At 41.2% G+C, this 119,994-nt stretch overlaps 2 protein-coding genes across 3 annotated transcripts in view; both read left to right on the plus strand.

Moving 5' to 3' along the window:
- ODAD2 (outer dynein arm docking complex subunit 2) overlaps positions 1-10,375 on the plus strand; it is a 167,924-nt gene extending 157,549 nt beyond the window's left edge. The window contains exon 19 of one of the 2 annotated variants that reach the window (XM_075062259.1): positions 9,929-10,375. In XM_075062259.1, the coding sequence (XP_074918360.1) occupies positions 9,929-10,042 (114 nt within the window). In that variant the 3' untranslated portion in view covers positions 10,043-10,375. Of the gene's footprint in view, positions 1-7,722; positions 7,864-9,928 lie in introns of those variants that run through there. The other variant, XM_075062260.1, reaches the window with a different exon arrangement.
- Positions 10,376-34,919: 24,544 nt separating this feature from the next.
- Positions 34,920-87,595, plus strand: MKX (mohawk homeobox). Its single transcript, XM_032788817.2, has 6 exons — positions 34,920-35,185; positions 37,869-38,028; positions 47,096-47,249; positions 48,513-48,848; positions 86,411-86,444; positions 86,561-87,595. The coding sequence occupies exons 1-6, from the start codon at positions 35,004-35,006 to the stop codon at positions 86,745-86,747; spliced, it is 1,053 nt and encodes a 350-aa protein (XP_032644708.1). The 5' UTR covers positions 34,920-35,003; the 3' UTR covers positions 86,748-87,595.
- Positions 87,596-119,994: the final 32,399 nt, after the last annotated feature.

The raw sequence follows: 119,994 nt of genomic DNA on the forward strand, positions 1-119,994 counted from the left end.
GATATTAATGACGACGTTGTGTGAACGGGTACAGCGTTAAATCGGTATATCGGCCATTAAACCGATTTAAAGTCGCAGTGTAGACCTGGCCTCATACGAGATACTAGTTCTGCAGTAATCTTGGAGCTCTTGCTTTCTGGTCTGGTGAAAGCTGCTGTAGATACACTATAGAAGTGATTTCTTAGTATGGGAAAATTTGCTGTACTGTTTGTTAGTTTTACTGAGTTGTATTTAATAGGATGGTTATCTGGGAATCTACTTACTGAGCTAAATGCTAATAGCAGTCAATATCAATGAAACTGCAAATAAAGTCTAATAAATTATACTGTGTAGAATATAAATGGAAAATTAAAAATCTCTGAATATGGGAACTGTTTCTTACACCATGGCCTCCTGACAAACTGAATGTAATTGTGAAATAGTGGTTAATATGGACTTTTGAATCTCAGGTGATACCCAGAATTATTCAGATAGAAATGATAAGACTGATCACTCTAAAAAAGAAATTGGTGAATTAGAAAACTATAGGGTCAGCTATAATTGTGTTCATCCTAATATATCCAGAGCCTTATTTATAGCGTTCATGGGACAAGGTAGTCAAAGCATGAGATCCTTATTTATGTTTGATTATATTCCATAAAAAAAAGTAAAGTATTTTTGCTCTATTAGAAAGCAATAAAGATGAGGTGTAAGTCTGATTATGATTTGTTTTATTCATCAATGTTTTGGATTAGTTAGGCAGGGAACACTCATATTTTGCCACACTATGATAATAAGAAGTGAATGAATCATCAGACCAGTAAAGCAGACAGAATCGGAACTAGGGCCTCAGCTGAGCAGAGCACTTAAGCATATTGTAATATTAAGCACATGAGTACTCATAGAATATAAGGGTTGGAAGAGACCTCAGGAGGTCATCTAGTCCAACCCCCTGTTCAAAGCAGGACGAATTCCCAATTAAATCATCTGAGGTCAGTGTTTGGAGCTAAGCACATACATAAGTGCTTTGCTGAATAGGGATGAGATTACTCATGTATTTACAGTTAAGGACGTACATAAAGTGCTTTGTAGAATCTAGGCCCTTCATACTTTCGGTCTGATTTTGTTCTTACTTATACTAGTGTAAATTAGCAGTAACTTGGTTGATGTCAGTGGAGCTGAACTGGTGTAAATGTTAGTATGATAAATTCAATACTGTGGAATCAGGATTGAGTGTGTACCTCAATTTCAGAAATTTAATGTTTTTGTTTATATTATTTGTCACTGCGTTTGTGAAGTTCTAGAACATATTATGCCGTATAATATTTTCTCTTTTTCTCGTTTGATGTAATTGCTGTTAGCGAAATCTCTTTGGTAGTCCCTGAAACAAAGGACAATATTAATATGGGAAAGAGAACAAATAACAGATTACTTTAAATGGCCCTCTCATGTTTGGGCCCTAGGCAAATCAGTGGTTTTCTAGATTAGAGGAGCTGTTCATTGTATCCACAGGGATAGTGAGCTTACATGTGATCACACAGGTGAAACTGTTCATGCTGATTTTATGTTTAATGGTTGTTTGGTTAAAATGTTGGCTTTGGCTTACTGGATATACAAATAGTGAGAGCCAAATGTGAGAAATCTCCAGATTGATATTATTTAATCTATATAGTCTCCTTTGTCTTGAAATAGTCTTCCTTCATTAGAAGATTCTAGAGTTCATATATTGATTTTATAATATAATTATTATTAATTTTACACAATGCACCAAACATTCTCTAGAACATTTACTTGATTTAAAAACAGATGATGTGCTGAGCAATATCGGTCCTATATATACTTGCCTGGGATGAATCAGATGTATACACCACTGTCATCCATACAAACAAAAGCCTGAGAATATACATAAGTCTTTTATTCTGCCCTGAAAGCCAACAGACTTAAGATTTCTTTGACCAATGTAAGAAGTAAAATCTAGAGTATGGGGCTCTCCAATAAGAGCATCCTGCTTCTAATCCCCAGGCATTCAGATCTGAGAAATACTAGCAAAAGCATGGTACTGGTTTAAGCTTTCATGGTTGAGTATATAGAGAGGGGACATATCCTTAGATATCCTGGACCCAAATCTAGTAGAGCTTTAGAGATCAAAATCGTGTTGAATTAAACTCAAAAGACAATGTGAATTCAGTTCAGACTTTGAAGATTGATTTAATATACTCCTTAAAGCTAGCTCTGCTAAGTAACAGTCAGATTCTGCCACCTTGAAACAACGGGAATCCTCACAGAGTAAGGTACTACTTGATGGAAGGATGGCAGAATCTGACCCTAATCTGGAAGCTGTATAGTGTTTGCTTGCTGTAGTTCAAAGTAGCGTTCAAGGACAACACTGTGTAGCGTGAATTTCAAGAATCCAGGAACAACTGGGAAACCAGAAGCATGCCCAACCAAGGATCTTACAGACAAGTCATGCATAACCCTTCGGTAATGAGGAGAGACACTATCAGTGTGTTTTCTACAATAAATGAGTTATTTGTTGCCAGTGTATACACTACTTTACTCTTAGGACTTCTGTTATTTCTGTGACCTCAATAAGAGTAGGAACTTTGTGAATCCACAGCAACTAGTTGTTGTTTATTTACAGTTGTCCTGTTTCTGTACTCCGTAATCTTTAGATAACTACCATAGATGGAATGACTGGCAAAACATTTCAAATTAATAGCAAATTAACAAAAATTTGGAAAAGTGGGAGGTCACTTGGCAATCCCTTCCCAGATTTCCTATACTACTCCCACAGTAATCCATGTAGAGGGAAGGCAAGGTAAAATTCATGCTCACAAAAACAGAAAGAAATAGACATTGGGTTTTTTTAAAAAAAAAGAAAAGTATAACAAAATGTGAAATAGCAAAAGGAATCAAAAGAAGAAAGGTGGGTGAGGGTAACAGCAACAAACGGAAAAGAGGGTCCTTGGGATGTCACGGAAGCAAACCTAAATTACAAAAAAAAATAAAAATAAAAAAGCTACATCCCTGGCAAAGGGCTTTCTGTTCTAAATGTCTGTTACACACAGTGACTAATTAAGCTCCTGTTTTAATCTTTATAAAATGGATTTCCAATCATTCGTAAAAAGCTTTTGTCTGTGTTCTCTCTGTCTTTCTCCAAGTGCCTTTTTTATATGTTAATCTTCTCTTGAAAACTACAATGAAATAAAAGTAAAATTGGATAATGGTCCAAACAAAAATATGCTATAAGATATTTGGCTTCGTCATTTCTGGATTATCAGATCTGCCTATTGCTTTTTGTAGGATGAATTTCAAATCCCGTAAAACTCTTAGTACATTGGAATGTTCTTGATGGTAGAATTCTTTCTAAATATTACACCAAACCTCTTACAGCCAATTATTGTTACATGTTTTCATATATGATAAACAAAGATTAATAATCTGTTTTAATATTAATTATATTCAGGTACAGTTCATACTTGTGTGCTATATGAGTATATCCAATAAGATCCCCATTTTACATTTGTGAAAATGTTCCTTGAAAACATACGAATTACAACATAAAATGGGAGAATCTTAAAAGTTCCTATATTTTAAAGTATTCAAGAAGTTTACAGACTTTTAGTATTTTATATTTTGTTTTACATTTGCTCCTCACCTCTCTGCACTGTCAATGATTCTCCAGCTTCATTTGCCCATTTGTCAGATTCTGAAACAAGCATCTCTCTACTTCATTTCATCCTGCCCATCATCCCTGATCTGCCCCATAATGCTATAAGGAATTAGGGAATTGATAATGGGTAGGGAGAGTGGAGGATAGATTACTCTTACTTAGTCCATTTACAACACTAAAAACATGAAAGTATATATATGTATAAATACTTTATATATTTGATAGTATCCTCCTCATACACCCTTGGTATATTGCTTGTCTACTTTGATTGTAAGCTCATCAGGTCAGGGACCTGTGTGTGTTTGTGTAGAACTTAGAACAATGGAACCTTGAACCTGACTGGGGATTCTGGATACTGTTTTAATATTATTTATTTATTTGATTGATTGTTTTTTTATTTATGGTATTTCCTCGAGGATCTCCAGTCCCATTGTACTAGGCACAGTACAGACAAATAGCAAAGAAGACAGTCCTTGTCCCATAGATTTTACATCTGAGGTATCAGACAGGATGCGACAGATGGATAAAATAAACAGGGATGAGGACGGGGAGATTGGGAAAATGATAGTCATGAAATTTCACAAAATAAAAACTTCTAAACTAAAATATCTATTTTACCAGAAAATCAATTAAAATGTAATGAAAATGTTTATTGTATTTAAATAGATCATATCTTATTGCTATACAATCAGATACAGCTTACTTGGCTTTCAATGTTGGATCCCTCAGGAATGCCATTTCTTTCTCTCCTCCCTTGTGTCCAGTCATTTCTCTCTATCTCATAGTCTTTCTCATATTCCCTTCCTCTGTCCCATTTGCAGGCTCCTTTGTCTCCAGGTTTCTCTTTTTTGTTTTAGTCTTTTCTTATTCCTTTCCTTCTTGCTTTTGACTAGCCATTTAGAACCTAGCTTTATAGCTCCCCAACTCCACATAGGCCTGGTCTGGTCAGGGCATTAGTTAGAGCGTCCCAGGGACTGCCCTAATTTACACCACTAGATAAGATCCCTTATGCCAATGGAGAATCATCATAATGGAGCTCCGTTCTGCCCATCCCCTGCCATGCCCCCTGCCTTCCCTGTCACACCCTCTGTGCTGTGATGGGAGGGTGGCTGGAACAAGAACTGGCTTCTCTCCAGCCGCCAGATTTACACTAGCAGGGGGTTCCCCTCCACAAAGGGAATTCTTTTACAGCTGGAATCCATCCATTTTGTGCCACCTGAGCAGAGCAAAATGAGCATACAGTACTGCAGAATCTGGGTCAATGCCTTTTTCAGCAGTATGGATATGGCCAATATTGTCTTATCCTTTTTCTCACTTGGAGATGGAAATCAGCTTGGATTTTAGTAAAATTGAAACAGTGACTGAGCTTAACCTCGTGTTTTGATTGTACAGTATGTTGTATTATTTATAATTTAATTGTATAAGAAATATTTTCATAAGGATAAATTATATGTGTAACATAACACTCAAAGCTAGGTGCTTTAAAATTTTCCAGTGTGCAGTATATTGTTGAAAGTTACAAAATGTTGGCTGTATCCAGACTGATACATTTTTGGATAAGTTTCTCCCATATGCTTTTATTTAAAGTATTTTTTTCTTTTAGGTTAGATTTAGAAAAAGCATGTAAAATGTCTTTTTTGGAATAGAAGTGTTTTACAATTAGAAGATCATAGTGCTAGGAATTCAGCATCTTCTAGGAACTGTAGCATATGAAAGAAATGAAATCCTAAATCTGAAAAAAAAAGAAAAGAAAAAAAAAGGTAAGTCCTAACATCAGTTGGGCACACTGTGTCAATCTAAAATATGTCATTGCCAAAGTGATAGACACAAGCAGCAATCTTATCGAAACAAACATTTTTGGTCTCAAGGACTCTAGGCTCCATCTGATCTCTCCCTGACTTCCCAGTCTTTCTCTGTCTAGTAATAGATTTAATTGAAAGAGGTAGCTCATATTTTCTTCAGATTAGAAAAAGTTGAATAAATTTGTTCAAAAAGGATGAGAGAAGCAGAAAAGGAATGGTGTTGAATGTTCTTTGTGTAGAGACGTCTTCATTCAGTATGCTGAACTGTTGGATATGGTGGTTTCTAAAGTATCTGTTTTACCTCAGCCATGAAACCCTTGTCCAGTACGGCTGTTGTGCCCTTGCATGCTGTTTTGGATCAGCTGAAGAATGTATGGCAAACACTTCACAGCTACCCCTTTCTGAAAGGTGACACCAAGATAAAGTATATTCTCCCTGAAAATGCTGCCTCCCATGTCTTCCGCTGCCCACACAAGACTTTGGTAGCTGAGATGACCATGGCCAGAGCAAAGAAGGTGAATATACACTACTGTGCTCCAGAACCTTGATCTTAGGCACCAAGATATTTTTGGATGAATGGTTTACTAGTGTATCAGTGCTTATGTTTCATTTTTTCTGTTATGATATCCCCTAAGCTACTTAGTCTCCAGGAATGAGAATTCTGCCAACATGGTATTTTCAGAAAACGGAGAATTACTTGAGCTTTGTAACTGCTTCCCTGAAGATATCAGAGTTCTCATTCACAAGCACATTTCTCCTCAGAGTTTGGAGGGCAATCTTTAGAAGTGGTGTATATCTTTACAATTTGATGTTTGTAATGTTCTATTTGAGGAAATAATTTCTCAGTCAGTTTGTTTTGTGATTGACTAGGACTTTCTTTGAGGAGCCTTTGCTTTTTGCTTGAAGGCAATTGGAGTCATTGATGATGCACAATTACCAACAGAGATGCTGTGGCTTACACCCTGACCCATTATTGCCGCACTAGGGACCAAAAACCTTAGAGCTTTATGCCTGTCTTGTGCTAGAGAGCACAAGACTCAGCAGTCAGAATCCTGTAAGAACATCTTCAGATTAGCAGAATTACAAGGCAAGTAATTTCCCATTATGCAGCCTTGGAATCTTGTATTATTTTAAAGCTGGGCTAGCAATAGCAAAATCTTCTCTATTGCTATGACAATCTGGATAATTGAGGCTGTGAATTATTCTTGCTTTTAGAGCCCATATATGATGTGGCTACCTATGCCAAATTTGCTTGGACCTTTGCCTTAGAATATAAATATCAGCCAACAAAAATGGAATCTATATAATATTGAAATTGCCTTCTCTTTTTGTGGAAAGTGCCTCTTACAAGCCAGACAGACACATTTATACCACCTGCCTCTTTGCAGCCTCTGACATATGTTAACATTTACATGTGTCAGAAAACAATATCTGAACAGTAAAGAGAAAGGATGCATGAAGTTCAAGGGTATTGCATCTGAAAAAAAAGACAAGTTATGTTGCATTGGTGTCTTGGAAGCCCAAAAAGTCTTCTTGGACTCGTCAAAATGCGTGTAATATTGTGACTAAAACACCCCAAATCACAAGTGAATTGAACTAACCCTGTGAAACAATTTACTCTTCCACTGAACAATGGCAGGCAGGACAGCAATGACCTATGATCTTGTTACCATGCAACAAAGGGATACATTTTTTTTCACATGAGGCAAAGATAGTAACAACAACACTAAATTGAGACATTCTGGGTTGTGTGATGGTCACCTCTGCAGTGACTCTGAGAGTACGATGAGGGAGAGAAAGAACTAGAGGTTCTGCTGCTGTGTATCCTCCACCCTCACAGAGAGCTACCATAGTGGCCTGTGGTGGCAGGATTACTTCTCCCTATACACATTATGAAGATAGAACACAGCCTGGTATATGAGTTTGTCTATACAATGGCAGTTCTGCACATATGTCACCATTTGTTGATGATTTGGAAGAACAGCAGATTGGGAAGTGAATTGATCCTTGCCCTGCCAAAGTCAGAAGAAAAACTTCCATTGACTTCAGTAGAACCAGGCAGATGTTTTTATGGCGGACAGTATCATTGAATAGGTTTATAAAAATTGATGTTTATAATATTTATTACTGATCTTATAATCAAATAACAAAATAGCGTGTATTTTAAAAAAATCGTGTGTACTCAGAAACAAGTGAGTGGCTGAATGAAAAAATAAATAGCATGGAGATGAGGGGCTATAGGCGAAGAACATTTTTGTATATTTTCAGTGTATATGGCTTATTCAGTTGCATCATGGAGGAGGGATAACTCAGTGGTTTGAGAATTGGCCTGCTAAACCCAGGGTTATGAGTTCAGTCCTTCAGGGGGCTACTTAGAGATCTGGAGCAAAATCAGTACTTAGTCCTGCTAGTGAAGGCAGGGGGCTGGACTTGATGACTTTCAGGGTCTCTTTCAGTTCTATGAGATAAATATATCTCCATATATTATTAGACTGCAATTACATAAAGTATATGGTTTCTGTGTTCCAAAATTTCAAAATTATGGCTTTACCAAAATCACCATATGTATAGTACATATATGCATATTTTTGGTTTGGAATCAGACACATGAAATACATATACCTTTACTCTATAAGTGTAACAAAAAAGTTGTGGCATGTACAAGGGAACTCTTTTTATTTTGATAGTTAAAGTTTATCACAATTATGACTTACTGAAGAAAAAAAATCATAGGAGATATATTGTAATTAGTAAGGAAGAAATTTCTTTATCAACACCATTTTTTAAAAAACTGCCTCATTTAAGCTGTCTTATAAGAAATGCATTCTGGTTTTGTACTACAGAATGCAGTTTTATCACCACACACACATGCAGAGCCTGATCTTGCTCCCATTGAAATAAATGGCAAAGCTTCAGATGACTTTACTGACAGCTGGATCAGGCCCATAGTTTGGGAACAGGTAAAAATAAGAGTGTATGGTATAGATGCAAAGCTTTCTCATACATTTTTTCAATCAATTTTAACTGTTTATGAGCAAATAAACAACATATATATCTTTCTGAAGTGTTCACACCTTAAGAATTCTGATCTACTGTTCATACATACGTAAATTCCATTAAAATTTATGAGTTATTTGAAAACTTTGATACAAGAATTAACCCCTACTGACACTTTATTTAAATTAAGACTTTTTTTAACATAATTCAAGCATACTCACGGCAGCCTTTCATAAGTTACTTATAGGGGTCGAGGGGTGAAAAGTGACTGGCAAGAAGCTTATTCTGTACATTAGTCTAACACAAATACTTCCTTAAGTATAAAATGCTTTGATCTTCATAAGCAAATGCCATATGTGTGCAGCTGTGACCCATGCCTTACAACTGCTGGAAGGTTAGAGAAAGGTAGCATATGAATTTGATATCTGCATTCAATTTATGCTTTTATATTTAGCAGTTCATAATTTTATGTAATATTTTAGCTGTATGAAAAATATGCACTGGAGTTGAGTGATAACAGATTTCTTTGTGGTTTGACTCAACATTGTTTGGGTGAATACAGAATCCTAAGTATTGCAGACTGAAAGTAGGGGGTTTAATTAGAACTGTCTGTGTTTTAAAATATCTGAACTCACATTAAGATTGGCAGATTTCCAGAAATCCGAAGATTATGTGGAGCTAATTTGAGCTAAGCAAGAGTCTTCTGTTTTCCAGTGTATATGGCTTATTCAGTTGTATCACTGACTTGTAATACATTAAAAATAAGGAAATAGAACTATGATCAGTCATTTGCCGATATGTAACAATGTTTTTTTATCTATAAAGACCCAATTTTATCACCCTTATTTTGAGTAGTGCCTTATTCAAAGAGAATTTCCATTGAAAACAATTGGACTACACAGAGTTAAGTTCTGCTCAACTTGAACAAAGGACAGAATCTGCCCCTAAATTGTTTTATTTTTGAAACATGTCTAAAGAATTACATTTTAAGATTTGGATCCCTCAACTAGATGAATATGGGTGGACTGTTAGTGTGGTTCTTCTTGGGTACAAGGGTTCATTCACATGGATCCAGTCACAGGAGGAAAGTCTAAAACAGAGCACATGGCTACTTTCATAAAAATATCAAATATGATTTGTTCTCATAATTTATCAAAGAAAATTTAGTAATTTCAATGAAAATTGTTCTGCAAATGAGAAAAAAAATCCAAGAGAGAACCCAAGATGAGAAAAAGCAGTATCACTGTCACAAATGTGACAGAAAATATGTCAGGATTCCTTATAAGAATTGAACTAACAAGATTTGTATTATTTCTTAATTTAAAATTCAAAAAATCTTATTTGCTTATATGAATGTGTTAATATGAGGGTGTGTATACATATGAATATATGTGTGTATATATGATTTTAAATTTAATTCAGTAATTTAATTTAAGAGTATCCATTTTATATTTTCTGTATGATTTTATTTTACTAGCTTCTACTGGGTATGGTGGGCTCTACAGATGAAACCCTACAAGAAGCAGCAGCTGGTTGCATAGCAAACATCCGCAGATTGGCTCTAGCTACAGAGAAGGCAAAATATGGTTGATGCCTCAACCAGTTTTACTGGCTCCCATGTTTTACACACTGCAAGACATTTGAATATGTAACTACATGGACTACCTAAGTTTGAGAAACATTTATTTGAGGATATTTTTAAAGCCTACTATCTAATTAAAATACATGTGTTTAAAAACGGAAATGTACTTCATAGTGTACTCATTCTGTATGATTTTTAAAAGGTTTTCAGTTATTTTATCATCTAAAAAGTACTTAAAACACATGAAAATAATTGTATGAGTTCCAGGTTAACATCATTAACTCTCAAATTTAAGATATGGTTTTCCATTTGATGAAATTGTAATAAATACATTTTTCTTCACTATGTGTGGCTTACAATAATTCATGAATGTCTTGAGCAATTCCCTTTCTGCTAAACCTGTCTAATCATCCTGTCATTATGGTTTTGCCTGTTTGATCACTTGCAATCCACAAGAGAGGACTGACTACAGATGCACCAATTTCACATCTGGTATTACATAAGTCCTGCAAACAGCTGGAGCTGTAGACCTCATTCCACGATTATCCCAAATTTCCTCTTACTAGCACCAATATCAAACAAGATAACATTTAATTATATAAGAGAGAATACATATGATTAATTCAATAGTTAAAATTCACAGCAGTAAATTAAGAAATAATAAAGATGATGAGCATTTTATACTAATATTCTTACATTTATATATTAGAAATATAATCTCTCAGGGATTCAATTAGTCTTTTAAATGTAGAACAACAATGTTTGAAGCACTTTGTTATTTTACATAAAACTAATCTTCAGAATTATTGACTTTCCTTTCAGTAATCAAGGTCTTTATATTAATGTTTTAATGAAATATCATTGGTATTGTAGATTGTAGAACAATTGTTGAAACACATTCAGGCAATTAATTAACTCATGAGTAGTCCAGGTTTATGCATGTGCTGTGCACAGCAACCTTTGTAAGCAGTAGTATAAGAGTAAGACCCTGAATTATAAGTGCACACAATTCTGTCATACCTGAAAAAAAAATCTTAAAATAATTGCATTTACTGTCAAACATTTATTTCTGAATGAACTGTATTACTATACTTTTCAATGCTGATGATTTAAAGTACAGCACATCCTAGTCTAGAAGCTACAGTGTCTATTAAATTTAATTAATTTTCCCTGTGCCTTGTGATATAAAATTACAGCTACTGAATGAGGTTGGCTTCTAATGGAGACATTCTTACAAACCCCAATTTTTTCATGTTTATTATTTTCTTTTAAATGTATGCACAGACTCATTAGCTATAGCTAGATTGGTGTAATACAATTGTTTTTCATTTTATTAATTAAAAGAAACAATCAACATTCGTTGCCTAAAACAAACAACATTTCTTGCATCTTGAGCTGATTTTAGGTTTATGAAGCCCTCTGTGAGTTTAATCAGTGGACCCTGGTTCAGGCAAGTATTAAGCATGTGCTTACATCCAGATAGTGCTTAAACAAATTCTCAGCTTTAGACATATAGTCAAGTACTTCCTGATTTGGGGTCTAGATACTTTAAAATGATATTCTTGTTCATATTTTAATGCAGGCACCACCAAATTTGACAACAAAATTATACATGAACTAGAAACTCTAGTGTGATAATTCACTGAAACCCAGTGACCTAAACCTGCTCCTTTATAGGGAAGACAAGTTTCATACCCTAACCTGGAGATATAATGTGAAGCATCTGTGCAGTTGCACTACTTTCCTCTCTACAGCCAAATTGAATCTAGTGGCAGTTTTGATCCCTACACATGCCCTATGTATGATTTGCATCTGTGGATTTGCATAGTGGAGGATCTACTGTCTGTTCCTCCACCACACATGTAGAACTCCACAGTGCATTGCGGGGGGCAGGGGGAGAAGGGGAGTACAGAGTTCCCTGCGCATAAATCCATGCTCTGCCTTCCCAGTGCAGAGGAGTCAGCATTTCCACATCACTCAGAGCAGGGGACAGCATTTGCTCTTTAGTAAGGTATTAGGAGTTTTAGTAAAGTATCTGGTGACAGATTCTGAGCTCCACGACAGTGGTTTAAATATGGAGTAACTCCACTGGTATTAAAGGAGATCAGAATGTGAGTCCGCTAATCAACAATTTTACATGCATGTAAACCTTTGCAAGACATCATGAACGTCCAAATTCTGTTGGTGACGCCTTCTGCACCAATGGCCTTGCTAAGTACTTTTAAATAGATGTATCTCTATCTTGCTTCTGGTATCACAATAAAGTCTTTGTTATACACAGAATGTATCTATCCAATAAATATTTGTTGCAAATATGTTTCAATCATGTGAGGGGGAGGTTGGGAGAGAATAGTTTGAGAATAATTTCATTTTCTTGCTTATGAAAAGTATAACACAAGTGGATATTTTACTGTATAAAGGGAAACAAACCTACCTGTCATGAATAGTTGGTCTTGATATGACATCTTTTCAGTCTTTAATGTTTTATATCAAATTTTAAAGGGTGTAAAATCTAAAAGTAAACTTAATTTTATGATCTAGTTATTTTGAAAATAAATGTAATTCTCACTGTTACAGGGCTTGAACCTGAAGCTCTTACTCACATGAGTAGCCCTTACACCCAGGAGTGGTTCCCTTGAAGTCATTCATTTAAGTCAGTCTTGTAATCCTAGCCTTGAGCTGTATTATTTGTGATGTTTCCTTTAGCAGTCCTGAAGGTGTTCTGTTCTATACAGGGAGAAGAAGCCTTTTGAAATGGAGGCAGAACAGCTACATAGTCACTGTAAATATATTAAAAACATAGCTCTCATTTGTGTAAACCTGCTGGATTCTACATAATTAGTTCAAACAGATTAGATTTTTAAGAACAATTGAATTCTGGCTTCTCTGACATACTGTGCACTGTAGGCAAATACATTTTCAAAGGCTTCCACATCCTTCATTGAACTGAGCAGGGATCACAACAGAGCAGCTGTTTGAAAAGGAGCTACACAAAGAAGGTTCTCAATCACTTTTACTTCCCCGAAGCATGGGGACATCCAGGAGCCAGAACAGCCCCCAGTGCAAATTAGAGAAGCCACAAGGATTTGACCACATGTTGAACACCTCTGATGATCAGACCTAAGTTATCTCTAGCTCTAGTCCCTGTATATCACTAAGCACAGGGACTGCAATTCTGTGGGCTATTCAAAGGTTAGGAAGGCATCTTACTCTCTCCCCTTGCAGTCCTCACCCTGTAAGAATCTAGTCTTTTGAAACTTTAGATCATATTGACTGACAAATGAAGACTCTTGTCTGGAGTTATTACACAAGAAATGGTTATTTTAATTATAACAATGGAATGATTGTTAGAAAAATGCCCATCTCTGTTGCATGCATCTTCTGCTCACCTGCTCTTGACCTCCCGAGCTTGCTTTTAAATTTTCAATTCTTTTTTCAGCCACAGCTTCTGATATCTCTTCCTAGCCTGCTCTCTATTTGCATTTGTTTTCCTGTAAGAGCAGAGGCTGTCCCAATGCAGGAACTACCTTTTCAAATATTTGGGGCTAGGTCCTCAGTTAGTGTAGATCAGCATAGTGACACCAAAGTCAGTAAAGTTGTGCCTGATTTACGCCAGCTGAAAGCCTGGACTTTTTCTCTTCATTTTCATTAAAATGTTCAGAAAATTTGACATTCCAAAATATGTAAAACTGCCAGGAAGACAGCATTGTTTCTAATGCAGAAATACTATAACTGACCAGCGAGAAAGCAGCAGAAAGAATCTTTCATCTTTATGTAATTCCTGACTGAATCTTAAAGGAAAACCAAGTCTTTCATTCCAAACATCTGCCAGCAGACAAGAAAGCTCGATGGCTGTGTGATTTATTGCTTGGTGACAATCATTACCAATTATTCAATTGTCTCAGGATGGTCAAACTACACATTTAAATGTAAGATTTATGTTCATTTTTCATTAAAGTTCATGTTTATGAAAAATGCATAAGTAGTGACACACACAGTTTTATCTCTAAGTTGTTAAGGAAACATAAAATGTGTTTCCTGGGTGCAACATATTTTGTATTGTGCTAGCTGCTTCTTTATGCTAGTTTGTCTCCAGAATTATTCTCCCTTAATGTAATGAAAGCTGGGGGATGAAGATCACAAGGCTCTGTCAGGAGATTTAAATTTGTTGTAGGCCAGCTGATCACAGGGCAGAGTGGCACCGCACTGGTACTGCAGGAGTTAACCCTGCCTTTGTAGCAGAGGAAGCCATGCCCCTGAGGCTCTGCTGGGCATGATCCAACTGGAGAAAAGGTTTAAAAGCCTGCAGAGTTGCTCAGTTTGGGCTGTCGGAGGGGAAGGAGGCACGCCAGAAGCTCCCGAGGAGGGACAGCCTGCACTCCGGGATCTGGAAGCCAGACAAGCTGGGATGCGCCCCGATGCCCAGACAGAGTACATAACAGAAAGGGAACAGAACACCCTGAAATGGAGGATCGAGAAGTTATGGTAGAAAGTAACCAGGGGAACTTTAGAGGAAAACGGCATAAGAGCCACTCAGAGGCTCGGCGTGTTTCGGGCAGCTCCCCGCCGAGCCTGTGGCAAGGGGAGCTTGCCACTACCAGGCCCTGGGTTGGAACCCAGTGGAGAGGGTGGTTCCCTACCCCTCCCAGCCACCTGTTCCTCCCACTCTCCAGTCAGGGGGGTGGCCCAGCACGGGAATCAAATGAACTCTGACCGCTAGACTGCACTACTCCGCTAACAACGGGGATTATATGGACTCTGGCCATTAGGCCACATTGCTCCAATGCTGGGAGCGATTTATATGGACCCTGGCCTTTGGGCCACACTGCCCGGATGTTTGGGACAAGTTACACAGACTCTGGCCACTAGGCCACACTATCCCACCTGCGAGGGGGGGATATATGGACTCTGGCCACTGGGCCACACTGCTTGGATGCTGGGAGAGATTTATATGGACTCTGGCCGTTAGGGCACATGACCTCGACTAAGGGATGATTGCATGGAGGGAGGCCATTAGGCCTCATCAGGCTGCCCACAGAGAAGTAAGCATGCGAACTTGCGAGTGGCAAGGTTCTGACACCCCATCCCCCACCGCCCCAAAGGGGCAGTGAGGTACCAGGCCCACCATAGTGTCAAAGAAATGAGTCTTTCCACTAGGTTGAACTATTAAGAATTTCATCTCGTCATAAATTAAGTGGCTGCTCCTTGTACATTTATTTCTACTGAAGTTATCTTTGCCTTATAAACAGCAGCAGAATACTATAAAGGAAAACAAGTTGTGTCTCTCTAATGATGCTATTCAACTTTCCATATAGACTGTCTGCGTACAAAGTACAGTTCTGAATTCATAAGCAAAGTCTTCCCCAGCAGTAAGCTGTGGTTTTCATCTTTGTAGTCTCTTAAGCTTTGCCACATACTCCTCAGGCTGCTTGAAAACCATGAGAGGCAATCTTGTGTGGCTCAGCCACACTGAAACAAACTAGTCCTTTGAGTTTGTGACATATTTACCTTTTAGAGGGCGAAAATCTCTGGTGGTGTAATACCACTGAGGTTAGTGGACCTATGCTAGCAGTGGATGTGGCCCAAAAGTCTGCATTCTAAAGGGAACCATTATCTTATGGTAACTATTAGACTATACGGCATTTCTCACAAAGAAAAAGATAAGGCGTACCTATTATGCTTTACTACCCTGCTTAAACTGTAATGTGCCACACTATTCAGTACTTCCCTCTCCCAACTAGGATGCTGAAACTAGCGAAGTATTGCTCCAGTTTTATGAATCTGTTCTATTTTATTAGATTAGTCCTAATGTTCTCTTTTGTATTTCTGTAACTGGATTTTAAACATTATCTTCTAGATACCAATTCAGTGGTATTCCCTATTTTATATTGAGGCTTTTTATGGACAAGATTGCCTTGATTTGTGTTAGTTTTCTAGTCTTGTTTCTGTGGTCTATACAAGGAACCATTTGGCTGGCAAGTTCCTCTCCTATTCCTGCTATTTTTATTGGCATATTACATGTTTTATCCAAATTTATATGGTGCATAGTGTTAATCATCTGTTTGATCTCTTCTTACAAAGAGCGGTCAATTGTATTATGGTGACAAATCTGGTTCCCCCTCAACAGATTCATAAACTCATGTGTGCAAAGCTCTGCACTGGATATCAAATGACATATATGGGCCCGATCCTGTTGTCATTAAGGATTCTTTGCATTTCTCTAATGGCAGGAAGACATCTTACATTGGCTCCAGTTGCAGTGTATTGCATATTCACCTCGCTCCATTGCTTTATTCCTGCCACTGATGTACTGTCGGAAGATTTCCCAGAACTTGTTCAAAGAGGATTCATGGTTTTTCACACATCATTAAATCTTCCAATGAATGGAGGGGGAAAAAAACACGTTGGGACAAACTGTTAAAAAAAATCAGACAGAGAGAATGAAGATTAATAATGGATGGTGAGCAGTTTGGTAAGGGATAGGTATGCATTTCAGCGTGATAGCAACCAAAAGTCATCACTATGGGGTGGTTGTTTGATAACCTATATGAAGTTACCTGGGGTTCTCCAGCCAGTTCATAGAGAACAACTGGAAGAAATTAGCACCATTGTTAGGCCAGTGATTGCCTGGGTCTAGTAACTATAGTAACACTGACCCTTTGGAACAAAGTTGTGGCAAATTACTGTGACCATGTGAGGGAGCTTGCACTACCATTGCCTGTGCTGTACCTGTTCAGTAACTAAACGGGGGATTTCTTTCTCCAAGGCTGTCAATCTGCCACTGTTCAGTAGCACTCAACTCACTTAATAGCAGTGATTCTCTACCCCGTAGGATTTGCACTAGTGCCCTGTCAGCACTGTGGAGGAGAAGGAAGAAGAGGAGGAAGTACCACCATTCCTCGTGGTCCTGTTTAGATGTGAACTAGAATCAGCATGTTATTCCAATAGTTCCTTCTGGTTATTGCCTAAGGAAAGAAGCAAAGATGTGCATAAACAAGTACAATTTTAAAAAGAATAATTCAGGTTCATTCTGAGTTTTGGGCAAAAGTTTGGGTCATTTTTTATATTATTCAAACTGTTTCTGCCATTTTTGTCCTACAGATTCCCTTCCTTTCATTTCCCTGGTTAAGTTGTTGTTGGTGTCCTCCCCGTTCCTGGTAATAGATGAGTTGTGAGTTTGTTTTTGAAACAATCAAAAAAGACAATACTCACTAAAATCCAGATCCTGCAACACTTAATTCCAGGTTTAATTGTATTACTTTAATGGGATTTCTTACTTGTGCAATATTAAGTACATGCATAAGTGTGTGCTGGATTGGCAACTAAACCTGCTCTCAGATCTATCAGTCCATACCTGCTATTATATAGATATCTATATCTGTATTTAGAGAGAGAGAGAGATCTAAAAGCAGTTATGTATGGGATATATAGGTTCCTGTGTATTTAAGGACAGAATTGCCCCCCCACCCATCCACCCAATTGTTTGTAATGATGTGACATTTTTTTCCCCCAGAGCGCTCATTGAAGCAAGGTGCCAGTCACTTGATAGTTTTTGTTAGAGGTGGGATAAATGGTATTGCTTTCCCTTTGGAAACAGTCATCATATAATGTATGAAACATTTTATGTTGACTCAGAATAGAGATTCAAAGAAATCTGAAGTACTTGCAATAATATAATAAGCCATGGCAAAACCGCTGCCTTTTTGATACAACTGTGCTCATATGTCCAATGCATAGCTGAGCTACTCAGATAGAACTCAAGATGCTGATATATTCTTAAATAATAGTCACTGCTAGCATTAGTACCCATGCCAGCCAATCCCAAATCTTGGTGGGAAAATGTAGAGGCAGGCGATTCATAAATGATCAGGGATGAATGAGACCTCAGGAGGTCATGTAGTCCAATCCTCTGTTTAAAGCAGGACCAACCCCAACTAAATCATCCCATCCCGGTCTTTATCAAGCTGGGCCTTAAAAACCTCTAAGGATGGAAATTCCACCACCACCCTAGGTAACCTGTTCCAGTGCTTCACCACCCTCCTAGTGAAATAGTGTTTCCTAATATTTAACCTAAACCTTCCCCACTGCAACTTGAGACCATTGCTTCTTGTTCTGCCATCTGCCACCACTGAGAAACAGCCTAGCTCCATTCACTTTGGAACCCCCATTCAGGTAGTTGAAGGCTGCTATCAAATCCCTCCTCACTCTTCTCGTCTGCAGACTAAATAAGCCCAGTTCCTTCAGGCTGCCTCTTCTCTTAAGTCATGTGCCCCAGCACCTGATCACTTTTGTTGCCCTCTGCTGGACTGTCTCCAATTTTCCGCATCCTTTCTGTAGTAAAGGGGCCCAAAACTCGACGCAATACTCCACATGTGGCCTCACCAGTGCCAAATAGAGGGGAATAATCACTTCCCTCAATCTGCTGGCAATGCTCCTACTAATGCAGCCCAATATCCATTAGCCTTCTTGGCAACAAGGGCACACTGTTGACTCATATCCAGCTTCTCATCCACTGTAATCCCCAGGTCCTTTTCTGCAGAACTGCTGCTTAGCCAGTCAGTCCCCAGCCTGTAGCAGTGCATGGGATTCTTCCATGTCCTAAGTGCAGGACTCTGCACTTGTCCTTGTTGAACCTCATCAGATTTCTTTTGGCCCAATCCTCCAATTTGTCTAGGTCACTCTGGACCCTATCCCTACCCTCCAGCATATCTACCTCTCCCCCCCAGCTTAGTGTCATCTGCAACTTGCTGAGGGTGCAATCCATCCCATCATCCAGATCATTAATGAAGATTGAACAAAACTGGCCCCAGGACCGACCCCTGGGGCACTCCACTTGATAACTCAGCTGCCAACTAGACATCGAGCCATTGATCATACCACCATACTTTTTTTAACCCTGACAATCTAGCCAGCTTTCTATCCACCTTTAGCTAAATTCATCCATCCATACTTTCCCATATCCAAGAGCCAGTTATCTCATTAAAAGCCTTGCTGGCAAGAATACTGTGGGAGACCATATCAAAAGCTTTGCTAAAGTCAAGGTATATCACATCCACCACTTTCCCCATATCCACAGAGCCAGTTATCTCATCATAGAAGGCAATCAGGTTGGTCAGGCATGACTTGCCCTTGGTGAATCCATGTTGACTGTTCCTGATCACCTTCCTCTCCTCCAAGTGCTTCAAAATGGATTCCTTGAGGACCTGCTCCATGATTTTTCCAGGGACTGAGGTGAGGCTGACTGGTCTGTAGTTCCCCAGATCTCTTCTTCCCTTTTTAAAGATGGGCACTATATTTGCCTTTTTCCAATCATCCGGGACCTCCCCATCACCACAAGTTTTCAAAGATAATGGCCAATGGCTCTGCAATCACATCAGCCAACTCCCTCAGCACCCTCGATGCATTAGATCTGGACCCATGGACTTGTGCATGTCCAGCTTTTCTAAATAGTCCTTAACCTGTTCTTTCACCACTGAGGGCTGCTCACCTCCTCCCCATACTGTGCTGCCCAGTGCAGCAGTCTGGGAGCTGACCTTGTCTGTGAAGACTGAGGCAAAAAAAGCATTGAGTACTTCAGCTTTTTCCACATCATCTGTCACTAGGTTGCCTCCCCCATTCAGTAAGGGTCCCACACTTTCCCTGACCTTCTTCTTGTTGCTAACATACCTGTAGAAACCCTTCTTGTTACCCTTCATCCCTTGCTAGCTGCAACTCCAATTGTGCTTTGGCCTTCCTGATTACACCCCTGCATGCTCAAGCAATATTTTTATATACTCCCCTAGTCATCTGTCCAAGTTTTCCACTTCTTGTAAGCTTCCTTTTTGTGTTTAAGCTCACCAAAGATTTCTCTGTTAAGCCAAGCTGGTCGCCTGCCATATTTGCTATTCTCTCTGCACATCGGGATGGTTTGTTCCTGCTCCCTCAATAAGGCTTCTTTAAAATACAGCCAGCTCTCCTGAACTCCTTTCCCCCTCATATTAGCCTTCCAAGGGATTCTGCCCATCAGTTCCCTGAGGGAATCAAAGTCTGCTTTTCTGAAGTCCAGAGTCCATATTCTGCTGCTCTGCTTTTTTCCTTGTGTCAGGATCCTGAACTCGACCATCTCATGCTCACTGCTGCTCAGGTTGCCACCCACTTCTACTTCCCCTACCAATTCTTCCCTGTTTGTGAGCAGCAGGTCAATAGGAGCATGGCCAATAGTTGGTTCCTCCAGCACTTGCACCAGGAAGTTGTCCCCAACTTTCTCCAAAAACTTCCTGGATTGTCTGTGCACTGCTGTATTGCTCTCCCAGAAGATGTTAGGGTGATTGAAGCCCCCCGCCCCCCCCCTTGAGAAGCAGGGCCTGTGATCTGGAAACTTCTATTAGTTGTCGGAAGAAAGCCTTATCTACCTCATCCTCCTGGTCTGGTGATCTATAGCAAATGCCAACCATGACATTACCCTTGTTGCGCTTGCCTCTAAACTTAACTCAAAGACTCTCAACAGGCTTTTGTCCAGTTTCGTACTGGAGCTCTGAGCAATCATACTGCTCCCTTACATACAGTGCAACTCCTCCACCTTTTCTCCCCCGCCTGTCCTTCCTGAACAGTTTATATCCATCCATGACAGTACTCCAGTCATGTGAGTTACCTCACTGAGTCTCTGTTATTCCAATTACATCATAGTTCCTTGACTGTGCCAGGACTTCCAGTTTTTCCTTCTTGTTTCCCAGGCTTCTTGCATTCGTGTACAGGCACCTAAGATAACTAGCCGATTGCCCTGCTTTCTCAGTATGAATCAGGAGGCCTCACTTGTTGCACCCTCCTCCTTGTGTTTCCTCCCGGTATCCCACTTCCCCACTTACATACGGGCTTAGATTACCATCCCCCAGCAAACCTAGTTTAAAGCCGCCGTCACTAGGTTTGCAAACCTGCCTCCAAAGATGCTCTTCCCTCTCTTCATTATGTGGATCCCATCTCTTCCTAGCAATCCTTCTTCCTGGAACAACATCTCATGGTCAAAGAATCCAAAGTGCTCCCTCCAGCACCACCTGCACAACCACGCATTTACCTCCTCAATTCAATGGTCCCTTCCTGGGCCTTCAACAGAGAGGATGGACAAGAACATGACTTGTGCCTCAAATTCCTTTATCCTTCTTCCCAAAGTAATGCAGTTTACAGTGACCCGCTCAAGGTCATTCTTGGCAGTATCATCAGTGCCCATGTGCAGAAGTAGGAAGGGGTTGCAGTCCGAGGGCTTGATTATCAGAATGCTAACCATAATCACAAGTCTCCCAAAAGACCTACTAGGTAACAGAGGAAAAAAATGCCTTGTGATTAAGCTGCCATTCTCTTAGCTCATATGGCTCATGAGTATTTTGTGTTATAAGAAATGGCGTTTGAATGTAAAAGCATTTCAGTTAAAGTCTATTAGTAGGTGACATCTTGTTCTGGCACTGTGCCACCCACCTTTAAGGGAATTCCGGACTTCATTCAGAGTGTGGATACATGTTGGGATTTGACCTAACATTCTGGGAGGATGTGGATAAGTGTACTGGGGGATGGTGGATGTGTGGCTCTAATTTGCCTAAAGTCATGATTATAAACATGTTAAGGATCTTACAGAGCTCTTGCATGAGACAACTACTTTGGGATCACAGAAGGGAGTCATGAGGACTCCCCAGCTGTTCACGCTGATCTTACATTCACCTGCAGTTCCCATTGTCACTAACAGGTGGTGCTAGCAATTTCTGCATTAGTCCATACTGCTATTTCTATCATTTTGTTACCTATACAATACACATAATCTGTAAACAAAAGGGATAAGCACTATGTGATCATTAGCTTGTTGGGTGTTAGTCCAAGAAGAATCTCTCTCAAACACTGGCAATAGCTTTAAAAAACAAACAGCATTTTGTATCTCTGGATTTAATGTCTGTTTTAGAATGGTGCATGTGACTTGTCAACTGTTTGAATGGCACATTCATTCAGTTATATTAAAAATGAGACAGTACAACCGTTAGAACAGATTAATTAACTATGCCTGGCAGTCCATTTATTTGAATAGCTATTTCTATTAAACTTGGCTCTCAACCTCCAAGAAATGGTCTGCTTCAACTCGGGATTTTAAATAATCAAGATCATATGTAAACCAGAAGGTAGAGCTACCTAGGACAGGCTTTACATGACTGCAAGTCATGGGGAAGAGGCTTTTCACATGAGCGTCCAGTGGTTTTCATAGTTAGAAATTTAGAAAAAGTTTTCTATAAACCTACACAATTTCAGAACTATCAGGATTGGTCTTCCTATACCGGAAAAAGCTCTGCACTGTCTGACTTCAAGACTGACACAGGGAGAATAGAATCCTGATGTCCTAAAAAGTGCTTTGCATGGTTCCGAACAACCCAGATCAGCCTTCACAAAACAAGTTTTACAGCACCTGGAAACAACTGGGGATTCTTTTTTCAGGTCATAAAACCATAATACAGCATGGTGTCTAGAATGCAGATTGACTTGACACATGCTTTCCAGCACCAGAAATCCATTTAAGACAAAGGTTTATTCAGAATAAACTTTTACATTTTTCAAACCAAAGCATTGACAAAGCTGCTCATTGATTACAACAATAAGGAAATTTAAGAAATGGAGGGGCTGGGAGGGTGGTTTCTTCTGATTATATTATTCAGTGATTGGGAGACAAGCATGCCTAAGTATATTATGACTCTTTTTGTCCATTTTAAGCCCTCAACATCTATATCAAACTTGTATCTACACATAGAAGCTGGGAGAATTTCTGACTTAGTCCAGTATCAAAGGGGTAGCAGTGTTAGTCTCTAGCCAGAAAAACAACGAGTCCAGTGGCACCTTAAAGACTAACACATTATTTGGGCATAAGCTTTTGTGGATAAAAAACCCACTTCTTGCATCTGAAGAAGTGGGGTTTTTTACACAGAAGCTTATGCCCAAATAAATGTTAGTCTTTAAGGTGCCACCGGACTCCTCATGATTTTTGACTTAGTCCAGTTTACTGTGTAACTAGATAACTGCCTGTAACACGTTGTGCTCACCACCTGCTGGTTGCTCTGGGAATTAGCTCTGTCAATCATCAGGGCACCCTCCTCTTGTGGTGTCTCACTCTCCATCACTGCTTCTCCACTGCCTTCACTGTCTGTGGAGACCCATGTCACTCCTGGACCACAACGTCCTCTTCAGGGCACAGCCTGTGCCCCAACTGCATTGTCTCCCCCCCTTCTGGGGGAATAAGCAGTCCTTCACCTGGCCTTTCACTGCAGTGGCAAACTGCAGCCCCTAGTCCAGCCCCTTGCTCAGGCCACTGGGGCAAAGGCTGGGGGAGATAGGCCCACCCACTACTCTGGGTCCCAACCTAGGGATCCTATAGCTGGCAGCCACTCACTGTCTCTCCTTCCCCTCTGCCACTACCTGCTTTCCCTGGGCCACTTCCCCATGGCCCAGCACCTACTTGGCCCCTGTATCAAGGCCTTTATCTGGGAGCCCGAGCCGGAGCCGGAGCCGGAGCCCGAGCCCCAGCCCCAGCCCCAGCCCCAGCCCCAGCCCCAGCCCCAGCCCCAGCCCTCCACAGGCAGCCAGTCCTTCTCCCTCAAGCTCCAGGGGGAGACTGAGCTCCTTTCTGCCCTGCAGCCCTTCTTATAGGGCCCGGTCTGGCCCTAATTGGCTGCTTCTAAGCCTGCCTCTGGTTGGCTGGGTTCTGCACAGCCACTCCAAGGGCTGCTACCCTTTGCCAGCCAGTGAGGGGCAGCTGTCCTGTCACACTGCCCAAACTGTTGGATGAGGGTAAGTAAATTGAGACATTGTGGGCAGATACCAGGAGAACAGTATTGTCAGTATAAAGTAATAAGGAGGAAACATTTCTCTGTCAGTATTATTGTTACAGTAGCACCTAGATGCTCCACCCATGATCTGGCACATACTATGTTATGCACAGTCAAAAACAACTATTATCCCCTTGTAGTAGATGAAGAGCTAAGGTGCAGAGATTGCAACTTGTCCAAAGTCAAACACAAATTTGTTGTAGAGTTGGGCATTGAACCAAGACCTAATGAATCCCACTCCCATATCTTCACCACAAGCCTATCAGTACTCTTGTAAGCCATCCACCTATTACAGGTTTTGGTTTGGTTCTGTTATAAATATGGCAGCTATTTAAAGATACTGAAGAGCCTGGAATGGTAGACTAAGTCCCATAAAGATGGAGTAGAGGACAGATGAGGTGTCAAGCATGCAGGCTAAATTTTTTATATCACTAGTTATAAAGACCATCTCAGAATAGCCAAGTTGTTAGGGCACTTCCCTTGGATGTGGGAGATGTGAATCAGGCAGAGTACGAATTTAGACTTGCATCTCCCACATCCCAGGCTCAGGCCATATTGACTTTGTGTGCTTCTGTTTTCACAAAATTTCCCAAAAGGTCCTGGTCCGCATTGGAATGAAAAATACTGAAACCTTGATTTTTTTTTTCTAACTGGAATTATTGTTTTCTGGCCAGCCCTAACATATATGTCTATCCCTGTGTGTAAAAGAAAGGCTTGAACAAAAGCCTCACAACTTGAAACCTATTATAATGCTTTTGATTATTAAAAATGCTAGCTTGGCAACTATATTTATTATATTGGTGAAGTCATGCCAGTGGTATAGATTACCCTACAAATATCTGACTTTATCCCTTTCAGAAAAACTAGATTGGGAACCAGAATAAATATTAGTGAATGTAATAAAATGATGTGTGATGTTTGTTTTTTGCACAGATGTCTGAAATGAAGCAAATGAATTTTTATTGTTATAGACTGTTAAATATTTAACCTTAAGTTTTCAAAGTAGCACTAGGTAATTTCAGCATTGTGGCACATACCAATTATTGGTGAATCCCCAGTAAATCCTTAATCAGTTTGGAAATGTCTGGCAGTAATCTGCCATTTCAGATGCTGGATTAGTTGGAACTGAATTATTCTGTAACTTGTCAAATATAACTGTACAGTGAATTCCAGTAGAAGAATATGAAATGCACAATGTCCTGGTGATCATTGCACAGAATCGCTTGCCAATCTGATTTTCTCCATAATTACACACTTATTATATCACTGTCACTGCCTGATGCTATTCCAGGTAAAACACTAGCAAACATTCTGTAAAAGCAAGTATTTTAGTTGCCTGCATGGCTGTGCTCAGAAGAAAATACATCCACAATATAACGTGCATCTCAGAAGAGGAGCAAATGGGTCTTGCAATTGCACAGTGCATCTCACACAAGGCCTGCTCCTGTGTCCATTGAAGTCAGTGCCAAGAAAACATTGGCTTCTGAGGAGTAGAATCAGATCCACATAGGATATGCTTTGCTATAATTTGTCCAGGGAATGGGAATGCAATAAACAAAAGAGGTGACCCAGAATGTAGAGAAAAAGAAAGCACTAAGCCCATCACCAAGTGATTGGCCATTGCCCTGAGACAATGAGGCAGCCAGGTCCAGGGTTCCCTGCTGGGCATCAGGAGACCAAGGTCCTCTTTCTAGATCTACCACTGATTTGTTACATGACCTTGATCAAGTCTCTGAGTCTTCTTGCTTTAATCTACTAAATTCTAAATGGGGATAATAATGCTTACCCACCTTTGAGATCTATGGATGAAAAGGACTATGTATTTAGCAAGAGTTATCTTATTTACTGGCCATTATTCTCTGGGGGGAAGTGATGGCCACCTCTGAATACATGACTGGATAAAGTCAGAGGAAAAACAGTGCTTGAATACATCAGAGGTCCATGCTATCCGTGACGGAAAGGGTGATAAACTGGAGGCATCATATTGCTGTGGTTACAACATTCTAAATTAACAGCCTTAGGTTATAATTTTTCCAAGTAACCCAGGGAGCCTACCATTCTCTTCTTGGGTTTAGAATGACTGTTAACACTGGATCACAAGGAAGCAGGATCTTCCAGAGTCCTTTTCTGATATGTCGAACATCTGAAACCACTCACACAGTGTTTCCAGTTAATACTATTTTAACACAAAGTGGTCTCCTGTATTTTAAAAGACTCTGGGACAGCTCTTCTTTTCAGCTTTCATTTCTGACATTGTCTGTTTCTTCCAGATTTAATTTTGCAGAATCTTACTTTCAGTTGTTTTCATACTCAAGGCCATCTTTTTTAAATTAATATCTTTCCTGTAGGAAATAATGGTGTGAGTTACTCTGAGAACAAGTCTCTGCTAGGGGTATAATCTTTCTTGCTCAATGAATTTAGTCTGACTAAAATTGGACAAAACAGGATTTTGTTTTTCTGTTAATTCTGCCAGTCTTCAGAATGTCATAGATGGATAATCTTGTCTTTTTGCCTTTTCATTTTTCTTTGAGCTCCACATTCCCTTAACCTGCAGCTTAATATCATCTAGCCACAGAGTCAGCAGGAAAGTTAATTTAAAAACAGCCATACGTTATATTGGTTTATTCACTTTTCAAATATAGTTTCCCACTTAACATCCTCCTCTTACTAATTTGTTTGGTCCAATGTCTGTAAAAAGAAAAATACAAGGTTTTGTTTTATTTTTCAGATGGATCCTTCACATCCCTCATGAAACTGCAGAGATCTCCCATTTCCCTGCTAATATCCCTTTAACTCCTAGAGGCTCTGAACATATTTTTCCAAGGATTTGATCATAGCCCCAGAGTCAGACTTAGCATTTTTGAATGGACCTATAAAACAGTTGTTCTCCTTATGTATCAGACTTCTGTCCACCATGATCACATCAGGGGAAAAAAGTTGTTATTGACATAATCTGTGATAACCAAACTAACCTAGCCTAGTAGGTTATGTGGCCTATTTCCCTACCAATGCAAGCTTGCTCCTTTGTTTGGTACAATACACTAGTGGATGCTCAGCACCCACGGCAGCCCTGCCCCCCATCAGCTCTTACCCTTCCCCCCCAGCACTTCCTGCCTGCTGGTGATCAGCTGTTCAGTAGCATGCAGAAGGTGTGGGGTGGGGGAGAGGGAGGAGCGAGGGTGGGGGTGCACTTAAGGAAGGGAGTGGGACAGGGGAAGAGGCAGGATGGGGGTTTGGTATAGGGGTGGAGTGTGGGGGAAGCCAAGCACCCCCAGCAACTTGGAAAAACAGCGCCTGTGACAGTATATTTTCTAGAACTTGATCCAGTCTGATTTTAGGTGTCTCAAGAGAGGAGGCTTCCATCAGCTGCTTTGGGAGGAGAGTATTCCACAGTCTAATGAGGTCTCACTATTAGGAAACATATCCTAAATTTACCTTTACTTAGTGTCATTTCTTTGCTCTTGAGGCCTTGTCTAGATTACCAAACAGTAGCAGTTGGAGTGATTACAACTAAAGCGTTAAACATGGGTCATATGAGGGGAAGCCCAGTTTCTCACCATTTCAGTTAATTTGGTTAACCAGGTTTTTCCTTCTCTACATTTACAGCTGAAACATGTTCAGTGCTGGTTCATCTGCAATCATTGTTAACAACAGTTGTCAACACCTGTTCTGTGTAGGAAAGTACATAAGGCTTCTGTTTGTATTATCCTAAACAATCCCTCACCTACATGAGGGCTTTAGGCTCTTTAAATACAGGTAGAAGTTATTAGCCACCCAAAATCATGTAACATAGTGTGTGTGAATGAGACAGGGAAATTCTTTGAATTTTAAACCTATATGTTAACTGTGTAGGAATCTGCAGCTGAAAGGAATTGTACATAAAGAGGAGCCCAGATTCTTACAGGTATTTAGGTGCTGAACTTCCACTGAAATCAATGGGAATTAGGTGCCTAAATACCTTTCAGGATCTGATCCGAGGTGATATTTTTGAAATATAACATTTTAAAAATTATAGCTAAAGATGAGGAATATGAGTGAAATTTTGTGGAAGGGGAAGGATCATTGTTGCTAGGCTAAAAGTGGACCTTGGATTGGATGGTTGAAAGTGAAAGAATTAGTGGAAAACTGTATTTGAGACCCGCCACTTGGAAACTTAAGCATGACCTCAGCTTGCCACAGCATTGAAAAAGAAGGTTCTCAGAGCAGCATTAAAGAGAAAAGGCTGAGTAATTTTCCTCATGATTTCAATGTGCTCAGGAGCTTGCTCAGCAGGTGGGGTTTCCCATGGTCTTGGCTAGCGAGTACTCGCCATTTCCTGTTCAGTGCCATTGGTATCACAGTAGGGCTTGTGGGGCTTGGAGGTTTCTATTATTTCAGTCTTTAAAGCAAATCACTTTCTGAACTCTAGCCTTCACTTACTGGTGCTTCCAGTGGGAAATATCATTAAACCCACAGTGCCTCTTTCAGGCCCTATGGAACCCATTCTGAGTAATGCATGTCTGAAAAATGCCCTCCTGACACTTCTCTGGGTTCCAGCTACGAGCTCTAGTCACCAAAAGGGTTATTCCTGAATCATGAATGGAAATTTCCAATTACATTAAATACAGAATCAACTTCTCAGTGGGACTCTAGGTGACAGATAAAGGTAATAATTGGAGATATACCAATCTTCTAGAACTGGAAGGGACCTTGAAAGGTTATCAAGTCCAGCCCCCTGCCTTCACTAGCAGGACCAATTTTTGCCCCAGACCCCTAAGTTGCCCCCTCAAGGATTGAGCTCACAACTATGAGTTTAGCAGGCCAATGCTCAAACCACGGAGCTATCCTTCCCCCATTTTGAGTTCAAAGCTATTGTTCAGGTTTTGACCTATATCCTAAAACACCCAGTCATTCCATCCTGTTATGAATTTCTGTCCTTAGAGACAGTTAATATTTCACTGCTCGTGTTGTTTGTGTAATCTTTTATAGTTTCTGAGACAGAACATCTCTGTTGCCATCCCTCTATGGACATTCTGAAGTGTGAGTGAACTGAGCTGTGAACTCGCTGCTCAGCTAACAGCTATGGACGTCCTGTTCCATGCAGTATTGAGTAAGTAACCTTAATTAAAAACATAAAGCCTACATTTTGTATCACATTCTAAATGTTAAACAAGCTCCAAAAATAGAAATCTTGTTTTCATTAAAGCTTTTCAGATGTGATCTAAGAAATAAAATATGGAGGGGGAGAGTGTATGTGAAATTTACATGTGATTATTTGGTAGATCTCACTACTTTAAAGGCTTGTAAGGTATTTTGGTGCCAACTGCTCCTGCAGTTCCTTCTCACTGTTTGGCAGATTTTTCCCTACAGGGCCTGTTGGTATTTTTCCAGAACCGCTTTCCAAATGTTGATTTTTTTAAAAATATTTTTTATTGCGATCAGCCTTACAGGGTGTTCTTTGTTAACCTACTGTCCATCTATCGATTAATATGACCAATTGGGAGAACAGCACTCAATCTCCTGGCTCTATCATCTGTTTGTTTCTGGAAGACTTGCTGATGACTGGGGATGTGGCCTAAATGACAAGAATTTCTTTTGAAAGCACTAATGGAAAAAATGATTCCACTAGAAAGAATTTTGCCTTTAGTAAAACAGCATCTTTACAAAACACAAGGAAGTGAGTCTTTAACTTAGAAGTAAATATTTTGCTTAGCTTTACAATCATGTTTTACTAATGTTTTAAAATTTTGTTACAAGTAGAATTAAAGTGTCACTTGTGGGGGTTCTCATCACTTTGATTTAATAACCTCCATGATAAAACAGGACAAGAAGTGTTGAGAACCTATCACAACTTCACTATGGAGCTCCTTCAGAATGAACTAGGTATCAGTATTATCCAAATCTCTATTTTACAGTTCTCAATAGTGGACCAAATGTGCATAAACTTCATTTACAATTAAAGTGTGGCAAAAGCTCCTTGGTGACATTTGTAGATAAAGGCTACATTACAAAATTGGTGGTGTTGGTTTTTCATATAACTATTATATGAAATTCAAGGTCTATAGAAAAAGAATAAAAATATGATTATTATAAAGTCTAATCCTGCTTCTTGGTGAGCTTTCACTCCTTATATGTGCAAGTTAATTACAAACCATGTTCAAGTGAACAATTATAAGTCAAATAATAAATCTATATTCCGGTGAGTTTACATGAGTAATTAAGGTGCGCACCGGGCCTCTAGTACAGTCCTGAAAATAGAAAGTGATTCATTAGCAAAGGTTAACAACATATTTACATTTTTAAAACAAGCAACCCCTCCAAAAGTAGATCAAAGATAGTGAGATTCCCTAATGTCCAAACCATATTCTTCTTCATTATTATTAGTATTATGTAATATGTGGGCACACGTGTGTTTATTAACATGTACTTGTTAATTGTGACAATCACATTAGTGTGATTACTAAACAACTGATAAATGAATGCATAATTATTTGGTAAACCATCTCAGATCCCCTGAAATAAATGGGGCTATTCCTTGGGAATAAAACAAGCACGGATTGTTAACGTTTTAGTATTAACATCAGTATGAAAGAATTCATAAAAATGTTACCAGATTAATAAACCAAATTACTGTATTGGGGATCATCATTCTATGTATTATCAAAAGTCATGTAGTCACGATTTTAAAAATCATTGTCGAGCCTGTAGCCTTTCCTCCTAACACACCGAATGTTTACATATTCTTTACCATATTTAATTAAACCGTTTAGACGCCAGCACGGTGCACTGAAATCCATAATCCCAGTGTGGTGATCTGCTCTGTCTCTGTGCCACTTCCGGGCTACAGCTCTACCTCGGGGTCCCAGATGACATTAGCAAACCAGTCGGTGATTTATGTTTAGTAACAAAATACGACCATGGAATTACAACCTAATTATGTATCGTCAAGTGTAAATAATTCCACGTGTTATTCTGCGGGTCCGGGATTATTTTTACAGTTCAAGCGCTGTCATAAAGGGAAAATAAGGTAGTAACTGGAAAATGAACACTTTCTATATTGTCTTTCCATTTTGCTCTCTCTGAGGTATCGCCTTCGGAAGTTGTTTTTCCTTCTTTCCTTCCTGATCTAGCGTTTCGCTTTGGAGTTTTGTTTAACTGTAAGACAACTATAATAACACTTTCACGCCATAAACAGTTCACCTGGGCCATTGAAAAATCGCTGAGTTGCATGCTTTTCAGTAAGGGCTGCAACCGTTTGCCCAGATCGAATATACTTTACAGGCTCCGTTTTTTAAAAGTCTGCCCCATCCATAAAACAGCCAGCGTCTTTACTTATTCATTACTCTTGATGCGAAAATAGAGCGGAAGGTAAGGTGGAAAAGTATAGGATAACAAAAATAAAACGACGAAAGAAAGCTCCTCGTTTAAACTCGGCGCAGTCTGTACACTGAGAGCTCCCTTTAAAAGCCAGCACTTAAAAACTTTGTTCAAAAAGTGGCGAGTTGTTTCTTTTTTTGTTTTGCTTCGAATATCTTATATTTTTCTGCTTCGCAAAATGTCACACCCCTTACCCCACCAATTCTCCTAGAATGTGTAACAATCTAGTGAATTTTAAAATTAGGGTTTCGAGCCCTGTTTTGCGGCCATTTGAATGTGCTTGTATTACTTGTTAAGCAGGTAGCGGTGACTGCCTTACCTGCACATTATATTGTGACATCACAGTGACACAAAGTGATGTCACTCATTTGGGCAGCTGTTAGCCAGCTGGAGCTGCAAAACATTTCCTGGTCGGACAGAAGCACAGGAAGAAATCTGATGTCGCCTTGGCCATTCCTCGGCCTGTCTGTCTAAAATAACAGGTTAAGCAGCCCGGCGCTCCCGCGGGCAGTTGTAAGTGGGTTTCTCACATCTGTTCCGAAGGAGCTCCGGTTCCACCTGCCTAGCAAACAGCCAGGTAAACCTTGCTGGGTTACCGTGCGCATTGAAGGTGTTTGGATGGTAGCAAGCACAGGCTGGGATGAATGAGCCGGCTTTTCCCGCCTCATCTCTGCCCGACCCCTACCACAACAGCTACCCTGTCCCCGGACGGGCTGTCAGAACGAGGACCCCAGTGGCCCCGAGGTCCCCAGGCCCCTGGAGCCAGGCGCGCAGCGCGGCAGGGCTTCGCACCTTTGCAAGCGACGGGGGAAAGGGCGGGTTCTCCGAGGATTTTAGGAGCAAAACCAGAAGAAAATAAGGCGCAAGAGGTTCCCGCTGGGCAGGTCTCTCCGCAGCCTGACGCCGCGGAGAATCGCCGAGGAGCCCGGTAGCCTCCCCTCTGCACGGCCCCGGAAGGTGGATAGCGCAATGGGAGGATGTTCGCAGGCTGAGCTCCGCAGCTAGGAAACATGAGACGGCTTCGGGATTCATGTTCCGGGGCCTGGCCGTGCTGCCGCTTGGTAAATAAAGAGGAGCGGCTGCCGCTGTCCGTGTGGTCATAGCTCGGGCGGTGTGTGTAGCAAACATGTGGCTGGAGTGGGAAGGGGAGTAGGGACCCAGCTGGATTATTCGCCACCGAGCGGACTCCGCGGGCCCGCCCGCACCAGGTATTGTCTCCTCGCCGCCCGGCGGCTGGCGCGGCTCTGCAGCCCGGCTCTGCCCCGCTGCTAAGCTGCCGTGTGAGCACGACCCCCGCGGGAGGGACCTTCCCCCGGCTGAACCGGCCTCCTGGCTCCTGCCTGGCAAGCACGTATCCCGGGCTAGCGCCGCGCACGCAGCCAGGCCGAGCTGAGCGCTTCCCGGGCTGCTGGAAAGGGAGAGCCGGTGGTTTCCCGGGTTTCGGTTCTCCGGTGTTGTCAGCCACGTGTGTGTGTGTGTGTGTTGTCTGCTGGGACTGACAACAGCAGGATAGTTTGCTCTGGAATGTGACCTGCCCTATTGGGGAAGTAAAGCAAAATCCGTGTGTGCCGGGGATGCGGTTGTAGCTCGGGATGGACCTAGCTGTGCTGGATACATACACCTGGGAGCTGTGCCTTGGGCACCAGTGGATCATGTTAGCAAGTAATTTTGTGCCGTTAAGCCCCTGGCAAATAGTTTGTGTTTAAAATCCGTGTCAGAAGAGTTGGCTTGTTAGATTCAGATGTGTTGTTTGCTCCCTCGATGTCTGAAAACACCTCGGCTGGATCATGGAAACGCCTTTGCTTTCTGTTGGGGGTTAGGACAGGAAAGCAAATGTGATTGATCGCGCGGCAAAATAAGCACGTCCGCAAACAAACCCTGTGGGGGTGGAACAGATGATGGATCCTTTGCCGCGCTTAAAGGGCAGTTATGGATGGTGGGGCAGAGCAGCTCCCAAAGAAGAAGCAAGGAGGAGCTGTGGAAAATCCGAAGCGGTGTAATTGTAATGTGTGTATCTGTGTGCAAACACACACTCGGAGCAGTGTGCACGTCCCAGGCCAGTGGATTCAGACATCTAGTCATATTTCACACGCAGCAGCCAAATAATGTCTGAATGGCATCCTTGCAAATATTGACAGTGGCCGTGTTTTAATTGCTGTGTACAGTAACTTAAACCTTTCTCCGCGCAGCAGCTCCGGGAGCAGCTGGCGAGGGCGGGCTGGCTGGGCTGCAGGTTCCCTGGGCTGGTGCAGGGGAGGCAGGAGCGGCAGCGGGAAGGGGACTGTTCTTTGCAACACAACAGCGGGTTGCGATGGGCAGGGGGCAGCTTTAAAAACAAACCCCAAGGCACGCGGGACTCTCCCACACATCGCCTCAGGGCAGGGGTCGGCCAGATAGGCTTTGACACCAGACAAGACATCGTCCCTCTCCGAGAACGTGTCGTTCGAGTTCATAGCGCTAAGTGGACCGGTCGGCCTGCCTGCCTGGCCCGCGGGCTAATGGATAAGCCTTGGGATTTGCAAGAAAAGGGCGCCCAGCGGCGCTATCTTCCGCAGCTCTTCCAGCCTCTTAAACATAGGCCATGCTCACCTTAGTGCCAGAGGGGATGTAATTAGCCAGAGACTCGGCCACACTCCAAAGCTTGTAACCCGTTCCCTTTCCCGCCCTTCTCTGGGCCCTGCCATCTGAGGCGCTGGGACAATATGTATAGTGGGGGTACCTAGAGCCATTGAACCAAACTGTAACCGGGGAATACGATGGAAACCACTTCAAGCCAGGGGATGCAGCAGCACCCTTGTTCCAGCACCCCTGGCTGCCATGCCCATGCCACCTTCCCCGGGTCTCGCTGGGCTATGGCTTCAGCTTCCCCTCCACCTGATCTCCTCTGATCCTAAATCCTCGCCCCGCCCCCGCCGGGACGCGGATCTCCCGTGTTTTACCCACACTCACACCGTGAATCGGGAAACACTGGTGTCCCGATAGCGTGAGGCTCCTGCGCTGTGTGTCCGGGCAATCGGAGCGCTCTGTCCCCCTGGCTGCGTATGTGTTTTGAGGATCTTGAGTCCAGTTTGCAAGGGCCATTGCCCACCCTCTGGAAGGAAGGCCCCACAGTCCAGCCTTGAGAGCTCCAGATAGCGGAGCACACCGCAGAGCCTCCAGGAGATGAGTTTATGGCTCCGGAGCTTAGTTAGTAACGAGCCCTGCGCTGTAGTTCTTCCTCGCGAGTAACCTCTGTGTAAAAGCGAGCCTTCAGGCTTTACGGTAATTAAAACAATGTATGTCCTTATTCCCTGGGGAGTGGGGGGCGGAGAAGGGAAGCTCCAGGCTGTTGCAACCCCCTGGGGAGCCCCGCGGATGGTGGAGGCTTTTAGATAACCCTGCGGGGGCGATTTTACAGCAGGAGAAGCGATGATGGGGCAGGAATTCCAATGAGAATCAGGAACATAGAACGCAGTTGTGCCTACACCCACCGCACACGCTCGCTCTCACACACAAAGAGCAGCTGCACAACCTGGGCAACAGTTCAGACTGGACATGGAGACCTATAGTGATCCGTGTGCAGCAAAAGCAGCAGCAGACAGCTCCTTCCCTGCCAAGTTCGCCTAGATGTTTTTCGTGTTTAAATAATTACTATGATATGACTGATTTCCTCGAGTAACCCGATGCTGCTTCTTTCCAGCACAATCCGAGTCATCTGGACATCCAAGCTGCAAGTTTCCCATTTACCAGAGTCTGCTGCAACTGAAGAACCAGGCAGACTGCAGCCGACCACCAGCCCCCACACCATGAACACCTTAGTCTTTAACAAATTCAACAGCCAAGTGCTTTTTGAGGAAAACGCCAAAGAAAGGGAAAGTAACAGCCGGCCTTACCTGGGGGTCATTGACAGCCCACACCACCCCGAAGTGCACATTCCCGACAGCCCTTCAATTAAAGACAACCTCAGTCTTCGGAACAGGCGGACAGGGTATGGCCCCATTCTGATCACTGTAATTTGTGTTACTCTTGCAGCGCTACATAACAACACAACCTAGCGGTGTCAAACGAGTGTTTGACTGGTTATTGTGAATATGTTTTTTAAGCCTTAATCTCTTGAGATTCCAGTTCCACAGCTATGGATAGTGCAAAATCCGGTAGTAGATAATGCAATGCCAATCTTATTTTACTGGAATGTGTGAACGAGTGTACAGTACTTCTGGTTTTGGATGACTGATCTCCTACTTTTTAAAAATACAAATATAAAAAGGGGTAAAATACGTCTTTATCCTGTTTGTTTGTTTTTCAGATACTAACTCTGCAATAACAGACCAGCAAGAAAGAAAGCCTCTCTATAAATGATCCTTTCTCATGGCGTTATATTAAATCAGCCAAATAGGGCAAGCTATAAAACACAAGCTCTAGGAAGTGACATCTTGAGATCTTTTTAGCAAATGGAGCCTTAAGAAAGTCTAACAGTGTAAATCAAACTGTCTACAAATTTGTTTTTGTTTTAAATTTCCTGGCTGAGCTCAAGAAAATAAACTTTATTTTTTGTTACAATGTTTGCAAGAGGATTTAAAAATAATTATTCTTTCATTAAAGCTCGTCAAAGACCGGGAATATTGGTATTAGACACAGAGTTGTGCTAAAAATCCACCTGACGATAAAACATCGGCTGTTTAATGTTTGTTCTGGAACAGGTGAAAAGGGAGATGGTGCAGAAGGAGGGAGAGTAATCAGGTTTGTTAGTTTAAAAGGCTAATAAAATATACTTTGTAGTGCTGATGTGATTAATCTTTGGTTAAATTTACAAACTAAGGATTAAGGCATTAAAAGAGATAAGGAAAATGAAAAATGCTGAAGAGCTATTTTTATTGCTGAATTTCCACCTTAAAGATTGCATAAGCTCATACTTCTAACTTCATTGCTGGTTGGTAGGGCAGAGATTATGTTTCATCAAAATGTTATTACCAGCCGATTCAGACATAGATTTTAAATAAAGTGTTTTAAAAGAGCAGGAAACAGGCGAGAGAATGCGGAAAATATGGGAGGTAGCTGGCGAGGCCAGACAGCGACACCTTCCGACAAAGTCTGGAACTACAACACCAAAATCACATTTCTTCCTGTTCCATGTAGCAGCCGCTAACGACGTAGCAGGCATTTCATTGGGAATATATCCTGGACTATTTTTAATCCGACTGAATTTTTGTTCTTCTGAATTTAGTTTATTGTTTCCTCTCTTTATTTCCTTAAGCATTTTATAATCTTTTAAACTAGCGTTTCACTTTTTCCTGTTTTAGTTTGTTTTCAAATCCGAGATGTTGATTTTTGCCTGCAAATTTGGGAAATGACACGTGTTTTCAAGAGAATGATTGTTAATCTCTTGATTTCACAAGGGTTTGTGCACCAATGAACCAGGACCTGCTTAACATCTCAAAGTTGTAGCATGAATGGATTGTCTGTCACTGGCACATTAACTCAGTGAGATTAGCCAGGTTTGTAAGTGTACATTCCCAACGTGTTGTACAGAAGAACACATTTGTGGTGGCGATACAACGTATGTCAGCCAGGCAGGGAAAGGGTGCTGCAATGTTTTTAAACGCTCAATGTGCTCAAGACAGGCTTCTTTAGATCTTGCAAACCTGCGGAAAAGGCCGATTACAAACCTACCAAAAATATCATTTGCAGATGCCGAAAACCATACACCTCCTGGTAACGGCCGCTAATGTGCCAATCGCTTTGTGGAAATTCATGTTACTCAGCAATCTAATACTTCAGCGTGGCTGTATGTAACCCTTTGCCACCCCCGTTCTTTTGTGTGCTAGGAGGACACTGGGTTTTTTATGGCAGGCACTAAATATTTGTGAAGTGCAATCTCTGTTTTGTCTGTTTTACATTCCTCCCTCCCCTCTTCGCTGTCCCAAGGTCAGCCTTCTGCTTGCGCGTCTCACTGAAACGTTTCCACAGTTTTCCTACTTCGTCGTGGAAATCTGAGGAGTTTGTTTCTTCGGACAAAGTGGAGAAACATGCAAACTGCAATATGCAGAGCACAGGACTAGGGGTGTACAGAATGCAAGTTCTATTTTCTTGTAGGCAGTTGGCCCCATGTCTTAATGCACAGACACGGAGGTTGCTGAATACGTCACTTTTTAGGTGACAATCAATATAAGTATTGTTACGTAGTGTTTTGTCATCATTCTTTGGGATTAATTTCACTCATGTTAGAAAACCATGATGAAGTGGATGGGAGTGCTTTGCTTGTTTGTTTTGCAGGAATGTGCTGTAGGACCTTTGCTGCAAATATATGGCTTGCATGTGCAGTGGCGTGCATGTGCCCCTATGTGTTACACTCACACAAAGCATACATAACACACACAAAGCAGACATCGCTCGGGGGTAGGTTTATAGATGTTGTAGCTGCCCCGGCCTCTGTCGCTGGTTGTAGCGCATAGTGCGGTGTGTGTACACACCCGTGTCTAGCGCTACAGATCAGTGGTGCGGTGTGATACGCACGTGTGCACACACACCGTGTCCTCCGCTCTCGGGCAGCGAGGTCTTGCTCCGGGGCCCCTGCGCGGCAGCGATCGCTGGGGAGCCGGAGGGCGCGGAGGGCGGCTGGCAGAGGACCACCTCGAGTTACTAACCGGCCGGGCCGCTCTCTCCCTGTGCAGGGCCCGGCAGAGCAGCGGGAAGGTGCGGCACAAGCGGCAGGCGCTGCAGGACATGGCCCGGCCGCTCAAGCAGTGGCTGTACAAGCACCGGGACAACCCCTACCCCACCAAGACCGAGAAGATCCTGCTGGCCCTCGGCTCCCAGATGACCCTGGTGCAGGTAACCCCGCGCACTGGCAGGGAAAGTAGCCAGAATCAGGCACCGGCGGCGTCCATCCACTGGCTCTGCACTGCCGCCGGGCGCCAGCTTCCCTCGTGTGACACTCTCCGTGGGGTGAAAATGTAGGGCCACGTATCCCCCTCGCACTCCCCAGGTGCTGACAGGGAGCTGGAGGCCTGACACCGCTTGGGTGTGAAATATTTCACACACAGGAAGCAATACAGGCGGGCACCCACAAACCTACCCTGAGAGCCTGTTAAGGAGGCGTGACCAAACACTCTAGTTTGGGTGCTGTTTATATTGGCCTATTTGAAAATGCGAAGTGATCACCTAATTAAAGACTCCGTTGTAAGGTGTACACACGCGGTACACGCACGTGTCACCTCAGCTTGCATTTCTTTAATTCTGTGCACTGAACAAACAGTCACATACTCATAACACCTTCTTAGATAGAATTTCCATAGTACGGAGTGTCTCTCTCCAATACTGTGGGAATATATATAATAAGAAACTCCCCTCCGCACTATGCAGGTGATTGGCTACCCCCTCTGTAACACCAGTGCTCACCTTAGTGACTGAGACAGGTATCTCTTGCAAAGTCCGTAGCTCAGCCCACTCACACCTTGAAAGGTCTAGCTGAGGGCAGGAGAGGTCTCAGGAACAAAGAATGAGGCAAGGACTCCCTGGCACTTGTTTAACTCATTCAGAACCAAACCATTAATACTTCCTTTCAAAGAGGACTATTTCCCTACCACGTTTGAACTTTCTAACTTCATTCATGCTGATGGTAGAACTCTTAAAACACAAGTAGCAAGAGATTCTTTTTTTTGTGAGAAAGGGGTGTATTTGTTAATCATCTCGTTCATAAAAGCAATTTTGCTTAGTCTTTAAAAATCCTCTTAAGGCAGCGATTAAGCATGGAAGATTTTTAGCACAAAAACCAAATGTTTCAGAAAGTGATGACTAGCTGTTCATTTCCCATATGAAAATGGGCTAGAATGGAAAAAGCTATCCAGTCCTAATTACAGAGACCACTCTACTATTACACCCATTACACACAAAGGGTACCTGTAGCTAATGATTCTGACTTTCCCATTTTCACAAGACCGTATATACAAATTATCTTTATTAGATCTAGCAAGATATGGGAGCCTATCTGTTTTTACTTACCTGGGCAAAACTCCCATTGAAATTCATAACGGTTGTGTCAAGAGAAAGGAGTATAGGATTGGCTCCCAAGAATTTGTAAATCTTACTTCTTTTTATTTTCGTTTCTCATCTGGCACCATCTGTTAGGTGATGGAGTTACATGGTATCAGCTGTGGGGTGGTGCTATCTCAGCTCTGATCCTGCAAAGACTTATACACTCTGAATGATTTTCTTGACTCATCATGGTGCATAAAGATAAGCATGTGTGTATGTCTCTGCAGGGTCAAGGCCTCAGTACTCCACTGTATGCATTAGGTGCCATTTAGCAAATTACATTGTGTAGCAAAATATCATAAAATATTAAAAAAGTAGGAAGGAGATAGAAATCCAATATTAGTTTGCATGTTCTCTCAAAGAAGACTGTGCTATGAACTGTGATTGGAAGAGGGTACCTCTTTAGTACGTGTGTGAAATGCATGCACTAGTGAATGCAACATAGCTTTGACCAAAATAATATTAACATCCTGGAAAATGCCATAACTGGAAGATATAGTTAAAACAGCGTATCTCAATTTTTAAAAACAGGTATGAAAGGATCACTCTGAATTTTTAAATATGATTACATAACACTATAACTTACAACAACTTAATATGACTATTATTGGGCTGCACCTTTTAGAACATTTCTATATTTTTACATGAGACTTAAAATATTTTCAGAATACATATGTGGAGAAAATATCATTTCACATAGCTGGTATATTAGAGAAATTTCTCTGTTTTTCTTTAGAAGTGCCACAAATGAACTGTATAAAGCAAACTGTATTGGATCGATATTGTTTAATATTTACATGATAGTAGCAATCACAAGCCTCAATTGTGATAGAGGCTACACAAACATGGAGTGAGACCTGGCCCCTGTTCCACAGAATTTATATTCTAAGTAGGATGTGGAGTAAAAGCATAATATCGAGCTAAATTAATCCCTGGCCATTGACTTCACCAGAGTTACACTGGGGTTGAATTTGACCTAGGCATTTTATATGAAAATCACATTTTAAAGAATCATGCAAACCAGCTATTATCTTAATATAGAGAAGCACATGATCAAAGAGAAACTCCATCTGTTTTTCCCATAATTCAAGTGCAGTATTCTTTTAACCCAGGAGCACCATAGCACCTATATGAGAGATAAATATATATGTCTGGCATCCACAGTAATTCCTGCGCCTGGAAGAATAAAACAACAGTATCCCATATATGCTTTTCAAATGCCAAAAAAGAACAAGACTGTAATCCAGATCAAAATAGTAGAACCTTGAGCATTAAACACACAGAACCAGGTTGTGATCTCAGACACACTGGTGTAAATCTGAAGTCAGTGGAGTTACTTTGAATTGAGAGTGGGATAACAAAGAGCAGATTCCGGGCCATATATTTGTATCTGTTTGAAAATTTTGTTTCTCATTCCAAGAGTTGCACCTTCCAGATGTATCAAACAGGGTGTTGTATAAGTGCCCTTCTAAACTAGTAATACCAAATGCCAAGACATATAGAAGAACTATGAACCATTATGTAATGTTTTCTCCTGACTGCATTCCTTCAAATTTTCTAAGCAGTCTTACATTTCATCTTAGCTTTTTTCCAGTTCATCAATTCAGTTTCTCGGTGCTTTACAGCATCCTTTGTTATCACCTAGAATATCAGCCTATGTTCATAGTAGTCATGTTCTCACTAGTCTTTCAAGCTTATTGTCTGCTGAAGCTGTTTCACCTTCAGTTGCAGGCAGACTTAGTTCACACCCTGTATTGACAATCCGATGGGTGGTCAAAAGATACTTTGAAAACCTTGAGTTTCCACCAATAGTGTATCTATGGAATTATCCAATTGGTTTTATTGGGTGGTAATGATTACCTTGCAAAAACCCTGCAGAAATTCCAAGAATGACAAATAATTCCATACATGTAAGTGCATCTGCACTGAAGTCCAGCACCTCTATGCTATGTTCTGGACTCCAGAATATTACAGGTGGAGTTGTGTTGCCAGTGTCTCCCTGCCTGCACCTGTCTGCTCCCACACATAGTGTTTGCAAGCATGGAGAAGAAACCTGTAAAAATTTACTGCTTAACTTTACAGGATCAGCATTCATGCCTGCATATATTTCTGCCACAGTTGGCTGGCAGATGGTGCTGAATACAGTAGAGTGACTGTCCCCAGGCTATGCCCAGTCTACATCTCACCCACTCTCTCCAAATATGCAAACCTCCAAAATGCAGAATTTGCACAATAGGGCTTCTACAGGATCATATGAAGCAGAAAAGGGGGTATTATTAGGGTAATATCTTTCTGGCCAGATTTTGGGCCATTTTCGAGTGTCCTGCTATTTTAATTCCCTCCACTGCCTCACAGTTGTTGTTTTTTAAATTAATTTCCATCATTTTAGTAATTCTTTGTCTGTTGGTGCTGTGAAACTAAAAGGAGGTTTGTTCTATTTCCTGGTCCCTAGAAACTTAGGAAATAAAGACAGACTTGTATGAAGAGCTAGTGTTTGGAAGGTATTATGAAGTTCCTTTATTTCTAATCACTAATAAAAAACACATTGGGCAAAATTATGCGCTGATATATACCTAAGCAACCCCAGTAAAGTCAATAGGATTGCACTGGGTGTGTTTGGCCTAGCAGTTCAGAACATTATACTCCCAAAATTGCAAAGGTAGAAGTCTAGAAAGCAACGTACTTCTAGAAGCCGTCTTACATTTTACTCCACCGATTAGACTCCAGTTTGAAATCCGGCAATTTGTCCTGTTAATTTGCCATGAATATGTTATGTTTTCATTTGCACTATTACCACAGCATTTGATTTATTTTATTTTAAATTTTGGTTTAAATATTCTTGTGAAATAAAAAAGAAAAATGACTGCATATTCTTTCCAAAAGGAAATATGAATGGCTTTATTGTTTCATAAGAAGTTATTTGCCATAGCAAGATTAATATACTGGTCATGTGCTGCTGTGGATTTAATAATATTACCGTTTACACAAGCATATCTGTGACATAATTTATTTGGGGGAAAGGGATCATTTGCCTATTATCCCTCTTCTAAATCCTTCGCTCTTCTTAAGTAGAAAAGCACAATAAATTAGAATAATTTTTTCAGAGGTAAAGCCAAAGAGTCAGTATTTCTTGGGTGCCGATGTAAATACTTTTGACCATTCTGGGGAATTGCTACAAGGCTGAGAAACATATTTATGGTAATTCCACCTGTTTTTTCTTGTTTATACATGAGGCTTTTGTTTTAATACTACGACTATGATTATTATTATTATGCATAATTAGGGAGACAGTAGTAACAATACTTAGTCATTGGTTGAATTCTAATGCAAATTTCTTCTCACCGTGTCTTGTAAGCAAATTTTTTTTTTTTGTTTGCTAAGATTTTTCATTTACACAGAGTAATATAATTCATGACCATCTTAATGGGTGCTTGAGTGTAGTTAGTTTAGGGTACTTCCTTTTACAATAAATCCTAAAAAGCAGTGGTAATGATATGTGCAGACAGATTAATAGATTATAAGGTCAGAAGGAACCACTCTGATTATCTAGCTTGACCTCCTGTATAACACAGGCCGTAGGATAACAGACTTGTTGGGACACATGACATGCAACATTTGAATGAACACATACGGATATATGATGAATTCCTGCCCCAGTTAAAGTTAGTGTCAAAACTCTCTTTGACTTTAACAGGGCCAGGATTTCTCCCACTGTATTTTAGGAACTGTTAGGTGGATAGGCCTAACCTTCATTCAGCATTAGTGAGCATTCTTGTATTTCCATTCAGAATCTGTGTGTATAGTCATCTGAGGGGGAGTCAATAGCTGGGGTGTACTTCTGAAGCAGGATCTGTAATACTATACATTTGGGAAAAGACTCTTTTGTAAATGCTGAGTTAAGATTATTTCTTAACAGTTGTATATTATTATTTAATCCTCTCATACCGAAAGGCTTAAAATATGAATATACAGTTCATATTAATATGAAAAATGTTTGAAGTTGGCATGGAAAGAATGTATCCACAGTGTTTGCTGTCAGGTTTTCAGTAAATGGATAGTGTAATTCACTTTAGTTAAATCTAATTGCTTTTATGCAAGAGTCACACCATTGTTGTACGTGGCAATCTGAGAGCACCATGGTGATCTGTGTAGGCCTGGCTTGACAACAATATGTTTCTCACGGGATGCTGAGAAAATGGTCAGTTTTCTTAAGCATTGCACAAACTGTTAAAATATTCAACTGGACCCCAAATCAATCAGTCTCTATTATTGAACATATGAATCTAGAATTATACTAAATCCTGTGGAAGTCAGGTGACCAAAGTTTTATCTGAACAGTCTGGAATCAGTTTGCTAACTGCATTAGAAGGTGGATGGATTCCAGTATATCCCTTCTGGTTTACTATAATGATTGCTGTGTCAATATGATGAATGTAAACAAGCAGCCTTGGAGCAGAACAAAGATTACTTAGTCTTCTCTGCCAGTTCCAGCTACAGTTTTGGTCTCCTAATTCCTAACAGTAAATGACAGGGCTTGTAAAGCAATGAATGTGGCTTTAGAGTGCTGATCCAGAGCTCATGGTACTTGCTGTGGAGCCCTGTTTCATATAAAATAGGATTTAAGTAAAATCAAAGTGACAGGCTTAACGAGTCTCTACTAAGTTCTAGATAGAAAGCTGAACCAAAATTTTACTTGTAATTAAGCAGGTAGTGTTTATTTTCCTCATAATCACCCTTAAATGGATTAGTGATCAAAATAATTAGCTAACTACTTATATGATGTTTATATACTTTCCCACAATAGCTGGATTACAAAACTAGGCCAAATACATCTTTGCGATCCACACTGCAGCTTTCTGATAATAGGCTGCTATCTGGTGTGTTGCCTGATCTGTTGATTAGTTATTGCAGTGGTCTCCAACCTTTTTTGTCTGGTGGGTGCCACCGAGGACCATGGCCGGTGGATGAGCATCCACTGAAATACTACCGAGAAGCGGCAACGTCAATAGGCGCCACCAGTGAAATGCCATCAACAAGCAGTGTCATCCAGAGGTGTTGCTGCCGAAAATCAACGGCATCTTGGCGGCAGTGCCTCTGGATGATGCTGCTTCTTGGCAGCATTTCGGTGGATGCTCGTCCACCGGACAGTACGCAGGCACACACAGATGCCCCGGCGGGTGCCAGGGCACCCATGGGCACTGCGTTGGGGACCACTGAGTTATTGGGTGGTTAGATGTCAGGGTGGTTAAACACTGGAATAAATTGCCTAGGGAAATAAATTGCCTATCTCTGGAAATATTTAAGAGTAGGTTAGACAAATGTCTATCAGGGATGGTCTAGGCAGTATTTGGTTTTGCCACGAGGGCAGGGGACTGGACTCGATGACCTCTTGAGGTCCTTTCCAGTCCTAGAATCTGTGAATCTATAATTGACTAGTTATTGATTTAGAATCTCCAATGAACACTCTGAAATTTGGTAAGTTCTCGTCCCAAAATCAGGCTCAATATTACCCGAATTGTTGCTTTGGAAGCCCCCTGGGTCATGGCAGTGACAACAACATTCCCAGTCAGGGAAGACTTTCTGTAACTGTAAAAGTTTTATTATTAAAATAATTAGTCCAATAAGTAAACCAATCGCAGCAAGTAAGGTGATGTAATATAGTATTGTCAAGGTGGCTGTCACCATCACAGGAATATACTTGGGGAAAGCTTCTAGATGTTGAGACAGATTTTAGTCTGACTCTGGCATGCCAATGAAGAACTCCAAAGGCTGTGCCTGAGACCAGATGTTTTATAGCCCATGATGGTCTTCATGCATATGTATACATAGCTCTTCCCTCATTTATCATATCTTAACTTATTCCCCCTCATAATGTTGGGGTGCCCTTATTCTATGGGTGAATATATTAATAAAGCAATGCTTATTAACATATACATCAATTGGATTACTATGGTTATCTGCATCTGAACATCTGATAATGTTCCCTCCAAAAATACTCTAATCTGATACAAACTGCCTTCTTGTCGTCACTTACCTGCAGTTTGAAACACTTGTGACTATTACAAAACAATAAACAAAGTCTTATGCCACCTTGTGATTTAAGGTCATTGTTAGTTTACTTTCTTATGCTAACTTATTAAGTAACTACTATCACACTGTAAGACCTTATGCTAACTGCTTGAGCTACTGTTATAGGTCTAGGCCTGTAGGTCTCTTGCATTTCTGCTATCCATTCCTTACCCCTTTCTTATGATTACTGATACACTTACGACATGGCTACAGGTGACTGAACATGATTTAGCTGGCTTTGCAGGGTAATAGGCCCTGCTATAGTGCTGAAATCAGTGTGAATCACCTATTCTACTGCTCTCTGTGTTAGGACTCACAGCACAAAAATAGGGGAGGGCTTTGTAGACAATTGAGAGATCCCTCACATTCTGCTTTTCAAGTAATAATGCTTTGCATCCTTTCTGAAGAGAGCCAATCAAAATACAATTAACCCTGGCAGAAGTAACCTGTGCTCTAAAGTCCTTCTACATGATCAGTTTCTATCGAGATTTCCACATTTCTAGAATGTAGGCAGCTTGACTCTCTTTACTTACACTGACATCAATCGAGTTTCTCCAGTTTTACACTCATTTAAGTGAAAGTGAAATCAAAGTCAGCATTTGCCCAAATACTGCAACTGTTACTATTCAAAGTCACTGTAAACACATGGGATCATGTTTGGAATGTTTGCACAACATAGATGACTTGTCAGAGTCTATAGCATGTGTAACGTGCTTTTTCACTTCATTAACACACATGGTACTACACAATATTGCAACTCTCTCTTTTTTAGCCTCACTTCTTGGAGCCAGTGTATATCAGAAGGCACTGCACATGTGTTAAATAATTGTTGTCAATTTTGTCATATCTTACTCTTTGAAAAAAATTGTTTTGGATAATTATCTATAGATCATTGTCTAGGTTTCTGCAGTGACTCTAAGGGTATGTCTAGACTACCCGCCATATTGGCGGGTAGCGATCGATTTCTCAGGGATCGATATATCGCGTCTCATCTAGACACGATATATCGATCCCTGAAAGCGCTCCCATCGACTCCGGAACTCCACCAGTGCAAACGGCGGTAGCAGAGTCGACAGGGGGAGCCGCGGACATCAATCCCGCGCTATGAGGACGAGAGGTAAATTGATCTAAGATACTTCGACTTCAGCTACGCTATTCACGTAGCTGAAGTTGCGTATCTTAGATTGATCCCTCCCCGCCCCCCAGTGTAGACCAGTACTAAATGTGGTATGTTCCCTACACGCTGCTCCCTTTACCTTCTTGTCATCAGTCATAATGTGCCAGCATAGCAAAGGGCAGAATTTAGTTATTTATATCAACATATTGAAACGGGTTTATATTTTACTGTTTTATTATGCACATACTTTATAGTCTAAGAATAGATGTTACAGTGTCAACTAGTAGATGATCTAACATTACTTTAATTAAAAAAAAGAATAGTATATTCAAGATACTTATTAAAATTTCAGTATACGATCTTTTCACAAAGATGCTGAAGTTAATTTAAAAGGGAAATTATGGAAGAGTTGAATTAAAACTGACTATTATTAGCAACAAGTGCTTGCTGAGTCTTCAGAAAGAGTATTTGCCAACTGAAGGCCTGGTCCTGCATTCCTGTCTCAGGCAAAATTCTCCATTCTCATTAATTGAGTTTAACACACACTTGGGCCTTGATGCATGTGAATACATTTCAGTCATTAAATTTTCACAAAGCATACCTGAAACGTGTAAAACAATTAGCAGATTAGATTTGTAATTTTTTTTGATGTAAACCATTGCATTTGTTTTTATGTAGGTATCAAACTGGTTTGCCAATGCAAGACGTCGCCTAAAGAATACGGTCCGGCAACCAGATCTCAGCTGGGCTTTACGAATAAAGTTGTACAACAAATATGTTCAAGGAAATGCTGAAAGACTTAGTGTGAGCAGTGATGATTCGTGTTCTGAAGGTTTGTTGATTTTTTTATGTTAACTTTGTTCCATGTTTCTATTTGAAACTAGAAAATATCAGACTGTCCAGAAAGGATTCCGATCTTTCACAAAAAGCTTTCAGTGCCATAGGCTTTATTTTTCATGAGCTGTATGCCAAATTCTGTTTGCAGTTATACACATGTAACTCCACTATAGTTAATAGGATTACACAGTTTAACTTGGTGAGAGAATCTAGCCATACATTAGGTTTGTTTGTCCTTGCTGTGTGTTATTATTAGACAAAATAATGCTTAGTTCTTTGAGTGTTAAATAACAGACCTACTCCTTTAGGTCCTAGTACAGCAAAACACTTTAAAATGTGCATAGCTTTAAGGACTTGGTTAGTCTAATTGAAATCAAAGGGCCTTAATGTTCCTATGTTTATGTGATATATGCCGGTAGGGCCAAATCGTGGTCACTTTATTAACAAAAGTTGTCTGATTAACTTCAGTTGAACTTCTCACACAGTAAGGTGAGCAGGATTTGGTTTGCAGTGCGATCATAGCAGGAAAAGCAGTCCTTGGAAAATTCCTTCACATTTCCTCTCCTCAGCAAAATGAAAGTTCAATGCTGTGAAAAAGTTTTATATGGCACTCTACTTATGTTTCCCAGATGTTGATAGTAATCATACTTTTCAATAATTTTCCAATAATTTTGAAACATGATATATGTATTTATCCACTGTAGTCATATTAGAAATGAGCCAGTGCCACAAAACATTTATGGAAATATTTGTTTGCCTTTAAATGAATTTGTTTCATCTGCACATGTGTTTCTTTTGAGTCCACTTTCCATAAAAGTTTAGTTGCAGGAATATTGTTTAAAGAGCAAATTTTAAGCAAATATTTCAGAGTGTTCATGGGAAATGAATTTCAAATTCATAATTCTTAGCAAACACAATGTTAAGAAATAAGCTAATCAAATCAGGGTATTGAACGATACCATGCGATTTAGTTGACTGTTCATATTTCAGATACCAAATGCATGGAGTGCATTGTTCATCTAAAAGTTACGTACCAAGCATTATTTATAAAATTGTTTAGAAAATAATTTAGAATAGCTAAACCATTTGAGAAGATTGTGATCTGCTCATGGACAATTTGTGAACAGAAAAAAGTGAAATCAATTGAGAAATAGTTATGTTTTTTGCCTAGCTTTAATCATGTTATATGTATTTAAAGATGTACAGATAAGGATGATCTATAATATTATATAAACCATAACGTATCTTTCTTCTTCAGATGGGGAAAATCCTCCAAGAAACCATATCAATGAAGGGGGATATAACAAACCAGTTCACCACACTGTGATTAAAACTGAAAATTCGGTGATAAAAACAGGAGTGAGACCAGAGACAAGTGCCAATGAGGATTATGTGTCACCTCCCAAATACAAAAGCATCTTATTGAATCGTTACCTAAATGACTCATTGAGACATGTCATGGCTACTAATGCAGCCATGATGGAAAAAACGAGACAAAGGAATCATTCTGGTTCATTTAGTTCCAACGAATTTGAGGAGGAATTGGTGTCCCCATCATCATCAGAGACTGAAGGCAATTTTGTCTACCGGACAGGTAAGGAATTCTTCATGTATCATTTTGAAACAGTTGGCTCTGTTTGTTAATGTCACCTGAAAATGAATATAGGTGTCCATTCTGCCCTTCATATGAATGGATAACTCCCATTAGTGATACATGTGCAATCACATAGTTATAAGCTATTATTGTCATCATCAGAACATCCCAGAACATCCTCCCTTGATACATCCCAGAACATCATTCCATAAGCAAGGCACGAAAAGTAATTCTTCCACTCTACTCTGCACTGATAAGGCCTCAGTCCGGTTTTGGGTACCACATTTCAGGAAAGAGGTGGACAAATTGGAGAAAGTCCAGAGGAGAGCAACAAAAATGATTAAAGGTCTAGAAAACATGACCTATGAGGAAAGATTGAAAAAAAATGGATTTGTTTAAATCTGGAGAAGAGAAGACTGAATTGGGGGCGGGCATGATAACAGCTTTCAAGTACGTAAAAGGTTGTTACAAGAAGCAGGATGAAAAATGATTCACCTCAACTCTGAGGACAGGACAAGAAGCAATCAGCTTAATCTGCAGCAAGGGAGGATTAGGTTGGAGATTAGGAAAAACGTTCTGTCAGGATGGTTAAGCGCTGGAAGAAATTGCCTAGGGAGGTTGTGGAATCTCCATCATTGGTGGTTTGTAAAAACAGGTTAGACAAACCACGGTCAGGAATAGTCTAGTTATTACTTAGTCCTGTCCTCAGTGCAGGGGAATGGACTAGATGACCTACTGAAGTTCTTTCCAGTCCTACACTTCTGTCATGATTGTCCACGAAATTAAGCTTCCCTGGTATAAATACCATATTTTACAGTAGATATCAGGGAAACATTTTTAAAATGGATATTACAGAGCTGTTGCCCCAGAAGCTGAGGTGGACATCTGTTGGGGCTGAAAATGGGGGAGGATGGCAAAGAACTCTTGAGACACTCCTTAATCTTTCCCCCCTCAGGGTAGGCATAAAAAGATATATGTAGCCAACATTTTCAGAAGTGAGTGCCCCAGTTTGTGGGAGCCCAGAAGGAAAGTGCTGAGGTGTTTAGGGTGCTCAGCCATCCTCTCTCTCTCTTTCTTTCTCTCTCTCTCCATTAGGAGTCACATGAACATTACTACAATGCTAGAGTACAAGTACCACCCTGGCCTCATCAGGATCTAAATACACCTAGGCATCCTTGGAGGGGGGAGCAAATGGAGTAGGGAAACATTGTGAGTTACCTGCTCCCCAAGCAGACCATATGGATACCTTCCTTCTTGTTTGTACATCAGGCTCAACCATACACAGGATGAGTCAGCCCCAGTGTGCAGCTGGTTATATGACCTCTTGGGGCTTATAATCGTTAATTGCCTCCTACTGCTGCATACATTGGCAAGTGGCTTGGCCCTGTTGTTGCTGTACTACCTAGGCACCACACACTGAGCTCATGCAGTTTTAGGCTTAGCTCTCAGTTTCTTGGTTTAATCTTTTTAACATTTAATTTATTCTTTTAATCTGAATGCAAAAATGTGTTTGTGCCACCCAATTGGCTGTCTGTCACGGAATCACCAAACCTGCCTTGACTCACACCCCTTTAATGGGTATACATCAGGGCAAGATTTGGACTATCTCTGGACTCTGCCACCCCTCACAGATGGGGGAGAAAAGCTCTGCTTTGGAGCTTACTCCAGTTTTTTTTTGGGATGGGGGAAGAGGGCAGTGGCTTTCCCCCTCCCCCGTACCTGAAAAAAGTAGAATTTTGAACCCCAAACTTTTGATCCCACCAGCACCAGCATAGGGCCTTCCCACTGGCTTAGGGTCTCCCCGATAAAGCTGCCCTACCAGGGACTCGGTACACAGCTTTTGCCCCTTTCAGCAGTGGTCATTTTTCTATGGCTTGGAGGGGCTCTGTGAGAAAGTTCATACGGCTCTAGGCTTCTAGGCTGTGGATGCCCATCTGGGCTGATTGGGAGGGAAAGACACAGGTCCCTCTTGACCAGTCTGTAGCTCTTTACCTCTCATCCCTTGCCCATTTCTCAGTCTCTGTCCCTGTGAAGAGATCTCCACTGAATATGAGGGGAAGAATACAGTGCTAAGGAGGCACCAATCACACCTTTCATGCAGATCTTAGGGGGATGATGAGTTTAGAGTGTGTGGTAATAGAAAATCTTATGTAGAACAGGAATGGTGAACACATTCAAAAATGAAATTGCTTGATTATTTAACATTATTTTTCAACATACCAAAGAGCATTTGGTTCACATTATGGACTAATCGCCTGCCAAATTTTGTTTTTAAATCAGAAGTTATTGAAAAACAGATACAGCAGCATAGACGTAAACTTTGGATTTTTTATACCTTTATACTGTAACTTTAAAATGATCACAATGATTTTTTTAAATGTAATAAATTTGCTACTGGGCTAAGTTTTGCTTGCCAAGTTTCAGCCAAGAGTGAAAAATAGGGTCTTTAATGGAAAGGCTGAGCCAGCCGTACTATAACTGTAGCAGTGTTAACAGGCTGGGCTGTAATCTACGAATAGCAGCATATTTCCCTATAAGGTTAATAACCATGGCATATATGGAATTCATTGTAAGATCTTTTTAAATATCTTTATTAACTTTTTGAATGCTACAGTTTTTTATGAGAACTAAACAACTTTTAGGATATACTTTATTCTACCTACACTTATAAAACAGACAAGCAGAAGTTTGTGGAAAGAAAATTGCCAGGTGTGTGCTAAGTCATGCAATCTCTTTCCCATGTGTACAGAGCCACTCATAAAATAGTAGATGCAGGTAGGCTTTTTTAAACTATGCATTTATAATTCCATTAAAGGGGTTCTGGTGATGTTATGAGATGCAAGAACAGAGCTTGTTATAAGAAAAAAATAATGTGTGTGTTTTCAAGTTATTTCAAGTCCATTTATGAGAACTATTTTAGAAATATTTGAAATTACCAAAATGATTGCTAGACAGTTTGAGTTAAAATAAGAAAGTTTTAGTGTTTCAGAATTTCCCCCCTTCATTGTTCCCAGAATAATCATGTAGCAGACATGTATGTATGTTCTCAGTAATAGCTACAATCCATTCTTGTGATAACAGATTAGCCAATTATTATTTTCTGATGTCAGTCATAAGTCTCTGATTGCAGAAAGTGAGAGAATGACTTTTTAAAAAGTGATGCTTACTATACATTTATTAACCCATGTCGTTTGTGTTAATAAAATAAATAATTCTTTGGAGTCAAGAATTGAATTTCAAACTGTTTGGCATTTTAGTTTATGACAACAATTTATTTGGCATTTAAATAAACTGTGAATGAAAATTGATTCACATTTTAGTTTTGAAAAAATATTAGCAAAGCTGATATATTTATAACGGTAGAAGACATGCCAGAAGAAAATGTTTTGAAGCAAACTATTTGCTGTGCATTTTCTTAAGAGCAATTTCTTGTAGCTAATCATGAATTTAGAGTTTACTAACTACAGCTGGTCCATGTTACAAGTCACATTCTGATTTCAGTTATATCAGTATATCTGGGATAACTTCATTAATATACTCTGATGTAACCGAGATCAGAATGTGGCCCTGTGTATCTTAATGTTTCTCGCCAAATTAACCGGATATGAGTTCAGCGTCCAATGACAAAAACAAGAAGTTGCAGTTTAAAATTTATACGGAAAATGGGTTGTACCATTTCCCATTTCAATCATTAATATGCTTATAAAGACTGGACCATATGCTACCTTAGATCCATGTATGGCATTGGGGAATCCTACCTTGAGATCAAGACGAGAGTGTAACCTATTAAGAGAATGTCTTTGCGTTATACCTCTACATAATTATTGTGAGGTCATGAGAACCAAATGTTAGCATTTTAATACCCACTGTAGTCTTCAAAAGAAAACAGAAACCTGCATAGCTTAAATCTTTTAGACATTCTGTATTTGGTTTGTACATCCCTCAGCCATTTCACTCCATTCTCACATATCATTGACATTGTTAAATAGGAGAACAGACTGAAATGATATGTAGTATTGTCAGCTCATGAAATGATAGAATAGTGAAAAAAAGAAAAAATATTTACATTCATACATATTCCTTATGTAAGAGCTTCTGCTTAACGGATACATATATCATCTGCTGTTATATATGTGGTCAATTAAGACAGAAAGTTATCTGTCCAGAGTAGGTCTTAGTGCAGATCTACTGTATATAGAATTGATCAGCCTCCTGGCTTTAGTTTGATGTATCTCAAGTTTTCCAGTATGATTTTGTTTAATCTTTAGTTTAAAAATATATTTATATTAGGTAACCAATTTTTGCTGGTCCCTTTGGATAGGTTCCACCATATATTGTTCTGATGCACTCACTGAATATATGAAGAACTGAGAACCTCATTTATTTATTCTTATTTATTATCATTTATACTGTGGAGGTACCTAGAGGCCAGGTTTCCATTGTGTTAAGCATCGTACAATAATATAACAAAAAGATCTAACAATATTAGTGAGATCTGGATGTGTGTCAAAAACCTAAGTTAATCTTTGCCCAACGGTTTATTAAAATTTTAACATTGTAATTATCGTGATATGTTCTTCAAATGCTCTATCTATTGGTCACTTATTGATACAGAATCTTCTGCACTATTACAGTTAAAGAAAATTAAAAAAAACACCCAACTTCCTGGAATGTCACTGTTTTGTGAGCTAGGGCTGATAAACAAAGCAAAATTGAAAATAAAAAGGATTAAATGCCAGGGTGGAGAGTTTGCAAACTTCTTGAGACGGATGGATTGTCATTAATTTTACTTTGTGTGTTACCTAGCACTGTAGGAGAGCCAGAACAAATACAAATAATGAGGAAATTAAGACTTGCAAACCTGGAAAGGAAGGTAGCTTAAAAAAAACTTCAGAGACTGGTTGATTTTGAAGATGTTTGATCTTTATTTTTAGACATTTGTACTCAGGAGCATGTTTGGTTTCTCGTGTTTTCATTACTGTTGCTTTTTTCCTTTTTTCCCCCTCTCACTTTTCTCTTTTCCGTCTTCAGATTCCTGGGAAGTTTGTGACTGACACAGCCTGATCCTGTGCACTTTGTAAGCACCCTCAACTCCCACTGATTTGCACTGGGAGCTGAAAGTGCTTAGTACTACAACCTTGTGGGAGGCATTCAGCATATTATAAGATCCGACCCATGATCACAGATGTCATTTATGCCTCTGTGTGTGTGTGTGTGTGTGTGTGTGTGTACCTTACAAAATGGTGCTGTGATTCTGTGTTGTCCTTGCCAACTTTTCCTCTCAATTTAATATTTTCAGAAATGAACATGTACTTTTAAAATGGGCTATACAATCTAAAGCATAACCTGAATACAATGTAACCTGTCTTGAGGGGCCAGCAAAAATTCTAGTATTAATGATTTCTGCAAGTTTGAAAAAAATTGCACAGGAATCCTTGGGGATACTTTAAAATAAATGGTCACTTAAAACCAACTGCAGGAGGTGCTAGCTACAGACCCCAGTGTAGTCAAGAACCAAAATTAGGAAGTGGAATATCACATATAGTATTTAATGCACAAAATGATAGAACTGAAATTTGAGGGTTACACAGTTAAAATAACTTTGCTGATGGAACTTTACCTTTTGCATTTATCATATTGGGCAATATTGCATTAATATAGATTTTCTTTGGGGAGAGATTGCATTTAATTTTTTTAATGTTGTTTTTAGACAAAAGAGAAACAAGAAATTACCTGTGCTAAAATGGCCAGTTTGTTTATGTTGTAAACAGACTGAGAATTTTAAAACTCAAGTTGCCTTTTTAGTACTTTAGCTCTTTGCACACTTTTTGAATTTCTTTCAGTTTTGACAATGAAAATCAATTAAGTCAATTTCACAGTTGTTTCTAGTCAGTTTCTCTTCTTGCTTAAGTTGATGGCAAGATAAAATTCCCATGCATTTTAATAAAAGCAGGATCAAGCCAGTTATTTGGTTGCAGACAGTTTTGTTGCAGGGTAGCAGCACATTGTTTTTCATGATTTGTGCTGGCTTTTTCATTATAGCAGAGAAGAATATATTTTTAAATTAAAACTTTGAATTTGACAATATTGAAATGTAACAAAAAATCCAGAGAGATCTAAAAATCATGGGTTAAGCAATGATTGTGTGGCCACAGCTTTCTCCTGCCGTCAATGTTACAACAGTGTGTTTAATTGAGACCATTACAGCTTCCCTCATATAAATGTTCTTACCATTAGGTTGAAAGCAACAGTCCCTGTGCCTGCCCTGGACCTGTGTCTGGCCAGGGGGGAAAAATATACAGTGCTGTCATCATGGGACAGCACTATTGGCAGGTGCCTCTGAAATGGTAGACAATGCCAAGAGAGTATGCCCAAAAGTGATTGGCAGTTGCTTGAACCTTTTTATGTTTATATCCTCCCTCAAATTTAGCAAATGCTCCAGTCCTCAGTGAGGACTATGCCCCTGCCACGTTTCAGACTTCATCCATCTAGGCTTATTGAAAACATGTGGTTAATGTGTGACCTAAAGGGAAAGAATATCTTTTTTCCCATTCTCCCATTGCCCAAAATAACTGAAGAGATTTTGCAGAAAAGAAAGAGAAAGAAAGAAAAGAATGAGAAGTGCCTTTAAAAAGAGGCCAGCCCAAAATATGACTGTTTCAGGAACTTATGAGTGTGTGAAAACAGATGGCTAGATTGGTCATAAATTGTTTTGCAGCTTCAGCAATGGAGAGCATGACCAATAATAATTACTGTAATAAGGAAATTGGTAAGACAATTAACATTTAAATAAGAAATATTCAATGAGCGTGTAGAAACTGACAAGGAAACTGTGGTTTTGTCCATATGAGAAAATTGTACAGATTTAACTAAAGTGCTTTAGAAACTGATTTAGTTAAATGAGTTTAACACCTGTATGTGGGCACTCTTGTTGCAATTTAGGCTATTGGTTAAGCTTAGGTCAATAAATGATCAATTTAAAGGGAGGTTTCAAAGGCACAAAGGAAAGGTACATGTCCAATTCCCATTGAAAGTGTATGGAGTTTGGTGCTTAACTCTCCTTTGTGCCTTTGAAAATCTACTTCAGAAGCTAAATTGACATAAACCAGAGTGAGACTGTCCACACAGATGATTGCACCAATTAAATAAATTAATTCTGAAACAGATTTAGTTAAGTCAGTACAAGTTTCTCATGTGGAGAAGGCCTTATATTCAGTCCTGCTAACTCTTACTCATGTCAGCAATTCCTGCTGAAGAGAGTGAAATTACTTGCTTAAGTAAGACCTGCTCACAGCCTTTACAGGGTGGGGTAGGTTGCACACCAAAGTGCACTCCTTGCAATCTTGAATGTGGGGGCTTTGTCCTGCCAGTGGGAAGAAAAGGAGCTGTGGCATCTTTAAGAGTCCCTCCCAACCTTGGGTTAAAAAGGGAAGGAAAGAGGAACATCACCTGAGCCAGGAGCTGACTGGAAGGGGCTCAGGTGGGATACTGGACCATGCACACCTGGGGGACGGAGAATACTTATATTTCATTCCCTCCACACAGAGCCCTCTGTCATGCTGGAGCAGCAGTACCCTGGGCTCAGAGTAGGCTCAGGTGTTTTGGTCTGCTGTTAGGTATTGGACTACCTGGGAAGGAATTTTTCCCTCATTGCCGATTGGCTGGGGTGGGGTGGTGTTTGCTGCCTATGTCAAAGCAGCTCATGGATGTGCTGGGGTAGGGTCAGGAGTTCTGTTCAAGTTGTCACAACTTGACATGTGTCCAGTGCACATACTCATTCTATTGGGCATCTGGTTCCCCGATAAACTGGAATTGGAAGCAGATTCAGGGGAAGGCATCGCCTAAAGAAGCTGGGGAAAGGAGATACGGCTCCTAATGTCTGATACAGCAGGGAGACAGCCTGCTTTCCTCAACCTCTTAGCACTCATACAGGATGAGGGCAATGGGGTCCCAGCAATGGGTTGGGGCCAGGTTGGGAAGGGGAAGGACTGACAGCAGTCCTCCCCAAACAGGTGGAAATGATTAAGAACGGAATGATGACCATTATTCCTGAGTTATGAGTTATTGCTGGGTAGTCCCCAGATGAGTTAAGTTAACAAAGTTGCAGCCTAATTAAACTACATCTCTTGAATCCTGTCTGTCTTCGTGCATGTACAGAACAATAAAAGCAGGGACTCCTAATATAGCAGACAAAGGGAAAAATTCTTCAGCCCACAGAAAGTCAGCAGAAGTTCTGAGCATAAGTAACCTGCCATTGTTCTGCTGCTTGGGGAGGAATGGTGCAGAGGCTGCACAGAACAGAGATCTTGAGCAATCTCCCCATTGGATCTGTGGAAGGGGCTCGGAATAAAGCTGGGACATGGCACCTTTGCAGATCCACTGTGTATTTATGGGGGAGGTTTGGGGCAGGCATGTGCAGTGGCTGCAGAGCCATTCCACTGATGCTTTACCATCTGGGAGAGGGAGGAGAGGAGAATCTGTTTTCTCTGACTCCTGGGAAGCCCTAATGCAAAGCCCTTTTACTAGACATTTGTGCAGGAGGGAGGAGTTGGGCCAAAGAAAGTGAAAAATATGACATGAGAAAAAGAAAATTCAAGTGAAATGTGACGGGAAGAACAAAACAAATTTCCACAGATAAAAATATGTGACTGCTCCTTGGGGTCTGGCTTTGAAATCACACGCTTCACTCTGTCATTGACAAGAGAGATTCCCTTTCTAGTACAAAGCTGTAGCTTGAGACAGACTGACCTGCTGCTTTGCTGAGCTTGAACTGGCAACTTTCTTGTTGTGCCTGACATTGAAATGTTCCTGTTTTGCATACTGGATTTTTGGTTGCTCATCACTCATGGAAGCTTCCACTCATATACTAACATCTGCATGTACAGGGAATAAAATTGTCATGGGCAAAACACCTTTTTGCTTGGTGAATTTTACACCTAAAAATTCCACTCTTCTTGTGTGCACATATGTTAATGCACCAAAACGTATATGCAGGTGTGCAAATGCCAGGAGCGGCGCCAGGGTTTTTGCTGCCCTAGGCGGGGGTCCTTCCGCGCTCCTGGTCGGTGGCAATTTGGCGGTGGAGGGGCCCTTCCACGCTCCTGATCTTCAGGGCACTTCAGCGGCGGGTCCCAGAGCGAGTGAAGGACCCGCCGCAGAATTGCCGCTGAAGACCCGGAGCGCGGAAGGACCCCCAGCTGCCGAATTGCCGCCGAGGACCGCAAAATGCCGCCCCCCCAAATCTTGGTGCCCTAGGCGACTGCCTAGGTTGCCTAAATGGAAGCGCCGGCCCTGGCAAATGCACCCAAATGAACATGCACAATACGGAGAACTGTCATTTGAACATCCATTCCAGGATGGGTATGTTAGCAGGAGTGGAGTGAAAGAGGGATGTATTTTTAGCATTCCCTCCAGTAAACTTAAAGGAACGGGGAACCTATAAAAATTCATTTCGTTCTGGAAAAAAGTCTGAATTGAAACTTCATACCTGGGATGGTGTTTCTGTGTGTTCCATTCTGTTTCCACTGTTTGATAGAAATAAAACAACTCCTGGTGACATACTGGTAAATTTTACTTGTACCACGGTCTATTGGCTTGGCCTGTGTTCTTCTGCAATATTAGAGAGGTGCTGTTGATACTGCTGTATTTAAGGCTGTATTGGTGTTTCCATTAAAATTCTTTTTAATCCAAGACTTTATAACCCAGCTGTTAAAATTCAGTCTGGACTGAAACTTGGCATAGATGGGAGTTTATTCTCCTATCTGGGTATAGTAGATTTAAGCAGGTACATCCCAATAATACCAGTCTGAGTTATACATGTAAATCCCTGATGTGTTGATGGGACAATAAAACTCAAGGCATCTTACCAGGAGTAGAGATGTGTGAATACCTTTTATTTCCTTTGTGAAATTGGAGAAAAACTGTTTTTTCAATGGTTTGGGGAAAACCAAAATGTTTTTTCTTTAATTCTTCTGGGTTCTTTCTTTCTGTCTCTCTCTCACATACACATACTTCTTTCAGAGAAAAAGAAAAACTGTCATTTTGCTGTGAAAATATTTTAACTTAGTTGACAAATGTGTGAACCGCCTTAGTTTGTTGCCCCAAGATATCATTTGATCACTTCTCATGTTGAAAACTTGTGTTCACTGGTGAAAATGGTGAAATTTTATTGATTAAATATACATATTGATGAAAAATTAATAGTTGATAGTTTCATATAGCCAATTTTTTAACTGATTTTTTAAAATTAAAGTTTGAACGGTAGGGTAGAAATTAATTATAGTTAAAAAATCTCTTCAGTACAGCACTGCAAAATCAGTTTTTGTCACTATATTTTTTTCCATTTTGGTCTGAAATGTCATGTATTGGACACTGCCAGAGTATATGGCCCAATACCCTTATATAATATAGCAAATCCTATTGCCTTTTGTAGGTTTGTGGCTTTTGAAAGCCACGCCATAATTTTAAAAACTGCTTTATGTGTTTAACAGAAATTTTGAGGTCACTTGTCCTTAATGGGAATATCTGAAACATAATGATGGAAGTAGGTTATTGAGACCAGACTTCTGCTCTTACATACATGTACAAATGGACTATTACAAGAGAGAGTTGACACTAATGGCAAGTGGCGATAGATTGAGGAAGCAGAGCTTTGATCTGTGCATGCACTAGGTTTAGACTGTGAATTGATTTATATTCTTTTACTCCAAAATCTCATTAGCTTCAAACTCATAATGGCGGGAAACTTGTCAGATCAACTTATCTTGTGATATTTCTGCCATCTTGAGGGGGGAAACTCATGAGAACCAGTTCTAGTGAGATTTCTACATTTTGGACCAAAAACCATAACTGAAACAAGGAGCCAGTGTTGGACTCAAGTCTATCCAGCCCATCCCTCTACAAAATTCAAAAGGGGTGGGATTTAAGGTTCCAGTTTTGGCTTCTCTCTGTTACAAAGATACAGGCCTTCAAGAAAGACTAGATTTCTAAACTTCCATGAATAATAAATGCTAGATATTATTTGATGCCTTTTCAGTTTTTTTTAAGAAGCAGTTGCAGAAATAACCACACATTTTACATAATGTGATGGTGTCTGAAATATACACTCAGTTCACAACAAGGTATATGTGAGAGAGTTTTATGAGAGACAAAAAGCAAACCAAATGAACAAAAAAACCCAGAGAGACAAAAGTTTAAAGCAAGAGACTAAATTGGAAAAGGAAGTTGTATTGCAAAAAACCTGGAAAAGTAAGAACAACTTATATCAAAAAGAGAATGAAATGAAAAATTTGAGGGTTAGAACAGCTGAAAAGGGACACAAAAATAAATGGTTAAAGCAAAATTCTAATGAGTCAGGAAATGTCGTCTTCTTAATTCTTCACAAGCCTTGAATCTTAATATGAAAGACTTTCGTTGTCTAGGTCTTTCACCTGTGGCTAGTGGCTAAGGTTATGATGACCAAATCTTTTGGTATTGGACTGACTTTTCAGGTTAGAATGAACTGCTTTGCCAAGATGCTCAGTTATGACATTAAAATGTACCATTATTTCAAAAGCCAGTTTTCAATCCCTCCCTCCTACCTTCAGGTTGATTTAGACAACAGATGCACAGAAGGCAATGCAACATTCAAAATCATCTGTCAGCTGAACCTGGGAGGAAAGATGGCCAGCTGACTGAAGCCAAAATTCCTTAGATGTTACAGTGTTTTACGTTTCTAAATGAAAAAACTCTCTTTCCAGCATGAAGTACTAGCCAAGTGCCTGAGCTGTGGTATCTCAGACTAGCTTAAAGTTGGAATATTAGAATCTTGTGGTCATTTGTGACTCTTGACAGATTTACACTATTGAAGTTAAAGTTAAATGTTGTTTTCTCTATTTCCCTTTATTTTGTCTGCTTCCTTCTTTCTCTCTCAGCTACTATTTGTCATCTTAAATCCAGCTTCCTGAAAAAATCAGGGTTTTTTCATAAACTAGTGCTGGAGGAGTGAACTGCTTCAAGTTCTTTTTGTTAGCAGACATTTCTGTGTTATACTATTATTTGTCTAATGCTAGCAGTGTGCTAGACCAGGGCTTCTCAGAACAATTTTTTTGGTGGCACCAGAGTGCAGCCATCATCCCTTGTTGGTAGCCACTCTAATAATTTTTCCTGAAGCCTACTGATCGTACACACTGGCCCCACATGTCTGAAGAGCCGCTGCCTGGAACCTCCAGGAGGCTGCGTGGGGAGGGTGGTGATCCCCTGCTGGTGGTGCCAGCAAACACCAAGACAGCCAGAATCCACAGCTGGGCACTACATGGAGGGGCCGTTGTTTTGCCCTGCCCCCTACAAGGAGGCTGTCATGCTGCAGAAAAATTCCCTGGTGGCTGCATTTGAGAAATGCTGTGCTAACACTTTCTGGACAGATATAAAGACAAACGGTAAAATGCTGGCCCCACTGAAGTCAGTGGGAGTTTTGCCATTGATAGTGTGGAGTCAGAGTTCCACCCTAGGTTCCGTAACAAAAATAGTCACCCTGGGCTAGATTCACAAAGCCCTTAGGCATTGCAATGCCTAACTCCTAGCCGCTCTACCATCCAGTGCAATTCATAGTCCTGGATTGGATGCTCTGGAGAGCTAGGTACCTTCTCAGAAGCCAGCAAGCAGGGAGCCATCTAAATGCAGAGGAAGGGGTAGGGCTTAAGACCCAGGTCCACAAAGGTACTTAGGCGCCCAACTGACAGGCCAGAGGTAGGAATCTATCTTAGCTTGGGATTCTTCTGGAGTTAGCTGTCTAAGCTAGGCCATTCTTTTCTTGTGATGGGGCGGGGGAAGAGGAGGGAGAGAGAGATCGATAGAGATTGATCTTCCTCTCTTATTATAGCCAATGGCCAGGCACTCATCTGAGATTTGGCAGACCTGTTTTCAAATCCCTACTCTGTCTGATTTGGAGTAGAGACTCCCCCATCTCAGGTGAATGCTGTGTTGGTTGATGGTATATTATGCATTGCAGTGATGCACTGAAATTCACTGCTCTCCTACGTTCCTCTCTTTTATGTTGGTTAGATGTTGCCTCCATTGATTAGGACGTGATAATAATTTCCTTGCATTGTCAGATAAGCTCATTGCACAGGAAGGTTTAATCCTTTATTATTTTTTGCTGACAAAACATTCATTGACTTCAGTGGGGTTCCTGACAGCAGTAAAACATTGTTTTCAATGTGGTTGTACAGGGGTAAATGAAAGCACAGTTTAACTCATTTAATTTCTTTTCATGGGAATAATGTATATCATTGATTCGTCATACAACTTGGAGTCCTCCTACTTGAGTAATATTTATTGGTGTAATTGCCATACCATCATCATTATTGACTCTCAGCAGTACTGAATATTTAGTAATACTTTTGAACTGGAAGTATATGAAAAATGCTATGGAAGTCTGGACATTTCAGGAGATTGAATTTGTACATGTAACTAGGGCACTCCACTATATTGTATATTTCTTTATTTGGCTCTCTATCGTGATAACACCTCCTGCAATATTAAAGTCTGTTGCATTGTCTTCCTGCTTATTTAACTACTTCAGCTAGGATCATTTTAATTGTTACCCATTAGAACATTCTAAAGCTAAAGGAAATGCTATTGATTAGGAAATCTTGCCCTGATGTTTTATGCCTGTCCACAGGTTATTATGCTTCACCATTACAATTAAGTGTTCCTATTATAGGCCTAATCCCGCTTTTCTTTCTTACCCCAAATATCCATTCAAGTAAATGAGAGTTGGGGTTAAGTAAAGAGTGTAGTATACTCCTGAGGGAATTCTAATGAAATATTCTGCATCAAAAAATTAAAAATTCTGCGCAAAATATTTTAAAATTCTGTATTTTTTGCCAAAATAACATGATATAATCATATCATTTTCAATTATTTGCTGACAAAAATGATGTGATTATATTGTTAGTTTCTGTGTTATTTTGACAATTAAAATATGCAGTACTTTGCAGAATTGTAATTTTTTTTTTTGGTGTGGAATTCCCTCAAGAGTATCAGGGTTCTGTGTGGCGTAATCTAGGTGTGGGAGGGTCTGGGTACAGGGGGAGAATCTGGATCCACAGGGGCTCAGTGCACAGTTCTGAGTACAGGAGGAATGAGACTCTGCAGGGGAGTCCAGGTGAAGGTGGTTAGGGCTCCGTTGGGGCTGGAGGAGTGGACCAGGGTGGGGCAAGGGGGTCAAGGTGCAGCTGGTTGGGGCTCAATGGGGTAGGAGGTCTGGGTGCAGGGGGCTCCTGAGGCAGGGGATGAGGCTTGTCAGAGTGGCCGTCTGGGGGACTCATAGGGGGGTTGGGTGCGGTGGGCTCCTGATGTGAAGGGGCTCAGTGGAGGGAGGGTTCTGGGTGTGCAGGTGGGGGGAGGGGTCACTGTACAGGGAGCTGCTCCCCCTGTCTACCCAACCCCTGTGCATCTGGACCCCCTCCCAACCCCCCCTCCCTAAGCCTCGTCCCCTCACACCTGGAACCCCCCTCCTCAAGCTTCACACTCCCCCCTGCCAAGCTCAAGCTGAGGCTGGCTCAGTCTAAGGGACATGCTCTGTGGAACCTTACATGTCTTTAGAGCTTCAGTAGGGCTTTATGAAAGTCAAATGCGCCAGGACTACAAACACATAGTAATTGTTTATAGAGAGCAAGAAAAATAAAACTTCAACTTCCTGTGATATATTGTGTATTATCTATATGTGGCATGTTACACTCCAGTACTTTCAAAACTACAAGTGCTTAAACTAAAGACTAAAATATAAAACTAAAATATAATTTAGTTAGTAAAAATATACCTTAGTTATAATAAAATGATAATAGTGGAATTTGGCAACAGAGTAGCTAATAAATACTACACTTCTGAAATGTGACTGGAATCCAAGTACATACTATTTTACTGTGTAGTTAAGCATGTGGCAGGACATACTAAAGTAAGATTTTCTTTTTGTCTTTTCAGTGGAAAACTAAAGTTCTTTGTTTAAGTGAGGCCTGATGGGTATTTTTAAAGTAAAAACAAGGAGCTAAAGAATTAATTCCATTCCTTTTTGCCAACTTTTTTTCTCCTTCAAGCCAAATTATCGATTAATGGGGCATTAAATGTCAAATACTGCATAGATGTTTTCTTACCCTTTTTATATAGGGTTACTTCAATCATTTCTAGCTGGTACTTCAAATACCAAGATATTCCACAAAGAAAGAGAAGAGGCTTTCCAAAGTTTTGGCCTTATAACAGTAAAGGTCAGTGCTATGAAAGACAGGAGATTTACATATTTAGTCCTATTTCTATTTTTTTAGAAATCTCCTCCCATTCCCCTATAGCTTTCTTTGTTCTGAATCTCAGTCCTTTGTCATCTTCATTAGCAGTCACCAGTCTGGCACAGCTAACTGAATGCTTGACCATATTTTTGTCTGGCTGTAGTTAAATCGTGATCTGACAATAGAATACTTTTTGCTAGGTTTTCCTTCTTCCCCCAGGGAACAATACTTCAAGGGCAACCTGCTTGTCCAGCATATGAACATGTGGAAAATCCACTGCTATGCACTAATGATTTTCAGATGGGCCATTGTTGCTGAAAATCATCCCAAGAGTAGCAGCTTCTCCATTGTAGCACCTAAATATTTTGAGACCACATTGCCAGTACTTGGATCTGGAATAAGACCCTTACATTAATGTGCGTAGTGGTGACATGCTACATTGCATATACCTAACAGTAAATATTTTGAATCAAGAAAATAGGTAAATTCATCGTAGTCTGGAATAATCCTACATTTATTTCAGCATGAAAACTTAAACATTGGAAAAAGGAAGATCACGCCAATCATCCACGACAGCAATGGCAAAAGCATCCTAAATATTGTTTATAAATTAATTACTTTCACACATTTGCTTTAAATATTTATGGGTAATGTTGCCTCACACTTGGGAGAGGAAAATGAATTTTAAATTTCAAACAGTTTCTGTAACTGTTCTGCTCAGAAAACACATTCTTTTTAAACAACTTTCACTTTTAATCTTTAATTAAAGCCAAAGTTTTCTTTTAATTTTAAAAGCTTGTCCTTGGACTAAAATAACATGGAACATTTTTAAACATTGATCCAAACTGCTGTAGATACATTTTATTTAAACCACAGAGCCTGCAGTTAGATTCTTTACTTTGCCAGACAGACTACAAATTGTAACTGTGGCAGTAATGACTGTGAATTTCTGGATGCTGTTCTACCAGTAAGGAGGGTTGTTTTTCTGGAGTTATTCTTCCCTTTGGGCCCTATTCATGAATGACTTAATCCCTGTGTATTATCAGATGTTGTGCAAGTTACTGTGCACAGAAAAATCATGCAACACTTCTCTCCCTTATGTTCCTTACATAGAATTGGTATGCTCACCTTGTAGGCAGTTGGATAGCAGAAAGGATGGAAAGACAGCAGCAGCAAAAAAGCATGCGAGTGAAATGAAAGGGGTGTGGCAAAGAAAACATAAAATTTTGAAAAATTGGGTGTGCACGTTGGACTAGTCCTTAGACTGATTTAACTTGCCCAAGTAGCACCAGCTGGAGATGGAACAGAACTTAAGGCTTGGCAATGTTACAGAGGTAATATTTTCACCATGAAAAAAATGTTCCAGAGTAGTTTCCAGTATATTGGATACAAACATGATTCCTTTATGCATGTCTTTTGTTCAGCCTGTTTCTAATGGAGATTAAATATTTATTGTAGTGATGGACAGACCTCAAAAGGTTCAGAAGTTCAGTGCATATTATAGTCTTATGAACTTCCTGGGCCAAATTAATTCATGGTGTAATTCTACTGATTCAAGTGATGTTAAGCCAAGAGTGAGTCTGATTCCTGCTTTGTTTGAAATTTAAGACAGAAACGCTGCCTCACAAGATTTCCACTACTTTATGGTGTTGGCCTGGTCATATACACCACACAAGTAACCTCTCTTGTGATATTTTAATATTTCTGCTTTAAGACCCAGCAGAAATGAAGGAGTGTAGAGGTTAACAATTTTTAATTAAAAAGAGAGAGAAAGAAAGAGAGAGAGAGAGAGAGAGAGATTTGTCTAACACTTTTGACCTCAGCAAAGGTTTACGTTGTGTTAGGTTCCATCCTGGGTGAAGGTTGAGGCTGTATTTTATTTTATCTCAACTGTTTTCCACTCTAATTTGTTGTGGTCAGTGCAAGAAAATCCCATATTCCATGGTCATCCAGGGTATTGATTTAGGATAGATCTTTGTTACAATCCTGTACATATTCAAGACTCCCTTTCCAGCAGAGGAATTGGTAGCAAGTGTGTATAATGACTTGATTCATGTGCTGAATTCCCATTGCTATCAGTGGAAGTTATCCAGGGCACTATGTGGTGTAGTCATTTACTTCTGTTGTAAGAATGTAAGAATGACCATACCAGGTCAGACCAATGATCCATCTAGCTCAATATCCTGTCTTCTGACAGTGAACAGTGCTGGATGCTTCAGAGGGAATAAACAGAACAGGGCAATTTTGATTGATCCAGTCCCAGATTCTGATGGTTGGAGGAGTAGGGACATCCAGAGCATTGGGCTGCACCTCTGGTCTAGCCATTGATGGAGCTGTTCTCCGTGAACTTATCTGATTCTTTTTTTAAACCCAGTTATACATTGGCCTTCACAACATCCCATGACAACGAGTTCCACAGATTGATTGTGCACTGTGGAGAAAAAGTGCTTCCTTTTATTTGTTTTAAACCTGCTTCCTATTATTTCATTGTTCTTGTGTTATGGGAAGGTGTCACAGGGTCACTCATCAGACTGGAACCTCCTGGTGGGCATTACGTGAATTAGTTCAGTCCAGGCGGGTGCGGCCTCGGGTGGTGGTGGTTCTCCCATCCTCACCTCTGCTTGCAGACCTGTTATGGCTCCTTTCACTCTGCATCTGCTTCATGGCACAGCCCTCTGACCATGCTACCATCCGGTTTCCCTTCCTTCCTGGGGACTCCTCCAGCAAGAGTCCAGACAGTCCTCACAGCAGCTTGGCAGTCCACAGTCAGGTCGCTCCTTCAGCAGCTAGTGGTGGGGAGGAGCCCACCCACTACTCCGGGCCCTGGCTTAAGGACCCTACAAACAGCAGCTTCCTGCTATCTCTTCCTTCCAGCACTGACTGTGGACTTACAGGATTTACCCTCACTCTTCGGGTAGCATGTTGTTTGGGCCTCCTGCTGTGTCAGTTCATCTCTATGATATCATGAAGTGGGGGAAGAGGCAGGAGAAGGAAGAAAGAACAGAGGGGAAGAAAAAGGCATTGTGGCCAGGAGACAGATAAGAAATGGATAATAAAGAACAGTGAGAAGCTGGTGGGGAAGGATAGAGACTGGGAAAAGAAAGAAAGGAATGGGAAATAAGCACTGGGAAGGAGAGGAAAAAAGGAGAAAAAGGAAAGGAAAGTTTTGGGGGAGGAAGACAGGAAGAGAAAATGCTGGAGAGGGCAGAGAGCTGGCAGAAGTGTTGGGGAAGGCCTGGGGCAAATCTAGGCAAGAAATCTAGGCAAGTATAGAAAATGTCAACCTTCCTATGGGGTAAATGCAAAGGTAGTCTCATTCTTTACACAGCACTTTCCGTAAGAGGACATGCATTTAAGAAATGTATTCACCACCCAGCCTCTAGTGGGAACGTGAGTCCACTCACTGCATGTCTGCACTGTTTTTACATGTAACACAGGATCAAAGTAAGCACACTTTTTCTCTAAAGATTGATATGACCTGGCCAGGATAGGATACAATAATAATTGATACAAATCTTTGCTCAAAATATGAAACAAACCTGATCTTATTTGGAAAAGGCTCAGTTGACTTCTTTTTTATTCTTTTGATTTTCTGTATGTCTGTACTTCCTGATTTTGGCAGGAAGTGGAAATGCTGAAATACTATGATAAATGCTGTACTCACAGCATTCTTGGCTTAACCGAACCAAAGCTGGAGATACTGGAAATCTCTTACAGAGGCATGTCTTAAAATTTTTAGCCTGATTTTCAGCCTACTGTAAGGTGGTTTGGACATGTTTGGATGCATCTCTGACCCAATATTCCAAATATTTTGATCTTTACCCCATACTTCCTTTTCTTTCTGTCACCTCTGCAAATCGAATTTCTTGTTTTAGGACATTTCTGACCACCATTTATAAGGCCCGGGAAGAAAATTCATCTACCCCATTTCACGGGCTTTGGACAGTTGGTAAGGAGCATTACAGGATCTTAGCGTTCCTCTGAAACATCAAGTATTGGCTATTGGCACACAAGATGGTCCAATAGCCTGATCTGGCATTGCAAATCCTACATTCACATAGAATTCATTTTACATGTATATGCAAGCTTATGAATGTATGCCATGGCAGATCAGGCTATCCATATAATTTTAAACTTAAATGGAACATCCGCAGAAACTTTTGTTCTCCCTTCCCTCTGCCCTGGCCCAAAAATATCACTTCTAAAAGAAATAAATTATCTGGATTAAAAATGCAATCTGTGGTGGTGAGTGGGTGGTTCTGTTTACTCCGCCACATTATATAGTACCACTTCTACCCCTTTTTTGGACAGCAGTCACAAGACCTAAATATCAAGCTGTGAAAGTTATTTTTTTTGCAGCAATCGTTCTTTTTTTTGGCAAACATTTCTATCAGAGGCTTTGGAGATGCCTCTGTTTTTGTCATGTGGTTGGGCTGATGATGAGATTTCTGTGCTGCTTCATTTTCCTGGATTCAGTTGGTCTTTGAGTCTTCTTCAGTTCTGAGTAATTGGCACACTCTTGAACGCATGCAGATTTGCATCACAACCTAATAAGGTCTTAATATAAAGTCTCTGTAAGAAAATAGCCTCAAAAGAAAGAATTCATTGTGCTGTTCCACATGATAAAAATCTGTTTTCTGTCTCTGCAGCTACCCACATCCAAAAACACATTCCATTTTCTATAACTATTTTCATTTGTGAATCAAGGCATAATGAGAGGAAATGACTGGGGTATAATCGTCTCATCTAGAAACATTCATTTTAGTCCTGTAAACACAGAGCTAGAACTGTGTAAACAAGTGTCTTAATTTTCTTTAAACTGAATATTTTAGATGTCAGAGGTAGACAAGCTGGTTATATCAATACCATATGCTTTTTATTGCATCAGTGGCTGCCTCTTTATTTAATATTCTGATCAAAAAGATAATTTTTCAAAAGCACGTTAATTTTGTGAAATCCAATAATCTCTCTCTCTCTTCCCACCCGTCCGCTCCCCCATCTACAGTTTATTCTCCTACCCATCACCCTAGTGTCTGAACCCCTTGCATGTAAAATCAAAAGCAATATTGAAGTCCCTAGTGGACTTCAAGAAGTCTCTGGCATGTCTCACTTTTTGAGGTCAAAACTCTTCTTCAGGTATGTTTATAGGGATTGGTACAGGTTTAGCAATAGGAGAAGGTATCAGTGGTGAAATGAGTGCTAAGGATTATAATGCATTTATTTATTCAGATAACTAATTTATAATGCAAAATACATGGGCCAAATAATGTCTTTAATATTGCAAAATTCCTGTTGATTTCAAAGGAGAACCAGGCCTACTTAACTACAGGCATTATATGTAAATGTCATCAAACCAAAATCTGCCTGGTCTAAAGAGAAAATTTTGTTTGGATTATAGCATCCGAGAGTGTGAGCAATGCATGCTAATTTTTCATTGTATAAATAACAGCCAGCAAAGTAAATATTATATATTTAATATGCAGTACACATATGTAACTTAGGCACTGCAATGAGGTTTTGCTTCTTACCACTAACATAAGCTTTAATCAGGGGTTTATTCTCTGGAAATAACTGAGCAATATATACCTGCATGCATGTTGTTATGTTACAGAGATGTCTTTTAAAATGAGTTACAGTCATCTCTCTTGCGACATTCTTTTCAGTTTGTACTGCAGCCCATTGAAGCCAATGGGAGTCTTGCCATTGATTTCAGTTAGGATCAGTCCCTACGTCTACCTAAAATCACCTTTTACAAACATGCAGGATTCCTAACTGTAGAATTATTGTTTGTGAGTAACATGTCATATAAACTCATAAAGGCCATAGAGATCAGTCACTTTGTTAAGTGGAAATATTTATGTTTGGATCTCAAAAACGTTATGAATCATTTTGGTGCTTTAAGTTCAGGATACAGAGTAAATTATTCCAAAAATTATAGTGGCCAAATATCATTCCCTCCAAACGTTTGTGTAATATCTATTTATCTGTGGGCCGATGACTGCTATGTATAATTAGAGGCAGACTTTGTCGAGTTAAGACTAAGTAAATACAGCTGAACATAAGCAAGTTGGACTACAAGCATTTTTCAGTTTTGCCAACATCATACGACCTTGAAGACTGCTGCTTCTTCACTACAATCTGCTTTCAATGAGAGAGGATTCTTTTGGTTTCAGATGAGTAAGTGTTGATTGGAAATTTCGTTTGTTTAAATTTTTCTTTGCAACAGAAATGAACAATATGTATCTACCTGGTGGAGGGCATCCTTTCTATTGTTTAGGAATCAGAGTGGTTTCATAGTGGATTGCATCTTGAATAATCTGCTGAAACAAGGAACAATAACATAGCTAAAGACATAGTTACATACTAATTTAAAATTCAATGTATGTGAAAGAAAACTTTCTACTGTTTCTGTAGAACTTAAACATGTTTAAGATTCTGGATGAAATTATATATATGTATAGCATTCTTAAAATAACATGAAAACTCGAAGAAAATATTTTGGCTGGGTTTCTAAGACTACCTTTCTTGATAAACATTTTCCACAACTCCTGTTTTGCCTCAAGAAAGAAAAAGAAAATATAGCTTGATCTTCTCGTAGAGAGAGTGGCACAATTTAAAAATGTATTCATATGGTAATTTGCCATTTTTATATTATCAAGTGTTTAAATCGAATTCCTGTTACAAATCTGATTTTAAAGGTCACATTATTTATCAGTTCAAAGAGTCTTGAAAAAAATGAAGTAGTAGAAGCTTAGCTGAAAAATAAATAGGTGTTCTAATTTCTGCTAATTTCTGATTTCTTAGACAAAGATTTCTGATTTATACAACCGGAGGAGTGATTGTAATGATTTTCAGTGTTTTCAGTTCTATAAATCTTTCCTTTTGCCCTAGATCATACATTTTAAAATAATATTAGCTGATTTTGCAGCAAAAATGCATGTGCAGTGTAAGGCCCCTATCTGCCAAATTGTTTCATACTGGCAGACCCCTGCACCCCATTGCCTTTGATAGAGCCTTTGGCTGATAATGTAATACAAAGATATAAGAAATGTTACGTTATTATCATCACCAGTCTCCTTATCTCATGTTTGTGAGGCACTGATCACTGTGGCAACTAAGTGCCAATTCTTTCAAAGACTTTAAATCATATCCAGTTTTTAGCTCTAGTTTCAAGAAATTGTTCTTAGGTGCTGCTTTTGATAACACAGTGCTTGATTCGAAGGGGCAATGACCCCCAGTCACGGAGCTAGACTTCAGTGGGAATCATGGATACGCATCGCTCTTCAGACTCAGTTGTGGACTAGTTTGCGGGGCAATGAGCAGCTTTCTGAGAACCACACTTAATAATAAATATGATTGATACAGTCTTCCTGTCAGGTAGATGAGGCTGTCCTGGTATGTGGAAACCCATAGTAACAAGGGCATGTACTATTGTTTTATCACCTGCTATCTAAGACCTAGGTAATAATTATTAATAATAATAATAATAATTATTATTATTATTATTTAGGTTCAATTTCAAATTGGCAATACAGTTTCTTCAAATGAAATAATTTTTTTGAATGATCTCAAACAATCAGGAGAGTGATTTTTATTTAGAGCACAGACAGTCCCAGAGCTTATTAGAACAACATCCCATTAATACCCGTATTGTTTTAGATGTTGGGTTTTTTTCATTTCTCTGCTTGAAAATGATTTTATGTTTTTGTTTGAGTTTTGCACGTTAGGAGCCTCTGTTGTTCTGTTCGATGTTTGACTTTGTAAAAAGTCCTGTTCTTGTGAACAGTTCTCCATAGAGACATTTTGCATTTGTTCAGTGGATATTTATACTAATAGCCAGCCCCTTTGCTCTGAATAGTAGTGGGGACTCTCTGATAGTGTAGGGATGATGGAGCTGGCTCCTGTACCAACTGCCCCTCTTCTTGTTTCTGAGAACATGCTGCAGCTGGGGGAAAGTAAGGAGTTGAGTGAGGAGGGGTATGAGAGATGTGTAATTCATTTTAGGGACCATAGCTTAGAGCAGCCCCTAGACCAGAGCCAGGGGAGCTAGAAAATGAAGGAGTCATAACAGAGCTGGTCTGAATTTCTGTTTGGTGGGAAATTTTAACATTTCATAATTTGTTTTCAGTTTGGTTCCAAACAGAATCAAAAATTTTTAAAATTTCCTATAAAATGGAGTTTCTGAAAAATTCAAGTTTTGCAAAATTTTCTGAAGCAACTTTTTTTTCCAGTTTGAAATATATTTTTTCTCCAGGAATTTTCATTGAAATCAACACATTTTTTAATGTTTCAATTCCAATAAAAACAGCATTTGTCACTGAAAAAAGATTTTGATGAAAAATTTCTGACCAGCTGAAGTCAGAAGCTGCTGCCTGATAGCCCTTTCCCTCTCTCCCAACTTTTCCCTATTCTGTGCAGATCTCAGCAGAGGGGAGAATCTATCTGTACATGTCTTATGTCAATGTTAACAGACAAAACTCTTTGCAACTTTTCCTCAAACTCATTTTAAAGTAATGCAAGTCTCTTGCAAACCCCCAGATGCCATTGGGTTTGAATAGCTGCAGTTACTATACCCGTTATACAAATAGGTCAGCTGAGCCACTGGGAGGCTACCCAGGTCACACAGTCTGTAACATAATTCAGACCTGAACCCAGGAATCCTGACTTCCAGACCAGTGCTCTTACCGCTAGCTCACACCCTCAACCCTCCTCTGAAAGCTAGTTTCTTCAGGATCACTTTCTGTCAAAGCAGCAGTATCTACTGTGTAACAAACCTCTTCTCATTTAGACCAGTCAGGCTTAGGAATGGTGCCAACATTCTTAAAGAATGATTTAGTAGCCAGCAAACATCTGCAAAGTCTGTAAGCCTGTCAGAAACAATAACATTAGAAGTACAGATCCTATCAGAAGCAATCCCCCAGTTCTGACAAGGCATTCAGTACAAATATTTGTTTAGTCCTCCTTACTCTCATTCACCCCATCACAGACAGTTTCAAATGTTTTGCTGAAAGAACCATTCAGTTCTCCTCAGAGCTCTTCGGATCCAAAGCCTTCACAGTGTCATATACAAATCTATCTACTACTGTTTTAAGACCTCCCAACTATTCTGGAGTAAAATAGCCTCATCTGTTTTACAACTTTCAGTGAGTTAATATTTAAAATGTAAAGATTCCTCTGCTCCTCAAGAACACAAGCTAAGCTATCTATATCCTGATACCACATCCATCACCAGGGCCGCCCGGGGTGGGGGGTAGCGGCAAGTGGGGCAATTTGCCCCAGGCTCTGGGCCCCATAGGGGCCCCGCAAGCCCTGGCCTGGCAGCACTCTGGGTCTTCAGCCAGCATTTCGGCTGCTGAAATGCCACCAAAGACCCAGACCACCGCCAGGTGAGTACAAGTGCTGCAGCTCCCCCGCTTTGTCCCAGGCCCCCTGAATCCTCTGGGCAGCCCTGCCCACCACCATAGCTGGGTTTGAGAGCTCTTTCAAAGATCACTTTCTTGACAGCACACTGAAATTGCACTCCACATGGGGATTCCATCTTCTTAAGTCTGAAGGGAGGGAATCTCCTGGTACAAAAACAGACCCAAATCTTCCTTTGCATGCAAGCAAGTGGTTGGAGACCTTGAGGAGCAGAGGTATTTCTGCTTCTCCTGAACTCGGGACAAAATTTGTGAACTCCTTTTTGCTGCAATATCCTTCTCTCTTTTACCTTGTTTGCTGCATTCTTTTTCATTCCCTCATTTAATGGGAAGAATGGGCTGATCTGAAAGCATAGTATCTACATCGACAAACATTCAAGTTTGTGGAAGTCTCCAAGGATCTGTTGTTTGGAAGGTGTCTGGGAATATTTGGATTTGGGAAGAAACATATAATAGAAAAGATAAAGGTAAACTGAGTTGTGGTGAGCAGAGGAGGCAAAGAGGATAAAACACAGCTTAGGATCTTCTAAATGGTGTTAGCTGGTTGTATTGTATCCTAGGCTCTCTCCTAGTTTAAAAACATACCCAGACTATATAATGTACCTGGGACTTATAGGTGGGGCTGGTAGCACTGCCTGTTAGTAAGGATTCCTGACACTTCCCAACATAAGACCTTGTTTTCACTCAACCAGAGATTTTCTGTGCTAGGTGTCTGCCTCATGTTTAATTCTTTAGAAAAATTTGAGCCAAAATGGTTGAGCCATTTCTGAGAATGAGGTGAGGGAAAATACATTGCTTTGCCTGTGTTAAAATATTTCTTGGAAATGTTCTAGTGCCCCCATGCTTTGGAGAAGGGACTTGAAATTTGGTATGAGGGTAGCCTTTGTATCAGGGATGTGCCTTTTCCCATCACTGTGAAAATCCATCCAAATTTGGCAAAGTTATAAGCCTTTGAAAAATTGTGGTTTGCACATTCTAAGTAGAGACTGCTTGGATTTTAGAACCTAAATACTCCTAAGATTCTGTGCACACTAGGACTGAGCAGGGCTTTCCCTGCAATTGCATCCGTAGGCTGCTGTGGGCTGTGTTGGGTTGGGATGCAGGCACCTGAACTGAGAGCAGAGAGACTGTCTCTCCGAGAGTCAGACAAAGGGAGGGGGGAGGGTAGGTTGGGTCAAGGAGCTGGGATATGTGTATGTGGAAACTGGGACTGGGAGTTGGGATGGAAAGAGACTGGACCATACTGTTTTTTCCACAGGAGTCCTGCCTCATTCAGTGCATAGGATGGACGATGCTCATTTAATGAAGAGCTGTTCAATGTTTTGTTTCTCCTCATCATGCGTGGCCCTAGGCTTTATTTATTACATGCTATTCAAATCCTGCTCTGAAAACAGAATGACTGCTTTCCTCATGGGTTTTCTATGGTGCCTATTGCTATAGTTTCTGAGTGCTTCACAAACATTAATGAATTTATTTCTACCACACCCCAGTGAGGCAATGGGTGTGGTATTATCCCCATTTTACAGATTGAGATCTGAGGCATAGAGCGATCCCTCAATATTGGGTGCCCAGTTTGAGATGCCCGGGACCTAATTTTTCAGAGTGCTTAGCATTATATAGCATTTTATATGCTCAAAGCACAGCGCCCATTGACTTTAGTTGCAGCTGTGAGTGGTCAGCACTTCTGTATATCAGACCCCAGGGTCTCAAGTCAGGTGCTCAGAAAATGAGGAACACACAATCAGTGACCCCCTGTGAGATGTTGGTGTAAGTGATTTGCCCAGTGTCACACAGGAACTCTGAGCTAGATCCCAGGGAGACTAAGGCACCGAACTACCTCCTTGAATTTGCCAGATTGTCTCTGCTAAAAACAAAACAAAACACAATTCTGAAAAAATCAAAATATTTTGTTGTGAAATGTATGCAATGAAGCATTTAGGTTTCTTTTTATTCAAAATGACTTTTCATGTATACATTTCCGCCAAACTGAAACCTTTTGTTTTGGACCAAAAGAGCCATTTAGTTCAGTCCAAAACCGATTTTTTCCAACTTTTTGGTTCACTAGAAATTTCACAAAAAATTCCTTTCAGGTCAGTTCAAAACAATTATTTCTTGTGTTTTGGGACTCCCAGTGAATTGAGAAATCTGTTGTTTGCCCTTCTCTGATCTGAAACAAGTTGTGGGGGCCCCATTAAGCACTTTCCCCTCTTGAAACTGGTTCAAAAGTGCCATGATGGGTGAGTCAATGTGTGCATGTGAAGATTCTCTGTATATGGGTGAAATTTGCCCCTGCACTGTTTATGCATCATTGAAGCCCTATTTTAAGCCTTCCTTATGTGATTGCATAGGTAGCATGTATGTCTGGGTGCAATTTAGGTGACTGTTTTGAACATTTGACTGTAAAAACTGTTACTGACGTCCCATTGTCCTTTGAAATGGACATTTTTTGTGGATTTATATTTAGAAAGATCATGTCAAGTGCTCCTTTACCTTTTCTTCAATCAAGTGTATGCAGGACAGAGAAACAATTAACTCCTTTCCCTCTTCTGACTTGCATGTTTCACTCTGTAACACTGAATAAGTACACCATGGAATCAGTTCTGGCACTGGATTAGGGCATCTTGAAGCTTAAATGACTTTTGTACATTGTGTAAGCATGTTTTGTTGTTGTTGTTGGGGAGGGCTGACTGAGGATGTGGGAGAAATGGACAGCTCAGGGGAATGGTTATGAGCAGGGGCCCTGGAATTCTGTGCAACATTTTTGTGAATTCTGTGGCAGGCATCTGAAAACATCCTGTGTGTATGCATTTATATCATAATATTATACCGTGTATATAGGATCTGCTCCCAAACCCACAGCCAACTAGCATAACACAATCATATTTTACTGCTGTAGTGTCAACATAGTGTTGAAAAATGACTTTGAAACCCACTCCTTTATCCCTCACTTTTAATGAAAAACAATTGGGGCTTGCCATGGAGTGTAATAGAGCTTACCCTGGCTGCATTTAACTTTAACTTTTTTATTTTAAAAGCCTTATTTTAATGTTTAAGAACTCCTAGTTATAGTTTTCAAATAGAGTGAAAATCTGAACATGTCTCTGTCTGCAGTACTATGAGGATCTTGGTGGGAAGAGGACATTTTAATATTAAAAATAAAGAAAATAAATACATCCAGAAGATTTCCTCTCTTCTTACCTCTTACTCCCTTTCTCCTTATGGACTCTCACTCTCTCCCCACTCCCCATTTTAAAATCTCCTTTACCATTTTTCCTTCTCTTCTCCATTCTCCTCTTTTCGTTCCCTCCTTTAGCTCTTCTATCCCTCTCCCCACTGCTTGACAAATGAAGTTTACTTAGTTTATATTATAAATCATAGCAGTTTGAAATAGAAAAGCCCTATTTCATCACCTGGTCCATTCCTCCAGTCAATACAAGATATTTTGTAGTCCCTTCATATGCAACATTTCATATTTTAAGCTTATGACAGATATTTATTTACTTTAAAATGTATACTGCTGACTATCAGCAAGGTATCTGAGCCCTTCCATTATTAATTACAAAGGAAGGGCCTGATCCAAAGCCTAGGGATGTCAATGATGAAAGATTCCTGATGACATCAGAGCATTTTGGATCAGGCGCCAAAAGAACATAACACAACCCTCAGTTTGCTGACAGCTCCCCACCAAGATCAACACTTCCCATTCTCTGTTATAAACTCCACAGAGAAAATGTCGTGCTCTTGTGTCTCCAGTGACTTGAGTGTGTAGATAGGCCTTGTACCAGTCCCTGAAGGTTAACATACTTGGGTCTGATGTTCCAGAGCTGGAAGTGAATTCAAGAGGTGAAGGTTTCAGGGAATGCCTTGTCACAGCCATTCAAATCTAGGGATGATAATCCAGAGCAGCAGTGTTCTCAACTGTCAGTTGGGTGCATGAGAGGAGGTGGTTTCTGAAACAGGCAAGACTTGAACCATGAAGGGCTTTATAGAACCAACACCTGGGTTTGCACCCAAAAACAAACTGGTAGCTTATGCAGTCTGTGGAGAACAGGTATAACATGATTCACGTGAAAAAATGTTTCTGCACTAGCTGAAGTTTAAGTGGTCTACAAAAGTACTCCCATGCACAGAACATTGCAGTTATTCGGTCTGGAGTTGGCAAATATATGACTAACTGGTAAGGCCTATATCCAATAATCTCCATACCCACTGTCATCAGCATATTGGTGGCACTGCAGCCCACACTGTCTCACTCTGTTCCAGTGGCCTCATATACATTTGAATCAAGAGAGGAAGAGTGACAGATTTCGATACTGTGGTACCGTACATGAGAGAACCGTCAGAGCAGATGAGCAACTCCTCACAACAAAAAAATCTCAATAAATAAATACAAATCTATGTTTAAATGTCCCAATACCACTCTCTGGAATATCTCCATAAAGTGGTAATTGGGCCATTCAAACACAATTCTCTTCTGCCTGCCAGTGTCTAAAGATAAATCTGAGAGCAGTTGACAGATCTAAGGACAGTACAGGTATCTGTATCTTTGTCTGGTGACAGAAAGAGATTATTAGCCAGGAAGACCAGTTCAGTCTCTATACTGTAGCCAGATCTAAAATCAGATTGAAAGGGGGTAGAGGCAAGGTGTTGCTGGAGCTACTTCATCATAGCCTTCTCAGTAACCCTCTAGCATACAGAAAGGGTAATCATCAGTGAAAACATCAATTTAAAGAATTGGTCTCCTGAGCATGGGGCTGGAGGTCATTCATTTGAGAGTTTCTGGCATCTTTCCTCCTCCAGCTCCACAAAATAAGGTATTGACAAATTTCTGCCAAGTGTGAACCCAGTATATGCTCAGGAGATTATACCAGTATGATGGACGTGGGTCCAGTTCACAGGTCATAGCCTGATACTCTTCTGGCAGTGCAAATTGGCCGCAAGTCAACCAGCGCTTCTCCCCTGACCTGACATAAATAATTCTGTCAGTAGCAGCCAGTCTGTTCAAAATCGGATCAACCCTGTCCACAAAGCAGATAGTAAATTCCCCATGGGAGAAACAGTTAATTCTGATTCCAGGTGGAGACAGGCCAGATTCTCTAGGCTGTAAACTGCCTTGAGCAGTTCTGCTGACTACAAATTTGCAGATGCTTATGATGGGGAGATGGTGGGCGGGGGAACAGGACTTTCTTCACTGCAAAAAACAAAAACAAGCTATATACAGCAGTCAGATTCAGAGTGAAATTTCCATTCTACCTGCCTCCCTCTGTAATTTATCTGCCATGAGGCTTCTGTAGAACAGCGAGACATAAATTAGGGGAGCCCAAAGGGAAAAGTCTTTCTGAAGCCTTTGCACCAGTTTCTGGGGTCAGAAGATGATCATAAATGCTCTACAAAGCAGTTTGATAGAATGGCTCATTAGAATTAGTCCTCCAGAAAAAAGTGTATTTCTTGGTTTAAGGATCAGAACAGTAACACCTAGTCTCCATAGATTGAGCACAGAGGTAGGTCAACTCACATTTCCTCCAGTCATGCTAGACGAACTGCTGTTTACTAAGTCCTTTCAGAAGGTACTACCTGCTCTGCATGGATATTAAATGACACTCTTTGCAAGAGTAGGAGAATGGCCTAGTGTTCATGATTACAATTGTCTCTCCATTCTGTTGCGTAGCATGCTCTACGCTGATTGCTTGCTACCTTCGTACTCCAGAGGTGGCTGGATTTTAGTGTTGTTGAATGGTTTATGGTTTAATTTGGGATCCACTGGGAGTAAAGGAGCTATATCGATGTAAATTAATATAATAATATTAACTCCACTTAACCCAGCTTTCCCCTCTGCTTTCTCACACTGCTGTTTAAGTCATGTACCCTTAAACTGTGGTTTGAGAAGCATTATAAAATCAAGATGTGTCTGTAACCCGGAGAATTATATCACATAACCACTAATTTACATAAACATGTAAACTTGATTTTTCATTCAGCTGACTCCTATTATTCCTCATCCCTCTTCCTCCTTCTGTTTCTTTCTTTTGCTTGTTTTGAAAGTGCTGGTCAACACCCATGAAACCAGCGTCTCCCAAACCAAAGAAGGACAGTGCACAAAAGGAGGAAAGAGAAATAGTTGTTTGCTGCTGCCAGTTTTAAAATGAAGATCATTATACTTGGCCTTTTATCAACCCAGTAAATATTCTACAGTATTCACGATTTAGGGCCAAAGAGCCCCTTTTGATCAGAGATGTCTTTATTTCTGGAATAGAGAATGTGTAATTCATAAGGAATCTATACATTCTAAATATGTTTCAGTCACATGAGATTGACTTCCTGTGTCTTAATTTCCATGTTGGTTTCTTTTCACTGTATAATAATCCGTAACCTTCTCTTTTTCTCTCTTCCACCCTCTAATACATGCCCCTTCCCCTTTGAATTGCAAGCTCCATTTGCTCTGCATATTCCAAATGATAACAAAACAGCAAGGTTTGGCACACAAAGACTACAATTCTGTATGACTTATATGAATTTCATAAAATAGAAGAGAAGGGGGATATGCATCTCTTAAGCAGGACGCAGCATAATTGATCATTTTTTCTTTAGCTGCTCCCTAGAGGGAACTTTGGTGAAGCTGTTCATAATGTCACAAGTGCATGCTGTGAGAATAATATTGTCAGATCAAAATGAATACTAAGCTGTAGCTGTAATTTATATTATTGAAGGCATTGTTCTTAAATTCCAGCCTCTTTCCATGCTGGGGCTAGACCGAAATAACTAGACAGGCCTATGAATGTTTCTAAAATAACTGAAACTACTGCAAGCATGTCAAAATAAGGATCCCTTAGTTTGCTGGGGTCTGTCCTAGTTGCACGGACTGCTCCTGTATGCCTGCCCTGGCTTTTACATCAATTCCTGCTGGGGCATTGGACAAGTCATGTAAAGGGACACTGTTAACTTAAAAACCCACATTTCTGTTTGTAAAAGTTTTGCCTGTTATTGTTACAAGTAACAGCTAAGATAAATGTCATGGAAAGACACTGGAGAAAAAAAACCTTGCTCTTTCCCCAGTTTGACTTAGTGCACGTGGCAACCTGTTCTGTCTAGCCAGTTTCCCTCTTTCTCTTGTGTAGTGAGTTATTCAGTTTGTGTGGGTCTTTCACACAGTAGCAATGGAGAGAAAAATATTTTTAAAATAGGCAACTGTGCTGATGAAAGTATTAAAACTGGCAGGAGGGCTCAGGGCAGGTATAGTAACCAAAATAAATGACTTTTAACTTTTCTTTTGCAGTTGACGAGGTTTCAAGTGAATATTGTCACTTTCAGTACATTGCATCTCATTTTTCCCCATCTGCTCAAATGAAGATAATAACAGTTACCTCACAAGAGTGTTGTCAGGATTATTAATGAGTTAATACTTTTGCAGACTTTTAATATGGAAAACAGAATATACTATATGTGTGATGTATTAATAATGATAATTATGTGACTCCTGAAAAACACCATACTGCATTACAGAGCTATTATTGTCCACTAACTATAATCTTGGCACTGAATGCTATGAGTTTTAATGCTTACTCTATACTGAACACTTCTATTAACGGAAAGGTATGTAGGATCCCATTGGTAGGAGATTTATTGGTAATTCCTGCTATAAACAACAGGGACCAAATATTCAGCCTAGCTGGTCTCTGGGTACATGGTGGGAACACAGCGAAGCATTCCTGGCAAATCAGAATCTAATCCTCTTGAGTGCTTGTGCAGTTGGGAGCAGAAAGGAACAGCAGAAAGGAAGCTACAACAACAACAACAACATTCATAATTATTTATTATTTATGTTGTGGTAGCTCTTAGAGACCCCAGTTGTACCCTGTACTAGACACAGTACAAACACATAACAAAAAGGCATTTCTGACTGTTGCTGTTTAATTGTCTTTCACCCCAAGGAACCTGAAGTATTTTCCAAAGTGTACACAGAAATCACTCCTCCCATCACTGAAGTGCATCACCCTCTGAGACTTAACCCAGTACCTTTCCAGTAGCACACAGAAGAAGAATATTATATGCAGTTGAAACAGGAGGACATTTAGAAAATGTGATATTTGGAATTCAATAGAAAGTGTTGTGCAGTTGATAATGACTGCAGGTGCCTGTCATGTAGTATGTATTGCTATATATTTATCTTTACATATGCAGTGGTGTTATAGCTGTGTTGGTCCCAGGATATTAGAGAGACCTGGTAGGTAAGGTAATGTCTTTTATGGGACCAGCTTCTGTTGGTGAGAGAGACGACTTAAGGAGTTCTTCAAACACAGTGCTTTCCATATGTAAAGTGCTATGGAGGTCCTATAATTTGGTAATACTGTACATAGTGCATGACATGATATTGGCTTGTTCTTTTATCAAGCTACACAGGGTCAGTAACCAAAATATGATTCCAAAGCCAAATGTGGACCAGAGACCTCTACAATACAGCCTGTAGTTGCATTATTTTTTAGTAAATAAGTTGGCTTATTGAGGCTTAAGATCCCAGTATGTATTGCTCCATCTTGATCAAACCAAAAGGAGATCCATGCCTCTACAGTAAAGAGAAAGATGTCTGCAATCAGATCTACTTTATGCAAATTAAGATAGCTCCTATGCTTATGGCTACTAAATAGGGTAAATCTGGCAGGGCCGCCCAGAGGATTCAGTGGGGCTGGGGTCTTTGGTGGTGGGGCCCCCCACCGCCGAAGACCCGGGGCAGAAGGACCCCCCACTGCCGAATTGCCGCTGAAGACCCGGAGCAGAAGAAGCTCCGGGGGCCCGGGCCCTGTGAGAGTTTTCCAGGGACCTTGGAGCAAGTGAAGGACCCTGCTCCAGGGCCCCAAAAAACTCTTGTGGGGGCCCCTGTGGGGCCTGGGGCAAATTGCCCCACTTGCCCCCCCCGGGGAGTCCTGAAATCTGGGGTATCCATGCTATCCTGAATAAAGTACTGGTCATATTTGGGATCTGCAGTTCAAGTCTATTTTATAGTAGTTATGGATCAAGATTAAAATGCTCACTCTGTACATTGCTGGTGACCGAGTGCTCACCTCAATATGGCCAATGGGATTTTGTATGTTTGGCATTATTAATTCATTCCTTTCAAACACCATTGTCAAGGATAGTATTCCGTGCCAGTGACATGCCATTTTTACCACTGCAACTGAAAATGATCTGACTCTTTGGAAAAGGCACCAGTTTCAGGAATACATTGTGTATTCTGGCTTTCAGCATTCAAGATCACCATCTCCTTTGCTGTTCAGAAATACAGCATTCCGTGGGTATTTTTTTACCTTCAGAAGTTGTTTTCACCAATGTGTTTCCCTTGCAGTTAAAATATTCTGGTATTCAGATACATAGAATGTCAAAAGACATTATGTCCAGTACTGAGAGAGACAGAGTGGGACAAATTACGTGAGATGAACAAGCAAAATGTAGCTTTGCTTTGTGAATTTGGTCCAGTCATTTTAAACACTTGATCTTCCCAGGTGCTGAGCAATCCTAGAGACCCTCAATTCCCCTTGACATCAGGGGGAGGTAAACGCACTAATCACCTGGCTGAACGGACTCATTAACCTTTTGGTGCTTCATTGTCCTCATCTATAAAATGGAGGCAATGTTTACCAACCTCAGTGGATTGTTGTGAGGCTTAATTAACACTTTTTGTAAAGTGCTTTAAGATTCTTGGCTACTATAGAAGTGCAAGACAAGAAGTGCATTAGAAACTTGGAGTAGAAGCAAAGGAATTATGGCAGCAAAAAGGCCCACAACACTAGAAGTTAAAGGTTTTCGGAGTTCATTATACAATCTTTCTCTTTTATCAGTTGTTAGCAAGAACTTTGCAAAATAATCAATGATATTTCTATTACAGTCCAGTTTTAGAGGCAAATAGTTCAAATAAATCTATTTGTTTTTCAAAACAAAACCTGACTGAGTTAAAGAGTTTTTTCTTTAAAACAATAGCATTATATAATGGTAAGTGTGGGTGAGTGAGGACTAGAATTGCATTGTATATACGCAAGTTATTTGAGTGTATTCTAGCTAAAATTAGTGCAATTTAAACTTCTCATGTAGACAAGTCCTTAGATTCTATTTTTTGGCTGACTGTTTTGGTATGACCTTGGGCAAGTCACTTTCATTTATATCTAGATGAACACTCCTAAAAAAGATTTGCACATACTCAGTGAAATCAACAGTGGAACTGGAATACTGATCACCATTCATGGCCACAGTCCTCAAATGTTTGTACAAGCAATTTTTTTGTTCACAAGAATCTTTTCCTAAAGTAAAAGTTTCACAGATGCTTGAGTGACTGTGTGTTCTTATGGCAGTGACATTCATTATTTTTTTCCATTTTTATTTGTACACCTACCCACATGGGTGTTTTTATTACAAGGCGGGGCATATTCACCCCCATCCTATCGCTTTAAAATGAAAGAAAATAAATGAATAAGAAGAAAATAATTATTGTCCACATATCTATTCAAGGGACACTATCATAGGACCTAACCACATCAACCACACTATCCAGGGCTCGTTCACCTGCACATCTACCAGTGTGATATATGCCATCATGTGCCAGCAATGCCCCTCTGCCGTGTACATTGGCCTAACTGGACAATCTCTATGCAAAAGAATAAATGGACACATCAGAAATCATAACATTCGAAAACCAGTAGTAGGAGGACACGTCAGTCTCTCTGGTCACTCAATAACAGACCTAAAAGTGGCAATTTTTCAACAACAAAAATTCAAAAACAGACTCCAATGTGAAGCTGCAGAACTGGAAGTAATTTGCAAACTGGATACCATCAGATTAGGCCTGAATAAAGACTGGGAATGGTTGGGTCATTGAACAACCTAAACTTAATTTCCCCAATACTAATCCCCCGTATTGTTACTCACACCTTCTTGTCAACTGTCTGTAATGGGCCACTCTCTTACCACTTCATAAGTTATTTTTTCTCCCTTGGTATCCTGCTGTTAATTGATTTATCTTGTTAAACTGACCTCACACGTGGTAAAGCAACCCCCATCCTTTCATGTATTTATACCTGCTCCTGTATTCATGCATCTGATGAAGTGGGTTCTAGCCCACGAAAGCTTATGCCCAAATTAATTTGTTAGTCTCTAAGGTGCCACAAGGACTCCTCATTGTTTTTGCTGATACAGACTAACATGGCTACCACTCTGAAAAGATATAAGAAGGTTGCCTTTGTTATACTGGGATGATTCAGTACGTCCCACCAAATCAAGTGTTTCTTCTCTCTGTGACTCCCTCCCTCAGTACAGATCACACATTTTCCCTGCTGAGTCCAGTAGTGAAGCAATACCCTAAAGTATGCTAGGGGGCACTAGGCTTTTGGACATTCCATCTCGGAAAGACATAGAAAACTCAGGTCCCTGACCACTTGGGAAGATTTATGAAACTCATGGCACTTTGGAAGAGGAGACAGTATTTGTTAAGTTTGGCACACTAGCCAAATTCTAACTCATTTAATTATTTCCTGCCAGCTTGCTTTTCTCCTGCAATGTCAGCTAGGTATCATATTCTTCACTTCCCACCCTGAACTGTTATGGAATATTGCTATGTGCTGTGTTATGCTGATAAACATATGCTGGGTTTCATGACAGAAGTGGCTGCATTCCAGTGGCGGATGAAGTGATCCGTTATGTATAGTTTGCACAATTACCTAACAAAGTTTGTAAAGTGTTTTAGGATCCCTTCAGATGGAAGCTCTATTTAAAGAAAAGATCAACCTTGGAATTATCATGGTGGCTGGCAACCAGTGATCAGCCTGATTCCCAAATATGTCTTCTGTGGAATCCAAACACACAGATAGGGAACACCGGCACTGTTAGGCTTGTGCCTACTGTGCCTAATTGGAAATCCACCTCTATCTGTTACTGTGGAGAACTTCCTTGAATTAACAATTGTCATTCTTGAGTGGGCAATGGTGTCATTTGCTATGGGCAAGTTGCCCCCCAAAGCTTGGTTTGCCCGTCAGATGTTTCATAGGTCTATACGGGCCACTTGTTGCACCCCGGGAATTTTGTAGGATATAGCATAAACACATATAATGTTCTATGTGCTGATGCAACCTTCCCCTCCCCTTTCAGAATTTTTCTGAAAAGAATCCCCTGGATGGGGTGAAGGAGATTTAACACAATCACTAAAGGCTACTGATCACGTGTGTTTGTTAGTTATGTAAATATGTGTCCTTTCTAAATCCCTGTTTGCAGTTTAGTTGCAGACTGGCTCAGGGTCACATTTAAAACCAATGTGACCCTGTGGAAATTTTGTTTTGTAGAAAATTTACCCTTAGATTCGTACAGGAGTGTGGCTCTGCTTTTTCATGTTTCTTATCATCCCTGATGTCCTCAGGATTATTTTTTTACCATCTAGCTCCATTCCACCAGAACCTTTAAGTAACCTTGCAGGGCCAGAGTCACCTTTGTTGAAGCTGGGAGAATTACATCTACCACCCAAGCCTGATACACTGTGCTCCAGGAGGAATTCATCTCTAGAGAGCAGATCCCTCCCCACTAAAGTTATGTACTTTGGGGACCTTGCTGATTATGATACTCCTGTGTCTTTGCCTGGCCACAGCCTCTCAAAGTGGACTTTTTGTTACCCGGTGCCTTGCTCAGGGTCTATGCTAGTTCCTTCTGGCTAAGACCCTTGAGTGAATCTGTCCACAGTATTTCAGGCTCTCTCGCTGGATATCTGTACAACTATTTTCATCAAGGACTAATCTCCATTTCAAAAGTAGTTTTACTTCCACCTGAGCCAATTTAATGCTGGGTTTGGGGTACATTTTAGGAAATACTGTGCACAAAATGAACAATAATAGGATTTTCTTTCTGCTTTCAGAAACTTTGGAAAATGGACCCAAGAAGTGTGAAAGGTGAGTGAGGGGCTGTCATTGCCATTTGAATTTTTCTGTGTAATTTGTACCCTGGTCACATGTCATGGTAGAAATGTAATCTGTACGTGTAAATGTTTTTTGTTGCTTGAATCTAGCGCAGCTAACAGAAAAGGAACAAGCAAAGATGAAACATACTGGAAGGAGATCAATGCAGCGATGGCCCTAACAAACCTTGCCCAAGGAAAAGATAAACTGCAGGGAACTACCAGCTGCATCATTCAAAAATCATCACATATATCAGAAATAAAGACTGTTAAAGTGCCATTAGTTCAGCAATTTTGAGAAATTGTTACATTTTTTGGTCAAATGGACATTCCTCACAGCATTGGTTTTCAGTAAAATCCTATCCATAGGTATGAAGCAAATATTGAAAATAGATCCTTTTTACACTATGGTCAGTTACAAAATTAAAATGCACTCTCAGACCGAGATTTTTTCATTGTATTAAATAAAATGTTCAATTACTTCTATAAAAGGCATGTAAATTATAAAATAAAGTCCATTTTTATCAAAATATTAACTTATTTTATGTTAATCAAAGTGCGCATAAAATGTCTGCATTGCTATAACAATAAGTGCCTTGCTTTCAAAAAATAAGCTATAACGTGGGCATAGTACAACACAGTTATGCCTCAAAATGACAATGCCATTAACTTTAATCTTTGTATATTATTTCAAGTGAGCCTAGCAGTCTGGGTCTGAACATGTTATTGCTGGAAGCCCTTGAGAGAATTGTTGTGTATTTGACTTATACAAATTGATGACTGGTGAATCTTAATGAAAATGTTAAATCTTTTTTTTTAATCCACAGTCTTATTAAAAATTGTGCAGTGTGTTTAGTCAAAGTGACCATGAGGTTGTTATGCATGTTTCTTACCTGTATCTGCAGTGTGTTAAAATACCAAAATAACTCCTTTGAAAAGTGCAATACTGTAGAAAACATGCAAGTTTAGGAATATTTCAGTCATTCAAATTAATCTGAATGCACACGTACAAACAGACATTGTGATAATTAGAGATTTATAGTGAAGGTTGCAGCAAGACCGTCTGTTCAGTCCATTTGGATTTCATCCTTCTAAAGCTTTGCTATTGACTTATTGAAGTAATTATATACATAAACAAAACCAATCTCTCCTATAGTACATTTTGTTATTTGTACTGGAACCCAATAACTTTCCACAATGGAAACTCTTGTTACTTTAATATGTCCAAATGCTTTTATTTTGTACATACTGTATCAAATAAGGACAGTTGATTGACAATTCACATTTCAATGGAAAAAAAGACATAATCAAAACTATATATACTCCAAGTTAAAACCCAAATTGAAAACATCTGGGACATGAAACACTGAATAATATCAGCATGTATCTTAGGTGGGTTTAAAGTCAATGCTAAATCATGCATTAAAAATAACATTTTAAGTCTCTAAATGACTGCTATTGAGTGATATAATCAATGTAAAAGCAGAAATTTGTGTTTGGTGTGCATGGTTTTCTTGAATCATACAACAATATCCTAACCAGTGCTTGAATAAACAGTGGTGAAGCCAAATAGAATTTGAACTGAATCGGTTACAGAAAACTGGAAAAGAGCTGATTGTTCCTAGGGTTTGGATATTTATTCCTGTGGGTGACCTATCAGTTGTTATTGCTAGCCCTTTGGTCCTGCAATTTTGACATTGACAGCAAAACTCCCGAATACTTCAGTGGAAGCAGGATTGGGCCAATAATGAAACTACTCTACAAGCATAGTCTGTTTCAGTTGCACTAAAATAGTCAAGATATACAGCAAATAACCTTTTTGTGACTTCTAGGACACTTCCCAATGTAACATACTATTATGTTGGGTTTATTTAGGGTACAGTGGAAATTATCGATATGGAAATATTTTGTACATATATATTTTTACTTTGTTTTCTAAATTGCTGATTTGCATTGACATAAAGTGCCAAGCAGGAAACATATGTCATGACTGTATGAACAGTTGAAGTATACCTCTTATTGACTTGCATCATTATGTGTTTAGAATTCCATGACAATAATTTTTGATACCTGACTTATTGGATTTTTGTCATAATAATGTGAGTTTGTAACTAAGAACAGAAAGTAAATACTTCACTCTTGTTCATACTATTATAAGTTATTCTGGTATTAAATATTTTGTGACAATAAATTGATTGTCTCGTCAAACTATTCTGTTAGATATATTCTCAGTGTTTTTATTTGAGTAAATGACAACAATATTTGTCATATTGTTAAAAATGAAAAGTACTTTCAGTGACTTCTCTGGGATAAACTGGAGAAGACAAGCCATTTTAGAAACATGTGTTTGTCTTTTTTTAAATGATCAAAGCACAAAGAATAGCCTGCAAAAAAACATATCGAATAGGTTTTACAATTAACAAATACTTGCATCATTTCTTAAATTTTCTTTAATTTATTTTTTTCTGTTGCTGCTTAAATGTTTTCTAAAAACATAAATGCTAATAGGTTGTATGTGTGCGTGGTTTGTTTTTTTTAATAACAGGATCATGATCAATGCTGAGCCAACAGCTAATGGAGACTCAATAATTATTTATGATATAGGAAAAACAAACATTATTAGTATTGCTCTTTTTTGTTTCAACATATGTAACCATTTTAATAAAATAAATAACTGCAAACCACATCTTGCTGTTTTTGAATAAATGGTCATTTCTCTTTCCTTAGTCGTAATTTGCATGGCATGTTCTCTCTGATTTCATGTAGTATTATGGGGTTGTTCGAATGGGGGCAGCATGTGATAAGCAGAGGGAGGAGGGGAATTGTAGCCTGTCTGTTAGTAGCCCCCTTGATGAGTGACTGAATGTAGCCGTTCACTGCATCTCAGGTGGCAGTGGTTGCTTAGCGAGGTCATGACTACTGACTGATCTTCCTGGCATAGTGTTCTGGGCTAGAGAGAGGAGAGTACACAGAATCTGATTTCAGAGTCTCACATGGGAATTTCCCCTGAACAGTCTCATGCTCATGCTGATGGCTCTGATGCTGCCATTTCTTATGCTTTGACAGATGCTAGGCCTTATTCTCCAAAGCTGGTACAGGAAGGCAATCCTAACCTTTATGTGTCAGTGAAAGTAACTGTGCCTGGTGGAGAAGTCTCCCTGTGGGAGGGTAGCTAGTATTAAGTCTGTCTGGGGTCCAGCTTGTGAAGGTTGTGGCAGAGATGTACTGAGTCAGCACATTTCTTTGGCCACATTGACAAGACACCATCCTCAGCCAGTGCTGCCACCTTTTTGGGCTGCCCAGGATGCCTCTGAATCACATGGCAAAGGGAAGTTTGTGGCTGACTTTCACCACTGCAGAATTTGCACCCCTGGCATATATGCCAGTTTTTTGTGGCATAAAGCCTGAGCTGTTTTAGGGTGATGCCGTTCTGTGCCACTGGACACACACATGCACAGGCATGAAGGACACAATCTTGAGTTGCACAAGTTAATATCAGGAAAATCGATTTAATCACCTGGCAGACTGAAAGACACTGAACACTCCTAGTGCCCTCTGGCATTTAGAGTTTTGAAAGTTGCTTCAGCATTCTTGTAGGGGTGGGGAGTGTGACTAGGTGTGGATCACAGTGCTGTACTGCACTGCAGCATTGCCTTGCTTCCACAACTGTAACACAAATGTAGCCCAGAGGTGGGATCATGCTGCAAAATTTGGACCTCGATTTTGAACATGCCAAAGTTTCAGCATGTTTTGCTCCAGGATATGAGAGATTGCAAAATTCAGATCCAGGTCTGGGGACAGAGTTTAAAGTCCCCCAAAATGTAGGGTTGTGGATCTGATTTGGGCCCCATTTCTAAATTCACCTTGTTTAACAAAGAGGGAAGTAGTTGGCCACAGTACAAATACATTTTTTTAAAAATAAGTGGAAAAGAGACATGAATGCCTAATGCTACAGAAAAGTTCCCAAATGCTTCTATTATGTCAGCTTGGGCTATTAGCAGTGGAAGTGGTTATTGGCAGTGGAACTTAGACCTTGTTCAAGGCTAATTTAACTCTCACACCTGACTTTTTAAAGGGAATTGAGATGTGGATTCTTAATGGATGTTCTTTTTACATTTGTGCTCTGGGTCCCTTCTTCAGATTTTCACTTTCCCTTTCAGCCCTCTTTTGGACTTGCTTCCCCATCTTTCTTCCTGCTTGAAAAGTATCCTATTACATATAGATGGCAACAGGACCCTTTATGCCAAAACTCATTCTTCTGTCTAGGCCCATATGGGTGAAGGCTATATGAGTTCAGTAGGATAGTACTGAATGACAAAGTCTCCCATTAACTGATATCTTCATTCTCCCATCCCAGTGCTAATTAACAGTTCTCACCATGTGAAGGGCTCAACAGTGTGCTATAAAGACTGTCGAACCAACAAACTGCGCTATCTATCACTTTGTTCTTAACTATTACTGCTTTTGGCTATCTTAACTCCCTAAAGGACTGTCAATTTAACCATAACTGCATAAGAACTGCCAAGTCTCATTTTATGAGCTGCTGTTGAGAGTTTAGTTATTTAAGTCTGATATTAAACAATTTTTATTGGTACTTCATGGCAAATGATTGATTTACAGTGCTGTAAATAATCACAAATTAGGGGCATTTCTTTCCTTTACGGTAAAGGCACCTTATCTTGAGAGGCAGAAAGATGGTTTGCAGGTGAAGATGTGGAGTCTATTCCCAGGTCTATCACAGCCTTCATGTGTGAATTTGAGTAAGGCCTATGTAGCATGAGTTCCAAAGGAAGCCATGGGGTAAACTTCAGGGGACCGGAGCTCTCTGTTATGGATGCTCTTAAAAACAAGAATTTCAAAGCTGTAATCCAGAATGATCCAGAAGTTCTGAAAATGTAGCCCTTGCTCTGGCTGCCCACACTGTCCAGATGCTCTGAATCTAGGTGAGCACTCACAGCCTAATGAGTTTTCAAATGCCACTATCATAATAGGTTATGCAGTAGAGGATCATCTGTCCTATTGGGCCTGCAAGCTGCAAAATGCAAAAGTGTTCCTCATCTACTCTTGGACCCCAGCTGACAGCCAACCAGGGGCTATGCAGTGAGCACTGGGTAACGAGAAGAACAAACACAGAACTTGGAAACATAAAAGACATCAGAAATGTGTATAATGGGCAGGTGTGTATGGAAAATTCACATCAGCAATAGTATAACTCTCTAGAATACATGCTGGAGAAATGGCACATTCATGAGGCTAGGGGCAACTGTTGCATATTCTCCCACAAAAGGTGAGGGTGCTATAAGTACTGTAGCTTCTCTCATATTAACCTCGTAATGCAGAGGTCATTAATTCATTTATGTCTTGCCACCCCCCACCAGGCCAGGGTAGTCCAGGTGTCACAGTAGTATTATGTAGCATAGAACAGATCAGGAAAACCTGGTTAAAATTTGCAAGGGGTTATTTTAATGGGCTACCAGTCTGATGCTGATGCCTTGTTCTCATTTTGACAAAGTCAAGTGACATCTCGGTGTCCACTTAGGTGGAGCTGGGAACACTGCACTTCTTTGTGTTGACCCTGTTGGAAATTCATTATGGGGCTCAGGAGCCATGTTCTCAAGGAATACTCTCAGTGTCCTGAGGGAAGGAAGGAGCTAAAGTAGCACACAGAATGACTTTTCCATCAGTGTGTTCTTGTGGGAGTCCATGTGGTGTGCATAGTATTTGTTTGCTCGTTCAGGATATCCATAGACTTGCTAGCTCAACTCTCAAACAGTGCAGAGAGGGATACTTTGTTTAACGCCCAGGAGTCATGGCATAAAATGAGGACTATGGCCACAACCGCTGTAAACTGCAGCTGATGTTTGAACACAAAAACTATATTCACGAGTGTGAGCTTTCTACTTTTTTAGGGAGCATGTCCCATACTAAGACCATTTAGGGGCATGTGTGTGCCTTCCATCATGCTTTACTGTGGTGGAAAGGCAGCTATCTTGTGAGATCTCTGAATGTTTTCTGGTTGTCTGTTGTCCATTGGGAAGGGTATGTATTGTGTAGCCCTCCACACCATGGAATTAAGGAAGTCTACCAGGCATTGTGAAGCAGCAGATTGGCATATGCCAGAAGCATCCTGAGGGCCTCTATACAGCACTTCTCAGATGTGGCCACCGTGGCTGCATGCAGCCACCAGGGGCTTTTCTTGCGGCCACAGCCTCCTGGGCTGTGATGGGGGGGAGGGCCCCCTCCCTGTTGCACCTGTATGCACTGCCTTGATGTTGGTTGCTGGAGCTACTAGGCAGGGATTGGGTCCTGCCTCCCTCTGGAGTCACTTGGGGCACAACGCTGGAGGACCAGGCAGACAGTGAGTTTCCTGCCTTCCCAGTGGTGGTAGGGCTCGGGCTTTGGGCTTCAGCCCTGGAGTAGCGAGGTGGCAGGCTCTGGACACGGGGCTTTGGGCTCCAGCCCTGGGCTCTGGCTGTGCGACAGCAGGCCCCAGGCTCCAGCCACATGGCTTCGGGCTCTGTCCCTGGGCCCCGTCCTCCAGTCGAGAGGCTTCAGGCTCTGGCAGCAGGGCTTCAGGCTCCTGTCCCCTGCTACCTCCCCCAACTCCAGGATGACCCAGATGTCCATGGACCGGGCTTCCTGCCAATCCAAGACAGGTGCCACCTGTGACATGATAACACTATTTTAGTTCAGCCACAGCTAAGCTTTTTGTCCTTTTCCCTCTTCTGCCATCATCTCTGTTATCTGTGCTTGTCTGTCTGTCTGTGTTTGGTTGGGGAAAGTTATAGCTTGGTAAGTAACTGCATTAATATTTACATCAGCCATGAAGAAAAGTATGAGAGACAAAGCTGATTCTGGAAACCATGTTTTCCTTGTACACTTAGTAAATAAAGGAGAAGTTTTAACACCAGCCACCCTGCCATTATAACAGGGAGTGTAACACTGCCACTTTGCCTCGAGTGTGAGGCCGCAGGTACCCCCTCCAGCATCCCACAGGTATCCCCTCCAGCACCCCCCGAATACTCCTCCCAGTACACACGCACCTCCTTTCCCTGTCCCCCAGCCTGGCTGGGGCTCCTGCACATTAGCCACTCTGTGGCCCTGGTTAAATCCCCCCCAGGATACCTGTGTGAGACTCAAACAAACACCAGGGCAGGTACCCAGCCTCACAGGCCAACAGTGACCCCCATGGCAGGCCCAGCCCTGTGAGCCTTGGGCAGGTGTGGAATTTGTCCCCCATGCATGGCCCTATTGACCTGGCTGGAGCTGTCCCCCCACCCAACATACAAGTCAAACTATTCCTATCGTGCCCTCTCTGTGTAGCAGAGTAAAGTAGTCCTGTTTAGACAGTCTGACTTCGCTAGAAAATTCACCATGAAGGCAGGGAGCTGTGCAGCCTGGCAATACCCTGGTCAGGAGGGAGAGAGACATGTGTCCTCTCCCAAGAGAGGGGATGGCTGGGAACTGGAAGTGTAAGGGTGGGTGCCTTTTCTGGACTATACGAGGGCAATACAGGTGCAGTTGCCTTCAACTGTGACACACAACTTGACATCTAAATAAATGGTCTGATTTTTGAAAGTCCTGAATATTTCACAGCTTGCACTGTTGTCACTGGGAACTTCTAGTTGTTCAGCATTTTTTAAAATCAGGCCAGCTATTTAGATGCCAAAATGTGCACTTGGGAGCCTAACTTTGCACACCTATTTTTTAAAAACTTAGGTTTTTGTGTTTAACAAATTCACTAAGCACAATGTTATTAGAATTGAATGGTAGCTTTGTAGCACTGTTGCACTGCCTTCAGAGAGACAAGGGTTTGGGACAAACTCAGGGCTCCTGCTGCTCCCTGGGTTCATGAGAAGTAGGCATGATTAGTTTGCAGATGAAGAAGGCAAGCACAGAAGTCTCTAATACTGCTCACCCTTAACTACAGGGCTTGTTGTTTAATGCCAGGAGATCATGCATTTCTCCTTTCAGACAGGAAGGTAAGGGTCAAGATCACTTTGAGTAAAGGAGGAAGCAGGAGAAAGCACAAGACATCAGATCAAAGAGGTGAGTATTGCCTGTACTTAAAATGCTAACCACCACCACCACCACACCACCAAATTATTATGTGAATTTCTGAATGGTCATGGTGAGCAGCAAAATGGTACCCATAAAGTTCCAGGTGGCCATAGATTTGTTGCAATATTTTATTGGTAGTTAAACCGACATAAACTGTCAATTCAGAAAACATGGTTGAAAGTGACCAAAACCTTTTAAAACAGCATGTAAAGAAAAACTTGGAAATGTCAAAGTTTTATAAATCATTGGCTATATTCTTGGAACAGATAGCAGCTTAGTAGGCTATCTGTGAATGAGTAGTATAAAGACTTTAATCAGAGAAGATTGAACATGGCTGGCTCTATGGCTTAGGAAGAGCCATATAACTATATCTAAGTTATGCTCTTACTGAAAATGTTCAAAGTGTTTGTCACTTTGTTTGAAATGTAAAGCATGGTATGATATTAGATTATATATTTATATGCACCCTACTCCCTTTTAGATAAAAAACAAACCTGTTTCTTATAAAAATACATTTCCACATGCTATCTTAACCAAAGCAACTTAAAATAAAAGCCTTTGCTGTGCGAACTACTATAAATAAATCACTATGTTAAATATAGTCTGAGGAGTATTACTCAGGGCCCCCTTTAGAAACAAGAATACAGGGAGGGCAGCTGAAACCTTTTTGCAATTTCCTCATGGGCAACTGTGGTGGGAATTCTATACCCAATTTATAACATGAAATATCCTCTGTATCTGTTTCACAAGGACATGTACCAGCATAAGTGTGTGATTTAGTGGAACATGGATTTACAATGGGACATTAAACATGGGCATGTAGAAACATTATTATGTAAATTAATACTTAGCTACTTTTTGCTACATTTCCTCAATAGCAACAAAATGGTAGCACAGAAACTAAATGCCTAGTGTAATTTTTAAACTTGTTTTACAAGAACAAAAAGAAAAAAGTCTTCTGTGGATCAAGGACAATTAGTTACATTTTTTAAACTGTGAGTGTTCTAGTATTCATTCTTTTTTTCTTAACTGACTAAAATTCAAGGCCATGTCATAAAGGTCTTGAACAAACATGGCATGTGCAGTTACACAAATAAAAAGTTAGCATAAAAACTCATTTTTCTGTTGTGAAGTCTTAAATGTAGCCAGATTCTGGCTTCTACTGAACTCAATGGAAATTTTCCATCAATTTTGATTTTTAGCAAAAACAAGCTCTGGGATTATTATTTTTTAAATACATTATTAAGAATCTTTGGAACAGTTTTTTAATCCTCTGGGCTTCTTGTGTTCCATAGTCCACTATAATGACTCCTTCATTGCTCACGTAGGAGCTTTATCTCAAGATGGCTGCAGTTTAGACATATATAGACTATTACAATGTTAGAGATGGATGTAGGTGGTGCACAAACTTTATGATGGCCCTCTGCATAGAAGTGAATTTCACCTTTTCAGAATGCCACATGGTGGGTGGGTGAAAACCATAAGACATAGTGCTTTCAGATGCAGCCATGGCCCCTTCACCCAGGCTCTAACCTCTTTGATCAACACACTGGAGACTGAACCAGAAACCTCCAGAGCTAAAAGCCTGAGTCTCTACAGCTTGAGCTAAACAGCCTAGCACTGCAGCTGGGCACCATGGGTCAGACTGCATTATGTGCACTGATCAGAGAGTTATATACATCTACACCCACACCCTTGCTCTGATCTCTTGGGGTAGATAGCCAAGCCCCACTTTTGGTTGAGGTTGCATTATGTACTGGTAGTCAATGTGACTTTCCAGAACATGGATAGTCCACCATAACTGTCTACCTTAAAACTGTAGGCTGGCAGCAACCAGCTAATGTCTGTTGCTCAATAGACTATCAGATGAATGCATTGATAACTCATTGCTTGTTTCCTTTCCAAGGTTAACAGTGTTAAGACGGAAGGTGCAATTTTTTGGCTGAGACATTTTTCATTGAAAAATGAAGATTCGGCAACACTGACCTGTTTCATGAATTGTGCTAGTTTCATTGAACCGTTTAGTTAAACAATAATCTGAAAAAGAACATTTCATTGTGACATTTTCATATTTTCTTTAATTTTATTTTTAAAAAATCAAAACTGTTTTTAAATGGTCAAAATTGAACCTGAAACATTTCATTTTGATTTGAACAAAACTTTTCGTTCAACCCAAAATGAATTGATTTTTAGGTTTGCCAAAAATTGGAAATTTTTAATTTTTAGGACAACCTGAAATGAGACTGTTCTTGATTTTTCAGAATTGCAAGCAAATTGAAAAATACATTATTCACCCAGCTCTACTGAAGAAGACAACAATTTGTGACATCACTACCTGGGCAAATCTACCTGCAGGAGAGTTAGTACTGCAAAGCTCTCTGTTTCTCCAGCCTTCCAGACTCCAAGTAAGAGGTAAGATGTGCTCCTGGATGGAAAACAAAGTACTTAAAAAAGAGGGAAGAAGGCCCAGAGAGAGAAAGAAAGAGAGAGAGAGAGATGCATATTTAAAGCAAAAGATAAAATTTCCAGAAGCAACTTTCATTTAGGTGCAACTGAGCAGATCATGAGACAGAATGATTTTTGGTACATGCTCTTTGGCCCCATAAAGTGTATTGATTTGAACATAAGTCATCATAGTGGCAGGTATCTGTTGATGAGAATGTGGAGCTCCTATATTTTTGAATATTATGCAGCTGCACATGCTTTACTGAAGGACCAGATTGTATTCACTGTGCTGAACAGCATAGGAAATAAAAAACTTTCACTCTGTTATGGAGTCTGATGAAGACAGACACACCAGGAACAAAAGCACATGCAGAGATCCTATAAAGCTCCGGAGCCTCTGGTGATTGCTGAGGGGTTCCCGTTACATAAAAGAAACCAAGAAGAGGAAGGAAAAACTTCACAGTTTATTACAGTCTTAAACATGGTGGATGCAGTGTTAACTGATGCCCTTCACGACAGGCTGGGCTATGTAGTTAAGCAATACAGAAACAAGTGCCTATTGTCTGAGCATGGTGTGTCATGCCACAAGGTCATGGATGTTGCTGCAAGAGAATCCCAAGTGGTGAGTGTGTCTAACAAAGTCCATAAGTTAGCAGATTTTTCACGTCACATATAACTACTTCAGAATATTATTGATGTGACAAGATGGGTCACTCAGAAGCAGGGACTTGGCATGATGCAAAGACCTGATGGGCTGGCAGTGGGTAATTCTATTATCCGATGCAGTGGTTATAGCAAAATCAGTCACCTTCCTCTGTGATCTACATCATTTGCAAAACAAATTGCCTCTCATGTTTAGTAGTCACAAACAACTAAATTGCCATTCTTTGTAATGAAGGGTGATCCATCCTTCCTGGTCCAAAAGAACCATAAGAATTGGCTAGAACATTGCATGACAATGATGAAAGGTGAAACAGGTCTGTGCACACAAGAGATGAAGCGGTTAATTAGAGTCTGAGAGCCTGGGTACACCTGGAGAGAGTGTAGCAGACTCAAGGGAAGATTCCCAGGGCAGTTGGATGAGGCCAAGAGGAGAGGCAGTCTTGGATCCCCTCCTGAGAGGAGAGGATGGGCAAGAGCCATGGATAAGGGGCTATGGAAAAACTGTAGGAGAGAATTAGCTACTGTGGTGGGCCTTGGGAAGGGATCAAACTTGAGCAAAGAAGCCCAGCAAGTCAATATCCTGAGAACAGGACAGAGGATTCAGGGGGGAAAGAAAGAGTGACTGAAATTTCAAGCCCTGAAGGGGTGAGGTCTAGGAGTACTTCTTGTTTGACACCATTTGGCAATGAGACCTGGATTGAAAAGAGACCCAGGAGGGACAGAAGATGTTGGAGGAGATTACATGTGAATGGCATCATGGTGGACATTACCTGAGACTCAAAGGACAGTGGTACACCAGAAGGTTGGCCATGGCCAGGGGGCCAAGTCATCTCAATGCTGGCCAACCGAAATCTCAATGGAGAGCTGAGGCAGAGTTGTGGAAATGTTGCATAATGCCAGAAGGGGGCACTTCAGGACAGTGAGTCAGTTACAAGGTCCAACCATAGTGCTGCAGAAACAGCTGCTACTTTTAAGAGGGAATTGGGGAACATGAAAAGCATCTCTGTAGAGCTGAACATTAAGTCAGACAACTAACCAGGTGATGCAAGGTGAGAATAGAACCATAGGTTATTAGACCAAATGTTGAAGCAGATCTTAAACATCTGATCAAGGCATGAATTCTTGACTGGCTGAGAAAATGGGCAACTCCACCATTCCAATCTATGGAGACACCATTGTGACTATAAAGCTAGTATTTTGTTCAGACTAAAATCCACTTCCTCTGATCTCTGCTTCTTTTGCAGTAGGTGAAAAGCTTAGCAAAACTGGCCTGTGCCAAACTTACTTTTAAATGCAAATGATGGGAAAATCTCAGGGTTTACAGTAATACCCTGGCACTATTGTTTATCTTCTGGAACCAGCTTTGTTTCAGAGGGCTTTGGAGAGGAATGTTGGGGATACACTACTAGCTGGCTAGTCATTGGTCAGAATGAAAGTTAACATGCCAAGAATCTGTACATAGTCTTGCTGAACATTATAGTCTGAGAGTTCATAATGGCAAATGCAAAGTTTTCCAGCATTCCCTAATATGTGGGCCATATGGGTGATTCTAATGAGTTTCACAAGGTACCCACAAAGGTTAAGACCATGGTGGATGTTCCTGTTCTTGAAAATCTGGGATTATTGAATTACTATAGATTCTTCATTCCTCATCTACCTACAGTTCTAAATATTTTTCTAGATCAAAGAAAAACCTAAGGACCTATCTCCAACCACTGCCCTCCAAGTATGTTGTACATCATTTTATATTGCAAGCTCTTTGGGACAGACAGTGGGGCAGCTGCAGCATTTCTAGTGAAGGCATAGTCTAAGTTTCTGCAGTTTCTGTTCCTCTGATGTTCCAGCTGCATCCTACACAGTCACAGTATTTGTGTACCTAATGCTTTAAGGATTGTGGGAGTGTTTGGGAATGGGTGTGCTTTGCTGTTCTAGCTGTGCTTTTTCTGCTGTGGAAATGGGGTTTTGTTTTATGGTGTGTGTGGTTGTTGTGGGGTTAATTTCAGTTTTCTTTTCTTTTCTTTTAGCAGCCTTCTGTCAGCCCTTTGGGTTGTCATGGCCTGCCCAGGGGGACAGAGACCTCAGTTTGTGTGGTATCTGAAGATTTAACCTGTGACCATGAGTTGCAGATTTTGCTTCCAGACTCTGCCTCTGTGGAAGAGTGGGTTCTAGCTGTGGGGAAGGTGACTGGGTTTAAACATCTGAGGTATGCCTCCCACATGAGAGAGGCTGTTATTGTGTGTGCTGCCACACTTAGACTGGTTGAGCAGGCGGTTGTGGAGGGGATTGTTGTGTGGGGTGCTTTTGTCCATTTAGTGCCCCTCTCAACACCTGCTGTTAAAGTCTATCTCTCTAATGTGCCTCCTTTCTTAGGAAATGAGCAGCTGGCTAGAGATCTGGTGAGTTATGGTAAGATCACTAGTCCTATCACGAGGATTCCTTTGGGCTGTAAACCCCCGGAGATTTGGCATGTCTTCTCCTTTCATAGGCAGGTTTATCTGATATTAAACAATACTTCCAAAGTGTTAAAATTTTCCCTGAATTGTAGGAATGGGGAGTGTAATTACACTGTGTTTGTTGCCACTGAGGACAGGGCCTGTTTTGGGAGTCTGACACATTTGGTCAATCAGTGCCCTAAGAAGAGATAGGCTGCCCATGAGAACGGTGACTCTGGGAATGTGGCGGTTTCTGAGAGTAAAACATAGGGTGAGGTAGTTTTGGCAGAAACTGAGTCACAACAGGCTCCAGATGTCTCTGGGGATGTTGGTCCTGGAGGAGATGGCATTACAGGTTCTGTGGCTCCTGACTCAGTGGCCGCTTGCCTTGAGCCTGACTTCAAAATGGAGGCTGAGCCTGTTGCTATGGAATCCAGGGCCTGGACTGAGGATTCTGGCTTGCAGGCGAAGCCCCAAAGCAAAAAAATGGCTTTTGAAGGCAGAGGGGCTCTAGTTTTTGAGGGTGTTGCAAAGTAGGCAAGTTTGCTCAGTGTAGTTGGGAAGCACACTGCTGAGCAGGGGTGGCTCTAGGCACCAGCAAAGCAAGCACGTGCTTGGGGCAGCCCATTTTCAGGGGCGGCAGTGATCCAGCCTGGGAGTTGAGAACCAATAGGGGGCCCTTGGAGCTGTAGTTCCTTGGTTAGCTCCCTGACTATAGAGCCAGCCCTGGAGCAGGGAAAGAACTACATTTCGCAGCATTCCCTTAGCCACTACCAACAGGTGAAGAAGTGAGGTAGCTGGGAACTCATGCTGCAGTGTGCTGTGAATTGCGAACTGCACTGTGAAGGGTAGGGGTACCATATTTTAACATTCAAAAACAGGACACTCCACAGGGAGGGAGGATAGCCTCACCCTGCCACCATCCACTCCCTCCGACTGCCCCCCACAGAAACCCCAACCCATCCATCCCCCCCTGCTTAGCCTCTCCTGGGACCCCTGCCCCAACTGCCCCCCAGGATCCCACCCCCATCTAAGCACCGCTGGTCCTTGTCCCTTGATTGCCCCCTCCCGGGACCCCGCCCCTAACTGCCCCTTGGGACCCCACTCCCTATCTAAGCCTCCCTTCTCCTTGTCCCCAACTGCCCCCTCCTGAGACCCCCCCAGGACCCCACCCTGTCAGGTCCCCTGACAAACCCCTGGGACTCCCATGCCTATCCAACCACTGCCTGTCCCCTGACTGCCCCCCCGACCCCCTGACCCATCTAACCCCCCCTTCTCCCTAGCCGCCTTCCCGAACCTCCGCCCCATCCAACCCCACCCTGCTCCCTGTCCCTTGACTGCCCCACCGGAACCCCGCTACCCCTTCTCCATCCCCCTAACCCCCTTAGCCACTCAGACCAGCGTGTCTAGCTCCACGCAGCGCCAGACATGCTGCTGCATACATGCTGCCGTGCTCCCCGTGGAACCACGCCCCCCCCAGCACCTGCCTTCCAAATTTGAACATCTCAAAATTCACAAGTGCTCAAGCTCAGTTTGGGCAGCTGTTACTTCATTTCTCCCAAATCAAATATACTGATCCACTGTAACTTGCTGTAGAAAAAGTAGGATAAAATTCAGCAAGAAATGCTTCCCAGTGGTTGTTAGGACTGGAATTGCTATTTTCAACAGCCATTGCCCTTTTTTTGTTTGTTTGTTTAAAAGGAAGACAGTGATATTGCATTGGCAAATTCCCCATAGAAAGAAAGAGTGGAACAAAAGAATAATAATGGCACCTCAACTTTTCCTCATTTATGGAGGACAGGCTTATAATATGCATCCAGATATCCTCCAATCACACAAGCTGAAAATTGTTCCACGTTACTGCAGTTCTGTAATCATATGGGAACCAATCCTATCTGTGTTCTGTGCACATCTAAAATTGCTGCTGAATGACCTGTTCTGGGAGCGATTTACTAGTGACCCAGGGCTGCGTGTGGAAGGAGGGTGCAGATGGGGGTGGGGAGAGCCCAGGGCTGGGGCAGCAGGGGGTGCGGCAAGGAGCCCAGGGCTGGGATGGAGGGTAGCCAAAAATTTTTTTGCTTGGGGCGGCAAAAAACCTAGAGCTGGCCCTGCTGCTGAGAGTTTTGCTGAGGGTTGCCCTTTGGTTGGAAGCATGGAAAATTCTCAGGTGTTAGATTTGCCGCCTCAGTCCCAGGTCTCTGGTCTTTCTGAGGTTCTCCACTTGAGGTCAGTGGTGGCTCAGACCGTGGGGCTGACAAACTCACAGAGTCTTTGGGTCCTGAACTGCCTGAGATGGGGGATATACCCTTGATATTACCTGGTAGGTAAGTTTCTGGATGAGACTAAGGGGAAATGTGGAGTAGAGGTGGTTGATTGGTTTCCTGGCCTTAATCTGTTTTTGTTATCTGCTCAGTAGGCGATGAGACACGTCTCTGTGTGTCTGAGTTTGGCAAACAGAAATGGTACAGATGAAAAAACTGGTGACCAAAGGGTGTGTCCCTTTGACCAATGGAAATGTTGAGGATTAATGGATATAGGAGAATTTGATGTTTTTGTTTGAGGTTTGTTTTTTTTTTCTTTCTTTGTCCATCTTATTTTTTCTGTTGAGTATTCATCTGGTGAATAATTTTGTATGTGGCTCTCTGAATGTGAATAGGTGTAGGGACATTAAAAAAAAAGGATGGCTTTCTTTGAGTACCTGTCCTTGAAAAAAAGTGGACATTTCATTTTTTCAAGAGAGACACGCACACATTCTTGGTTTGCTGTGTAGGAGACAGGAGGTTTTTCTGAGTCATGCTACCACTGCAAGCACAGGGATTACCATTCTCATTATGGACATGGTGAAACCTGATTCAGTAGTTGTGCAGGAAGTTGTTCCAGGACATTTATTCAAGCTACTTTTGAGCACTATCATTTTTTAAATTAATGTTTATGTTCCTCTGTAGGGAAAGACAGGGTGTGGTTTTTTTGGTGCTGCGGTGCTTTTTGACAAATTGTTTGACAAGTGATATTTTAATTTTGGGGAAGGTTTTAATTGTACTCTTAATGAGAGATTGGATAGGAATCATTTGGAACCGCATCCATTGTCTGCTCAGCAATTTGCAACTCTTTTACAGGCTGCTGATCTGCCTGATGTGTGGTGACATTTTCACCCTTATGCAAGCAGTATACCTGGTTGAGTGCTAGTGCTGGGCCTTTCTTTATGGTCCAGATGGGCCATATTTATGTTTTTACTTATCATTTGTCTGATTTGCTTTCTAGTTGCATTGTCCACACTGGGATTTCAGAGTATGGTTTCGTCTTATTTATGTTGTCTCTTCCTTCTATGCAAGACTGCCATCCACAGTGGCATTTTCACTCGCCTTTTACAAGGTGTTCACTTTTGGGACTCTTTCAGTTATTTTAGGGGAGCCTGGCTTGCCTCAGAAGATGTTTATCCACCTTGCGCCATTGTCCCAAGAAGGGGAAAAGTTAATATTAATGTTTTTGTCAGCAATAAACACAGCAGACAACTCTGGGCCTTTGCTGGAATAGGAGGAATTAGAATTGGGAGATGTGGAACCTGAAAAAGCCTCTCATGACAGTAATGAATTGCTTGGGCTGCATGAGAGCTAGAAGTATAAAAAGCTGCTTATTAGGACTTATTAGATAGCAACATTCAGGGTGCATTGGTTAGGGCCCTTCTCCAATGCATGAACCTACTCAGTTTTTCTTCAGCCTGAAATACAAACGTGGCTCTTCTAAATTTACTTTTACTAGCTTAGGCCGTAAGTCATTGTATATGAGTGTGGTAAGGATTCCTCATTTCTGAATGCTTGTTGATTATCCCGATACAGTATGGAAAAGAGCTCCTGGTGGTGGACCCATCCATCCAGCTTGGTGAACTGTATATAAGCTTCTGACTGGATCTCACCTATACTCTTTGCAATGGAGAATTCTTCACAGGGCCATTGCCATGACTGCATTTGTGCATTGTTTGACTCTGCAGGTGTTTATGCCATGTCCTTTTTGTGACATAAAGGAGACTGTTTTGCATATGTTTCTTACTTGTTCCAGGTTACAACCATTATTTGTTTTACTTCAGGGCATTTTTCAGTTATTCTCCCTTGATTTTTCTCTTACTGTATTTATTTTTACTATTAAGTATAGATTCACAAATAGATCTATGGTATGCTTTGCTAACGTTATTTTGGGTCAAACAAAGGTGGGCCATTTTAAAAAATAGACTATGTAAATTATTTGGTACTGGGGTTGTTGCTGTTCTTCAGGTTTTTAGATTTTTAATGTTTTTTTGCCTTCATTTGGAGTTTAGATATTATAAGCAATCTGGATCAATTTATTCAGTGGTGGGCAGTTGGAAATGCACTTTGTACTGTTTGGGATGGGCAACTGTTTTTGAACTTGTAGTTTTAAATGTTAAAAGGTCTCCCTTTCTCTCTTTCTCTTTGTACATTTACAGAACTTCATTCAATAGGGCCCATAGATCAGCCCTCTATGTGCTACTGTAATATAAATTTTAAATAACACAAATCTTAAAATAGTAATTTTATTAAACACATTTTGATCCCAGTTTACCAATATGATTGGTGTGTAATATATGCCCACACAGAGTGGAATTGGGAGAGAACTTCAAGGACACAAGATAGGAAGCAACTCTGAATAAATTGGATGAGAAGATTTAGAACTTTTACATAGAGTGTAGAAATTGTTTCAATATTTGTATGGACTAAGAATTGTGCTTCTGAGATCACCATCTTTTCATGTCTGTATTTGGGCTTCACAAACTATTACATCTCTAGCTGCCTGTAGGATGCAAGATGGACTCCTCATTACCTGTTTACCCCTTTGTGATTTGGCCAGAGGGCCAAGATGGTGAAGAGCCACCGAAGTCAGCTGGCAGCCTGCAGGGGGTACCAGGGTGAGAAAAGGTCTGTGGCACCTCACCCAGCCTCGAGGAGGTGCTCAGGAGATGAATGCCCCAATTAGAGTTGGTTTATGTAATTTTGCAGTCACCCAGCTTTCATGGTGATGGGCTCATTAGAAAGATTCATAAGTAAGAAAGCACTCCGACTGAGCCAATACTCTCCAGTTGCATACCTGGTTTTTCAAGGGAAAACACTAGAAGATGAGAAAAGTGAATGCCCTGTTATTCTAGATGACTAGTTTAGTCAGCACATACTTACTGCAGTATATTTGAATGATTATTCCACCACTCTTAAAACAACAGATGCTGGGTCAGCTTCGTGCTGGACATAGCGAAAGGATGCATCTGAAAGAAACTGCCTGATGTCACTTTTGATGTCCTTATTTGGATCATGCCATTGAAGAGAGGGCAAAAACCTTCTTCCTTGTGAATCAGATTATAAAGAATATCCTGAAACTGGCACCACCACATATGTGATCATGGCCTGAGAATCCATGGCAGAATAGTCAGGTGGATTTTGCTGGGGTTTTGGAGGACATATGTTCTTGGTGGTCACTGATGCTTATTCAAAGTGGCCAGAGATCTGTGTAATGGCCTTCATGTCTATTGAGTATGCTATCAAGATGTATGTGAAATGTTCAGTCAGTCTGCCAGGACAACCACAAAGTGACAAAGGAATTCTATTTCTATCTTCTGAGTTCAAAACTCTTTTGCAGTTTAATGGGGAAGAAGGTTATATTAAATCAGCATTGCACCATACAGCTACCTCTTCATTGAGAAAAACCCAATTTATGCATAAAGGCTTAGCTAACTTGTTGTTATGCTACTGAAACACCAGCTCATACCACAACAATGGAATCCTCAGTACTTCTAGTTAGAGGATATTTGCATATGTCTTTCAATTTACTGAAACTATTGGGGTGATTCATAAGGCACAAGAACAACAGGTGCAGATTGACCTTGGGAGATACAAGTCAACACCAGGACAAGTAATAGCTCCCAACTATGTTATACATCTTAAATGGGTTCCTGGTTATCCCTTAGCAAGACAGGACCAGTATCATGCACAATGAGCACACAAATGGCCTCACATGCCAGAGACATGTTGCTCAGGTTTTAGACGTGTTTATCAGTTCTTCCATTCCACAGCCATCTCTAGTATCAGTTTCAGAAGATGGCCCTTTGTCAACATGTTTTCAAAAGTAACTGATACTTTCATGCTTTGAATACTTTATGCCACAGTTAAAGTTCCAGTTCCTCTACAGACATTTGGGTACATCATACTTCCTGGTCTAGGACAGGTGTAGGAGAGGAAGAATAAGACAAAACCTGAAGAGCAGATTGTGGGTTTTTAAACACAAGTTTAATTCCTCTTATTATATGTAACTTAATAAGGAAAGACAGGGAGATGCTGAGGGCCTGAAAATGTAGAGACAGCATGGAGGCCTTGAAACAGGAATGTGAGCCATCAGTAGGGATTCCAGCCAAGACAGCTATTTTTATTTACTTTTCCATGCCAAGAATATTTTCTTATTATATTTTGAGTAATGTCCTGCTGATCTAAAAAGTTTAAGGGTCCTCCAAGCCCTTTAAATTTGTAATACCCCTTTTAGTCCCCTTTCTTTCCCTTTGGAGTTGTGCAGCCCTGGGGTACATAACTGAGAGATGCCCACTTCAGTCAGGGGAGCAAGCTTCATGAATCACCAAACAACAGTGCTCAAGTGGGAAAAACACTTTCCTTGTACCTCTTTGTGGATTTGAGTAGAAAGTGGAGCTTTGAAAACCCCTAGACAGCAATCATGCTCATTCTCTCTTTTGGCCTCTTCAAGCTTGTAAGTCTCAGGGTGGTTTAATTAAAGTCCTTAAAACTCTAACAGTAACACTCAAATGCTTAATTTTTTTTTCCTCTGGACTCACAAAATTTCCATCCCTCTTTCTCATGTCACTCTCACTCTGTAATAAAACAACTGAGTCACACACTGGTACATAAATATTAGCAGATTTTTAGGCTTGCTGTATTTTTTTTTCTTTTGGCCTATTGGGCAAACAGCCTAGAAGGGCTAAGTTATTTGCCAGAATTTGAATTTCTGGCAAACAGCACAGATCCGGTAGAAATCTCAAATCGTATTTCAGGAATGCCATCCTTGTACTGTGCCTTTCCAGCTCTTTTCTCTGCACACTAATGAGTATTATGGGGAAATGTGTTCCAGATATATGAAAAGCGATGCAGTGGGAAATGTACCAGAACCATCTTTCCACTTATGTGGTTGCAGTTGTCCAAAAAACACAATTAATTAGCATGACTGAACGGTTTAGCTCCCCCAAAAAAGCTTTTTCAGTGATTATATGAAGAACCATTGGTACGGTAGACTTCATACTGAAAAAATTAGTGGAAGTTTTAATTATATTCTGATAAGTAAAATACTAGTTAGTTTGGTACGCTGTGCACATGAAAAATGCATGCGCTATTGAACACAATACATAGGAGTTTAGATTAGAGGTGCTGATGAACTATGTGGAGATTATGTACTTGTCAGGCACATAATGGCTCTGAATTTGAAAAGCAGCCTCTCATTTTGTTCCTGTGATGTTGAAGGTGTAAATAATTGCAGGTGATTTTCTATGAGTTATGGCTAGAAAGTGAATTAAGTTAAACTGAATTAAGGGCACCTCTGTCTCAAATAAGAGTGTCCACAGAGGGATTTAATGCAGTTTAATTAATTTCCAATTTACATTTACACCTTTACTTAATTCACATTAACTTTTCTGAGCAGCTGAATATAGACAAGACTGTAGGCATCTTTCACTCCCTGACTGAATGCTTTAAGGCAGGGGTCCTGTTTCTACAGCACCTAATGCACCATTTATTATTTCTGTTTGTTTGCAATCAGTAGGCCAGATTTTCTACTCAGTTACACCAATGACAGCCAAGACTCACCTCTCTGCAGTCAGCAGAGTTCTACTAGTGTAAACCCAGAATAAATGAGAGAAGCAGCAAGGCCAGTAACTGCGACCCAGCACTGTGTTAGGGGTATGGTTGATGAAGTTTCTGTACAACAAGCAGGGATACAAGTTCAACTTTTGTGTTAAACGAAAGCTTAAATGTTGACGAGGAGGCATCACCTGAGCAGTGGTAGTCTGCAGTGGCACTGCCCCAAAATCCTCCCCCCGTTCTAGACAGAGAATAACCTGAAATTTAAGATCTGTCTATAGTGAAAGAAAAAAGAACTGCCAGGAAGCACCCTCTGATTATATGTAAGCTTCAGCTGAGGGCTAGGAATCCTGTATATCCCTCAGACTCAAGAGGAAATGGACCCTCCTACTTTTTAAGAGGCCTCTACAATCTCCCTGAGTTTTGTTTCACTTGACCACATAAATGACTAGCTATTTTCTAAAGCTGCTTTTGTATATGGGAGCTCTTCTACTTCTCATCCAGTTGCAAGCAGGAAGTGTAATTTCAGCTGCCTTTCAGCCCAGGCCTGTTGCAGCAGCTGATTCCAGGACTAGACCCTAAATCCCGTCCTGCATACAGACAGGAAGCGTTCTTTTCCTAGGGTTTAATGCAGCAAGAGCTGGCTCTGGAGCCTCTCTCCTAATTAGCTGTTGCAGGTGGAGAGCTGTGTAAGTCACTAGGATTGTTTTTATAGCTATCACATCTTTATGTGGCTGAAGTGGTTTTTTCCACTGTAGCTTGGCCATTTTTGCAAGAGAAATATTTTAGGTCACATTATCATTTTTCCCCCCATGGAAAGCTTACAAATACTAATCTGCAAGTAAATTGTTAGGGGAAAACATTAGCAAGCATGTTTTTAAATGGATAATCTTGAAAGGAGCTCTTTCCAGAGGAGTTACAAAGTAAAAGCTTTGGGCTGGCTCCTGATCTCCACCTCTCTTCCCTCACCCAAGCTGCTTTGCATCAGTCTCAGCTAACCCTCCAGTGGTTGTTTTCCTAATTACTGAATTTAATGCTGGTGAGAATGCCTGACTGGTTACCTTTGCGACTGAAGCTCTTTGTTTACTATCCACAGAACAAGTACAACACAAGTAGTGCAGTGCAATCTTTCCTACACTGCCTTGCTAGTCTATCTCAGCTCCTACCTATATGGGTGGGAAAGTTAGTTCAGGCCCATTCATTTACTTGCCTGTCTGGTAGGGTGACCAGATGTCCTGATAAAAATCAGGATTCTCGTGATAGTAGGGACTTTGTCCCGTGTCCCGATCAAAGAACAGTTGGAATGTCATTTATCCTGATTTTTGGCAGCACTGAAGAAGTCCAAGCAGCCCCATGCCACGTGGGGTTGAAGGAGGCTCCTTCAATGCTGCATGGCAGGGTTCCTTCAAGGAGTCCTACAGTACAAGGTAGTGCTATGTGCATATTCTATTTTTAACTTTTTACAAAAATCTTATATATGCAACTGTTTCCCCTGCCTCCAGAAAAAAAAAGTCTCAGTTTTTCACACTTTCTATCTGGTCACCCTACTCTCTGCTGAGGTTGCCAGCATGAGTCCCAGTTGTGCTGGTCATGGTTTGTTGTGTTTGGATATCCCTGTACTGGGAACTGGATTGAAGCCACCACAAAGGCCCATGAGATGGTAGCAATTTCAGTCTCTATCACCCTGTGCTAATTCAAATCAAAGACCTTGATAAAAAAGACTCCATTGCCATTAGTAACCTGTAGCAGTTCAGCCTCCCTGTTCTTTAAAGTGATGTTATGAATAGAGCAGAAAATTTTCAATACAACAATGCAGGCATTAGTATTTTTAAATTTATCATTAACATGCATGAACTTTCCATATAAGTATTAACAAGTCTTAGTAATAAATAACCTGTATTTTTTACCATTACAGACCCATCTGTATTTAGTTAACCCCTTATTACTATTTGTGTATTTACTTTGTTGAAATTCCCAAAATGGTACCCATACATTATAATACCAACTTGATCTTAATGTAAGGCTGTCTTTGATTTTTCCTGTTGGAGTGATTTCCCAGACTTCAGTTCTCCATGCCACTAATATTTGGCAGGGGGAGGGATATGATCTTTTCCAAAAATGAATTATTACACATCTGGCTGCTAGGAATAATTGCATTGTCTGTGGGTTTTTCCAAGTGAATAACCTCCTTTGGATTTGGTATTTTATTTTCAACTTCCCTTCCATTGTAATACGATACTAAATATAAAGTTGTTTTAAAAAAATCAGATATAAGGCAGACACTTCCCCTTTTTTTTTTGATCGTTACCCCATGATCCAAGAAATATCAAACGTTTACAAAAATAAATGAAGTCTGTCTCTCTCAATTCATGGCATATCCATTATCTCTTCATGTAGAGAATTTCCATCACCTACCTTCAATGTATTCTTCATGCTTCAACAGACAGTGCAACTTCTGTCCAGGACAGCTTCAGTGAGCCTGGACTGCCTTGTGTAATCATTTGCATTGGTAAAAAGTAAGTGTCAACTCATTTTGCACAGGTGCAAATGACTACTCAAGGTGAAGAGCAGTGGAGAATGATTGTAAAGCACTTAAGCAGGTGGAGATGTAGAGCAGTGGAGGCACCTGGGATAGAATGATCAGAAAGTACATGCATGTAAGCAATTGCCTAGGAGTACATTCATCCCTTACTCCATGTGTGTAGCTTCCATTACCAGCAATGGAAGCCATGTATGTGCATCAAGAGAACAGTAAGTATGTGAATATGTTAAGCATGAGTATTCTGAATTCTGCCTGGTACTGGGTTATATGGGGCTAAGCTTCTGCATGAAGCTTAAAGTTGCTCCCATCTAGAAGACACTATGCAGTGTCACACTATTTTGGGCTCACAAACTCAAGCTGAGAAACAGGAGCTACTTGCATAGACTGAGGCAAAGAACACTGCCAGGCTAAGTTACAGCAGCATCAGAGCTGTGTTTACTTTAAAGATTATTTCTTGTTGTTAGTTAAGTAAATTATCCTAAAACCTGCCTTAGCCATCACTGAACTATTCCAGGCACTACTTGTTCTTTACAATATATTACTTCTCAAAGGCACCTGGGAGCTGGTACACATGAGAACTTTTCAAGGGAACGTTACTTTTTATGAACTGCTGAACATAACAGAGTGGTTTGCTCTAAAACATAAATCTGCTGGCCTTTGTGAAAGCTCCCAGACCAAAAGGCTAGTGGTAAGAATTACCACAGAGCCCCATTAAAAAAAAAAAAAAAAAAAAAAAAAAAGGAGAACTATTTCTTGTTGAGTTTTTGACTAGAAGTGATTATACAGTTTGAGCTATTTTTTTGGTAGTATAAAAAGACCTGCAAAAAATTTTCATCTTATTTGTGCACCAGCGTTTCTCACCCCTCCCTTACCTCATTAGATGCTTAGTAATTCCCGGTAAATACATCAAGAAAAATATGGCTCTTATAAGCATTGAAGTTTTCTGCATAGAATAACATACACAGTATTTTATTATCAGGTTTATTTTTAATGTGCATCTAGAATAAGTTATTCATACAATTCAACACAGAACCATCTCCACAACAGTGAAAGTTCATTAGCCCATTCCTTAGAGTCATAGCTAAAGGAAATGCATTAGGTCTAACCCTTTGAGCTGCTGGGTGTCTTTCAACTCTCAGTGAGTAATGGTCTTTTACCAGTTCTAATTAATTGTCTATATTGTCATGTCCTAGTACATGAGAAAAGAACAGGCACTACTGCTAAGTGAGACAGTATTCTCATAATTATGGTAATTATTTATAGCACTATGGAAAACAGAGCACGATATTCATTTCTAACCCGTGACAGTCAGACTGAATTGATCCACAATAGAATGATGACCATAGCAAAAGAGCTCTATTACTTGTGCACAAGCAATTAGACGTGACTGTGGGCAAATAATCAACAGAACTTTAATCTTGTACAGTGTATAAATAAAGCATCAAGAGTCAGTGTCAGAGATGAAGCATGTCTGATGTTACGCTTGTATTCTTTATGAAAATATGCTTTATGATATGGATATGAAAAACTGAGATGATTCTTTTCCAGATGGCTCATTAACATATCATTGAAAATTTGTTCACTGATGAATTATCCAATTTGTATGCAGTAATCATTTCTGTTCTAAGTTAGGAATATGGATTATGTAACATTACAACTGGGTGGTATTTGAGACCCACAGAGACAGGCCATCAGATTTGATGGGCCATTATGAAGAAACAAGAAGACTGTGAGAATATACTCTCTCCTTCTTGAGAGGTGTCTGAGACATAGTGTGACGCTACTAGGTCACGTGGTTCGTCACCTGGAGTACTAACATTATCTGGGACTCTTGTATTTCACAAAAAGGGAAGGCTGTGTGTCAGTTGGGAACAAAGATCTCTGCCTCTGAAATTCTTAAACGGATGGGTAGGAAAGCAATGGGACTCTCTCCTTGCCTACTCAAGAGAAGGCTGCTGAAAGAATGAAGGGATAGAGGATAACCTGAAAGGCAAGAGGATTGAGTGAGACGAGACAAGGGTAGACGTAAAAGAAATAACTGGAACTCTGAGGCTGGTCTACACTACTTTTTATACCGAATTTAGCAGCATTAAACAGATTTACTGCACCCGTCCACACAATAAAGCCCTTTATATCAATATAAAGGGCTTTAAACTGTTTCTGTACTCCTCCGACGAGAGGAGTAGTGCTGAATGTATTGCCATGTTGGATTAGGGTGAGGTGGTGCAAATTGATGGTCATTGGCCTCTGGGCCGGTATCCACAGTGCACCATTGTGACCGCTCTGGAAAGCAATCTGAACTAGGATGCACTGCCAGGTGATAGGAAAGCCCCACGAACTTTTGAATTTCAATTCTTGTTTGCCCAGCGTGGAGCTTGATCAGCATGGGTGGCGATGCAGTCAGATGCAACAAGAGCTCCCGCATGGACTGACGGGAGATCTACTGATTGACTGCTGGTATTGGGAGGACAAATCTGTTCTATCAAAGCTTCATTACAGAAGACGAAATGCCAAAGCCATTTGAAAAAATCTCAGGCTATGATACCAGAGTCCAATCAGCACAGTGCTGTGTGACAAGCGTAACGGAAGCCAGAGAATCAAATGGACGCTCATGGGAGGGAGGGAGGGGAGACTGAGGACTCCAGCCATGCCACAGTCCCGCAGTCTCCGAAAAGTGTTTTGCATTCTGGCTGAGCTCCAGTGCCTGAAGGGTCAGGAACATTTTCCCAGGTGTTTCCGGGTAATATGTCATCAAATTTACACCCTTCCCACACCTCCAAAAGAAAGGGAAAAAAAAAACATTTCTCACCTTTTTTCATGTCACCCTATGTCTATCTGCATGCTGCCTGTAGACGGGGTGCTGCAGTGCTGAAGAACCAGCATCCCTTTCCAGTGGTAGTTGGTACAATATGACTGATATCCGTCTTCATCCATCAGCCATGAGTGCTCTGGCTGGCCTCGTGAGGTCGCGCCGGGGACGTCTGGGTAAAAAATGGGGATGACTCCGGTCATTCTCCAGCAGATGGTACAAAATGGCTGGTAACCATCCTCATCATAGCAACGGAGGCTGAGTTCTATCAGCATCCCTTTCATGTCTAAAGAAAAGATTCTGTAGTGGCTGGATATCATAGCAGTGGGAGGCTGCGCTCCTCTCCCCCGCAACACTTTAATGTCCTGCTGGACTATCATAGCACTGGAGCTTCCTCTTCCCTCATTTTATCTCACTAAAAAGTCAGTGTTTCCTTTTCTGCATTCTTTAATTACTTCATCCCACAAATGGGGGACCTGCCACGTAGCCTAGGAGGTTGGGGGAGGAGGAAGCAAATGGGGTGGGGTTGTTGCAGGGGCATCCTAGAATGGCATGCAGCTCATCATTTCTGCGAGATCTCTGAGGCTCTGACACGAGCAGCTGTGCTCTCTGGTCTCTTAGCTAGCACTTGCCCTTATTATAGGAAGGACCTGACTCTATTTTTAAAACAAAACATAAAGAATTATGAGGGGAGTCAATTCCCATTTTTGGTCCATTGTGCCCCCAGCTGACTCCGCGAGGCCAGCCAGGAGGCACCCATGACAGCAGCAGACGGTACAAAATGACTGATAATCTCATCTATCATCAATTACAATGGCAGACGGTGCAATAGGGATGGTAACCATCTCTGTCCCTTGCAAAGGCAATGAATGCTGTGTGTAGCACTGCCAGTACCACGACTGGTCAGCAGCATCTCACTCAAAGCGGTGACAGTGACAAGGCAAAATGGGCTCCAGGTTGCCATGCTATGGTGTCTGCCAGGGCAATCCAGGGAAAAAGAGCGCGAAATAATTGTCTGCCGTTTGCTTTCATGGAGGCAGATTGAGTTGACGACATTTACCCAGAATCACCCGGACACTGGTTTTTGGCATGGGATCTCAACCCAGAATTCAATGGGCGGGGGAAACTGCGGGAACTATGAGATAGCTTTACGGGATAGCTACGCACAGTGCAATGCTCAGAATCGAGCTAGCCTCGGTACTGGACGCACATCGCGGAATTAATGTGCTTAGTGTGACACGTGCAACTCGACTTTATACAAACTGTTTTACAAAACCGGTTTATGTAAAATCGGAAATAATCCATAGTGTAGACATACCCCGACTACAGACTCTGAATCAGAACTCTGATCATGCCTAAATTCAACATTTAGGGTGATACATTTACATTTTATAACCTGTTTCTTTAGTGAATCAAACTTAATTTGCTTTTTGTTTTATTTGCTTAGTAATCTGTTCTGTTTGCTATCCTTTAATCCTGAAAATTGCTTTTATAGTTTTTATAACTTTTGTGTACTTTATTAATTAACCCAGGTTATATAATTTCTAATTGGGGCACACTGGCAGACATAAAGTTGAGGGCTTCACATTGAGAAAGAGGGTGAAAGTTTATGAGCTTGTGTTGTATAGATTTTTCTATAGAGTGCAAGACAGTATTATTTTTTGGGTTATCTCCAAAAGGAGTGTGCGCGTGAGTGGTGGGTGAGTCCTCTCACACAGAGGTGAATTCAGTCTGTGTCTGCAGTTGGGTGTGGCCCTACCAGTGTGCAGGGCCACCCAGAGTAGGGGGGCAAGTGGGGCCCCCATGAGAATGGATGAGGCTCCCTTCCCTGGCCCTGGCCTGACCCCGCCTCCGCCCTCTCCTGGAGCCTCAGCGCATTGAGGACAGTCCCTGAACAGCGCTGCAGTGTTGGTCCGGTGGGGTGTGAGTTTCCCTCCGCTCAGCGAGGAGCTCACAGCCCCGCGCCCTTTACCATGCGGCTCTGAGCGGCAGAGCTCAGGGGCCCTGATGGAGCCACGCTGCAGCTGTTGAGGGACCTGCTGGATGGCTGAGGCTTCGGGTGAGGGGGGAGCCGGGGTAAGGGGTCAGGGCTGGGGGGGGGGTTGGCTAAGGGGCAGAGACTCCTGGGGATAGTCAGGGATAGGGAGGGGCAGAAGTTGGGGGGGCAGTCAGGAGACAGAGAATGCGGGGAGTTGGATTGTAGGCATCCGGGGGGTCTGTCAGGGCTCAGCCGGCGGGGGTGGTAGGGTCAGTGCAGTCAGGGGACAGGGTGGGGTCCACCAGATGTTGGTTGGGGGGTCTCTGGGGAACAGTGAGGGGCAAGGAGCAGGATGGGTGGGATTCTGAGGGGGGGCAGTCGGGGCAGGATAGTGGGTGGTCAGCGTTGGGGGCAGGGCAGGCTGTTTGGGAGACACAGCCTTCCCTACCTAAAGCTCATTCAGTCTGTTGAGGCTTGCAGAAGAGCCAAGCTGTTAGCTTTTCCATTAGGGCTACCATCCTTTCACTTCTCAAATGGCAAATTATAGTCTATATTTAATTTCAGTGCTATATAGAGGAGATTCATGTCAGGGGAGGGTAGCGTCATTGAAAATTAGCCACTGGGGGAGGGACAATGAGAAGAGCAATATCCTTCTCAACCCTTCCCAAACCCTATTAAGGGAGACCCCTCCTCCCTGCATTCCCTGAGGCTCCAGCGGGCTAATTCAGTGGTTCTCAAACTTTATACTGGTGACCCTTTCACATAGCAACCTCTGAGTGCGAATGCCCCCCCTTATAAATGAAAAACACTTTTATATATTTAACACTGATTATAAATGCTGGAAGCAAAACAGGGTTTTGAGGTGGAGGCTGACAGCTCGTGACCCAGTAATAACCTGTGATCCCCTGAGGGTCCTGACCCCCAGTTTGAGAACCCCTGGATTAATTTTAATTTTAGTTACCCTGTTTCCATTCACATGCATGTGCTATTTTGGGCATTTCAGTTTTCACACAATAGGCTCATCCCAGATTCTGAAACAAGCTCAAATGCTCAGTTTGTTGAGTTGTACGTAAGCTATACTAAAAAGACAAAACCACAGTAACTGTCTCCAGTTTGTGAGGGACCCCACCATGGAGCCAGTCTCTAGGAAACAGATAACTGCATGGAGGTTAAGTCCATTAATGGCTATTAGCCAGGATAGGTAAGGAATGTGTCCTAGCTTCTGTTTGTCAGAGGGTGGAGATGGATGGCAGGAGAGAGATCACACTTGATCATTACCTGTTAGGTTTACTCCTCTTGGGCACTGGCATTAGCCATTGTCGGTAGACAGATACTGGGCTGGATAGACCTTGGTTTGACCCAGTATGGCTGTTCTTATGTCTCTACCTAAATGAACCCAAAGTTATGGAGACAGATATAGAGTCAAGAAGCCAGCAGAGTATCAGAAACCTGGAAAATCTGATTGGATGGGCTCAGGCATTTGGTCACAAGCTGAGTGGTTCAAAAGTTTTGGATTTTTTTTAAGCAGAATTTTTTTAGTTTCTTAAACAATCAAACACACCAAGCAGCAAATATGGCCACACACTTCTGAAACCCCAAACCATATTCAGGTTTTGGCAGACTAATTCAGCTTTTCAATTAAAAAACCACAACACATTTGAAGGAAAGCAGACATTGTCCGTGATTTTTTTCTGCTTTTTAAAAACTCCTAATTTCTATCCAGAAAAAGTTTGATGGAAATATTTGTCAACCCTTTTAATGAGCTTTAGTGCCTTTAGCACTAGCTGATGCTGAGAACCAGTGATACCTTGTCAACGAAGTTTTCTCAAAACTGGTTTGGCCAAGATGCAGAAGGTTTATTTTCCAGGGCCACTCGTGGGTGTGGAGCAAGTGGGGCAATTTGCGCCAGGCCCACACCCCCCCGCCCCCCCGAGAATATAGTATTGTATAGTATTACAATTTTTTTTACGGAAGGGCCCCTGAAATTGCTTGCCCAGGCCCCCTGAATCCTCTGGGTGGCCCTGCCAGTGTGCGTGCACTGCAAGAGCCAGAGAGCCTAATTCAGCACAACAGGAAGAGAATATAGGCTGGTGGAGCAGAAGCAACTCAGTTAAACTCCAGTACATCAGTTTGTCACCGGCTAGGGGGTGGGGGGCGTAACCTATCACAGCATGGTGATGGTGTTTCTTGGGTTTTATGGTGTGCATCATTTGTTCTAAAGGCTGTATACTGTCTTAATACATATAGGATAATGGTAAAATGAATGGAATCTTTCTTTTCAGTAAAGGCAGGTTTTGTGTGAAGGTCTCTTGCTATCCACTCTTGCACTCCCAATAATATATATAGGCCTTACTATCTGAAGCCATTTTAAGGAGAATTAGCATTCTGTTTCACGGACCCCTTGTTAAGAGTTATATAAAGAAGGTCTGCAAGACAGTATCTCTTTCATTTACTTGTAGTTTTAGCAAACTAGAAACATATTGTAATGCCTAAACTTATAACAGATGTGCAAGGCTACCACTGAATTCCCTTGCATTCCTCCCAGTCAGACTCTTGCTCATGTGATACAAACCTGTGGCTTATTAGCAAAGCAGGTGGCTGACTGCAGTGTGGGGGACTCCAGAGAGTCAAAGTTAGGTTAATCTCTTTCTTGTTTATCTCATACTTTATATGAATCTGTATCATTTAAAACACTAATCTGCTGTAACAAATCTGTGGCCATCTAGTGATTCACAGTTGCTACTGTACTGCACTTCCTCTCACGTGAGCCCAGATCCACAAAGGGACCTAGGCGCTGCAATGCCTGACTTTTGGGAATGAACCTCCTCCTAGCCTGGATCCGCAGACTCACACTATGTGCTAAGGACACTGTGGCTTGGGCTGGACCTTGGGTTCTGAAGCCTAAGCAGAGGAGCGGGATCTAGCTCTAGCCCAAGCTGCAATGTTTATTTTTAGTGTCCTAGTGCAAGTCTCTGGAGTTGGGCTGGTGGTGAGCTTGCTCTCAGGTGCAGCATAGATATACCCATAGGCTAAGCTCCCTGTATAAGGCAATGAGGAATTCTGAGAACTATTGAGTGCTGTGAATTTTGATTTTCTTAGTGAATCATCAAACAGTTACTTAGGGGCTTTACAGTGTAAAAGACATTGGGAAATCTTATAGTGTTCTCTAGCTCTCCCAGTGCCACCTGGTGCAATTTGTCCATCAATCCATTGTTGGAAGCATACAGGCTTCATGCATGTAGACTTCATAATGCTGAGCAGGATTTGGTCTGATATCTAAGGGCTGGTCTACACTAGGGGGGTGGAAATCGATCTAAAATATGCAACTTCAGGTACGTGAATAGTGTAGCTGAAATTGAAGTATCTTAGATCGAGTTACCTACCGTCCTCACGGCACGGGATTGATGTCCACGGCTCCCCCTGTCGACTTCGCTACCGCCGTTCACATTGGTGGAGTTCAGGAGTCGACAGGAGCTCATTCGGGGATCGATATATCACGTCTAGATGAGACGTGATATATCGATCCCCGAGAAATCGATTGCTACCCACCAATACGGCTGTTAGTGAAGATGTAGCCTAAGAGTACAGGATAGTAAAGATTGGAGAAAGCTTGTTTTACTTTTTGTACTGCTTTCTTTTGCAAAGTGGTTTTATGTATTGCAAGGGTCCGGTGCTGGGGCTCGTCCCTTTCAGGCACAGCGGGGAGCCAGGGCGCCTTGCTACACAGCAGCAATCTGTCCAGGGCTCAGCCCCTTCAGAGGGGCTGAGCAAACAAACAGTCTCTAAGCAAGTCAGAGTCCCGGCCCTTCAACAGGGGCTGGGCAGACACAGAGTCCGTGAGCCCGGCCCTGAAGCAGGGCGGGGCAGCAACCAGTTCAGGCTCAGGCCTTTCAGCAGGGCTGAGCAAATACAGCGAGTTAAATAGTACAGAAGGCCTCCTCAGGCCAGGGGGAAGGGGAGTCTGCCACCCTCAAAAGGGTGGCAGAGGGAACGCAGGCCCTCCTACTCCACTGCGTCCTGGCCCGGGGCCCTGGCAGCGGCAAAGATTCGCTGCAGTCAGTGGGGATCCTGTACTGGCTGCAACACACTGACATTGGTTCGGGGTCCCCTGGAGCCAGACTGGGGTCGGCTTCCCTGGGCCACTTCCATCTCCCCCTCTCTAGTACCTGTCTCTCGCCGGCTTCGTCCATTGGGTTCCCAGACCATGGGCTCCTCAGAATACGGCTGTAGGGGAGCTCAGGCGACTCCTCTGGATAGCGGGCGTAGGGAGCTTGGGTAGCTCCTCTGGATAGCGGGCATAGGGAAGCTCAGGTAGCTCCTCTGGATACCGGGTACGGGGAAGCTCAGGCCAACGCTCTTCTGGATACGGGGCACGGGGAAGCTCAGGCCAGCGCTCTTCTGGATACCAGGCACGAGGCAGACTGGGCCCGGCAGGAGCTGAAGCACCAGCATCTGTCCCCTCTGGCGACCTGCACCTGACTGAGTGCTGGGGCCGGGCCTTTATACTTCTGTCCCGCCCTTAACTTCCGGGGGCGGGGACTGGCAGCGGTGGCTCCGCCCACCTCAGCGTCTGTTCTGGCTCATCCCTTTCAGGCGCGGCGGGAAGCCAGGGTGCCTCGCTACACAATATTGTATATAATAAGATGTGCTGATGCGCTGTATGGTTAGCTAAGAGATCAGTAGGGATGTGTATAACGTAAGTTTGGGCACGAACGCTTCAGTGTGGACAATAGTCAACTGTGTCGGACGGCGCGATCGA

This window comes from Chelonoidis abingdonii, chromosome 2, assembly GCF_003597395.2.
Source record: "Chelonoidis abingdonii isolate Lonesome George chromosome 2, CheloAbing_2.0, whole genome shotgun sequence".
NCBI lineage: Eukaryota > Metazoa > Chordata > Testudines > Testudinidae > Chelonoidis > Chelonoidis abingdonii.

Excerpts from the sequence above, each read along its gene's own strand:
- MKX (XM_032788817.2), top strand. The coding sequence starts at position 35,004 with ATGAACACCTTAGTCTTTAACAAATTCAACAGCCAAGTGCTTTTTGAG. Across the intron at positions 38,029-47,095 it reads CCCAGATGACCCTGGTGCAG|GTATCAAACTGGTTTGCCAA; the intron begins GTAACCCCGCGC and ends GTTTTTATGTAG. Across the intron at positions 86,445-86,560 it reads GGACCCAAGAAGTGTGAAAG|CGCAGCTAACAGAAAAGGAA; the intron begins GTGAGTGAGGGG and ends GCTTGAATCTAG.